A 130,185-nucleotide genomic window follows, 5' to 3' on the forward strand; every position below is an offset into this window, starting at 1 on the left:
TCTTCACCTGCTTCCTGTGGAATGCCAGGTTGGGGGCCAGGTTTTAAGCCTGCTCTGCCAAGCTCTCTTGGTTTTGCCCAAGTCACTCAACAAACTGCTTCCCTCCCTGCGATCACAGCCTCCCACAAGTCTCAACCTGCCAGCACGGAGAGAGGCAGGCTTGTGCAGGCAAAGAGGCTGATTATGCCCAAATGAACTCGAAGTAACGATTGACAAAAACCAGACAACTACAACCCCGGCCTAGATATTCTTTTATTACCGACACATTCCAAAACTTTTACACGCTGTACAGGAGTTAAGGGAGTTCCCATTTGCAAGTTACTAAAGGAAATTTGCTCTGAGCCTGACCCTAGACATTTTCCTCTCATCACAGCATTTCCAGAGCTGGGCGTAAATATGGACTGAGTCTCCATGTGGAAAAGGAGGTAGGTGGACAGATACAAAGTCCCATAGATCCATTCAGTCAGTCCCGGGGGAATTCTGCGACTGTTGTATTTGGAACCATAGTAAAATTGCAGAATTCTCCCAGGACTGTTTCCATGCAGGAAGATCCTGTAATTTTTCCTATAAGCTTGTTTGCACACTTTGCTCTGCAATTAGGGAGGGGGAAAAAACCCAGATTGTTGCAGATCCTTCCTTACTTTAGGTCATGAATTGACTGACGTGCACTTCAGACTTTAAGCAGCAATCCCTCCATGAAAGGTGGAAACTGCTTCTGAACCCTGTTTGCTGGACCCTATCTACTTCAATTGTATTAGGGATTTGCTATTTTCCAGTATCATATTTGCCTCTGATACGCTGGCTTAGTATGAATTGCAGTAAAAGCCAGATAAAGAATCGATCGATGCCTAATCAATTTTTCCATTCAAGCACGTCTGACCGGAACAAGGAAGAGGAAGAACAAAAAGCCTTTATCGAGTTATGGCCAAGTCTTGCAGTCGATGCCAAATGACTCGTCAGCTCCTGGGCTGGAGACATGGCCCAGTTTCTCTTAGAAATGTCCTCCCTCTTTCTATAGCAAAAAGTAGCAGCCTTTGCTCAGTATGCCCTGCTCCCTCAACAATGAATGCTCCAGCAAAACAACGGGCAATCCCTCTGAAAATGGAAGCTCAAACCAATTCCTTGCCTTCATGCCCAGCAGCTGTTGGCAACGAAGATTGGAATGGCATTCACTTTCTTCTCCTTGCATCCAAGGGTCCAGCGGAGGGCAACCAAAATGATTAGGGGACTGGAGCATATGACCTATGAGGAGAGACTGAGGGAGTTGGGTCTGTTTAGTCTGCAGAAGCGAAGAGTGAGGGGGGATTTGATAGCAGCCTTCAACTTCCTGAAGGGAGGTTCCAAAGAGGATGGAGAGAGGCTGTTCTCAGTAGTGACAGATGGCAGAACGAGGAGCAATGGTCTCAAGTTGTGGTGGGAGAGGTCCAGGTTGGATATTAGGAAAAACTATTTCACTAGGAGGGTGGTGAAGCACTGGGATGGGTTACCTAGGGAAGTAGTGGAGTCTCCGTCCCTAGAGGTGTTTAAGTCTCGGCTTGACAAAGCCCCGGCTGGGTTGATTTGGTCCTGCCTAGAGCAAGGGGCTGTACTTGATGACCTTCTGAAGTCTCTTCCAGCTCTATAGTTCTATGATTCTGTAACGCTCTTACATCTAGTTCATGCGCCAGTGATTCACCACAGACGTTTGAGAAGAGGAGGATAGATTCAGTGCCCTGGAAAATATAGCCAGTGACACCTTCAGCTGAAATGTCCAGAGCACCCTCATGAGGCCATTGTGCACATAACCCGCGCTGCACAGCTCTGACTGGCATTGCATCGTGCTTAGATATGCACTCAGCTGATGTGACTGCTGCTGCAAAGGTGGGTTTTTTAATGGTTTAAAAAAAAAGCAGGACAGAATTGGAGAGCAGGATGGTGGTGTCCCATGGAAAAACATTTAAAGGCAGGGAAGCTGAAAGATTTGTGAAAAAGATCCACTGTGGTAGTGGTGCCAAGGGGGGAGGAGCAAATCCATGAAGACGGAGAACAAAAGCGCGCTGTTCTGAACCTGCCAAGACAAAGAGATGCTCTAGCTCAGTAGTTCCTTCACTGTGGGTTCAAAACCCAAATGGGGTCCTGCCATCAGCAGATGGGGTCCCAGAGACCCTTGCAGCATGGCGGATACCATTTGCTCCACACAGCATGTCCACGTTCAAGGTCACGATGCATGGAGGATGCAATTTTGTTCTACAGAATGACCTGGCATGCACCCGAACATGTGCGGTTATATTGTGCAGACGCCGCCATTTTGTAGAGCGTAACTGCATCCGCCGTTCTGGGTGATCTCACATGTATGGTGCATGCAAAGCCATGTTGCCACTTGACAATATGGGGTCCTCCGTGCTGGCTGAGATCCTGGCAGGATATTTTCACTAAAATGGGGTCATGTCAGCAAAAAGTCTGGAAACTCTGCTCTAGCTACTTTGTACATCAGTTTCCTCAAGTGCCCCATTGATTCACCAGCTCATACCCAGCTCCAGGCACCTAATATACTACCCCACCCTGTAGAACAGCATTCCAGACATGCAACCCCCCCCCAGTGGTGTATGATTTAATCTGATCATCCACATGACCAACCTATTTGTTTGTCTAGCTATTGCATATGATTATGCAGTTGAATTTTGCTTTGAATAACTTGTTGGTGTGGACACACACACACACACTAGCAACAAAGCAAATGTCCTCGCTCTGCCTTTCCTGCACGATAGTTACGATTCTTGGTTTTTCATTGTTGCTCAGTGCATCCTCTATGCCAAAATATTCAAGGCAGGTTGGCCTACAGACAGTGAGCAAGCAGCTCTCATTCTATATTCAAGGCCTCCACGCGTCACCTTGACAAGGCAACTGAGTGAACTCCGATGAAGCAAGATCAGCAGCACCAACAAGGTCCCAGGGCAGGGAGTCTGAAGTGCCCTTCTCTTCCCTTATTGTGTGTGGGGGGAGGGGGGGGGAGAAGAAGAATTGAGAAGCACCTATTTTAAGAAAATGGAGAAGTCCTGTGGCATCTTAAAGACTAACCTATTTATTTGGGCATAAGCTTTCGTGGGTAAAACCCATTTAATTAGCATCTAGTAGTCATCCTTCCATAAAAGAATTTCAAAATCTGGTTACAAAGGGAGACAGCTGAACTGAATTCATTTGCCAATTCAACACTATCAATTTAGGATTGAATAAAGAGCTCAACCGGTTAGCCCACTATAAAGGCCATTTCCCCCCTTTCCACACCTCCACCCCAAATGTTGTGAATGCCCCACTTCCACCCTGACTTGATTAGCTTCATTAGTACAAGCAACTTCTCCCTTATATATACCCCTGATTCTGTTACTTCCGCTCCAATCCATCTGTTAGTCTCCAAGTTGAAGTTACAGCACTCGTTTCTGCAGACACAGACTAACATGGCTGCCCTTCTAAGACCTATTTTAGGGTAAAAGGAGGACTGTTTAAATATGAGAAATAGCTAATAAAGCTCGGTTTCTTAATCTATCAGGGTGCATCTACCCAGAACCCTAAATTCGAAATATGATACGCAATTTGCGCTATGCAAAATTGTGTATCTTATTTCGACTGAATTTCGAAGTAAGCTATTTCAAAATTTGGCACATCTACAGTGCGCCAAATTTTGAAACACCACACTATTCCGAGACATTCCTTAATCCTCACGGAATGAGGGTTACCAAGATGCCAAAATAGCACACCTGTTATTTCAAAAAGTATTTCAAAATAATGGGTGGCTTGTGAAGATGTGGGGTAGCTATTTCGGGATACTGTGCAGTTTAGACGTATCCACACAGAGTATCAATGCTGCACTCAGAAGCCCCATGTTTCAACTGCATGTAAAGTTTAGATCCTAATTCTCTGTACAACACAAACACAAAAGCTGTGTCTACACTCTGGAATTACTGGGGGGAAAGGCACTTCAGCTGCTACCAGCTGTTCATTGGGACTCCTCACTCACCTTAATTAAGCCGTTAACCGTTTAAACAATGTTCAACTGGTTAACTGATTACATGGGATTTTACATCCCCAATTGAAATAAATCTAATTCAATGAAGATCCTTTTCCTAGAACTTTGCTGAGATGTGGAAAGATGCTACACTATTATTTAGCTCAAAATTGTACTTCTACAATAGCCAGCCTCAGTTTGTGGAGCCTTGAAAAGAGTTTAAGGGAATTGAACTGAAGTAAGTGGCTCATGAGACTCCCCAATGCTAAATATTCTTTGTTTGCAGTTACAAATGACATCTACAGCTTGAGTTCACCAATCCACCAGCCTAGATGCTGAGAGTACTATAGTTTCACCTGAAAGTTACAACATTCTTTCATCACAATTCGATTACAATTCACATATATTAAGCCCCTCTCCTCTCCACATTCTGTCCGAGACACTGCCTCTCAATGCAGACAATTTCACAGTGTCTGTCTGCTGACCTGCAGATAAATTCGTGCCCAGCACAGTTGAGATGGAAGAGAGAATGTCGGCCAGAGAGATCAGGGCAACTCCCCTTAGACTTCGGGGATCAGAAGATCTTTCGTATACACACAGCAGATAGAACCTTGTTCTCAAGATTTAAAACCAACCATCATTCCATAACACACACAGAACAAGCTGCACTTTACCCTTTGTTTTGCCCTGTTGAACGATGTTTGTTACACTGGATTAACCAGGAGAACCGAAAAAACCTTCCAGCAAAATGAACAAATACATCCAAGAGTGATCTCCTTATGAAAACAGATCAACATTTGAAACTTGTTTTTTCCAGAGGTTATCAAGTGGCATCGAGGGATGTGAAGAGTCAAAGTTAACTGCCGAGGGCTAGAATATTGCTCTACCCACCACAGGGCCTGCCAATCCACTACCATTTAAGTTGTTAATCAGTTAAGCATAACATTTAACTGATTAGATGAGATTTTATATCCTTCCTGGCAACTATACATAGTGCCCAGTAACACTGAAGTCTTACAAAGGAACAAGTGGGAAAGAAAGGGGAAGAATTGAGTTCACGGCTGCTATGAATTGTTTGGTTTCTTTAATTCACAAGGCTAGCTCACACCTTGAAATTGGGTTATATTTCAATCTCCTTTCCACTTACCTCCAGATGTTCCTCATTTTTGGCTGCATGATGCCTTGTGCTCTGATCCCAATGTTTTCCTCCACTCTTGCTGCATCATGTATAGCACAGCATCACGCTCTCAGTTATGGTACAAAAAAGGAGTCAAGAAGAAACCAGAGAGCATACAAAGGTGTAAAAACGCCAAGCAAAGATGACGTCTCCACTAAGTTAGTACAAAATTCCACTGGGAACAAGGCAGAAGTCTCAGATGTTACTTTCTAGCACACAGAGAGCTGACTGCCAAGAAAAGCCAGAGGCCACCCTAGTAAAAACCAGATATACATCCTTTTGAAGAAGTTTAGTATGAGTGCATCTAGACCTGCAACATCCTAAATTTTAGGTTTTTTTTTTTTTAAACTAATCTCAGACTGATTTAGAAAAATTAGTGTTTTGTAACTTTTTACTTAGCATCTGTAATCTAGAATGAGCTGAAAACATATTGAAGATTATATACATGGGGATCGCTTCCCTCTCATTAAAACGCATTCATATTCAGAGTGGAAGTCAAGAGCTATTTTGAACAATATCCAATAGTCACCAGGATGGGAGAGACAGAATCATGTTAGCCAACTGAAGCTACAGGGGGAAATTTAGGGAGATGGCATGTAATTAGAGAAACTGGGATCTAGCCAGGACATTAGTCTTAGGGGGAGCTTATGACATCTTTAATAAACACTAAGAATAAGGATTCTCCTTTTCAGTCTAACCCAAAAAGTGCCACCACTCGCAGAGGAGTGATCCCGGTACAGAGTGCAAGTATAGGTAAGAAGTTTGTACAGACAGTTCTGTCAGTGATGAATTAACTAACACCCACGTTGACCAGCCCACACAGGTTAAATTTCCAGCTTTCCACAACTTTGTATAGAATTTCTTCCAGGTTTCTCAAATCTCCCACACCTTCTCACTCATAACTGCATCATTAATTGACAAGATTCACAGCTGAACAGGGCTTCTACATTATATTTGGCAACTGTGCCACCACAACTTGCCATTGTGAACAGGCAGCAAACTCTTATATTTCTATGGATGTGACTGTGTTAGTGGAATGTGCTAGATAATCAGGAGCGGCCTGAGGCAGGCTGCAGCAGCAGGCGCCCCAGGAGGAATGCACGATCGGCACCCCTGCCTGCACGGCCATCAATGGAGTGACGTCACCATCGGGCGCCCCATTAAAGGCGGCACCCTAGGCGACGGCCAAGCCCACCTATAGTCACAGGCCGCCCCTGTAGATAGTCTAGTCCCAACTATCACCACAGATCCAACGAGGACTCAGAGTAAGCCATCAGAACTCAGCTGATAATTCTGTCAATGCATGAGGCAGAGTAGAATCTTAGTAAAGCAGGCATATTGAATCACTTTCTCTGATCCTGAGCACACTTTCCGCACTGCTTGTGAAACAGTTTGGACGTGGAACAAACGTGTTTACTAGCTACAGATCAAAAGTCTCAAGAACCAAAAGGAATGATGGCAAACATTTTAGAAATGCTCTAACACATTCCAAGCCATGCAGTTGTGCCGCCACATGACTGCTTCAAATTCCTAAAGTATTTGGCTTTCGGTTTCATGCGTCACACAACTCCCAAGCCAGCATAGAATTATTACACATCATTGTCTTACTGGTTAGAAGCACGGATCTGCTAGAAGAGCTTTTATAACACAATACAATAAAGTATAGGAACATTTTATTACGAGCATTAGCTTTGAATTAGCATTTCAACTGTGCATTAAGTTTGGATTAACTAGTGCAGGATACTGGCACTGGGTTAGATGATGTTACTTAGCAATTTATTGGACAAATGAAGTTCAATTTTTTTATTAAGCACATTCCACGGTACAAAGCTTTAGATCATGAACAATATCTGTACAATTTACCAGTTTCAATCAGCTGTTCATACACAGACTTTCCAAACAGGTCATTGGCAAACATAATTACAAGTTAGAATTAGACTATCCCAGTGCTTTGAAACATTAATATAGCAGTAATGTACAATTGCTCATTTAGGGTTAGCAAAACAAAGTCCAGAGTGTAGCCAGGTAGGAGTCAAATTCCTTGGGTGCCACTCACAAAGTCCACTGCTATGGTACAAAAAGCACAATCAAAGGTGAGACCGCATGTTCAAATACCATTATCTCCCAAGGAAAAACATGAATTTATTCTTACACATGCATAAAAAAGGACTCCATTCTTCATCAACAAAAAAGCTTTTTCTTCAGGGCTGCAACCGATGTTTTTTGTTTTTGTTTTTTTAAAAAGTTTAATATTAAAGCTATTAGATGAAATGGGTAAAGTAAGCCACTTTCACAAACTACTGTCAAAGCTTACCAAAAGGTGATCTTACAGACGCTTATCAAAACAAGTCATCTTCTGTACTTCGTGAGGTCTGATCATCATCTTGAAGAAATAAATATCTTTGTAGTAGCAAGTTAGAGGGAATTTCCTAATTTAAACATTGATCCCAACCCCCTTTCTCAATGCAAAGGGTGGTTTGGAGGACTAACCATATGTTGCACTTTTCTAACATTTCCGTAACATTTGATGTGCACTTTATTCTGAATTTGCCTTACAGGTCGATGATATCTAACCATAGCTGTTGCACTGTATGTTGAGTATCAACTCACCCGTCATCTAAAGTGTTACCAATGTTCTTTAACTCCTCTCAAACAAAAAAGGGGAAATCTGAAACCAAAAAGTGCTGCCAACAGAAGACGGAATACACAACAAATGATGTCTGGCTACATTTCTGTGACAACATACTTCCCCCACAGAACAGTAGGTAGATTTTACACGCTCGTGGATTTAGCACATTTTCCAACGAAGCGTTAAAGAAAATGACTGAAAACCGCAGTCAGACATGGCAACGAAAGGGGACACCACTATAAAGATGGCATTTATCGGGATACTTACTTTCACAAAGAAAAATAGGATTAAATAAAAATGACTGTATAAATTAGAGACAGGAGAACCATGACAATGTAAGAAGGAACTACTAAACATTCTGTAATACGGATATGCTAACGAAGAGCAATGTTGACAATGGAACCCAAAGGCCATCGTGTAACTGCTATGGGAATGTGATCTTAAATTGAATTTTAAGTCTGGTCATCATAGTTGTGCTCTGAAGGAGCCTCTACCCCATCTCGATTGTTACAAATGACATATTTAAATACATGTAACTTTTGCTGATGGCATTTTTTTCCCCACTGAGCAGCCAAAATAATGCTGTGAAAGGAGACCTGTAGGTATGTGTGGCAACCTACCAGTTTAAAAAAATAAGTGTTGTAAATACTGCGGCACAAAATATAAGATACAGAACATAAATTAAACTTGTTTAATTTTTTTAAAAGTTTAGAAATTACATTTTAAAATATGTAGCTCCCATTAAAAAAAATCCTAATGAATACTGAAAACCTCCTTTTGCAGAGAAATATATCTAGGTAATTCTTAGTCGTCCCTTCAGTGCCAAGAGTTAGAATGTCCTGCTTCCAAGTGCTAACACATTTTGTATTAGTGTGTAGTGTCAGGAGACCCTGACTTCTAGCACCTGGAGGTTAAACGGTTATGTACATTATATCTACATGCTTATACAGTATTTGAAATTATGAGGCAAGCACACATGAAAAGATTTTACTATACCAAACATTAGGAAGAGTAGACCGGCTGTATAACAGGACACAGTTGAAAGAAAAAAAAAAAAAAAAAGACGGTGCTATACAACTAGTTTAGATAATCTAGCCTGATTTACAGGTAATCTTTAAATTAAAAGAAATTATTTGTGCAGAAACCAGAAAACTGTAATCCAAAAATATTACTGATCCGTTCAGAAATGTTTCTAATAGTCCAATGTACGCCCCTATCAAACAAAACAGGCTCTGAATTTGTCATGAAGTCTAAAGGAGCATGGTGACTTTGAAAGCAAAGCTCTGTACATTCTGGGTATGTGTTTGGCACCCAACTTACACTGGAGACTATTTTTCTTTAAAGTCAGACAAAAGTGCAAAGCAATATAAATTAGGCCAAGTCCTTTCTTGACTTCCGATTTATTTCTGGGAAACAAGCCATCATAGTTCAGTTTGTATGGACAATTTACACGTGAAGCTTTGGATTTTTCACTGCAGTGACGGACAGGCTTCTGATTTTCATCTACTTGAAGTCAGTGAATTTGTAGTAAGTTCCGTAGAGGAGACCATTGGGGACTGAAGGGGAGCAGGAAAGATTAAGAGACACAGAATTGTGCTGCTTTGCATCTACACAGCACCTCTAACCAATTCTGACTTGAGCTGTGAATCAACATCTTCAGGCATATAGTAGCCAAATATCCAGTAGTTCAAGATTGTGGAATCCTGAAAAAGATAAAGACAAACTGAAACACTGGACACTACAATCAGGCCACGTAGAATTATTTGTTGACATATGGCAGAAGTTGGTTGATATCCACCACAGAACACTCCTATTGCACTCTCAGTGCATGTTAAGATGTCTAAATAAACCAGTCAGCACATTACAGTTAGACACCCACCACTGAGCTATCGAGTAGGGTCCCAGGTGCTAAAACTGCCAAGTGCCTTAGCCTGAGCTAGCCAGCAAGGGCCAGCCATGGGTGTTTCATTGCAAGGTAACTGTACCCTTAGAGGTTCACAAGGTGACAATGTCCACCACTGTAGGGCATCATTTTAATTCCAATGATTTTGCAACCTAGACAATCCATTACACCAAACTGGTATGCAGATTGGGGTTTGCAAGCTTTTGAAAATTCAGCCCTATAAACATAGCCACTTCAAAAACTGATACAAAACAAAAGCCTTTGCTGGGTCTTTGAGGAAGTGGATTAGTCAGCACAACAGGCCTTGTTCAAAGTCAGAATTTCAGCCTTCTCAAACAGACCTCAGGAAACAACCCTCTTTCTCCACAGCAAACAACACTACTATACAGAAGTGACCTAAATGTTATCCACTTTCAGAAAAAATATGCTGGATGGATTGATTTTTTAATCATAGAACTAAACAGTTGCGCATTGGGAAAATTGGCTTTGTGAAATCATCCACTTTTTAAAAATCAAACAATTCAACCATGTAAACTAACCTTTATTCTGTTTTAAATAGGACCATTAAGTTCAGTTACTTGTTATAGCAACACACGAAAATGAGACTTAATGATCTTGAGAAATGATCCCACAAATCAGATTAGAATATTTCCACAAGAGCTACCTTTTCACACAGTTATATGATTACACTTTTTCATTAAATAACTTTTCCAAACTGAAAATTCTTACTGTAATTAAGCTTAAAATAATTAAATTTAAGGTCAAATTTCACTTTCCATTCCCAAAAAACATGCTGCAGACTTTGATGAACTGTTCTATTCATGAAACTTTCACAGCTGAAAGGTTAAAACATCTTTTTTCCCCCAGTGCTTAAATACAAGAATATTAGACTATCATATGGTAACAATTTTTATCATGTTACAACAAACAAAAGGAATTCAACAGAAGGCAATAAAACTTTCTTATAACCCCCTGCCAGGGCTGTCAAAAATGATCCACTTTGAAGCGGCATGTACATTAGGAGCCTTGTAAAAATGGGTACAAAGCTTGTTTTTGAGAATGCAAAGACTTACAATGTATGGGAGCACATACAATTGTTCTATTTAATATCACTATAAAATATTGGATCTTTTAAGTGATATTTTATGCAGATTTATGTTTCTGGATTCTAATTACAAAAAAAAAAAAAATCAGGAACGTGCCATTGTGGGATCCCTGCTAGCCAAGAAATAATTACATAAGCGACTGTCACTCTGAGACCATGCAGCTACAGGACATGCAGCTTTGCATGTTTTCAGTTCTCTCTGTAACAGGACAAAACAGACATGTAAACTGCTCCAAACTGTGTCAAATGTATAGATTCTGCAGGGAAGTTGCTAACAGTGTCAAAACATTTCATTTGGCACCAACAAATCTTAATATAACCAAAGTGAATTTGAGCGCGAGGGAACAAGAGAAAAGGCGAAAATAATACTGGTAGACAGTTGCCCAAATGGGAGTAAAATACAAAGGAGTTGATCGGAATAAACTGTACTGGACTTTTAGAAGTACCTGTACTTCTGACAGGCAGGAGAAATAAGATTGTGCTTTCATGATTGGCAGGTAATACAATATAACTATCTCAATCATACTTCTGCACAACCTTGAAGCCATTATAACGATCTGTCTTTTGTTGATAAAAAAAAGATGTGATTGATATGTGTCAACTGGTGGAGCGTTATTTTATCAACAAGGAAATGGGGGTTTCCACCAAGCAGCTTGTTCTAAAGGCTTCGGCCAATAAAAGAAAAGGAAATGGTTTGGGCAGGGTATAAACCACATGGTTAGTGATTGCTGGCTCCCAAATACCAACTCGTGAAACCTGTTACATGAGAGTTGTGCTGTCTGGGGCAGAGTGAAATGCCTTAGGCCTGATCCAACACCCATGAAAGACAATGTGAATCTTCGCCCATTTTAATAGGAGTAAGATCGCCTCCTTAGAGGTACCACCACTTTCAACTTTGAGTAGGCAATTCCATCCCTGAAGGCACTGTGTTAATACTGCCACAACTCAACAAAAAGGACATTTTAAAAAGTGTAAGAAGCAGAGAAGCCATTGGTAGGCAGCACTGAGGGAACAAGCTAATGGAGCTCCGAGACTGCTCTTTCTCCTTGCCAGATCGACATTCTTTTTAAGTATACGCCTACCTGGCACAAATAATGAATTTTAGCAGAGAAAACAAAATCATTTTCAGACCTCTGGTGGTTTCCTTCAAGGACAGTGTAAACAGCCAAGAACAGAGTTGTACACATACCAACCATTGACTGTCTTGCAGCACAATTCTTAATTTCTCAAAGGCTGGTCATGAATTTTTATAATTTCCTTTAGCCAACTGTTACGTTTTTCTATTACAGTGTTTCAACTATGAAAACGGATATAGAGTAGAAGTGAACAGAAGAGAGATGTATTCAAATTAATGACTGGTGTAGGAAAGATAAATTAGGCACTTCCATTCAGAGAGACTGCATAATTAAAGACTGTGTAGATAACCATAAAACTAGCATTTCTTAACTCAAGTGACTAATTTACTAACAGGGTTTGGGGTTTTAAAAAAAAAATTCTTTGGGATTTTTGTTTGTTTAGTTTTCTTAAGGATAAGGGTGAAAAATTAACAGTCTGGCATCATCAGAATTTGAACTCTGAGCCTTCAGCATTGTGCACTGTTTCCACTTGAACTTCATGTCTAGAACAGAGAGTAGGAGAAGGTTGTTATCCTGTAGGCTAATAGGCTACTGGGGTCCTGGTTGTTAAGGAAAATCAGCCTGGCATGGCCTTCTATATGTCCTTCCAGGCACAGAGTGTTGAGGGAGTTCTAGACCAATGTAGTACTCTCAAAGGAGAGAAAGAGAGTCACTAGGGTTCAGGTGGCTGGAAGAAACCAGCCCGTTTCTCTTTGGAATGGTCATATGGTATGTTATTAGTTTAGTAGGCCCCCATGGGGCATGCATATCAGAAGAACTACAATTTAGCATGGCTTACATCTCAACAAAAGCAAAATGGAATTTCATGAGGTAAAGAAAAGACATTCCACTAGCAGAAGGCTATCCCCACCTTGAAAATACCAAAAAGCTATTACAATGAAATAATTCATGGAACTCACTACTACAAAATACCAAGGCCATAAGCTTAACAAGACTTAAAGCAGGAACAGACATTTTTTTTATATATATATATATATATATATATAGATAGATAGATAGTTAGATAGATAGATAGATAGATAGATAGATAGATAGATAGATAGATAGATAGATAGATAGATAGATAGATAGATAGATAGTTAGATTGATAGATAGATAGATAGATAGATAGATAGATAGATAGATAGATAGATAGATAGATAGATAGATAGATAGATAGATAGATAGATAGATAGATAGATAGATAGATAGATAGATAGAGAGAGAGAGAGAGAGAGAGAGAGAGAGAGAGAGAGAGAGAGAGAGAGAGAGAGAGAGAGCGCGCGCAATTAAAGGGTGAGGAAATTTTTTTATTGGACTCATTTTAGCTCAAACAATATTACCACATCCACCTTGTCCTTCTCATTTATATGGATCAGACTATCCAGATACATTTGATAAGAAAACACTTTTCTAGAGAGAGAAAAATCTCGTGCCTTATGGGCAAGCATATTTCATAACTGGATCAAGGGGTGTCAGTTTCCTTTAAAGCATCTGGTACTGACCACTGGCAGAGAAAGGATACTGGACTGTAGGGACTTCTGCTCTGATCTGGTATGGCAACCGCTGTTTCCAGCTCTCAATATTCACTGCTATTTATAATATGAAGCGCAACTGTTGCCAAGATGAATGACTTCAGAAAAAGACTTTACTGATCTAGCAAATGGAGCTACTGAAGAGTTTGTATCCAATATATTTAGGCAACTAAATATATATTAACTATTGTAGAGAAACGGAAACAAACTTTATGTGAGTCTCTTCTGATAGCTGTGACGGTGTACTTTTATTCTTTAGAGAACTTTTTTATTACTTGTGGTTACTGTAGGGAATTCTTATTTATGATGAACATTACATCTTAGTTTACTGGAGACTGATGGGCAGTGCTGGTTGGTCCCAGGAACCAAGATAAAAACATCGATGAGGAGCACAATCTAACTAAACTCTAAAAGACACTTACTTTGTTTCAAAGGAAGTGGTAGCCGGTTACGTGCGAGAATGCTTTTTTCAATGCAACTGTAATTAACAAGCATGCCTCCATTACATGAGTTTCCACATGAAAAATTGTAACATGCTATAGACCATTAAGGCTCACTGCACCCAATGAAAGTAGAAATATGAAGACAATCTTGACTTACAGTTCATTGTATATTCTCTGACAAAGGGCAGATCTGCTCTGCAGTAGATGTGCCCTCTCAAAGGAAAAACTCGCATCTCCACACTACTACCGCAGGGAATGGTGCTGAGTGACATGCCCAACCTCTCTGAGCCAGCCTGGGACAGAATCTGAGACTGGGATATTGAAAAGTACTTCATATTGGCCTTACGCTGCTCCCATTTGAAGACGCAATCAGCAGGACAGCTCTGAGAACTTCAGAAGGTCCCACCTCCTAGTGCCCTCGGCCTAGCAACTGGATGCCAGGTTCCTCACACACGGTGTTAAGCTTTAGGCTCTGAAAGAGCCCTCCCAGTCTCACCAGAAAATGCCTAGGTAGGAAGCACGCCATACATGCCAAAATACTGAATACAAATTCTGATGGAAAGTAGTTAAAATTAAAGGCCAAAGCATTGGTTATTTTTAAATGGAACAAAACTTTTATATTGGTGCCATTTAAGAACTGTTGGTTTAATAAACATCATTTGCAGTGTGAGATATGACAAATGAAGATATTCTTAAATGACCTGGTTATACATTAGCTATAAACTCTTTCATGTCTCACTGTAAGGGTGTTGCAAAAAATAGTGGTCACTACTACAACCACCTGCTTAACGGCAGGAGGATCTGCAGTGAAGATGTAGAAGATGAATGAGATACTCTGATGTTTTACACTTTAAGAACCAAAGCCCAATAAGCATACAATGGCTTTCTGATCAAACAGGAGCAGCATTAACAGATGCATTAGGAGCACAAAATGACAGCTGATATATAAAATACAAGGACCAGCACCAGGCAAATGACTGAACACATAAGTACAGAAACCATTTATTGTAACAAAGTTACCTTCAGAGGCTAGTAAAGTGCAGACTGTTATCTGGAGATGTAAGTGTACGTTCTGGAGGGAGAGCGTGTCTCATTCTGGGCATTGGGTTGCACATTTAAGAAATCCCAAATCAGAATTGTGTCATCGTGGGAACTACTAATGATCTGAAACTCATCAAACTGGAGTCTAAATACACGTCCTGAATGCTCCTAAAAACAGTAAGAGTTTAGTTAGTAGGCCAGGAGATGGATCATCTTTCACTAATTTAATACTCATTTGGACACAAAATTACAGATGAAAATTCAACTTGGTCAAGGATCATACACAGGTCTATGAAGAATTACTGCTATTTAAAAATTGCAGCAAATACAGTGGCTTCAAACTAAAGTTTGTGTAGGCCATGAATTTTACTATGAAGTTGAGAAGCAAGAGAGATGAAGGCTGAGAATTACAAGCTGCCTGGACAGATTGCCAACTAAGGATGTATCTAAACCACACCCTCGAAATAAGCTATGCAATTTGCACTAGGCAAAATGTGTAGCATATTTCCAGGTAACTTTGAAATACCTTATTTCGAAATTTGGCACTGTGTAAATAAAGCGCTATTCCAAAACATCTCTTAACCCTCGTGGAATGAGATTTACAGGGATGTCGGAATAGCGAGCCTGTTATATTTCAAAATAAAGGGCACGCTCAAAAGATGCAGAATAGCCAAGTCGGGATATTTCCAGTATCCCAAAATAGTACCGCAATGTAGATGTAGCCTAAGAGAATGAAACTTTTTTTTTTTTTTAAAAGTCTGGCAGGGTTTATCTGCTGTGCGCACACACACAAAAATCAGTATGTTAAACAGTGCTCCTAACTTGCCACTTCACAAGCCCATCCGAGATTTACTCTAAGCCCAAGTAGGCAGTGTTTCAATACACACTCTTGAGGAAAAAAATGTGTATGTGGTCCCTTGTAGGAACATTTCACAGAAACAGCAATACCAATGTGGCATCAGGCTTTGCACTCACACAGTACCTTGCAAACCTCTGTCGATCCATCATCCTAAGTGATGGCACTGAACCCTTTTATAACCGGTTAGAGGACAGGCCAAAAGGTACCATACCGATAAGTTAGCGCCTGAAGTGAGCACGTTCTGTAATTGTATCGTACACAAATAATGTGTCAGTGGAGTCTCTGTGTCCATTTAACACTCCTTCTAAGCTAAGACTGCAGAGAGTTATTTTTGTGCTGCAGGCTCTTCTGGAAAATGTGGACAAACGAAGACCATTTTGCCGAAGCCATCCAATAGATACCATATCAGCAAAGATCTCTGGTCACTAGACTCAAACAAGGTTCAAGCTTTGACTCTGGAGAGAAACACTCTGTACATTCAATGACCCATAACACGAGCTATCCAATTCCCTGCTGGACTTTTAAAAAAAAAATCAAGACTACTGCCATGAATTAAAGCCTCTATTACAAAAATAGATGATCTACAGTAGCCACTTAAAATATGGTGGCCTTCTTTAAAACGACTAGCATTCCTGTGGTAATCCTGTCACCTCAAGATCCCCTACCGTCTGCATCTATTCTTTCCATTTCTACACTTAGGAGACAGGATAAAGGAAGGCTGCTAGTATTGCAAACTCTTTCCATTTCATAGAAGTCCATTTATTTGAAGTTAGTGGTACAAAGTTTATAATATATTAAAATACCACACCAGGACCCAGAATGATTTGGATGCAATGTCGTATTGATTACATTTTTAGACCATTGGAGGATACCAAGCCAGAAGAGCTTATCAGCTCAATTTTTCTTCTATGCTCTGAGTCAACAAGAAATCAGCGCGCACAGCAGCATGCCCAATCTTCTTAGTCTGTTCCCAGCTCTGGGGTTATAGCAGCATTTGCAGAACGTGCTGAATTTTTATCTACCCACAACACACTCAATGCATTTGCAATAAAATTTAACATTAAAACCTTCTTTTGCCAAATATAAAGTAGTATTACTGCCTAAAGCCCCAGATGTATCCCTGTTTACATACCACCAATGTCCGCAAGCACAATGTGCTTGCTGGGGCACGAGGGTCAAGAGCAGCTTGCAAGTCCCACACTTTAATTTTGCTATAAAACAAAACAAGAATATTGGTTATTTTATTATAACAGAAATGTTGCTTCAATTATCTGCATTACAAAAACATCTGCATCAACAGAAAGCAAATGTTAGAATCTCCCCAATGCCAACCTATTAGCAACAAGACAGTATTAGTGTAGGTCTAAAATTTTATGACTGTGTTTGTTGGGAGCACGGATTGTCTTGTGTGAGCAGAGCATCTAGGACAAAGGGACCTTTACTGCTGCCTGCCCAGCACAGGAATGACACAGAATATTCACTTCCACAGCTGGGGAATATTTTGCATATGAACCTCAAACTGAAAAGACCCCAAAGGTCTTAAAACTGAGAAGACCACAAGGCCAATGAAATGCAGGGAGAACAGTTCCTGGGAATCAATTTAGGATTACAGATTGACGGCGAGAATGAAAATAACCAAGTTGAAAGGAGTTCCTGACTTGTCTTCCACAGACATAAGATGTTCACTTGAACTACAATTCAGCCCAATACCAGTGGTGAACAAGCTACCAAGGAGGTCAAAGCAATAGGATAATGCACATCCCTGTACAATTTCACTGAGTTCACTCAATCGTTACGCCATTTTTGTTTCCAGGTGGCTCCTGGTGCCCTCCTGGCAGCCCCACACCACTAACTTTAAGGCTCCTATCCTATCGCGCTGAGCTATCGCTGCCTTTCTGCTGGACTGTGCTGCTGCAATTTCAAAATGCTGTGAGCTCGGCGATATATCGCCTCAAAATACGAACAGTTGCAGTGATGATGTCTAGTAAAAAGGCAGGCAGGCCTGTTGGGAAGCAGGACCTTTCCTAAGGAGTGACCTCTGCAGGGAGGAAACAAAGTGAGGTGTCTACTCGCAACAGACACTCCTTAAAGATATTTGTCCATTCTAACCTGCGTGAACTGTACAGCAGATCCATATAAACTTGATTAGGAGAACAAATAATTCTCCAGGGAGCTAGATCTACCTACCCGCCCCCAAGAACAGAGTTCAAGAGTTCTAAGAACAAGTCACTGGAAGAAGCTACAGAATAAAACTAAATGTATAATATTCAGAAGAATACATTCAGGATATAGGTAGTCTGCACTGCTGAAATCTACACCAAGTGGGCAACACCCAGTTTAAATGTAGATCCGCTGTAACCAGATCACTTAGACAGCAAGATATAAACCAAAAGAGAATCCTTATTCTGTGCATTTGCGATGAGAACTTTCAAAGATGTGCTTCTGCAGGAGATCCAGGAATACCCTTCTCAAAGGGAGTTTGAAGCACCTACCCGTCATAGGCTCCGCTAACAATTCTCTTGTTATCAAATCGGATGCATCGAACCAGTTCTTCATGGCCTTCTAATACTCTTAAACAGGCACCACATTCAATATCCCACAACCTTAGGAAAGCAGAAGAAACGGATCTTTGAGAAAGTCACCTGTGACACTAGCACACCAATCCGCTTACTCACGCTGAAATTTCCATTTTAGCATAAACTTTACTGGTGCTGCAAAAAATCAGCCCAAGCTGCACTGCAAAAAGGTGACTGCAAGAGTACGCCTGAGGCCCCTGTATGCAGTCTTCAGCAGGGAGTACACAGACACACTGCTGGTCTGTCTACCTCACTGAACTGGATCGATCATTGTCTCAGTTCAATGCATGCTAAAAGTAAAGGTTGGAAGCTTGTGATGATGACATGCAGGGAGAATAGCCCCTGGGAACCAATTGAGGACGACTGTGCTACTCAACTGGGGGGAATTAATGTAGAACAGTTTCAAGAGGCCTAGGAAAAATCCCTGTTTACACTGGTAAGTGCACACTCTCTCCAATATGCTTTTAGCAACTATCTTCCACCCACCGAATGGTGTTGTCTGATGATCCACTCACAACTAGTCGATCCCTGTATTGTAGGCATGCAATGCCACGCTTGTGCCCATTTAGAGTACGAACAAACTCACATGTGCTTGTACTCCAGACCTGTGTAAAAAAATTAAAACAATCAAACTTTGGGGAAGGTTTTAAATGTTAAACAGAAATTACATTAAAATTTCCCTTAAAAAAAAAAAATCAGGATTCTCAAGTAGAACTTTGGGGGGAAGATGAATAAAAACTTAGACTAAATTCCTCAGAGGCTAAGACCAAGGTGTATTTTGTATTTGTACAATATGTGTCAGAATGGGACTCCAAACTCAGCTGGCTCCTCCCACACATGTATGACACAAAAGTCTGATTATCATAAATTTAATATATTAAATATGTTTGAACTTTTTTTAAAAACCAAGTATTGCTTATGAAATTTTAAAATTCTGACAATTTAAATTTTGGCTGGCTAGTAATCAGATCCAAGTAACAAGGTTCTAGATACAAAAGGCAAGTTGAATATTATTAACCTATTTTTTAATCATTGCTAGCTATGTCAATCTACTGCTTACTGGAAACAAGACCACGGACACTTGACTCCAAGCTGAGAGAACAGTTCGGGGATTAGAAGATGGGCTTAACATTATAAGAATTGTTTAGAATCTTTGTGAATTGTCATCTTCTGGGACACTGGTGCTAGAATTAGGGATGCTGTCGCACCCCCTAGCTTGAAGGAGTTTCCATTCTATTGAGGATTTACCGTTTGGTTCAATGGCTCCCAGCACCCCCACTATAAAAACTGTGTCAGCACTCCTACTGTGGGACATAACTGCCAAAAACACCCTCTTTTGACCAGCTGTGGTTTAAGGGAGGGAGGTATGGAAGTGTGTGTCTCATATTAGTGAGTGGGTAACAGATATTCTGACATGTAATTCAGTCTTCAAACATCCTTTTAAACCCTCAAACATAGCAACAGTTTGTTTAGTTGCTGAAGTGGTATGGTGGGGAAAGGCGGCTGCCCATAAATACCATGACTAGGACAAGTTTGCCAATTTATATAAAACACAAATCATTTAGAAAAATGCACAGAAAAGTACCATGTTTAATTTCTAGCCAATTTCCATGACCTAACAACATATTGTGAGAGTTTTAAGCTTTTTATAACTTTATGACAGAAGCCACAGAAGCGTTACAAGCCGAGTTATTTTCAAAAAGGCATTAACATCTAACAGGAAATGACTAGATAAATGGTAAAGGAATAGCCACAGAATTGCTCATATGCACATTTGGAAATCGGATTTTAAGCTCACATTTAACAATCAGACGTTTTCCTGAAGTGGACTTTTTTAAACTCGTGGACACACGTTAATCACTGATTTGTAACTTCCCGAGTAAACACAGCAGGCCTCATTCTGCCAACTTACTTTAATGGTCCTGTCACCTGATGCAGAGACAATATACTTGTCATCAAAGTCTACCACATTAACAGCAGCACGATGTCCAACCAACACACGACGCAAGGTGATATCAGTAGGTGATGCCATATCCCAAACAGCAATGGACCTGTCCTTTGAACACGTCACCATTAAGCCGTTACAGAAACGTAGATGAAGCACTGCCTCATTATGATGAATCAGTGTGTTCAGAACTTCGCCGGTGTTTACATCCCAAACTCTGAGGGGAAAAAAATGAAATTTATCCCGAATTATATCCTGACTATACAATTACGAACAGGAAATGCACACACTGAAGAGTGGTCTGCCAGTCTGAGGGACAGCCTTCCTCAACCATTGTATTTTTCTGGCAGGCCAAATTTGCTAACTCATATACTTTCTTTCCAGAAGTAACGTTATGTCTAAAAGTGACAAATCAAACAGAAGTTGAGGATTAAGTTCACACAAACATTTCAATCCAATAATACAGGAACTGCCAGTGAATCTGTGTCCATATCCCATCACCAATAGTGGTCAGATATTTCCGAGGAAGCTGTAAGAAACCTCAAGTGAGCAATTATGGATTAACACACCTGCCTGAGAAGCTTCTTCCTATCCCAGTCAGGTGTTGGCTTATAGAATCCTAGAACCAAAAGTGCCCTCGAGACGTCTCCAAGTCCAGTCCCCTGCCCTCACAGCAGGACCAGGCACCATCTAGATCATCCCTGATAGATGTCTATCCCAAACTGTTCTGAAATATCTCCAGTGATGGAGATTCCACAACCTCCAGGTAATTTATTCCAGTGCTTAACCACCCTGACCGCGAGGACGTTTTTCCTAATGGAAAAACTTGGAAGTTATGCTTTGAATCTGAGAGTTTACATTCTTTCAAAATTTTTGAAGGTCAAGATGGTACAAGTATGTGCCTCTAAAACGTTGGAATCCTACAAAATACTGCATACAATCTTCTCACGTGCCTTTAGTATAGCTTTTAATGGCACAGTACTAGATATATATTGTGGAGTGGTCCTTACACTTCAGTAGCTGCGGTGGATTATTTATTCCAAACGCCCCTACCCAGACTTGAGTTTGTTGTGCTGACACTTTTGAAGCTCACCTCACTGTAGAGTCTGAAGATCCAGTTACAATGACTCTCTCGTCATACTGCAGGCAGAGTACGGAGCCAGTGTGCCCTGTTAATATTTTCAAACATTCCAAGCTTGTTTTATCCCAAATCTGTCAAAAACAAAGAGATGGGTCCAAACGTTGGCTTCCACTATTGTGATGAGAACCAATGATGGCAAAGAGAATCTATGAGCAAACCACCATGCCCATTCTCCTGCAATTTTCAGATACGGACCATGAACCGTCTCTTCTGTTTTTACGTTTCCCTGCCTTGCCAAGGAGACAAGCACATGCTGGACAGACCAATGAACCTGCCAACCAGGATATCAGACAGGAGTTTGTCCTCCATAAGAAAACATTTTGTTTCATATGGAAACAGCAAGCATTAGCAATAATTCAAACTATTAACACCACCATAGGACGCAGCCAAACCAGGGGGCACAAAACATTTTGTTTATAGTAAACCTGATTTCACAGAAAGTGCTGATTTTCCATCTGGTCAAAACTGCCATAACTGGCAGTCCACAGCATTCAGGAAGTAAAACATAAGCAGGGATGTATTACCAGCTTCCCCTGCAGATCATGCAAAATATGCCATCCTTGAAAAGTGCTGTACAACCAACACTGCCCCACCAAAAGCCAGTGGAGAGGTGCCCCAAGGATATAAGCAGCATTTGACAGCCTCACTTCCAAGTCTGACGCCAAGATGGAGGGAGTGACACATCTCCTGAAAGACCAAGGCAGTGCATTTACCTTAATGGAGTTATCCCTTAGGCCACTGATGATCTTTTCATCATCATACTGTAAACAGTAGACACCTTTGCTATTTTCAGAGCGGCACTGAATTCGCTGCAAGTTGTGTCGGCCACATCGCCAGTTAGATTCTATCGTCTAGAGAGAGAGGAGAACGATTTATACCAAGTGATGAATAAAGCCACGTACCTTTGTTAAAACCAGGATTTCTGTGACAAATGTAACTTGGTTTTTTTACCAGGAGCACAGTTCCTCCATGCACACTGACAATGTGAGTTTCTTTTGAGGCATTTAACTTTCTATGTACTTTTAAATTATGAGCATCTCTAATTCTAATAGCAAATATTTAAAATATGACTACTTAGAATTACGACTTTTGCATTTTTTTAAGACTAAGTTACAACTTTTACTTGTTAAAACCCCCAAACTTACACCAGGTTCCCTAATGCTTGACGCAGACTTTGTCCAATGTGAAAAATTCAGTTTGCTCCTTTAGTTAATCCATCATCTGACATAAGTAACAAAACCTCCATTTTTATAATTCAGCAACATCACAAAACACTCAGTCTCATTTGATAGAGTGAACAACAATACACATTTGTTTAAAGTCCAAAATGGAGGTTCAAAACGGTTTTTAAAAAACAGACTATTTAAAAAAATGAAAATTAGCTATTGGAAAATTGCCTTCAATTTTTCTGTCAGACGTTATCCAGTAAATGTTCTTCCTAAAATTATTTTTTAAATATGAAATACTTCAGCCTTTCACTTTGATTTTGTGGGGTAGACTTTGGTAGGGAAATATAAAATTTAAATCTGGTATATTTTAGCAAATAGGTTGCAATCAATTAAACAATGAAAACAGATTTACGTTCTATTTTTAAATCAACTTTACATTGGCGAAAGGAAACATGCTGAGCCATTTCAAAGAAATCAGGGATCCTAGTTGGAAGATTTATAAGAGTAATCAAAGATTCAGTGCAGTGGAACAAACAAATAAACATATGGAACCCTTAGATACACTGGGATATTTCTCATTCTCTGTTTACACACAGAAAAACAGGTAAGTCGAACGACAGATTGCAGTGTTTGGAAGAGAGAAACAGGTGAGTAGCAATCTAGCAGCTGCTAAACTGGAGATTTGTTCTGGAGATCTTACTTGTTGATATCTTGATGCCATGCTCAATTTATTATCTCCATTCTACTCAAGTTCCACAACTCTGAATCCCAATTATGAACTGTTGTGTGTCCCTCCTTTGGGTTTCCCCTCAAAAGATTTCAAAATCACCCAAGAGAAAAACTGACTTTAAGAACAAATCAAGACAAATTTTATTTCCCAATTTTTCAAAAATGTTGCTGTTCAAAGGTATCTTATATTAGGGATGTAATAGTATAGATGATTTACCAATTAACCGATAGCAAAAGCGTATAGGTTAATGCTATAGACTACACGCATACCCTCCCTCCCCTCCCCCCATCAGTACATTTTTAAGTAGGCTAGCCTACAGCCCAGCTCAGTTTTGGCTTGCACTGGGTCCAAGACCTACCCCCGCTGCGGCTCTGCATTTAAAGAGTATTAGGATCCAGGCAGCACGGCTCAGTTCCAGCTTGCACGGGATCCGGGAGCTCATTCCTCTCTCCCCCGCCCCGGACAAGGGCTGCTGCCACCTCTGGATTTTAAACTGGCTCCCCTTGCAGACCAACGCCCGCCTGGCACCCCGCGCTGCTGCCTCTGATACAGAGGCAGCAGCGCAGAGAGGCAGGGGGCTCCTTGGAAGTGGAGCCAGAGTGCACTTATCAATTAACTGATATTTAACAATCCTAATCTTTTAACACACTTTGGGTGGAATACGTACATAATTACCCCACAACACACTTCCTGAAGTGCCAGAAGGGTACAATTGGCTGACACGACATTAGAGATGGTGGTAAACAAAACAGCAAGCCATGCTTACAAAATCATCCCCACCACGCCCCACCCTTAAGTGACATTTACAAGAAAATCCAGGCAGAAATCCAGTTTTCATGAACAGATCAGCAATACTGGTCAGTTAATGCTTCCAAGGTTTTCAAACGGACAGCCAGCAACTTGTACACTGAGTATTAAATAATTATATTCCGCTTGTATGGACTGAGCTTTTTCAGCACCATGCCAGATTCGGCCTTGGGTATATATTGTAGTGTGCCTGGCAGAGCTCAGATTGCTCATTACAATATCTGTTTATGTTTGGTTTGCAGTTTTTTGCAGGGGGAAAGGGAGCCATTTACTTTTTATTTACATTATTCAGCTATGTTTATTTAAAAAGGTGATATTAAGCACCTGCCCTCTGTGCAGGGCAATATCATTTAATGTTCTGGGAAACAGAAGAAAAAAACCATTCATTTTAACTCATTCACTGTTTCTATTTAAGTTCAATGCTCAAAATTCCACCACTGGAAGCTATTGAATAAGGTTGCCATATGTAACTGTTGGCTACAAATGAAGAACAAACATTTATACCTTGGTCTGCGCACTATAAAGCAGTAAGTCACGTACAGGTGTGTATTTTACTTCTATCGATCGATGCCATTTCATTTAGACATTATATGGCGTGGCTACTGTGGGAAAATATTTCATGTTTTTGAGAACCTGTAAAACCTCCTTAACATGGCGTAAATTTTCAATATACTGGGAAACTAGCCACAATACACAAAGAATATACACACAGCAGTACTACAATTGGCAATAGAGTGGAACCAGATGTGAGTATAGAGACATAATATTTAAGATGACTAAATGCAGCTGAGTGGGTGGGCAATTAGGAAGACCCTCTACCAAAGGAGCATGTTAAATACAGGACTTGCAACCACATTAAAGCTTCTGACAACATGAAATTTCTGTTACTCCAAGGTGAAGCTGACAGATTTTACCAACAATCTCCCCAAGCAGATATTTTAAAATGAGTTCTGAATATGCAGAGAGGGTAAGCGTGTGTGTGGAAGGAGCTACTACATTTTATGCACCACGGCAAATGTTACAGAATCAGTGCTGCAGAAATCCAAGGTTTCTTCACACACTTAAATTACAAAACCTTTGCAACATGTTACCTGTATTTTTAAATACGTCCCCTCAATAAGCATCAAGCCATTAATAAAACTTCCTCTAAACTTAGTTCCCAGAACTATATACCAAACCAACTGAAATGCTGGGAAATATTAGCTTTTCTACAGCATATATACACAGCCTCTGTTTATAGACGTGTGTGAAACTAAGTCAAAAACATGAGATCAGTAGCCAAAAGCAGCTCTCAAAAATACTGTACCCTCACACAATAAAAAATGAGAGGAGACTATCATGAAACCAGAGTGGAAATATCAAAGACTAGCAGGTGAGATCTGTTGCTGACCGGGCACAGTCATTTTGCATAGATTACACTTATAGGAAAGTTCAAGACATGAAATATATGTAATAGAATTTTTTTATTAATGGGGTAGAAAACGGGAAGTAAAAGAACAATTTTAAATTTGTGGGAAACCTTTTTTGGGTTGGGGACAAATGACCCTCAGTCGGGGGCCGCACACAAGTGCGAAGTATAAAAAAAAGTTACAATAAGGAAGATCTAGACATTAGGAAAATCTTCCTAATTGTAATGGTGGCTAAGCTCCAGGACAAATTATGTAGGGAGGCTTTGTCACTGGAGGTTTCAGATAAACACCTGTCAAAAATGTCTCAATAGTACTTAGTATTGCCACACTGCAGGGAGCTGGACTATTCACATAATGACGTCTGTTCCAGTCCTACATTTCTAGGAAGCTCTCATTTATTGGTCTGTTTACATCACTGAACAGTTAGCAAAGGCAAAGCCAACCAAAGTGAAATCTGCTATCAGGGTAAAAACTTTTAAATAATTTAAATTACTCCCAAATAAAGACAGCAGACAGCTGCTCAAGTGATACGGCACTATATCCGATAAGGGCTGGAAACCGAAAAGACACAAACTACCTTTCGAAAGACAGATACGAAGGTAAATATTTCCCAGCAAGGATTCTGGAAACCTTATATTTCAAAACTGAAATACATGGAGATTAAATCAACATGACACCTTCCAGACAGAAGTAGTCATGCCTTCTTGAGAGCAGGGAGAGAACATAAGAATGGCCGTACTGGGTCAGACCAAAGGTCCATCTAGCCCAACAGCCTGTCCACTGACAGTGGCAAGTGCCAGGTGCCCTGGAGGGGATGGACCGAAGACAATGATCAAGCAGTTTGTCTCGTGCCATCCATCTCCAGCCTCTGACAAACAGAGGCCAGGGACACCATTTCTATCCCCTGGCTAATAGCCTTTTATGGACCTAACCTCCACGAAATTATCTAGCTTCTCTTTAAACTCTGTTATAGTCCTAGCCTTCACAGCCTCCTCTGGCAAGGAGTTCCACAGGTTGACTACGCGCTGTGTGAAGAACTTTCATTTATTAGTTTTAAACTTGCTACCCATTAATTTCATTTGGTGTCCTCTAGTTCTTCTATTATGGGAACTAATAAATAACTTTTCCTTACTCCCCCCTCTCCACACCACTCATGATTTTATATACCTCTATCATATCCTCCCTCAGTCTCCTCTTTTCTAAACTGAAAAGTCCCAGTTGCTTTAGCCTCTTTTCATATGGGACCTGTTCCAAACCCCTAATCACTTTAGTTTCCCTTTTCTGAACCCTTTCCAAGACCAAAATATCAAAAGAGAAGATGTATAGCTGAATTTTTGGTAAGATAATACCTGAACAATGTAATTACATCATATCCAACTCTCAAAGAGAGATTTTTTTAAAAAGCCTACAAAACAAGATAAGGAAAGCAGGAAGGACAAACATATGAGTTATTGCAATGACATATGCATCAATAGTTGCAGAATAACTGGCAGGACAGAATTATTAGAGAGAGACTATTTTATACATTTTGCTTTGCATTTGAGATTAGTGTCACTGAACAGCTGTGTGATACCACTAGAAATATAAAGTTAGAAATATATATTTAAGTAGGTAATAATTTGGCCACCATCACTGATGCTTGAGCACATCTTCACTTCTTAGAAACACTCACAAACAACCCCTTATTTGGCAACAGTTTTAAAGAAACTTAGGTACCTGTATGCTTTTAAAAACCTCCCACTGATTACTTCAATGATAAGCTCTCAAAAGGAAGAGAGCTTGGATGCATGCTAGCCAACCAGATTTCCCAACTATTTTTGAGTCATCTCACTCAGATATGCTAATTATTGCCACCCACAAATTTTTACACCTTTGAAATTACACACGAACTGTGGCAAAAAAAGAGTGAAGATCTTTCCGCACCTGACCCTACGACTCCACTGAAGAGCCTCTTCTCTGATGCCTAAGATTTTAAAAAGCTAGCTAATATCTTTAAAAATATGAACTCCCTTAACTCTTGGAAGAACACACGGAGTCTATTTGATGGTTGACCGGATTCTTTCCTAAATTCTTTGAGGAAATCTCATTTGGTAGCCTCATCTTAATTAAGCAGACTGCTGTCTCCATAGAAACAAGGACGAAGGAACATCTCCTGTATTTCCAGATAGGAAGAATACGTAAAAAATAATCGTCTTGTCAGATCATGATTGCATTTGTGCTCATTCTAAAGAGATAAACTGGCCCAGCTTCATAAATCATATGGAAGAGGTCAAGAGATTTGGCATTGTGGAGTCAAAACTATAAAGCTTACCCTACTATTTGACAATCTGCCTATTAATGCAGTCCATTTAAAACAGTTTGTCTGCACCACAATATTTGTGGACTGTTTCCAAGTGTAGGTCTAACTGGGCCAACGCAGATGATCTCCACAAAAACAAATTTTGCAAACCCACATCTGGCTTTCTTAGGAGTTCCTAAAGTACTCAGTGTGAAAAGTTCAGCAACAATTGATTGGGAAACACCTGATATTACTGGTCTGCGTGTTATGAAATACAACCTAATTAAATATTTGGCCTCATTTATTCTTCACTATAGAGGTGGAGAGTTGCATGCCTCTTTCCAAAACTTTGGTTTCCATTCTCTAAAGAGTCCCTTCTCATTCAATGACTATAGAAGCAACAATATATTCTGAAAATGTGTATGGCAGGGAGCACATAGATATTGGCTCTAATACATTTTCAGAGAGGCAAAGGAGCCTCAACTTGCCAGATCATATGCTGTATTACCTTGCCAGCTAATATCACTTTGTGGCTGCATAGACTTTCAACCCCAAATGCTAACAGAACTCAAGGGAAAGAATTAAACAAGCTTTTGATCCATCCTCAATTTGGCTTCTGGATTATTTTTTGAATTCTGTTAGTCAATCCAATCAAGACAGACCATTTTTCTACTGCACTTATCCTCATTTACAACCCAATTTAGTACCAGCTACATAAATTAATGAAATCCCCTTAGAAATAGTTTAACAATGGGTCTGGTTTATCCCTGAACCTTAAATGTCAAATACTGACTAATGAGGACTTCTTAAATCACCACATGTACATTTTGTAATACTTAAATGTAGTCTTTATGCAAATGACTTATAAAAAATATGCCTTCTGAGAGCTAACATGACAGTGTGGAAGAAAACATTGTCCTCACTCTGAGTTAGTAAGCAACAAGTAGCCAGAGGCAGTTTTATTACGGGTTGCAGCAAGGGAAAAACTGGTTCGGACGGGGGGGAGCCCCCCCGAGGCAGATCTTCAAATACAAGCAATTATGAAGCAGTTTATAAACTGTCTATTAGATATAATAACAATAACAATTAGTCTCCTTCCCATTACAAACACCAATGGCTAACAGTTATTTAGTTCCACCCAGATGCTCCTTATCTCAAGGTCCCTGCTAGAGTCAGCATTCTATCCTTATCTCCGTATGGAGGCGAGAGGCAAAGGCAGCGTCTAATTACAGATCTCGCGTTGTCAGGCCACAGACTTAGCCTGACTCTTGCTCTCTTGTTAACAAGACCAAGATGGCTGCATACAAATTCCCTTATTCTCTTTTCCTGCCTCCACACAGTCAACAGGAAAACAAGTAGCGATCCAAAAATATGAATACTGAATTCTGAAGGCCTGTGGAAAGGTAAGCATCACAAATCTCACAAAGAATATTGTAGGCAGATATTACAGAACAAAGTTTGAAGTAAGAGTAACAAATGCTTTTAATAATCAGCAAAGACAGAAAATTCTTCAGACCCTGAATAGCCCCCTAAAACCAAGTGTGTGTGTGTGTGTGTGTGTGTGTGTGTGTGTGTGTGTGTGTGTGTGTGTGTGAGTGAGTGAGTGAGTGAGTGAGTGAGTGAGTGAGTGAGTGAGTGAGTGAGTGAGTGAGTGAGTGAGAGAGAGAGAGAGAGTGTGTGTGTGTGTGTGGGGGGGGGGGGTTTGAGAGAAAGGTGTTCAGGTAGCAGTCTTCTGCATAATCTCTTGAAGATGCTCACTAATATACCCCCAAGCTGAGACTTCGCACCCCCAGCCCCCTCACGCACCACCCCCCGCCGAGCACTCGCACCCCCACCCCCTCAGTCACCTCCCACCCTCATCCCCCTGCCGAGACCTCGCACCCTCAACTCCCTCAGATTTTAAAGCCAGAGAGGACAACTACCTTCATCTAGACTGAGCACCTGAATAAACATTATGCCTTAGTATTCCACCCAGCGATTTCTACAGCAAGCCCATACCCTCTGACTGAGGTGGAGCATCTCTTTTAGAGACCTCTAATCTTGATTTAGAGAGTCCAGGAGATAAAGTCAAAATCCCTACGAAAGCGGTTTCAATGGTTAATTGCCTTGACTCTCAGTATTCCTTATTTTGAAGTCTGACACTATGCAGCTTCGACTACCAGTCCCTGGACCTTGGTGTATCTTTCTGTGCTAACCTAACCACCTCTTCAAAACCTTAGGGAGCCCCAGAGAAAAGTCAATGTTAAATGACAATTTTAATCAAAAATGTCAGTGTAGGGTTTGGGCACTTTTATGGCCTTTCGTTTCCCATCAGTTAGGGTAATCAGCTTAAAAACTTTCATCTCTCTAACTCCGACCAATGAACAAAGATTTACAAAGGTTGCAAGTAATAAAAACAAGGCTGAGGAAGCAACCAGAAATCATCTCAAATCACTCTGTATTTTCACATTGCTTTTGTTGATTTATCAACTAAAATCGAATGAATCTAGAGAAAAATTACATATAAATAAAAAACCATTCCATAGATTTCAATGGATGTTAGTAAAGACCAACCAACAGCATTTCTTTAAGTGATTATATCAGTGGAGTCATCTCAAGATTTGGGCCCATGTATAGATCTTAGTTGGAAGAAGTGAGGGTGGATCTTGTGTCAGTGCTCTAAACACCAGAACCCCTTGAATTGATTTGGGGGAGGGGGGAGAAGATGGGGACAAACCTGAAATCACATTTGAAAGTGGCCTGTTTGTTGAGTGATGGATAAGCAGACAGGCAGTGGAGTGTTTCTCCTCCTTACCTGGTTGCTCCAATAGGGTCACCAGAGACCTACTCCAAAAGTTTCTTCCTTTACAGACCCCAATCTTTTTTTGGGAGGGGAGGGGCGGGAGTGGAGAGAAGGAAACTCTTCCTTTGCCTGTTAGCAGGAGCTCAACAAAGAGTACACTTCCAAATGTGTTCTCAGTGTTTATCTCTATCACCCCTAGGTGTTCGACTAGAGTACACTCTACCTCAAATATGAATCGGTACATGAGCTCAAATCTTAAGATGACTCCACTTGAATAATCACTTACACGATTTAAGGCCCAAATCCTCCTATTTTTGCTACTTCAATTAGGAACAGGATCTGGCTCTTACTGGAGGAGACAGCCTCCAGCAAAAAACAAAACTGAAACAACCGAGGAAAGCCTACAACCTAAGCCAGGTGACAATCACACTAAAGCAAAAGTTAACCAGTACTAGAAGGAAGCCCCTCTGCTTGATCAAGTAGGTCAAGGTGTGTGGTGCACAACTAATAAGTGCTAATATCACAGCTAATTTTATGTTCAGATCTATACTTGAAACATACCATTTAACTTGCTAACAGTAGCTTATACAAATATATTTAAAAATGAGGGTCAGAGTTGATTTGTGAGGCAGCTACATTTTACAGACAGGTTGTAGCTTTGAATAATTTTGTTCATGAAATGCCAGCTTCACAAACTCACATTTGCCATAACAGAATGATTCCATTAGTTCACATCTGCCTTAACCAAACACGTGTTTCTTCACTAATTACATTTTGGACGAATAACTTTTATGTCCATCACCTGGCTGAAATAAATGCACTGCAGTTTTTGGTCTAAGTAACACATTTTTATGGTGGATACATAGCTAATGGAATAAGACTAAGCTTTGCTTCTATTAAGTGAACACCAATGACCCTGATCTATCAAATATATGCTGAAAAGTAAACGAGCCTTAACTTTCACAAGGTAAGCAAAATCACATTGTCAAACCAAAGTCGTTTCTGCCTCTTCTTTACCCCTAAAACACACTTTTTATTGTTGTAACCATGCTATAAACTCTTAACAGTCATTCGGCACCCCTTGTAAGGAAAGCTGTATTTGTTATCATGAGTTGATGAAAATTGGGGAAGGAGGAATGAAAATATTCAACAGATCTTGGTATTTGAATGTTTAATATTAAAAGTTTAAATCTAGGCTTTTTAAAATTTAGGATAATGAAATTATATAGAAAATCTGGTTCTTCAGAACACGTGTCATTATCTGGGGCCGCAAGGGACCATTAAATATTATAATACTGTTAAGTTAGACTTCACAGTTCATTTTTGAAATGTCCTGAAACCTTTCAAAAAGAAGCATGCTTCCAATGTTGTCATTAACAAGTTACCTTCATTTTGTAGCCAATAAATTACTATACATGTTTGCCTCATTTTCCTGACAGACCAGAATTAGTGCTAGAAACTGTGTAATCAATTACATAATGCATTATATTTAAAAACATGTTCAGAAAAAGATCAGAGTAATAAACAAGCTATCAAGAAAATGTACTAACTTTAAAAAGTTATTTGCATAGCAAAAGTTGTGTTAGAAAACATACCTCTATGTCCTGTATTATCTTTGGGTATAATGACCTGTAAAATGAATTTGGGGGGCCATCTGTGGGTCTGTTTTTAAACAGGTACTGATCCCTAACAAAGAAGAAAAAAAGGTTATATTTCCCATTGTGATATGTTAAACCAAAACTCCCTGCTAGATGGATAACTCTGCACTAAACTAAAATGATGCAGATCCATTTTCAAACATTACTATTGATACTATAAAGTCATTTAATCCATATACAAAATAATATCTAACAGGCTATACACCTCAACAACAACTGTACTTTAAAAATGTTCAAAGAAGAAAATAGTTCTCTTTCATTGTGTTCTATAAATAGGAATTTGCTATTCTGACAAGCTTTTTTTAGATTGCTGGATTTCCCACCTTGGCCAGTTCTTGAGTCAGTCTGCAATTTCATAAGCATGCTATTACAGCATGCAGTAAATCAAGATGCGAGAGAGGAAAACACATTAAGGAAACTCTCCCTATACTGTCAGACACTTGCAAAAGATGGGGAAAAACAGTTTTCCCAAATCTGGAACCAAGTATTACTAAGAAAGAAATGAAATTTTGATTTCTTATTAGCCATTACACAAAAGTTTAAGTGGCAAGATGTCATTTGAGAAAGTACTTAAGCATACAGAGTAGTAGCTTTATATTCTCAGTATGACACATTACAGTTCAGAGGAAATATGGATAAATATTAAAAAACCTGCTACACTGAGACTTTGCAGAGTAAAATTTACCATAAAAACTCAATAAGTTGCGTGGTGAGGGAAACCAAGCAAGAGATCTGAAGAAAAAAAGGGAGCTCATTAAACAGATTTTTAATACAATTTATGTGCCCTTCTATCGTAATGCCCTCCCTTGCTCCACCCCTCACACTTTTCCATGGAAGATTTAAGAGGACCAGCAATACCATATACATTTGCCTTTTGGCAGAACCCTGAATGAAGGATACTTGTTAGCGATAACCTACAAAGTTGGGTGAAATCATTTACATATGGCAGTGGTACTTACCAACCCCTTCTTTCAGAGAGCCCTTTCCACAGTGGATCGGTGCGCACCATTCTCTCAATCAATTTCTTCCATAGCATTCCCTCAGAGATGACTCTCTGCCATTCCTTACACACCAGCTCTGCTGCACAGAGTGATCTGGCATCAAGATAGGAAAGGATATTTTCTGCTATGTGATCTAAGCCTTGCTCTACAAAAAACAAGGACAATCAAAACGTCAGACTTGACAGTAAAGCACTAAATGATCTCCGCTTGTGTGGTACACTCAGGAAAAAGATAACATGGCTCTACTTAAGGCACTAGAGAAGGACTAACACAAATATTTATTTTATAGAAAGGTTTAGTGCTGCATCGTTATGGACAAATTACCTTACACTGCACAAAAAAAGAGAGACATTATGATCTAATAAATCAAACTTGAAGTACTAATAACCTGAGGGAAAACATTCCAACTGCACTGAAAATCAAAGCTTAGGAATTAGATAAGAAAATGCAAAGACTAGTAAAGAAGCACTAAATTCAAACTGACACAAGAACCAACATTTTGAGCAAGTTTCTAATTTTTTTATTCCAGCATCTTTTGCATACTCTCTGAAAGCAGGGCTATGAGAGTAAACCAGAATTAAACACAGTGCATGACTCGTCCAATTTTTGTGTGGCTTCTAGACTTCAAACCATAGTCTGAACTCCTTCAGAACATTACAGTTTGCTACATGGCAAAACAAATGAAACATTTCGTATTTCTCTTCTCTTACCATTCTTTCTTTTCATGATTAACTCCTACCCTGGCAATGTAGAGCAAGTGAACACAGTATATGATCAGATCCCTCTTGAACAAATGCAGACATTTTTGGGAGGTGGTAAGATGATGTACTGGAAAGGATGCTGCAAAGAAATCTTTTAATGTCAAGGTTAAACAAGTCTCTTCCATTAAGCTGTTACCATAAGCTGAGAACATACTGAACTTACTTCAGAAGCTAAAGGTTCTTAACCGTATACTAAAGAGACCACACGAGACCTTGGCTTCACTACCGCACTGCAGCAGTGCCAATGTGAAGTGAGCACTCTCCTGTTGACTAATTACTCCACCTCAACAAAAGGCAGAACCCTAGGTGTATAGGAGAGCGTCTCCCTCTGACACTGCGCAGCGGAGACACTGCTTAAGACAATTCAACTGGCATCATTCAGGCAGGTGTTTTTTCACATCTTGGAGTAACATAAGTTACATCCACTTAAGCTGCAGCGTAGATAAGTCCTTGTAAATTAAGAAAAGGTAAAAAGAGAATCAGTTATCCTACTCCATTCATCTGAATGACATTTAAAATACAGGACAATAACAGCTGCACATGATACAATAAGTTTGCACCAGTGCTCCTGATGGCAAAAATGGCACTCCATCAGTAACGTTACTACTGCATCATGATTATTGTTAGTGCAAGTCATGGACAGGTTACAGGCAGTAAACAAAAGTTCACAGAAACTGGCGACCTCTCCATGGCTTTTACTAAAAATGACCAGAGCTAACTACCAGGGGGACTCGGAGCCCAAGCTAGACGGGGAACAATTGACAGTTTCTGCTGCTACAGGGGAGAGAACAATTCCAACTCCAGCCCTCGTTACTGGGGGCGGGGGGGGGGGGGGGGGAGAAGAGTTCCAGTCATTTTAGTGTACGTGGGGGGGTGGGAAGGGGGAGAGACATGACAGCTCTGGGCCCAGGCCCCAGCCACGTCGAGGGCAGACACATACACCACAGATCTGACACAAACTCACAGCTGTGCATGTGTAGAAAGGAGTTTCAGCCCTGGCTGCAGCCATTCTGGAAGGGGATGAAACCAAAGAAGATACCTAACAGGATCCATGACTAAATCACACACTTTACCATCAGATTCCGACAAACCTAAACTTCCGGGTCGAAACGACTTTAACGATGCCATCTGTGTGACAACCGAATCACAAGAGACTCACAAGCAAAGTAAAATTATACCAAACGAGTAAAATTATACCAGACCTCCCTTGTTGGTTGCAAGAGATGCCAGAAGCTATGCCCCCTTCCCCCAAAAAAGCATAAAGCCATTTAGCTCTGTATTTCTCAGTCTGTTCCCAGGAGTTCCAAGTTTCCATCTCAGTTTCTTAAACACTGGCTTACCCAAAGAAGTTAATGCATTTGTTCAGCAACGGAGAGAAGACATTCTTCCAGGAGGTTGTTCTTTTCTAACTACCCTTGCAGGTGTAAATTTACACTGCAGCAGATGTAAATATATTCAAAGAATGTTAGTTTCTAGCTTGAAAGGTCTGATTACTGGGAGAGGCATATTGCAATAGCTGCTTTTTAGAATCGTTTACCTAAATCCAAACACACAAAAGTCCAGAATTTAGCCCATCTACTCAGGCAGATACAGATTACTGTTCTGTACCTGTCTCAGAAACCATTAGATAATGTACTTTTTATTGAACAGGTGGACTACAATGTTAAACTTTCAGGTGTTTTTGCTAATTAGCGGTACACAGATAAAACTCCTCTCAAGTCAGTGAAGATGCACCCAATCCGTCCATGTATTTGATTATTTAGATGAGGTGCTACAAGCATCCCTTTATACATCTTATCTCTAGTCTAAATATTAACTTCTATTGAGAGTAGAGCTGTAAGCAACTAGTCGATTTACCGATAAGCCTGGGCTTATCACGTAGTCGAATCACTACTCCACTAGTCACTTCCCGCCCCCTCTGCAGCCTCTCAACAGGGAGGTAGGGGAGGCAAAGGTGCAGTAGGGGAAATGGCCCGCAAGGCTCTGAGTACATTTAAAAGGCAGAGGCGCAGCAAGCACCCCCTCCATCGACTAATCAAGTAGCTGAAATTCCATCAGCTACTTGATTAGCTGAGGATTCGAAAATTAACATCCCTAATTGAGAGTACTATATAATAAGCAGATTGTGCTCATTTAAAGGTGAAAAAAGGAAGAAAGCGACGAGGAGTCCTGTGGCACCTTATAGACTAACTGAAGTGTTGGAGCATAAGCTTTCGTGGGCAAAGATCCACTTCGTCAGATGCATGTAAGAAAGAATTTAAACAGAAGGTCAAAGATGTATATTTCGAGTTGCATTTCAAATTAGGATGCAAATTCTCCTGAAGAGTTTTTTGCCAAGTATAAAAGAAAAACTTCTGGGTCAAAGCTACGACAACTCTTTTCTCTTGCTACTGTACCTAATGGTCTGGTTTAGATCTAGCAGTGCAGAAGAGCAAAGAAAACAGTATTAATTTGGAAGACAGATCTATTTAAGAATGTTTTTTAGAGTCCTTAACTGAATTGCATATTAATTAGGCAAGCTTTGTGGAAATCAGTGAACGGTGATGGGAAGAGAGGAAATTGCAGAGTAAATGACTATTAAGCAGTTTTAATTGATATTCATGCAACAAACAGCACTTCCTACAGATAATAATATGCATTTTTCAACAACCATGTCAAATTAGGCCTTCTATATAAATTACAGTCTCACAGAACTGTAGGGCTGGAAGGAACAAACGGAAGTTGAGCCCAGCCAGTTAGCTGAGGCAAGACTAACACCTTTGGGCCATGCTTGGCACAGTGTGTCCAACCTGCTCTTAAACTTCCAGTGAGGGGATTCCACAGCCTCACATGGAATCCTCAGAAGAAAATTTAATAATTGCTACAAGTTTTTCTTAATATCTAACATTTATTACTTTTTGACCCACCTTCCCTGGACATGCAGAATGATTCATCACCATCTTCTTTAAAACAGAGGTTTACAAATCTGCAGACGTTAAGACCCCCCCCCCCCCCAATATCACCTATCCAGATTAAAAACACCTCATTTTCCAACTCTTCCGCATAGGTCAAGTTTTCCAAACCTTTTACCATTTTTGTTACCCACCTTTGGGCTTCCTCCAATTTATCCACATATTTCCTAAAGCATCATCCCCAGACCCGGACACAGTACTCCAGCCAAGGACTCCCTAGTGCTAAGTAGAGCAGGATAATCACCTCTTGTGTCACACACATGACACTCCTGTTAATACCACAGAATGCTATTGGCCTTTTTCACAACTACGCCACCCTGGTGGCTCACATTCAAGTTGCGATTCACTATACCCCCCAGATCCTTTCTAGCAATACTACCACCTAGCCAATAATGCCCTATTTTCTATTTTATTCTCTAGGTGCACTTTATTTTTCTGTAAGTACAGTACTTTGTACTTGTCTTCATTAAATTTTCGCTGGTTGATTTCAGATAAATTCTTCAATTAGCATAGGTCTTTTTGAATTCTGACTTTGTCCTGAAAAGTGCTTGCAACCCTCCCAGCCTAGTGCATCCACAAATTTTATAAGCATATGCTCCACTCCATTCCCCAAAAAGTCATTAACAGAAATACAGAATGGTACTGGACGCAGGAGTGATGCCATAGTAATACCCCACTAGATATGAACCAGTGATAACTACTCTCTGATTATAGTCTTTCAAGCGATTGTACACCTACCTATTGGTATTGTAATTTAGAGTACATTTTCCTAGCTTGCTTATGACACTCATGTGGGAATGTGTCAAAAGAATGTGTCAAGATAGCATGCCTGATTCTCCTCCATCGTCTAGGTCAGTAACTCTGTCAAAGAAAGCAGTAAGGCTGGTTTGACATGATTTGTTCTCAACAAATCCATGTGACAATTCCACTAATTCTAGCATATATTGCACTTCTAATGTTCTACATTCTGCTTTTCTTCGGGACAATTTTGCCAAAAGATCCTTCTCTCACTTGATTGTGCTCTTATTTCATTAGTTTTTTGAGAACATTAAGTCATGAAGTGGTCATTTTCAGTTACTTTAAAAGAACTGATTATTTGATTAGTGCTGTCAAATGTATCAATTTGTGGCAAACAGAACACCTTCAAAGGCTAAAAATAAAAGAAGGCAATAAAGCTGTACCGATGGGGCAGTTTTCAGATTTTGAGGTTGTGAGGGTGGAGGAGAAAAGGGAAAATACACTTGTGTCTTGGGGAACATTTAAAATACTTGTAAATTTTTTTAAAAAAGATTTCAGTAGAAAAATGCTCAACACCACTGCTTAAGTCAACTTTTTAACTTAAGCTCAGATCAACAGTCTTAACAGTACTTATACAGAACAACAACTACATCTAGTGTCCAAAAAATTAATGCAATGCCACATTCTCAATGCAGGATACTAATCACCCCCAATACATAGGACAAACCGATCACACATTTGACAAAGGACAAATAAAATCCCTGTTACATTAGCATTCAAGCTCCAAAAGTGAATGAAGCACTGGATATGGCAATTAATCCTTTTACCCCAATAATGTAACATTGTAGTGGAATGTAGAGGTAACGGTATAAACAGAAGTTCCCAAACTCCCATTCTGCTGTATCATTCTCATCTCAAGAGCCAATACATAGCCCCAACTCCAACTCGCCCACCCACCTGCCTCTTCAAATGACTTGCTTAGTTTACTCTATTCCTGTAATTCAACAAAAATACAAGCTAAAAATGTGAATGTACCTAACAATGAGAGTATTTAGATAAATGATTAGACAAGTAACAAATCCATATACAATGTAAGTGTTCTAGCACAGTTTAGCTGATAATTTAGTTGTATTACACCCTGCCACATCACTAAATACAAACTTTGGGATTAACTGTAAAAACTCAAGTCTAAAGAACATTCTTTGTAATCGATCACAAAGAGCATAACCTAGTGTACTGAAGGAACTAAATATAATTTACAACATAAGCGTACATTTAACTGCTGGACTGGACTAGGAGGTACTCTCACTTCTAGAACTCATTTGTAAAATGAGCTACAATATTCTGGTGCCCACATAATTAGCTTTTTTTTTTAGATCTGCAAAGTCTGTATTTGTCAGCCCGCAACTCCAAAACTCCAGTTAACTACAGAAATTTTATCTTTCCCTTCTGCCACAAGGGTGCTTGCTACACAGCTGCAAGAACTAGAACTTCTTTTTAAATGAAGGCTTAGGAGACTGAAGAAATAGATGAGAATGTTTCCAACTTGTCACTGACAAGTGGGTTTTTTCAAAGCCTGGTTAATAAAGTTTACCACAATAGCTACATGCTCTTTTAAACATGACAGCCCTTCAATCACCAGGCAACCATATTGCATTCACCCATGAGAACAAATACTAACAGGTAGGTGAATAGAAAATCATGCAAGGCAGCTAAACATGCACAGTGCAAGTGACCAATGACTATCACATAAGAACAAGAGATTGAAACAAGTTAATGGGGACACTTCTAGGTTAGAGATAAAGCAGGTACATTTTTAAAATGTTTTCCCCTGCAGAACAACACTTACATTGACTTCAAATGTTATGGTGGGGGGTGGGGACCAAACTTACATGCAAGCAGGACCAGATATGGGTCAGAATTTCTCTCCTGAATGAATGTTTAAGAAAAAAGGCAGTATTTTATAAGTTAGCCCAATAAAAAGATAAAGGTTTAATCTGAACATTGCATTTTTCTGTTTGAGATATAGGGGTGTTAGTAACTTTACAACTAACCTTAAACTAACATGTATAATTCAAGTTAATCCAGTAATTATCCAATCATATACTTGAAGAAAGTTAAGAGCAGGCATTGATTTTCTTAACACTTCTGAGCAATGTAATCAAGTGCCGGTCTTTCAAACAGGGTGTGAAATGTATCTTCCTTCAGAATGTCAAACGTAGAGAAATAATTCCAAATGGACAGAAGTGACAGGACTTGTATACTACAAAAGTTCACACCAAGTTAGCCCAAAAACTAAATTGTGTAAATTTATCTCTTACTGCCATCTCCTGGCAATAAATAAAATAATTATCCTGCCTGAAATAAACTAGAACACTTGCCTTGGTTATTTTATGTTCTGGAGAACAACAGTTCGATGTTTTTGCTACCTAAATAAATTACATTTTAATAGCATGAGCTCAATAAATGTGCAAATGCTTAATTTCTAGTCCAAATTCCTTGCGTTGTCTTGTACATAAAAGCACTGAAATTAAGTATGAATTAATTTTGAAGCCCCTTCCATGGGTAAGGAGTCAGTGCCACTTTTGTTACTCTCAATGGCACTAACACATTAACACATTTTAAAACTGAGCTCGAAAAAAAGCTTCCTCCTTCCCTCTCCGGGCCAGACAGCTCCCCTGCAGAACCAGGTAAGCGGCGTGCGGGGAGGAGGGCAGGGGGAAAGAACTGGGCCCAATTGCTGAGTGCGTGTAGGGTTGCCAGGTGTCCGGTATTGACCCAGACAGTCTGGTATTTCTGACCCCTGGCCGGGGGGGGGGGGGGGGGGGGGGGGTTCAGAAAATACTGGACATTTCAGATGTCCGGTATTTTCTGAATTTTTTTTTACCAGACAGGAGCCAAAAATACCGGACTGTGCGGGTCAATTCCGGACACCTGGCAACCCTAAGAGTGATGAAGAGATCATTCGATGATTAAAATCAGAGTGAAATGAGTGGATGAAACTAACATCGCCATCTTCCATGCATCAGCTTGAATGACGGAAACTCATGCCTAGTTTACAAATAATGATGATTTCAAAAATATGAACCTATGAAAATTGGGACAAGTCAGTGTCCGAAGTTATCTATGTTTTCAAATTTGGTAGAGTAATGAGATTTCAATGGGTAGAAAAAGAAAAAGTCATCATAAGCGTCATTTAAAAAGGCTCTTTCCTGAAGTTTTCATGTCTTATTCTCAAAAACACTTGTATTATTCAAAAGCTACAATGCACTCCACTTGTCAAAGAAATAAAACCCTAAAAATCTGACAGCCTGATATTTTAAGTTTTGAATTCCAAAGAAAAAAACAGCAGCCAGTCTTTTTATGGCACCCCACCTTGCAACCTCAGACGGGTACACCACCAAGCTAGTGTCTTCATCTTCTGCAAGATCTACAGCTCATTTTAAACAAATAAATTTCTAGCCATTATAGCGGAGAGAGCGCTTTCCAGACATGAATTGATTATCTGATAAATCCCTGCAGTAATGTCTCTTCAAGGCCATGTTATCTATACTGAAAAATGCAGCTCAGGGAAGATGCTCTTGCATCCAGCATGCAATCCTGCTACCACTAAAGTCAGAGGCAAAAAACTGCTATTTATCTCAATACAAGTAGGATCCAAACTATCTATAAGTTTTAAATATTTTAACTCAATCATAACCCTGGGCAGCATGAGTCTTCCTGAAGGTTGGACTACATAAAAAGTTTGAGGAGGAAGAAAAGTTATTTTGGCGCTAACACACAAATGTTAGTAACATTTTTTTTTAAAGTTACTAACTTGCACTTGAAACCACATAGTAGATTAATTCTGTTCAGGCTTAATGAGAATTCTTCACTGCTTGAAAGGTAGTTGTGGTATTTATTAGGTCAAAACTATTTTTCAAGCAAAAGAGGTTAAAATAAAGTGCTAGAATGGAAGCTAGGTCCGACCACCATTTCTCCAATAGCACTATTAGACATTGATATTGTTTATGGTCCATTAGTACACATCTTGGGTGACAAAGCACACAGCTGCAACACACCGGAGGTGTATATTAATGGGCCAATAACAATAAAACATGCTGTTGTGTCCTATGGATCTACTGTGAAATAAAACTAGACAAATTAGAGTTTGTTGATTGTCACGGATGTTACACACAATGAAACTCAATTAACTTTCATTAAGAAAAAAATGTTCCTTTTTAAGGAGGAAGGAATTGCAGCATCTCTTTGGTGTGACTGAAATGCACCAAGCTTTCACTCTTGAAAGCCACCTGTAGAGTACAAGTACTTGGAAATATTTTGCCCAGAATACCTTTTTCATTCAACTTTGCTACACGTAGTAGTTAACATGATAAATGTGATGTCCACATTTAGTTTTATCATATCCACCTAAAATATGGACATGTGCTTTATCCCAATAAATCCAACTGTAACATGCCTACATACTACTACAGACTCTCAATTACCGCCAAGAGCAAGCAGGAATTTCTCATTCAGCTCATATTTTAAAACATATTTCAGTTCAGATCCAAAATACAATCAAAAGGCTACAAATACACATTTTGTGTTTCACAGCTGTATTTTAGAAAAGGCACATTTGGAACTGAAAGAGGCCATAAATTAAACATTTTCCTTAATAAAGGTGTCGAGCCTTTATTAGTATACTTTTCAGAGAAACAAAACAACAACATTACTCCCCTCAGAGAGTGTTCTGGTTGTTTTATATAAACCAGTGAAAAAGTGCAGCTGCTGTTGATTATAGGTACCATATGAAGGTTTGGTTTAATTTCAGTAATAAATTAAAACAATTAAAATCCAGAGAGATTTCAAAGCTCAATGTGTAAATATCACTTTGTAGGAAAATGAAACCCAAATGCGGGATGTCAATTCCATGCAACTGATTCAAGCTGGATACGAAACAGTAGCTTGTACTGCACAGATTTTTGTTATTTTAGAAACAAATTTCAAAAGAACTTTGGCAGGATTGTACTTGCTCAATATAGTGTACAGCTTTGCATAGCTTCAGTACATGCAAAACAGCTGAAGGAGGGACCTTATTTTTCTAGGCAAAGGACATCTCCGATATTATTACAAAGACTGAAGTAAGTGGACTACAAACCTATGATTTGCATAAGAACATGCTAAGTATTGTAAAATCCATTTAACTTTCATTTAATTTTAAATGAATACAGCACAAAGGTGAAATCAGTTACTCTGACAATTACACCATTTTTTATTAAGAATTAGTGTTTTTTTAGTCCAAATAATATTTGACATATTAAAAGAAACATGGTCAGCATATTTAAAAGAATCAGTGAGAACTGTAGGGCAAACAACATGGTATTTGCAACAAAACTGATTTGACAGTCTCTGGCAATACCCTATCACCTTTGTGAAGCAGTAAAGATTTGCCTCTATGGCTGGAATGCTATACCATTTTTCCTTTAACAACAGTACTTACTAACCACAACCTAACCCTGTAAGAACAAACCCTGTAGACTAAACATTCGACCAGTGCTCTTAGAAAAGCATACCATAATTATCACTTTTTCCACTGAAGAGAAAAAGGAAGCCAGAGACCACAAACATTTTCCATTTTCCTTGAGTTCACACAGGTGTAAAAATTCAGAATGGACACTATTCCTAGCAAGGACTATTAAAACTTTTCCCTTTGAAGTCTGAAAAAGGAAGCTTAATTATTTCAGACAAAATTACCTGGTTGAAAAAACAATAACTTGACAGTTAGCTTTTAACACAGTTTTAGCCAAATATGGGATTAATTTATTACAGCTTAGAGTAAGATGCCTGGAACTTGTACACACAAGTTATTCATGCACTATATACTTAGCTAGACGTTTTCCTGATATTTCTAAATGTTCATCACTGCGGCAGCACCACACTCACTACCCTCTTTACTCAGAGAAATTAGTCAAGCCTTAGCACAGCTTAGTTAAGATCTAAAAAGCAAGCCTACGGTTTCTACTTTAATTGCATGATCCTGTAGGACACAATGCACTTCTTTCAAGAAAGATTTGTACTCTGAAGATCTACCTCATGTAGATCACTGTGTGCACCTGCATACAAATGAAATTTAAGAACTTCAAAGTACTAAAAAGCCACTCTGCATCCAGCAGGGGGTGTGAAGTACCAGCCTCTTCACAACAACGAAACGACAATTCTTCAGTTCTACAGAAAGGTGGGTGGGAGAGGATAGTCTTTTAGACTGTGTGTGTTAAGCAGAAAAATTACAACTGTCTTCTCTAAAGTTACTCAACAAATGACAAAGCTCTAATGATGTGTCTGGGAAACCACGCGCACAAAATCAATGAGAAAATACAAGCAGTATGAAGTGTACACAAAATGTATATACCATGGCTAGCAAAAATAAAGATTTGTGCAGGAGGGAATTGTATTAAATGAATTTACACCAGAATGGGGTGAATTTCACTCCCTGAATGAAAATAGATTAGATTGTTGCTGAAGCTAGAACAGGACTGCAAGCATAAGAAAATATCAGCAGGGACTAATGTCACTTGAATTGATGATCACTGCTTAGCATAAAGATGGAGAATATTTGCCACTATCACCTGGAAAATGGTCTTCCATGTCCAAAAACTGAGTTCACAAGCACCATCGCCAAAATGTTGCCTTTATAAATGTAGTAAAGATCTCATCACTGACAGGTTGTTTAGATATTTTTAATTCAACTCTCTTGATATATTCATGAAAGGGTAAGAGGACACTCACTGAAGAATGCAACTGAAAGTTATAGCAGTGTCAGTCCCAGGACAGGAGACACACAAAGCGGGGGAGATAATATCTTTTATTGGAGAAAAATCTATTGATGGCAGAGGCCTGAAGAAGAGCTCCATGTGCCTCGACAGTTTCTGTGTGTCTCACCAACAAAGGCTGGTACAATAAAAAGATAGAACCTCTCTCAGGATAAGGGGTGAGGAACATAGTCAAGCAGTTTATTGGGGCACAAACTTATCTTTGGCTTTTCCACTTGAATTTATACATCTCCTTATCAGCTCCTTGGCTGCAAGAACTCAAGCCATCTGCTCAGAAACAAGCCAGCTTTCACTCTCAGAGGCCATGCCAAAAGGAGAGCAATACCAGGCTGGCATGGAGAAAAGTCCCCCAGTTCTATGTGATCAGATCTGGCTAAACATGCATTTTGGTCAGCAGGAGACTAATGAGACTGCAGAATTCTTTTCTTCTGTTCAGCTTAGGGGTTTTCTCGACTATGCCAGGGATTGATAGCTGCAGCAATCGATTCACCGGCTGCCGATTTATCATGTCTGTTAGACGTGATAAATGTGTGTCTTCTTGATGCTGGTACTCCACCAGGAGGAGAAGAGTAGCTGACGCTGACATGAGAGCAGCACATGCCGACCTTACCACACACAAGATGCCACGGTAAATATGTTGACTTCAGCTATGCTATTTTCATAGCTGAAGTCATGGCCATTAGATCTCTGGTGGAGGTTAGTATAGACAAGGCCTTAGTCAGGACTCCGAAAGCTAGAAGTAATGAAGCAAATACATATGAGCTTCCCCAGAGAACAAAGGTATTTCTTGCCACTGCAGAACACCCATGTGCCAACATGGCTCATTTGTTTTTCATAAAATGTGTATAAAGTACTTTTATGGGCAGGGCTTGACAAACCCTGAGAGCGCCACTCGCCAGCTCCGCACCGCGCATGTGCGAAGTGCTGGTGAATGGGGCGCACGGAGCGACCGGATGAAATCTACTAACCCCAGGCGAGTAGATTCAGCGGTTTGTCGAGCCCTGTTTATGGGAATATATCAAATATCTCCTTTCTCTATGGATACCGCCTAGTACAATGAGAAAAGAGAAAAGGTTAAATACTCTCTCAACCAATCAGCATGCTATTTTTGCTTGCATTCCACCTTCACTCTTTCAAATAGAGTTCTGTGAATTATTGGAGCCCCACTAATCTTTCAGTAGCAGTTTATCAACCAGCAGTCAATTTGCAGATAAAGAAAGTGAGTTACATTTGGAATACAGCTCCCAAGTAAAGAGACTGAAATAGCCACAATGCAGCTTAGCTCCTGAGGGTGAGGGGGCAATTTAAAACTGCTGCTTTCAACCTCTCATTCCTCCAAAGCCAGCCACTCATTCTCCCCCGCCCCCTCCCACATCCATTCAGGGTGGATTATCTTAAATCACAACAGAGTTTGAAGAATTACAATATTTCAGCTAAATTGTGCAGGCCAAGGCTTACAATCTCTTCCACACTTTTCCCCGTTGAAATATTAAAGGAGGATTTGTAGACAGTAATCCACATTAGGACACAATTTATTTGCTGAAAACCTGAAATTGCTTTAGATTCTTCAGCATTGTTTCTAAGAGCAGAAGCAACTCAGGGATTACTAAACCCAAGCAACTCTCTGGGTTTGAAAAGGTGACTGCAATCAGGGATATTTTTAAATTATATTTTAAAGGGAATCACTTTTTCAATCAAAAGAGTAGTTTGAACTCTCCCACCATTTCTGCTTTTCACAATTGACACCTTCTTCCCATTTAGTAGCATTTAATTTCAGATTAATAAAATTTAGCTTTTATGATAAGCATTTGGTTAACCCCACCAACACCCACACAAAAAGCTATACTGAAGTGTAAGGCTCTATACAGCATTTCAGTGAAACACCATCTGAACAGAAAAGGCAGGAAAAGCAGTGGTAGATGAAAAAATTGGGGGGGGGGGGGGGGAGAGACTGATCACAGGTTTAGGTAGCATCTGCAGTTAGAATCTGTAGGATTTTTAGTAATTTCTTAAAAGCTAGGAAATTTAGATTTTTGCACTTGCTCATTAAATATAATGGATACATAATACAAGAGCAAAATGGTCCCAACTGTAGATCACAATGACTTACAGCAGGCTCAGATTTCAAACAGGCACAAATAGCCAATTGAAATGTAAGTATCCCTAGTGATTTTCTAATATCAAGTTGGAGCACGGTGAGTTTCTACCTTCCAGTGCTGGGCTGCTTTAAGACCTCTCCTTGAGCCTACAGCTTTAGAATCTTGAACCTGGAGAATTTCTATCTTGCTCACATCCACGATAGGTTATGACGGGTACAGTAATTCCTCATTTAGCACATGCCCACTTAACACGTTTTCGCGATAGCACGATTTTTTTTTTTTTTAGGGAATGTTTTCTGAATTACACGACCGTCCCCGGAATAACACAATTTCCCCAGCCGGCCCGTCGCTGGCGGCTGCACGGGGCTTCCCCTGCAAAGCGGCGGAGGGTTCGCTGCTCGCCGCGCAGTTCCCCACTGACTCCCCCCCGCCGGATACCTTGCCCCCTCTCCTCCGCCCCTGCTTGCAGGCCAATAGCTGGGTTTCCCCAGCTGGCCTGTTGCCGGCGGCTGTGCAGGGCTTCCCCCGCCTCCCTGCTAAGTGGCAGAGTGTTCGCCGCTCGCCGCACCGTTCCCCGCCAAACCTTCCCCCTCGCCAGACGCAGTGAGGATCCCGGCAGACCCGTCACAGGGGCATACTCCCAACCCAATCCCCTTCCCTTCCCCAGAGTCAAACACCTCCACTCCCTACTGTAACCCAGTCCCCTTTCTCCCCCAACCTTATGTCCTGGTCCCTTAAAAAAAAAAAAAGCACCTATAAAGCAAACTATTCCACTCCACATGAATGTTCAATGACATCCTAAAACCCTAATTTTGTTAAATATATTAATTTTAGTCCAAACCCTAGTGCAAGACAACCTTCCCTTTTGATATGCTTTTGATATGCTTGTCCTTTTGATATGCTTAACTTTCAGTGAGCCTTTTGCTACAGCTCTTCTCAGAAATCTAAGGTTTACAAAAGATGCCGTGCACTGCCAACTATGTTTTGAAGATCTGAACAGGCACATCATAGATCCAGAATAATACTTATTTCAAGTCACTCACTCATATACTGGCAGCTAGGTACAAGAGAAACTCATAATAAATTTCAATTCCTCTAAATCTCCTACTCAATTCCTCCATTTTTAATCCATTTCCTATAAACAATTGAAACCAAAATGGCAATATTTGCAATTGATCTGATCAACTTCTACTACAAAATTCTCTGATATGTGATTACAAAAACCGAACGTTTCAAAGAGGCTTAAACTTGACTTGTTTGGGTAAATTCAACTAGATAAAAATGGATATTTTGTTTTTTTTGTTATTTCTGATTTTTATTCTATTACACTGCAAAAAGCTGAAGACTTTGTGTGTTAATGACAGGTACTCTACACTAACTTTCTCTCAAAATAATTACAGAAATAAAGGAATTAACGCCTTTCTTAAATTCTTATGGAATTAATCCATCTCCAACAATGAGGCTAAAATGAAATGTGTCAAAGTTGGAAAAAATATATATGCCCTAGCACTGAACAATGCCATACAGTTTATATCTTGAAGAAAGTGTTAAAATGGTTTGAATCAATAGCTTTCACATGCTACAAGTTCAGGCACAGTAAGATCTCATAATTGCAGCTCTCTTAACAACCTCACCTCTAACAATAATGCATAAGCAACATAAAATGTTGCAACTGAAAAACAGCACGAATAATGTCACCCCTTTTTATCAATTCATGAATAATGAATTCTGCAAGTTGAAATGCATAAAACAAACTCTTGTGATCAATGTGTTCCACAGCTTTCAGTGGGGATCTCTGTGGATGAAGGGATCTGTTTAGTCACTGAAGTCAACAAGTTTGGGGCTCCAATAAGCAAAATGTACCACTTTTAAAATGGCAAGCTATTCTGAATGAGTGGATAAGAACCTTCACACAGCAATATGACAGTAAGAAAGTATGCTTGCACAGACCCAAGACAAATACCATACACACTTAATACACAATTTTTAAAATCTCCAGAAGAGCAGGGTAAAATAAGCATCATAATGTGAGGCATTTTCACAATACATAGAAGTAAATCTAAGTTTAAATCATGATTAAAGAACAAAATTATGTATTTAATTTGCTAGAAATACATTTTTACATAAAGAGAATACTTTTCTACAAGATAAAGTTAAAACACTCCAAAAGAAATTAAGACCAGTTTTTTAAAGGTATACAGGCAGTCCCCGGGTTACATGGATCCGACTTACATCGGATCCCTACTTACAAACGGGGTGAGGCAACCCCGCACTAGCTGCTTCCCCCCAGCAGACCAGGGAGACGCAAAGCTAGCGCTCCCCCCCCCCCCCCCCCCCAGCAGACCAGGGAGACACGGAGCGGCTTTTCTCAGCAGACACCTCAGCTTGAGAATAAAGGACTGAGGGAAGTGAGGTGTGGGAGAATAAAACTGAGCTAGAAATGTTTGGCTAGAGTTTCCCCTACAATATGTACCAGTTCCGACTTATACAAATTCAACTTAAGAAAAAACCTACAGTCCCTATCTTGTACGTAACCCGGGGACTGCCTGTATAGGTACAGTGCTTAAATACCTTTAGTACAGTGTTTCTTAAACTTTTTAAGACCAAGGAACACCAAACAATTTTTTTATGAGAACACCAAGGATTATATTGTGCCAGCAATCTTGTTGACATGTATCTTTTTCATTTAAAAAAAAAAAAAGGTTGGGGGGGGGAGTTATTGAGAAAAAAGGTCGCCTGCCCCTTTAAGAGGAACCATTTTGAATTCTGTTGTTCTCTACAGCACATCGGTGTGCCACAGAACACAGTTTAAGAAACACTGATTAAGTATAACCAGACCTTTACCAATTCATGGTCTGGATTACGTCAAACTTGCCTTTTACAAAGCAAGAGAATCATCAGAGTCCTCTAAGTGGAGATTAGCCCAGTGACCCCCTCATGTTTAATATAAATACTATTTCTTCTAGTATGCCCCCAATATTTGTTCCAAATCCTTCCAAAAAAGGAATATTTGCTAAATTAAAAAGATAGTGTTTTCCTGTGCACGACAAAACACACTTTGTATAAGACGCTCATAAAGAAGGCAATACACAAAAAATGGTTTGACAGGACGAAAGGAAGGACAAATCCAAGGTCAAGAAGGAAAGCAACCCTATTTTTCCTTCATTAAACTCTCAGTATTTATGCTTTATCTAAAAATAAATAAATAGAACATGAGATTTTCTCCAATCATACTAAAAAAAGCTAAAGGCTAGGATAAGCCCAATTAATACTATAAGGTTGCTTCAGTCAATGTCACATCTGCACTACAGCTGTCAGAATCATCATCAATCTTTCTTTAACAAAAGAGCAACCATGCAAAACTGATCAGTGTGAGTACGAAGACACTGAACTCCTTAGAGGAATGTTACCTTCAAACATACAGGGACTTGAACTTAGCATTTTATAAACATTTTTTAATGTAAGGGCCCCCTTTATTTTCAGAAGTCTAAATTCAAAATGTACATTAATTTTAATACAAGGTAAATATTTGTTCAGAATATTTCTTTAAAGTTTTATTGACAGTAAGGCTATGCCTACACTCACGGCTTCTTGTGCAAGAAGTCTTGCGGAAGAAAACGTCCACACTGCCATGTGCGAGCTGTGCTTCTGCGCAAGAGCGCCCATGGCAGTGTGGATGCTCTTTTACGCAAGAAAGCTCTGATGGCCATTTTAGCCATAGGGCTTTCTAGAAATCCCTGCCGAGAGTCCACACTGCCCTCTTGCACAAGAGCTCCTGAGCAAGAGGGCTTACACCTGTTAAAAAAGAGTGTAGCTCTTGCGCAAGGAGCCCTCTCTTACCACGCCGTACTGTAAATTTTCTTGTGCAAGAGCAGGCGGGCAGTGTGGACGCTCTGCAGATTCTTGCGCAAGAACAGCCGTACTTGTGCAAGAAGCCGCGAGTGTAGACATAGCCTCAAAGTTCCTTGCAGCTAACATTTTAAATCTTCTTACTACAATCCAGCAAACAAACTTACAGAATAACTTTGGCTGCAATTGACCAGAAAACATAAGCATTTGCCTTGGAATGCCCTCTTTGCAAAGATGGGGCGGGGCAGAGGGAGAGAATGAGAAACAGAAAGGCAAACTTTGGAGGATACAGTTTAATGTATCTATTTACATATACACATAATATGTGTGTGTATTTATATATGAAGACTTAAATGGCTCCCTTTTATATGAATAAGTGATCCGGATCATTTTAAATCTTGGAATCTAGATTCCACACTGAAATTAAAAGTACAGCAGCTGCAAACTCAAGGATGCGTTCAAAAAACAACTTTCTGAATTGAATACCACATGGTATAGATGCCTTGACCGGGCATTAATATTTATTATTATTAGTCCTCTTCGCTCCTGATGGAGCATAAGGCGCCAACGAATCTTCGCCAGCCTTCACAGTCCTGAGAAAGCCAGCTGACTTCTTCCCAGGTCATGCCCTTCCTTTTCATGTCCTCCTCTACAGTCCTCCTCCAGGTGCCCAATGGCCTCCCTCTTTTATGCTTTCCAGGTGGAGTCCATCTGAGTGCCTGTGACGTAGTGGGGGTACTTGCTGGGCTGTGGTGACCCCTGCTGTCTGGAGCAAGACCAGCAGGGAAAACCTCGCTAGGCAGAGGTAAGGCCAAACTTGTTGAACCAGTGGCCAGACACCCCCCATGGAGAGGAACAAAGGAAGGTGGAATGCTGCCCTGACTGCGGGGGCAGGGCTGCAAGGGAATTTAGTTAGTTACTGTGGGAGAGCATGGAGGAGAGCCTAGGAGAAGGGGCTGGAGTTTAGGGGCCAGTCTCCCCCATCTCAAGGGGGCCTGAGGCATCCTAGCCCAGCTCTGGGACCAGACTACATCTGTGCTGTGCTGTATCCTGGAGAGGCAATAAACTTCCTCTATTCCACCGGCTGGTGAAGTCTGTTTGTGCCATTTCGGGGTGCAGGAGACGGGGAACCCCCAACGCGCCGTCACAGTGCCATATGAGGGAGTCTTGTTTCGCTCATCCAAAGGACATGCCCCAGCCATCTCCGGCGTCTCTGCTTGATCTCGTCCACAACATTGTTGATGCCAGTGCGTTGGCTTATCTCCTTGTTGGTAACATGCTGTTCCCAGCGGACTCTGAGGATACGACAAAGGCACCATCCTTCAAAGCCTCTGAGTCTGCTCTCAATCTTCCTGTTAGTCCTCCAAGTCTCTACGGCATACAGCAGGACTAAGCACACATTCAACCTATAGATCTTCAGTTTAGTCCTGGTCTGCAACAGACACAACTTTCAAATGTTGTTAAGCTTTTGAAGGATTGCGCTGCCAGGGCAATTCTAACGGAAATCTCTTTGTCGATGTTGCTGTCTGCCGAGATGTAACTGCCGAGATACCTCAAGTCATTTACTTCCTCTAACTCTTCACCCATGATGGTGGTTTTATCGGTGTAAGTTGTCCTCAGTTTCATCACTTTGGACTTGCCAGGGTGAATTCTGAGCCCAACGCTTCTGGCTGTCCGGACAACAATGTCGGTCTTTTCTTGGATGTCCTGCTGATCATGCGCGAGAAGCGCCAGGTTATCTGCGAAGTCGCAGTCCTCAAGCTGAGCAGTCGGTCCCCATAGCACTCCCCTTGATCTACCCTCAGTGGCTCTGCGCATCACCCAGTCAATGACCACAAGGAAGATAACAGGTGAGATTACACAGCCCTGTCTGACCCCTGTCTTCACGTGAAGAACAGCAGAGTGACTGGTTTCATGTCACACACAACATTGATTCTCAGCATACAGGCCCTTCAGGGTATTAATGACCTTCTCAGGGAACCCATATGCTTGTAGAATCCTCCAGAGTGAGGGGTGGTGGATGCTATCCAACGACTTCTCAAAATTGATGAAGTTAACGTAGAGCGAAGAGTTCCACTCTATTGCCTGCTCCACTATGGTGCGTAGGACAAAGATCTGGTCCGTGCACAACCTTCCACTTCTGAAGCCAGCCTGTTCTTCCCTGAGGATTTTCTCAATGCCCTTTTGCATTCTCTGTAGCAGGATTCTACAGAAAATCTTTCCCGGCACAGACAGCAGATTAATGCCTCTCCAATTCCCGCAGATGGACAGATCGCCTTTTTGGGTAACTTCACAATCATACCTTTCTTCCAGGCCTCCGGTACCCTCTCTTCTTCCCAGACCCTGTTGAAGAGACCCTTCCTTGACCGGGCATGCCTCATTTTTAAGGAGGCTGGGGCAGGAAATCTATGGTATCTAAAAGCAGTGTGGTGTCATTTCTTCAAAACAACTAGAAAATTCACTTTTTTGCCAGAAAGACGCAACCCAAAATTAAATCAGATTGAAAAATCCTATCTAAAAGGTAACGTCTCATAAAACTGATCTCACCTCTCCCCCTTCCCTCCATATTTCTACCTTTGTTCTTTCTGCATTTTTTCCTGGTCTATTTCTCTTTCCTTCATTCCTGCTCTGTCAGCAATGACCGAAGCCCAGCCCCTCACCTTTGCTCTAGGGGAATGGCACCTCCTTTTGAGCTGGCACGTCTACACTTGCCAGGAGAACTAGAACGTTCTCTCTGCCCAATGAAAAAAGTGCAGGAAACGGCAGAGTGAAACTGGTGAGTTCCCGGTTGGTTTCACTACTTTGTCCTCATTATACAAATGGGGATAATACTTGATTTTTCCATTACTTTGTTCATCTTATCTCCTAAGACTGCAAGTGATTTAGTATAGGAAGTGTTTTTTACTGCTGTGCACGTACAATGAGGCATCCATCTTAAATGGGACTGTTATCCACTATGCAACACAAAACACCCCTTGAGTAGTGAATTCTTCCATGAAGACTTGAACTGAGGTGAATTATGTGTAAGTAACTTTTTAAATAAAATACCAACATGTATGTTTATAATCAAAACTAGACCACATCTCATAATATATCACTAGCTGCGGGCATCTTTGGTTTTCTCCTTTTTTCAGTTCTTATGGTGTCCCTTACTGGGTTTTCAGGTTTCCCAGAGGGGCTGAGGTCTTAACAATACTCTACATGCCTAGAGGGAAGCAGTTACAATTTTAATTAAGAAAAAAAGATAGACAGGTAGAAAACAATAGCACCGCTTGCATTCTTATAGTTATCCAGCTGACAGATTCACCCCCTCAGCATGGCATCAGTTCCTTCTGCTGCGTCTCACTATCTGAGTTTCTCAGTAGCTCAGGCCTGTTTGACTCAAACATCAGAAATAATGGTGTGTTGTGCTGGTTTCATCTAACAAATAAGTACAATGATGTGCACAGCCATTTGGTATTCTAGATTTGTTTTTAGAACTGCTCCGTGCAGAAGACAGGGCAAGAGATGGTCAAAGAAAACAAGGGAGAGAAAATATACATATATTAGCAGATAAGGCCCATCATTGATTGGGTAAAGTCATTTTGCGTACATTACATTTATAGGAAAGTTCAAGCTATTAAATATATGTAATAGAATTTTTTATTACTGTGCTTGCAAAAGGGAAGTAAAAAACAGTTTAAATTTGTAGGATTACAACCGCAAACATTCATTTTATTGAATAATTATCATGCATAGCAAATACGAATCAGAAACTCGTAACGCTTCCATTAGTCTTTCCGTGACTAATGTGAATTATTTTGTGATTTGTAACAGTACAAGTTTTCTTTGCACTAAAATGACAGTTGAATAGGCAACTCGATTTTAGTTTTGTTAGCAAATATTTTTATGATCTCTAATCGGAATAGTCATGAAGTTTTTCCAATGAAAACCAAAACATGATTATTTAAACCTTTCACCCCGCATATTCCAATGTAAGAAGTAGTGCATTCAACTAATTTAAGTAGCAGGATGGTTTATGCAAAATTTGGTATCTGTAGGTAATTGCAAAGTATGACTTAATTTTGCACAAATTGTTCAAAATATAAAATACATGGGAAAAAGAACGTAAAAGAAAACCGACAACTATTAAGCAGAGCAACTTCTTACCTTACACTACCAGAGCATTTGAAGCAATTTTCCTTAACTGACTCATTCCACTTTCACCATAACCACATGGATTTAAATTAGCAGGTTTTTCCAATGACTAGTTAAACCAAGTTCAAAACAGTGTCTCAATTTTTCATTAGCTACTGTTAAACTACATCAATGATTAGGGACCCTTCCATCAGGTGGTTTCTTGAATTCCTAACAAACAGGTGGTTTTTCTCATCTCTCACATTTCCTGCAGTGGTTCTATTGTATCTACTTGAATTAAGGCACCGCATGCTGAATTCATACTTTTAAAAAATAATAGCTGCCTCTCACTATCAGAAATCAGAACAAAACCCAGGGAACCAACTCCTTCCTCGTCCTGCTCAGGCTACTATGAAATACTAATTGCCTGCCAAGCAGAAACAAATCTAAAGCTAGAGAGATTATGTGCACCTGGAACAGCAGTACTCCATTCTCTTTGTGGACTTGTATAGAACATGCAGAGGTCTGAACAGTCTGCTAACATACAAGATATTAAGGCTACATCTCTGCTGCCCAGACACAGTTCAGAGATTGAGCATATGAAGAAAGGAACTAAACTTGAACTGTACAAAAATTTTACAATTAACTTTTCTGATTAAGAGTCAGTAGCAAGAAAGCCCAGATGTCTAGACTAATTCATCAAAGCAGACAGCTTTAAGATTTGAGTCCAGTTTTAAAAAAGGATTTGAGAAACCTAGCACAAAACAAAAAATGCAGTATAATCTTCACAAACCAAAGCCATGCAATCTAATGGTATTTTCTACATTATAGGGTTTGGCATGGAAAAGAAAGCTAGGATAAAGTTTGCAGTTGAGAAGCAACTTTTACAACAATTCAGATCCAAGTTAAACACAGACTGTTCTTTAAAACATACTAGTTAAAATGTATTTGTGTGGAACAATACTGGCATCCAGTGGCCAGTTCAATTAATCACAGAAATGTCTGACAAGTTATTTCACTATATATTTACCCAATTGCGAAACTTATTTATAGAAGAAAATAATATGGTGGCTGTCCAGAAAAATGTGTACCATTTGTAATGTACATTTATCTATAGCAAAATATGCACTTCTCTCCAAGTTCTTATAAATACAAGATGTGTTACCTGGTAAAGCAGTGATGAAGTCCCGTTGTAACATGGGCTTCAAATAAGAGTTAATATGTCCATGCTGATAGTGACACATTCGTGAAATAAGGTGTTCCACAAATTCAACCTGATCTGATTCAGACCACTGGTCAAAATATTTAATACACAAGTCTTTTTCCTTTTCGTAGTTTCCTTCTGATGGTCGTTTCCTTGAGACTATCACGGATGAAGTTCCATTACTTATCTATTTTAGAAAAGAGATAAAAGGTAATGCTTCAATATCAGTATGCATAGCCACGTAAGAGTAACTGGAACTGTAAAAAAGGAGCAAGAATGCAAGGTAGTGCATCTTAACTGAATGACATTTTCAAGTCTATAATTAAAGCAATCTTCTATGCAAAAAGATTAACTTGGACATTCTGCTTTCATAGATGGGATTAATGAAAATTTTCTCTTATGAAGTATCAATTACACCGAAAAACTAAAAATCTCTTCCCATTTATGATTCTTTAAAGACACAATGAAATGCTCATTCAACATAGGGGAAAAGTTCTCCTATTCACACCATTACTGTCTACTGGTGTATTCCTTCCACAACATCCACTGGTTTCAAAGGATGTAATTATACAACACTAAATCATAAAAAAATATGAATTGCTGATAACAAACAGAAGGATAAAATTAAAAGTTGTGCCTCCCATTTCATATTCCATCAGTGAAAACTGACAAATTTGTAAATTATAGCTCCTTGCCTAAGGATACTACTGTCACCTAAGGGTGTGGAAATGCCTAAGACCATTAAACGGGACCTAGGATTTTAAGTTTCCAGTGGGGTGCCACAATAGATTTTGTCATGGATGATACACTACAGAATAAAGATGTTACATTTTTGACTCGAGTAAAAGAAAAAGTTCAAGGCAACACTGTCTACTTGATACTTGGTTCTAAACAGTCCCAATATTTGGTAAGAATTTCTAACCATCATGATGCATACACTGCCACCTAGTGTTTGAATCACACAACAAGCATTATTATAGGATGACATCCTGGCATTAAGGCAGGAAGAATGATCACAAGAAATAGGACAGCTCCATTAGGAACTATAGTGTATCGACAACAGGCTAATCTTCATTTGTGCCCTAAAAATGTGAAACTAGAGCATCTAGATGTAAACGAGTTATGCATTAATCCACTGTGATATCTGCAGGCACTTAGATGTGAAAAGTGATCCTCCGAACATTTTAGGTATGCATGTAGAGTCTGTAAGAAAAGCAGTGAGACTTGCTAATTTCAGTTTGCTTTAAGATTCCTTACATTTCCAAAGCGTCTCCAAACTAAAGAATAAACACCCTTTAAACAAGCAGAGTGGCTGTTTTGTGCCTTTCTTTGCTGGGTGTTGCTATTGTGTAAAGCAAAATTCAACAATAAGCAAGGAAATGCTTGTTGCCCTCACTACTTTCTGGGAAGAAACAAACATGGCTAGAAACACCATAAAGAAAAGGAAAACAAAAAGAACAGAATTGAAGGTGAGCACGTAACCAAGAACCCACACATCCGAGATTTTCCTCCTCTTCCCTTTACTTTTCACAGAAAAAAGCGTAGCCATTTCTGCACATGATTTGTTACCAGGTCTGCAAGGGTAAGGTTTGAACAAATATATCTCAAGAAGCATTTATTACTGACATTCTGTATTTTATTCATCTACCTCTTTATATCTGACAATAGTTACGCACTATACCATCTTTCGGATTATTCCTCTTATACAGGGAGTAAACTTCACAGCTTTTAAATTCATTTAAATATAAAAATGTCAGCATACAAGGAGAAGTTATCCTACAATCTGCTTTTTAAAAAGGACAAGATTTTATGGACAGGCAATTTTGACAGGTTATTTTACAGAAACAAACTATAGATTTAGTGATGGCTGGAGTTTCAGGCCGAGACCATTTGATTGCCTTTACACAAGACTTCCTCCTTGTTTTAGAGTCAACTCTAGTCTATGCTGCATTCCATACAGCAGGATGAATGTCTCAGGAGAGATGAGTGATTACTATCTGGCAATAATTGATCCAATTAAATCCAAAGTAAGGAAGCAACTATGATACCATCAAGAACTGAAACCAACTTGGAATAAACACTCACCTTCCCCAAGAGACCAATATCTAGTGTGCATATTTCACCATAGTCGGTTTTCCTGCACTGGTAGGAGAGTGCTACACCTTGTTCTTTCCATTTATGGCCATTGCACTTTGCCTCTATTTTATGAATTTGTACTGTAATATATGCTTTGATGCTGCAATTGTCTCATTTCAAGGTAGAGAGAAGAAAGTTCTTAAAATCTCAAAAGAACAAGTCATGAATATATTGTCCATCAGTGTCATCTTCTACCTGAAGACCCCACTCTGAGCTAATTATACAAGGGCATTAAGTAACAAGGACATTCAATTTGCAGGAGACGGTCATTCAGAAGCTCTCTCAAAGAAACATTAAAAATAACGGCAACTATCTACCATTTACTGCCTTCCCTTGGGAGCCTCAGTCGTACCTGCCATAGGGTATTTTTCTTTGGAGATTCATCTTCATTCTGATCCTCCATTACTGATGTGTTCTGGGGAGGGGGGAGAAAAACAAATATTATATACATATTCCGTCACATGTATTTCAATTTTGTGGCAATTCCATGCCTGTGCAAACATTTTGAGACGCATATCCAGAAAAAAATAAAAACCATATTTTCCTAAAGAATATTAAATTAGGAGAGATTTCTAGTCACATAAAACCTAGATAGTATAAATATTTAGGTTTTCCATGAACTAGCATGTATTCTCGGATACAATTTACAGGGAAGATAATTCAATTTCTGATCCTTCTTCAACGTCCATCAATAGGGTCTCATCTAGCCATTTAAATGATCAGCTCAATGGGAAATAAATCTATTTATGAATGACAATTAAGCTCCCTCAGGAAATAAGCAAAATCTCTGGAGTGGTTAAACACACAGTTTCTGATGTGAAATTAAAATACATACATTAAGGCAGAAAAAAATCCAGTGCGTAGACTCTTACACATGTAATAGGATCATGTATTAGAATGAACAGCCATCAGAGATCAGCCAGCCCAATGAAACAGAGAGGACTGCTCTCTACAGAATATTTTATCATAGATCACCATTTATAGTTTTTAATATCCAAAAATATTTGGCAGCTATCATTTCCCTTTACTTCTATTTTTCTTTAAAGAAATGCTGCAACTTTTCCCCTTCCATTTTTACCAGTATACATCTCTCTCCAAACTTCTCTTCTCCCTCCACTTTCTCCTTTTTTCTTCCCTTTTATTTTTTATGGAAAACTTGCCATCTGCCTCCTCCGATGCCCATACTCTGTTCTGCCCTCTAACTCTGCTTTTCCCTCAGTTCACTCCTCTTCTCCACTACCTGTTCACATTCACTCTGTTCTGTCACTGAAACCACCAGTCATGCACTCACTCCACCAATCGCACTCTTTAATCCAGACTTAGTCATGACTCTCCCCGCCCCCCCAGCCTATGCAATCACTCATCACTGGACTCACCTTTCACACCCATTCCCTCTCTTCCCCTCCATCACTTGTACCTACAAGAAAATGGCCAACTGATAATGGATTGGTAAAGGGGCTATCAGGAAAAATGTTGTATTTTTAAATTAAAATAAGAGATGTATACAGATACGTATATTTTGATGTTATAAAACCCTTCTCCTCACTTGTTCCAGGGGAAAAGGTGGAATTAAGAGGGGTCCTATATGCACTTCCACTTGTGTATTTTATCCTGCTTCCCTGCCTTGGTTTTTGGAAGGCAGGGATGCAGGAAGTCCTCTCTCTTCAATAGAAACTGTGCACACAATTGCTTAAGGAGCCACTCCTCCTTCCAGAGTACTAGCTGTGTTCTGAACACATTTACCACCTCCTCCACGCAGTTTTTGTCATGTGATAAGTGATTCACAGAGAGCACCTTTATTTCAACACCAAAGGAGGAAGCTTACTGGAAAAATAAGGCACCAATACCCATAAAGCTACACTCACTGACCCTATCCACTCCACACTCCCCTTCTTAATTGTAGAGCTTCCTTTTTACCTATTTAAGTCCCTCCTGCCTGGTTTCCTGTTACCGAGAAATGGCATAATTAAAGAATTACATTGGGAACCAGCAAGAAGAATTTGCCTGGAAGAAAAAAAGAAAATTCATCTGCTTATGATGTAAGCAGCAGAGACATGTACTGTACAGCAAAAAGTGGAGGAGAGTCCAAACACGGGCAAAGGCAATCCTATTTATATCCATTAAACATATGAATATACTTCATGGAAGTGACATTTTTAACACAATTACACTTGACAAAGCTACACACTTGTGTCTCTTGTTTTGAAATGTATTGTTTGTTAGACCTGTATCTGGTTTTTAAATGCAGCAGCACTGTCACCAACGTTAAGACCTCTTCTTATGCATGATTCTGTTTGCTACTGCACAGCCACCCAGAAGGAGCACAAACAAATTGATAATTACTGGTATACTGTTCATCCATACCAATCAAGTGGTACTGGAAGACTAAAACAAGCTCAATGAGTTGTCAAGGATAATGACACAAAGCCAAAAACATCTCAGGAAGTGATAAATTTTCAGGAAGTACAGGTGCAATACCCAAGAACTACTAACAATGGAATAAATCAGCTGTACCTGTTTAAAGAATATTGATCATCTCCTTTTTAAATGTGAAGTATAAATTTAAAAAATACCCTTAGTTTTACATACTAACATAGAAACTCACAGGTAAAAGACCACTGGAATGAAAAGTCTGTCAAAGGCTCTTTTAATCTGCTGTCTTGGGGTTGGCATATTCTGCATGCCAGTCCCCTCAAAAAGTCCAGCTTATTTAAATAATTCTCATTTCCCCCAAATAATTCAATTCTGAGCTGCCATTCTACCTGGACTCCATGCCCGCTACTTTCCTACTTCTTGCTCCTTCCCCTCCTCAACACAAAGGGCTCAGAGGTCTTTTGTCTTCATTTCCCTCAACACTAAGAAAAATGAGCAGTGACTAAAAGGATGCTCTGCTCACTCACTCCTTGTCTTCCATAAAGAGAACCAGTCGCTCCTCAGCCCAGTCTAAGAAGCAACAAAACTATTAGACCTACAATAAATCTTCTAGATTGGATACACCCCAGTAGGGACGTGAATAGTTAGCCGGTTAACTGGTAAGCCTCCCCCTCAGCAGGTATGGCTTACTAGTTACGATTAACCAGTGGGGAGGGGGAAGACTAGAACGCCCCTTTTTCCCTCCCCCCATTTGATCAGTTAAATGGTTAAGCAAAGTTTAACTGGTTAACTAAACAGGATTTTACATCCCTACTGTCCAGAGCACAGATTGTCTTGACACCTGCATCTTGCATAGTGAGGAGCATGCTTGCAGTGCTATACTAAATTTGCAGATCATTTTCAAAGACACTGCTGCCTTCAACACACTTAGTCTGTAATATTGTCTTTAAAAAAGTCAAGTTTTGAGCCTCTCCCTGACTTGTGTTTTTACTTGGCAAACATTTAGCCTTTCCCCTCTTCGTGAGATACCACCAGTTTGTTTACTTTTCAGCCTATATACCATCAGAGAGTTTATCTAAGACAAACGAGAGTGTGTTATAGGAACGCTAACATGTTATAAAGTTTAGTGGAAGACCGGGAGAGTACAGCTGTAATTTGTGCTAGCTGATTACACTGAAATTTCTAGGATTCAACTCAATCAGCTAGCACACGTTAAAAAAAATGCCTGATCTATTAGAGGAGAGGTTTAGAATGAGCTGGGTAATATGTTCTACCATATATCCATAGATGTTGGCTACTGAAATGTGTTAACTAACTGAACCAGTAGGTAGTGATAATGATAAAACTGAGCTCCTTTGGGATATAAAGGATATTCCAGTATTACTATATGCATATTATCATCCAAGAATCTTCTAGGAAAATTATTAGAATGTGTGTGGAAAATGCAATAGGGAGTTAACGCATATACTTGCATCCTGCCTTGATCTTCCTTGACCTGCTTTGACTTCCAATTTTTCAATCTATCCCTGTAATCCCAATGGTCTTTAACCTTCGCAGAAAAACTTTGTGGAGCCTTGAGACCTCAGATGGACCCTTTAGCTCCTAATGCAAATAGCATGCATATATCTTAAGAGCATGCTTTCATTGTTTGGGTTCTGAGCTCCACATAGCTAAGCAGTAAGGATCAAACTGTATGAACGAACAAGAGAGGCAGGTGAAATGGAAGAGTTATTGAGTTGAAAAGCAGAACTGATGTATGACGGGTGTGGGAACAAGGCAGGGGAATGCTAGAAAAGAAAGGATCATTTTCTAATTAAAGCAGTTAAAATGTAACCTGAGACTGAATTCTAATCCTTTCTCTGCCACAGCACTTCGGTAAGATGCTGGAAAGCTACCAACAAATATTTCAAAGGTACTAATTTAACCTTTGTCTCTGTGCCTTGGGTCTCCATCTGTAAACAAGGATAGTAACAACTTACTTCCAAGGCAATCTTACTTCTGACATTTCCTCTTTTGAGCACTTGACTTTGCAACTTTAATATTCGCTTTTTCTAGGAAAGAACACAACAGCAAGATATATATTTTTAAAGCCAGAGATGCAGAGCCCATCACTTCAGTTATGCATACGCATAGCTTCGGTCGTTGATGCTTTAAAGATGGGAGAAACTATTCAAACGATCTCGTGTTATTTGTGTGACCCACGAACAATATGCTGGTTCATGTATTCATATAGAAGACACTAAATATCTATGCCAGATAAAAGGTTTATTTCTGCAAGATACTTTGCATTTATAAATTCCGTCACTGATTTAGTATGGTCATTTAGCTGTCAATAAAAAAAATAAAATTAAGCTTTTAGGAGGGTTTGGTGAGTAATCCTAACTATTCTAAGATCACAGACATGAGCTCCCTCAGGCAAAGGAAAATAGGCCCACAAGGCCCCAGACATTTACTTTTTGGATGACGAAGGCAACCCTACATTCTTCACAAGTCTTAATTCAAAAGTGTGTGAACAAGGGAAGGGGAAATGGCCTATTTTTATTTATTTGGTGGGTGGCTGGCTGGCTTTAATTTTGTTTTTGTGTTTTGCGTTATATAAGCCACTGCCATTGCCTGAGGGAGCTAGATTTGCATGGCACTCCCTGCTTTAATGAGTCCCATTTAGCAAAAATACTGACCAAGAGAAGAGACATTAAAAATTTTAAAAGGGAGATTTAATTATCTGTGCACAGGAGTAGAATGTGTATAATTAAACTGTGTAAGTTTAACCATTGTCAAGTCATATGGTATAACTGACAAATGCTGCTTTTTATGTCTGGACAATAAAAGCTTCTTGGCCCATAGGCAACAGATATCCCGTAACTCTATTCATGTTTAATAGCTTAATTCCTTCCTGAGGAAAAAAAATTATACCCGACTACAAGAGCTGATAACTCTGGACATGAAAAGTTTTACTTCACCACCTAATCTGAGGATTAAGATTAATCACTATCTCCATATCACCTGCAATTTAAAAAAAGTTACATTTAAATTCAAAGGGTAATTGACAATATATTTTATTATTTTGACTTGTTGTCATGTTGGTCCCAAGACATAAGAGACACAATATGGGTGAGGATATATCTTTTATTGGACCAACTCCTGTTTGTGAAAGGAACAAGGTTTTAAGTATTTAGTATATTCTTCATGTACAATTTAGTACAGGTTGAACCTCTCTAATCTGGCACCCTTGGGACCTGACCGGTGCCAAACCAAAGAATTTGCCAGACCATGGGAGGTCAATATTGTCTAGCAGTATTACCAATACCTCTACTGCTTACAGGGCTCGTAGGAGACATTAACTGGTCAGCTAGAGCTGAATAACAGTACAGCACACAGAGCCAGAACTGGTGCCTGTAAACTGACTCTATGGGACCACAAGAAACTTGGGCACACCCATGATAAAGTAGACATCCAGCTAACTAAAATCATGCCGGACCACAGAAGTTGCCAGACCAGAGTGTGCCAGACTAGAGAGGTTCAACCTGAACATCTCTTGCTTTTGTAACTTATTTCCCTTCTGGCTTCTTTTCATTCTCTCCCTTTCTATATCAGATTAAGGTTCCTTGGGCCTACCATACAAATAATATGTAAAAAAGATACTGCTCTATTACTTCCCCTATATTGTGCATCAAAATCACAATTCTAACAAGGAAGAAGCCAACCTTTCCTATAGAAACATAACTGAGCTACTGGACAAAAGGCGGCTCATGGAACTCCTTCCTATTGGTTCCTGGACCTTACTTAGTAAGGACTCCACCCTTTTTATAAAACTGCATTTAGGTGTCTGAAATTAAAAGCTCCCCTCCAGCCTATTCCCCTCCGACTGCTGGAAGGGAGAACATTCTGTTCCCAACCCAATTGCAGCCCAGAGAATCCGACCAAAGCGAAAGGAAGCTGCTTCAGTACTTTCCCCCCCAACCTCCATTTTTGGGTATTCCTCCCCAGCAGAAATTCCCATTGTTACCATCTGTGGCACTTATTTTTCCTAAGCAGCAGCAGAGTGAAATTGACTAGAATCTCATCTGTTTCACTGTTTCTCAGCTTCTGAACAGCAGCAGAGTGAGCAGTTTTTATTTGCTACCAGGCAACTAATGAAAGAGCTACACTAACTCAACCTGAATCAGAATCCAGCCATAACAACAAACCAGTAAGTGGGAAACTCTTGACTTCCCTGAGTAGTATATCATTCTAATTACCAGGGCTTGACAAATAATGCAATCCACTCGCCCGTGGCGAGTAGACTGCAACCAGGAAGAGCCGGGTTTGGGCGATCTGCGCACGCGCAGAACGATCTGTGCATGTGTGATCGCTGGACAGCGTGGCTGGCGAGCAGGGCTTGCCACGGTTCGGCGAGCCCTGCTAATTACAATTAGATTTAAAGAGACGACTTTGTAACAGCTCTCTCCAGACCAAATCAGAAAAGCGATCCTACAGAAAACTAGTTAACTCCCCAGCACATAGCCTCTATGCAATGAAAATTATACTGAAAAAATATGTCAACGCCCTTCCATGGCTTTTGGTTGTAATGTATTAGGGAAAAAAAGAACGGTGGGTGGATTCAAGCAACCATGAAAATTAACAAAGTGTTTCAAAAGCAGCAGTCAGAATTTTCCAACTTGATAATTTGCTAAGCAGAGTTCAGGAATGACATCCTGATAAGAACAGACATTTTGTGAGTGTGAATGGGAGACAGTCTTACAACTATGAAGGTGTCTATAAAGGTTTGACAAAAGCCCTGGATGGGTTGATTTAGTTGGGATTGGTCCTGCCTTGGGCAGCGGGCTGGACTTGATGACCTCCTGAGGTCTCTTCCAGCTCTGAGAGTCTATGATTCTATAAGACATTAGTAAGAAACGGTCTGCATTATAAAAAAAACTTGAAGAACCACAAGTTTTAGACTATATAAGGAGATGCTAACTCCTCACTTTTCTTACAACAAATACTGTTTAGAGTAAATGCCTGCAGGAAAGTCCACAGATGCCACCCTGCAGAGAAATGCTACTATTGCAGTAACTCCAGGTACCTACAGGCATCAATGGAGATCTGCCAGTATTTGGTTGTATCAATCAATGAAGAGATTCACTCGCTCTCGTCAGAAAGAATTTTGTTCGTGCATTTGCTAGCAAGCTACAGCGGAAGGAAGTGGGCAGAGATTCCACCCTGGTTATAGGTAGAGATTGGATCATTCCTTTTCTGTTCCCATTAGCAATAATCAATAATGAAATCAGAAGACTATCTTCACTACCAAAAAAGGCATTTAACCACCAATACACATTAGCTAACTTGCTGTAAAATCTAGAGGCGACAAGGTGCAAGCAGTTTTTATAGCAACGTAGCCAAGTCAAATTTGAGGGGGGCGGGGGGTTGACCTCTCCTAGGCCATGCTGACCCAATAAGGCAGCTCTTATGTGCAGCCTCACTGTGGGTCTCTCTCTCCCAAGGCAGCTGGCGTTGAGGGGAAAGGATAAAAATGACTGCAGGGTGACTTCCAACATCCACGCAGCCAGTTGCCTTTGCTCCCCACTGCCACACTGGAGCTTCCACATTTATTTATTGACAGACAACATTTGCAAAATTATAGAACAGTGTGTTCACATTTTGATTTTTGGTGCAGAAATTTTAATGTTTTGAAACAGTATTTCCTCAGGAGCGAACGTGTAACATCCTATAGCATTGGTTGGCAGACGTCTGTTTCGGTATAGTTGTCAGATCCTTAACTTACAGCAACAATACAATCTGTCCCAAAGGAGGGCCAAGCAAAAATGTTAAGACTTCAGACTGGCACTTTGCAAAGCAGAAGGCATGTGAAACTATAGGGCTCTTCCATGTAGCACACAAGGGCATAGCAAGAGCCAAGGGCTGGAAGTGAAAGCTAGACAAACAAAATGAAAACAAGGCATCGTTTTTTATCTTATGTTTTTAACAGCCAGTGAGAAAGTCCACCAAGGGATTCACTGCCACATGACATTTTATATTAGGAGCTGGGGGCCTATCCAAAGGCAATAGTCTAATTCAGTGGTTGGTTTTCAAACCTCAGCCATTTGCAGCCTCCTAATTTTTTTCAAATGAAGGTGCAGATCCCTTTGGAAACCTAAGTCATAGCCCACAGCAACCTTAGGGCCCACACACCACCGGTTGAAAACCAGTGCTCTAATTCAGCCAGAATTGTGGGCTCAGTGCGCGTGAGTTGTTAGGTAATGATTTTACATTCTGTGTGATACAGGTCAGACTTAAGGAATGTAATAGTCCCTTCTGGGCTTAACTATCAATGCTAATGAACTTATTTTAAAAAACACACTCGTTGACATTTTCAGAAATGACTAGTGATTTGGGGTGACAAATCTGAGATATCTAAACAGGGCCTCATTTCCAGAAAGTTCTGCTGAAAATTCAGCCATCAGAAACTAGACCTTTTTAGGGAACATCAAGGCGGGCACATGGTCTCAAAATCAGCATGCACTTCAAAATAGTGGCCATTGTGTTTCTCCACTAAAAAAGTTTGTCTGAACTGAGCTCATCTGAGTCTGATACCTTCAAGCATCTCTCTTCATGCTACCATACCCAGAGAGTCAAAGGGATGCAGACAGATATCTTACATTTTTAAACAAGTTATCGGTTTCATTTCACTGTGATGTAATATTTGGTAATTAGCACTGTATGTGTTTTAACTTTGTTTCTAGAATACCAGCACTTGCCATATGTCACTAAATTTAATACGCATATTTTCTGTCAATATATTAATTTGACTGCAGATTAGATTCAATATGTAATAAGTTTGATGCTTCACTGTCTATTTGAGAAGTCCTATACACAGGACACTGCATTTTTCCCCTTGTTAGAAGAATTGCTGCTGCCAGCAATAGACTCAAACATGCCAAATATAATGTATTAAAAACCATTTACAATATACTTTATCTTTTCTTGCCACATGTAAGCTTCAGTTACTGTACTAAAGAACAGAAAAATCCAGTGTTTTAAAAATCTGAGTTGAAAGTTTTCAAATTTTGCCCCCAGTTTCAGATATACTGAGCAACTAATTACTGCAGAAATGTTTGGTGGTAAAAGACACAATTGTATTTATTTTATTTTTAAAGATGCATCCATCGGCTGAACCTCTACTGCTACATTCACTTTATCTAAGAAATTCTCGGTAAAAGTATTCATTATATTTCCAGATCGAAAACTCTCTCACAAAAGATCACAGTTACCACACTCTGTATTACATTTACTGTGGGTTTAAATGGAACCCCTAGATTTTGGAGTATGATGAATTCTAAAAGCTAAAGAGCATACTAACACACAGTAACATTTTTAATGATAAAATGAACTTTACTAATTATGGAACTTCAGAAATGGGGAGCATGTCAAAATACAGACCCTTAGTCTAGACTAGGAACAGAATGGGTAAATGGCTTTAAATAGGGGCACAGTCAACTTGAAATAAATTTATTTATGTCTACTATTGCTACAAATATTAAGATGGATAGAGCCCTGTGCGGATACAAAAATCTGCAAAAATGAGCCATGGATACCTGCAGATATAAATCAGATATCTGTGGATTACAATTTTATGATTACTTTTAATAGATGCGATTTTTTAACACCACTTTTTACAGCACTTTATACTGTCAGTTGCATTCTTTCCCCTATAAATTCAGTTAGTTTTTAGCTTGCCTGTATTTTTCACTCAGTAACAACAACGAGAGAGGATTTCAGAAGATGGAGAAACAGATGTATTAAAATCACAGGAAGCCAGAGGTGGTTCCAAAAGCAGGGATAGTTACTGAAAGTACTTTACTTTTTTAAAAAATCTGAATTCAAGTTGATAGTGTCCCTTTAAATATATTAAAAATGGTCTCCTGATTACTTCCCACGAGGGATCCATCTGAATATAATCTGTGGCACCAAGCCTGAAACATTCAATGCATCACAGTATTTGAGATATACAAGAATTGTGGCTTAGCACACATGATATTCAAGGTGACGGGAGTAGAAAGATCAGGGCTCAAACTGCTGGTTCCTATCACATGAATATGGTGTTATCTTGCACAAGGACAGTCAGTACTGTACTATATAACCGTAGCAGCTGGTGAGTCATCCCTGCACCATTCTGATTACTGAACCATTGAGGCCTGCACACTACATACTCTCTGGTATACTGCCTACATCTGACCACAAATTTACCTTTTAAAATGTATTTTTCCATCCTGGCCTCTCAAAACAAAAGCATTAGTCTCATGGAGAATCACCTTATTCCCAAAGGGGAAATTATTTTAAAATCTACCAGATAGCTACAGTCCATTTTTTAAGCTTAGTGCAAACATTTTTCATAGTGCCTGATCTCCAGCTCTAACTGAAGGTTAAAAAGAGCTGAATCCACACAGAAAACTCTTAAAATACTAACAGTGTCAAGCTGTAAATGGCCAGTCTCTGAAACTCTCCGACAATACTGTATCAGAATCTCAGTAGGTCACATTTGCTCTGCATCAGCAGCTACCACTGCAGTTTCTCTCCAGTACAACTCTAAGCAATGATTTACTGTTATCACATTCAGAGACTCTCCCTTTGTTTTTGTGAATAAAGCCTGTCACATACAGAAGATGCACACTTCCAAAGAACGATAAACATTATTTCCTAATCAGCTACCCAAACAAGACATTTAACCAGAACCTCACCCTGTGAACATTTTAGTACTATTGTCTAATGACAGATAATCAAGCTCCCTCTGGAATCCAATTCCTTATGTCTAGATATATGGACACCACAAAACCACGTAGAAAGGGCTCTGTAAAATGATGTGCAATATACTAATAATTCCCCACTGCTGTCTGGAATGGAAAATGTATCATATTTCACTTAAAATAAAATGTTTTAAAACAGAGCATTAGCTTCAGAATTGAGAATAAATATCCAGGATACTGAGTTTAATGGACTATTTAGTCATCGATTTTTCTGCCTTCGCACACCACATAGGTACAACTTCAGGATAGAACTTCACAATTTACAAAAAAACAAAGTTATTTCAAGATTTAGTTCTCTGAATTATTTTTATTGGATTCAAAATGCTATTCCCAGTCCCCCCATGTGAAAAGAATCCGATAACCTGGCTTCCTGTGGTTCACTTAATTAATTTTTCCATCCAATTTCCAATAAGCTTTGGAAACAGAAAATACAGGCCTTCTAAGTATTAAGCAAAGTATTACAGTAGATTGCCATTTATGTCTCCTTCCTATAAGCACACTTTTCTTCCTCCTAGTTTCAGACCCATTTATATACATCTATTTAAAATACTAATTTGAAATTAAAGGCATTCTGTGTGATGAGAGTAAAATGATTCTTTCAAAAAAGATGTAAAAATTAAATGGACTTTTTTAAAAATAGCATTTTATAATAAATGCTTTCTGACTAGCAAAAGAAAGTCTGCTAAGGTTTTTCAGAACCCTTTTAATTTCCCTATGAACAAATCAAGAGCAGAGTAGACATATTATTGCGCTTTTCAAAATATCTCTTTATTAGATATAAAATGGAGGAATATTTTCTATATTCTATCAGAACTACCATATTAAGACATATCTAAATTCAAGGAGACAGAAAAAGACAGGCAGCCCTGCCTATGAAATATGTAAACGTGTTGAAGCAAAGTGCAGTTAAAACACTCCTAATACGCTCTTGAAGGCACAGAGGCACATAACTCCTTTAATTTAGAAAATACATTACTCTGGATGGAGGTAAATATATTTGAAATCTACGAGGCCTTAGCTGAAGATGTAAGCATTGTTTCAAAGCTCCTTGTGAGAGACGGGCAGAATCCAGAGTTCAGTGTGAAAAGAAGTTTAGCTGACCTCATTTTAAACCCCATTTGTCCACAAAACCACCAGTCTGACAACTGGCCGACAATAATCAAGAATGGCCCACAACAGAGCGCAGGAATGCTCAGAAATGCTGTGCAACGAAGACTGAACAGTGGTTGCCTGTATTAAGTTAGAGCTATGCATGTCCCAATTATATATGCACCAAATTCACCTAACTTCAAAAAAATTGTACCAGATCACTAAACAGCTCCTTCTTCCCAATTTATGAGTCTCCTAATCTCTGTATACTATTAAAATATTTGACCAATGCTTTTTTAATCATATTCCTCCATTTTATGCAATTTACTACAAGCTAAAATCTCTGAAGCCGTTTTAGTATTATGTCCATCACCAAAATGGTGCTGTAGGGAAGGAAAATACAAATCAAAGAGGAGTACTAAGCAAATGAACTGACAAATACACACACTGCATTCTGAAAAAAAAGAGCTGAACAAAAGATAATTTAAGTGATTCACAGTCACATCAAAACTACCGCTTGTCTGCAGTGCCAAAATTTCATGCAGTATTTAATGCGCATGGACTGAAACATCAAAGAAGCTAGAGTTTTAACCATATATTCAAGACGGTTTTCTTTACAGACACCACACATTGTTCTTCCCAGCTTTCCGACTCAGATATTTGCACTCCTTTCCTCCACAATCCCTTTCACTCTCCCTATGAAGCAAACCCTCCCCCTTTTTTTAAAATATATTTTCCTTGTTTTTTCCCCTCCTCCCAGTGATTGGCAGTTTTAATTGTTAATGTAAAGAAGACTAAATCTATAATTACTTCAACTATTAGGGTGCACTGTGGAAACTGGGGAAATCAATACAATTAACCAAATTCCAGAATGCAAATCTTCTTTGGTAGCTCTCATTTTAATTTGTTCATTTTAAAATTTTCTTTTGTAAGCACAAACAAGGGTGGGCATGGAAGTCTATATAAAGATGCAACAGTTTCAATAGTGAAATATGAATAACAATAAAAAAAGACTAAAAACAGTTGGCTGTTCCAAAAACAGGGCTCTCTCTCCTATACAGCCCATTTTTTTCTAAAGACCCAACTTCGCTTCCAGTAAGGTTCTTCCAATTCTTGCAGTCAGGTTACTGAAAATATTCTTTTACTGATTTACACTACAGGCAGTCCCCGGGTTACGTACAAGATAGGGACTGTAGGTTTGTTCTTAAGTTGAATCTGTATGTAAGTCGGAACTGGCGTCCAGATTCAGCTGCTGCTGAAACTGATCAGTTTCAACAGCGGCTGAATCTGGACGCCAGTTCTGACTTACATACAGATTCAACTTAAGAACCCCAGGCATCCCCAAGTCAGCTGCTGCTGAAACTGATCAGCGGCTGATTCCAGGAAGCCCGGGGCAGGGGCTTGCAGACCAGGGGAACGGGGGGGGGGGGGGGGGGGCAAAGCAGAGCCAAGCAGAGCCAAGCCGCGGAGCGCGCGATCAGCTGACAGCCCAGGCGCTCTGGGCTGTCAGCTGGCCGGGCGCTCCGCGGCTTGGCTCTGCTTTGCCCCCCCCCCCCCCCCTCGGGTCTGCAGACCAGGGGGACGGGGGGAGCAAAGCAGAGCCAAGCCTCGGAGCGCGTGGGCAGCGGACAGCCCTGTCCGCTGCCCACGTGTTCCGCCGCTTTGCTTCCTCTCCCTGGTCTGCTGGAGACCAGGGAGAGGAACCCCGTTCGTAACTGCGGATCCAACGTAAGTCGGATCCGCGTAACTCGGGGACTGCCTGTATTATAGATTTGACAGTTCACTCACAGAGTTATATCAGTCCATGAGATTCCTCCTAATCACAGCCTCCTGGTCAGTCACCAAAGTAAATGTACTTCTGTACTCATGGTAGTTGGACATTCAAAAACAATGAGAATTCCTAAAGAACTTTAAAAGCCACAATTAAGGAGTGGCAGGTGCTAACGGGTCCTGATTCTTCATACTGCTTTTTTCAATCTTGCTTGGGTTCAGCTTTCACTGGCTTTTCTTCCTGCAAGGTTTTGCGTGGCATTAATGCTGAATGATGGGACTCTCTAGATTTAATAGGAACTAGATGAAGGGGTCTAGTCAGTCCACCAATTTTCCACATCAGCTTCAAAAAAAATGTTGAATAATACGGGAAAGAGTAAGAACTGTGGGACTCTGGAGATGAAGGCTCTGGAGATACAGGAACAGTTAGACAATCTCTGCATTCAGTCTGAGTCATGTTAAGGGGCTTGTATTCATCACAGAGTTTTTTGGAGATCAATGCAATCAAATGCCACAGAGGTCCAAAAAGATGAAAAGGGAAGAAGTTACCTTATCTATGAACAGAACATGATTTAGATGAGTAACTGCTGTCTGTGCCAGGCCCTGAGCTGGAGCCTGACAGAGATCCAAAATAGCAGCTGCACTAGTAGTTTGAAATCCAGCATTTTTGCCAGCTTCTTTATCAGCAAACTTAGAAAAGGAAGGAAAGTGACTGCAGGGTGGTCTGCAAAAGTCTCTTGTGTTGAATGACTGAACTGCACATTTAAGAGTGAAAGGCAGTTCCTAGGATGTATTGACTACCTGTTAGGAGTTCCAGGTGCAGTGAAACATTTGTCATCTGGCACTCCGTTAACCAGAAAACTTTGTTAACCAGCATTGCCCCCAGCCACAATACTGTCACATCTTCAGGCCCACAGGCCTGGCTTGGTTTACCATGATTGGCTTAACAATTTTTTATTTAAGAAGTACTAATCATCTGTGACTCAAAACAGACATGTGAGACCAACTGTCTGACACTACAAAACTACCAATATTAAAAATTTGAGTTTTACTATTATTGTCCATTGGTTTTTCCTAGGTTGATGGGACCCTCAGATAACTGAAATTTTTAGACAAAGCCCTAAGCGTGCCGGATAACACAGGTTTTACTATATTTATTGTCTATACTCATACCATCCAGGGCTAACAAAGCCAGAAGTCACAGGTGGTTGTCCCAATTGTGTCACTGAAGTTTTCAACGGTTATATGGTTACCATTTTAAACTACTTTTAACATCCCTAATCTATGCATTAACCTCCAACTACCATGTCACAAACCTACAATTAAAAATTCCATTGCAATGTCAAAAGCAAGGAAGATCAGATCCATTTCTTTAAACTTTATGTATTATTTGTCATTAATAAAACTGTGTTCAATATCCCAGCCCAAGAGCAACACAATCTTTCCCTCAACATAGACATATTTCCAACTGACACGTCACAAATTATCTCCGTTTTTCCAAACAAAAATATATTGATTTTAAAGAGTAGAATTTTTTCCCTATTAACTAAATTTTTACTCAGTTTCCTCTCTACAAGTAGCTGACTAGATAAGGAATTCTTTAAAAAGCACTCCTGGGCAGACAAGTTCTTCTATTATTTTTATTAGTAGGTCTCTCTCTATTAACATACATTTCCAAACGTGTAAAATTACAGCTAGAAAAACATTTCATTACAAATCACAAGGAAAAAACCATGAATTTCTACAAAGTGTTTCTGTGATGACTATTACGACAGCCTACCACAACGGAATTCCTTGTTTTTGAAGTTACTCAAGAAACGATATACATGTGAAACAATTATTTTCTCTCCTCCCCAATATCTACTGAAAATTAAAACTGTCTTTCTTCAACACAAGCAAGCACACAAGTCCTAAAAAGGGATTTTATTAACAGTGTACATCAATACCCAGCATTTTCTCTTTCAGGGAGGCATGTCTCCTGTCCTGCTCCATAAAAATATCAAGCTCCCCAGTCCTATAAGCTGCTATCAGAGTGACTGGACAAGTCATGACCACTAGCACTGGGATACAGCTACTCTTTCAAAAATTGTAACCCTGTCTATGGGCTAAGCTAGCACACTCTTGGATAATAATGGAAGGAATGTCTATAAAGGCTACTAACAGAAGTTGGCCCAATAGAAAGTCACTAAAAACAGGAGGAGATGCAGCTCTCAGCCTTCGTTTGCACATGTGCTTACATTATGATGGAATGATCACGTCTGTCCAGACTTCCAGATGGATGACTGAAAGGGCATGAATTGACTTTTATTAGAAAGCAATTACTTTCCGAAGTGTGGATCATGTTCGCATTTACACACTTCGCTTTTCCTCAACCAGTGGAGGTTTAACAACCAATCCTCTCATGAAATGCCACTACAGCAATGAAGACACTTATGATACAAGTTTTGGCATAAAGAATTAGTCCAAAAGGTAACGCCCCAGCCCTAAAATGCATTTTACTGAAGGCATATGGCGGAAATCCATAGAAGCTAAGATACTATAGACCAGATGTGGCCAACCTGAGCCTGAGAAGGAGCCAGTTTACCAATGTACATTGCCAAAGAGCTACAGTAATTTGTCAGCAGTCTCCATTGGGTGCCTCCTCTCCTTTCTCCAGTATCTTTTGCCCACCAGCAGCTCCACCAATCAGTGCCTCCTCTTCCTTCCCCACTGCAATCAGCTGTTTCATGGAACTCAGGAGGCTCAGAGGGGCAAGGGCGCAATACACTTGGAGGTGGTGGTGGAGCCAGGAGTTGAGCACTGGAAAGTTGGCACCTGTAACTGCAGCCCTGGAGTCAGTGCCTGAGCAAGGAGCCGCATATTAACTTCAGAAGAGCCACGGGTGTCAGGATAGCCTGAAGCATTTCTCTCTTGCTTTTCACCAGTTTGGGTCATGCTTATTTAAGGTACTGAACTACTCTACTGATCACTAGGGTACTAAAACAGGATGCGAGGGAGATCACAGCCTAGCCCATGCCGAGAAAACTCATCTACGTTTGCGAAGGAAACTGATGCACATCTAATCACCTCTGTGGGTTTTTATTTTTTTAGGGTGGAGACAGGAACCAATTTGTGCTAAGGATCTTGACCACTTTTATTCAAACTTTCTCGATTGCTTTAACTCACTTGCCTCATGTGGCAAGAAGCCACCATTTTACCATGCAGAACAAGCTATCAGACACTTTTAGTAAAGATTCTGGGAGTCAAACTATTTAGTCAGGAAAGTGCTTTGTCCAGAAAATTTACATCTAGAGCCATGTGCTTTGGCTCCAGTATCATCGGCCTCTGCGATGCTTTCCCATACTTGGCTGATGGGTTTCCACAAAAATCTGGAACATTCTATGAGGCTGAGAGAGATCTCTGAATTTACTGAAGAATTCCACCATCAGTTTGTCAAGCAGTACCCCCAAAGACTTTTTCACTTTACTACACTTGACAGAGCTAAGAGTTAAGCCTCCTGAGCTGGTTATTTTTATCGTCTATTTGGCTAGGCACATTGAAAATGGCTGGTGCAGAAGGGAGAAGTTGAGTGAAGTTTCTCAGTACGCAAAGAAACAGTCTTGCCCTTGGTACACAACACACAAAGCAGCCCCACGTGCAAATAGATGACAAAACAGCTAATAAATGAATTTAGTAAAGTTTTTAAACAACTCAAAGGTAGCAAAGAGGTCTCTCTCTGCACGCATACCTGCAAAGGCAGAGCAAACTGGAAAGCAGTTTAGAGGGAGACACTGCAGTCCTTGACAGGACTCTTCTACTTTGCAAACCACAAGCAGGTTGAAGAGCCACTGAAAAATCCTTAGATCTGCCTGTGCAAGTATTACTCTGTGTCAAGTTACAACCACTTACATCAGGTGCAATAGGGAGACTAGGATCAGAAATTTACAAATTAGCAGAGTCTGCCAGGAAGCCAAAAGCCCCACCTCCTAAAAAAGGCCATTGCAATTATCCCCACTTGAAAGATAAAGACTTCACTACAAGTGAAGGTTACAGGTCATCTGGAAATGCTCATATTTATATATGAATAACCTAATGAATAATCTCAGTGTGCAGTCTCTACCAACTGCACCTGTGTGCCACAGACTGTAATGAATATAAACTGTTCCACTTAATACAAGTTAGGAAGAATTTTCAGCTGCCTAAGTTACAGGTAAAGTCCCCCACAAACAGTCAAAATTTGACCACTGTCTTAGTAAAAATTTTTGTAAACGTAAAATGCATCGGGAAAAACACTCAGATAAGATTTATACAAATGTTAACGCAAAAGGCTTCCTAGTTATAAGATAAGAATCACAGATTGACACCTGTGCTCTTTTGGTCAGGAAGATGAAGAGGATGCTTTAGTTGATACAAGGATGGTAGGGCAGGAGAACACACTCGCTACATGTTGAAACAAGGAGAGCAAATAAACAGTCTCCTCTACTTAACAATAAAACATTTATTTCAAATCTTAAGCAAATAGAATCACACATTTCAAGGAACAATTAAGGAAGTGCTTTCACAAAGTTTATTATGATCTACTGTCTGAAACGAAGGGCAAAGGAAGAGTATAAGCCTTAGTCTTACATTATACATTTGTTTATTAAATAAGTATCAACACACAGTAAGAGTAAGCTCAATACAATTCCAGTACACATCAGGAAGCACTTCCTCTACCTCCCTCCCAAGAGGTTGCAAAAGTAACAGAAAATTGCGAAGACTACAATTAGACTATTGCAACATTTTAATAAATAAAAAGCTGCTGTCAGAAGATGCAAAATTGCAACATGTTTTATTACAGAAACCCTAATTCCAGAATAATTGGATGTTTAGTCACTTGTATCTTCTCCAAATCCATATATACAAAATCACTAAAAGTGAATTATCCAACTCCAAGAAAACTAAGTCAGCATAAAGCCTGTGGTAGCTCATTAAATCTTATGCGCAAAGTTAGTTTGAACTGACATTTGCAAACATACTCATGAATTGGAAACTGGCTGACGGTCCGTAAACATACAGCAGTAGTGGTAACACCCCAAATCTGGCAGAGCGGTCTAGTATTTTATCAGAGATCATTGAGATCTTCAGTAACAATTTAAAAAATGGAATGCGTGCGAATGAAATCTGTATTGCAAACTTGGTGAGGACAGTACAAGAGAGGCTTACTGAGATCAGAAATACAGGTATAAAAAAGCTCATGATACCATCTACATGTTTTGTTAGCCTTTAAGGTGCTGCTAGACTATTCGTTGTTTAAGTTTTTCCAGTTATGGACTTACTCGGCTACCCCATCTGAAGCTTTTGCTCAGAATAAGGTAAGCAAATACAGATGCAGAGGTGGGGGGGAACAAATGAAACAGCTACAGCAGAAAGTAAGAGAACTGGGAAGTAATAATGCTGAAGACCTGGCAAACAACAGTAGTCCAATTAGACATGAGCTTGAAACCTAATCTAGCCAAAAACAGACCAAAGCAATTTGGGACCATATAAATAAAGACATGTCAAATAGTCTATACACAACTCTGCTGATACTGCATTGCATTTAGTTCTACATCCCTCTGTGCTAGAAAGATGCAAATTACATGAGTTCAAAGAACTATAAGGAACTGAGGCAGAAGGATTCAGAGAGCACAGATTCTGACTAAACAATTATTATGGGATAGAAATATAGTCATTTATTTGAAGGGTATTTACGCCAAGAAGGAAGAATTATTGAAGTCAGTCCCTGGAGAAAGTAGGAGAAATTCTGAAATCCAACTAAATAAAAACAGAAAATATCCTTAGTGAGATACTGTTGACCAGTTTCTCAAAAGAAATTATAGAACCCCATCATTATGGCAATTGGGCAACACACGGATAATCTAGTCCCACGTGCTATTCCTTCAGCATAACAGTTGCAGTCAAAATGGTTCTCATAGGAAGACCTGAGATTAAGTAAATTATAATTTTGAGAAAACTGTACACTATGCTCACTAACTTGCTCCTTATTTCACCTAATGAACTGACAGCTACTGTAACAGTAGCCCCTGCTTCCTTGTGGAAGGCCTTCAAAAGCATCCTTTCAAAGACTGGCTGGAAGAACAAGATGCCTGAAACCCAAGCACACTAATTACCAGGGCTCAACAATCTATGTAGTCTACTCACTAGTGGCGAGTAGATTACATCCCAGAAGAGTCGGGTCCGGGCAGTCCGCGCACACGCAGAACGCCGGACAGCGCAGCTGGTGAGTAGGGATCGTCGCGGCTCGGCGAGCCCTGATAATTACCATAATCACCAAGGCTAACTTTTTTTCCACACTATTCTGGACAGGAGAGCAAATGGAAGAGAAGCATATAGCAGTGCGGTTGGGCCAGCATTAAGAAAGGATACAGTGCTACCACCTCCTTTGCCCTTGTGAATGGAGTAGAACCTGTGAGTTATGGTGGACTGCTTGGATATGAGCAGGTGCATAACTGGGAGCTCAGAATTCCTACGTTAGCAATTTCAAATATCACTAGGAAAGGCTCAGATAGTTCCACCTCCTGCCTATTTAGCAATCATCTGTAGAGCTGAGCTTTTCTTTCCCAGGGAGGAAAAATCTTTTAGCTCATTTGAGCAGAAAAGCTGCTGTCTTGTGCAGACAAGAGTATCTAATGCCCTCATTCATTCAAAGGCCATAAGGAAGGATTAGCCATTATCACCAAAAGATGGTGATGTTTCAAATGATCTTTCAAAGAATGCCAGACAGATGGTTCCAAAATCCAGCGACTATATTCCATATGCCTCTTGCTAAATCCAGCAGTATAAATTAAGAAAAATGAGCTTCCCAATCAAGAGTGCTGGCCAGATGTGAACAGACTCCAATTAGAAGTCCTGACTTGAAAAGTTCCTTGGAAGATATCAGGAGATAATTGCAAGTCAAGTCAAATCTTGCACTGAAAATGTGAAGAGGGGTCTGCAAAGATTTTTCCTGCCCACAATAGTGAAGATCATCAGGGGACTCTGATCTATGTTAATACACCTACGCAGGAGACATAAATACCCAGCAGGCTTGCACTTGGAGGGAGGAAAGGGATTGGAGACAAACTTGGTTTGTCATTTTGGCTGTAAAAACTTACAAATCTTACCACCTGTAGTCTGTGAAAATGTGTTTCTCCTATACTGACAGAAGTTATACATGTGTCTTGAGAAACAACAGCCAGTCCAGAATTTCAGAGACTTGATTCTAAATTTTAGTTTCCTGCAATATTGTTCATTGACTTCAGGATCACAAGTGCTCAATTCTGGCAGACTGCTTGGGTACCAAAAGAAAGCTGAAATGTTCCCTTGGTAGCATTCCCTCTTCAAGATAGATCAATTTAAACCTTTGGAAATACTGATCTGGGAAGATGGGGAAAATCACTACTTTGTCAAAGAGTTTTCCTGGTAATCTTATCCTCAGCCTATTTTTAAAAAAGCAGACATTTTGCCTGGATGCATACCTATCAGGACCTCCTCTCAGAAAGGTCTCTGGCTACTTCATTGGCTGCTCTTGGTCTGGAAATGAAACAGAATTTAGGAATAAGTTGGATACAAAAGCAGCAGCCTGTAATTCTGATTCTTACTGATAGGTAGGTGTTTAAATACTGTCCATCCAGGCTCAGATAGAAAGCAGGTGTATGCATGAGAGCCACTACAGTCACAAAATCTAATAATCTGCCTTTTGAAGGAATAACTGCCTTTAACAAGGCAACAATTACATCAACTGTAGGAGGATCCTGCAGGTTTGGCCTTCTAATTAAGATTGATATTTGAGCATGCGTGTCAGATTTGATTTCCTCTTCCTGAGATCAATATTAATCTATCAGCATTTCAGTACTAATTCGCACAAAACCCTCAATGTGAAAAATGAATGATAATTCTTACCTCTCAGAATGAGAAAAATATTTTTAGGGTCTACCCAAGGCCATCGAGGAAATCGTTAACAGAGCCAAAATTACTACTCACAGGTTAAGCTGCAGGTGGAGGGGGTTAGATTTGGTTTGTGGCTGCTACAAGACTGGTTCTTGATCAACTGGCCTCAGGATACGTTGCCAGGATACGTAATGCTGAGTGATGACATGAATTGAACTGAATGTCCTAACTCAGTATCTAAACATGAAACTGCCTCTGGCAGTTTCTAGGAACTTTTCCTTCAGTTGCTGTAAATCACCTGTTTCTTAAAACTGCACCCCCACAAAAACAGCACAGGAAAAAGCCTGCTCACTGGGCTTGGAGAGACCACCAGTTATCACATTCCAACTTGTGATGTTAAGATGTTAAAGAGGGTTTGTAGGCAAGCAGCCTAATGATACATCAAGGGACTGAGTCAAGAGAGCTGGTTTCTGTTCCCCGCCTATCATTAGCTCACTGTATCTTTAGGCAAGCCACCTAGCCTCTCTGTACCTCAGCTGGTCCATCTAAAATCTGTCAGATAACATCTCTCTTGCTCAAAAGGTACGTAGTGAGATTTAATGATCATAAAACTCTGAAAGCCACAAACGAAAGCCTATCGGTATTTAGTCTTTAACTGAAAGAATGTGTGTTATGATTCATGTGTGAAAAGCCTCCATTTGCATACAGGTTAGACTGATATAAACAGACTTTCCTCATCCAACAAAATCCGTAGTCAAGCATCCGGGGGCGCGCCATGGCGGGAGGCCCACATGGAGCAACTCCCCCCCCCCCCCTACCCTCACAGACCTTCAGGAGAGCAGCAAATAGCTTATTTGCAGTGTCCAAATGCAGGGAGGGAGGGAGAGGAGCAGGGATGAGGAGTCGCATTTGGGAAGAGGTAAGGCAGCTGTGGAACCCTGCAGCTAGATGCTGGGAGCACAGCCGGTGCCTCTTTGCCCAAGCAACTTTCTCCCACCCTCGCTCCATCAGTGTCAGCCCCTCTGCTGCCACCACAGCAGAGCCCCACAGCTGCAGAAGCAGAGGCGTCAGTATTGACCTCCCCTGGTCTGGTAAATTTCCTGGTTCAGGACTGGGCAAAAGTCCCAAGGGTGCTAGACCTGAGAGGTTAAAACTATACTGGTATTTGATGGTTGAATGATAGCCTGAAATACCATATTAAGATTGTGGAAAGCTATTTTTGTTATGAAAGAATACCAAAATGGAGTTTAGGCAATCAAATATTTAAATGCACTTCGGTCATTCACAAAAAAGCAGACTCCACTTTGTTTTAAGACTGAAGTTTCACACTAAGCTTTTGTTTCCTTTACAAAATACACTAGTGTTAGTATTAAATACAAAAAAAAAAAAATCTTGTGTTACGCAGGGTAAGTAGGAAGTTTTACCTGGCAAGTAACAACTTCTACAGAATTCAAGAGCCCATTTGTTTCTAGACTGTACTACTGTGAAGAAAACATCCAAATGTGAACTGAGGTGTAAAACAATGTAGCATCATCATCTTAACACTACACCTAAATTTTTCCATTACCCTGCCGCTGCTCTTAACTTGCCAACAGGCCTTGTCAGTGTTCATGGATATTCAGAACTAGAATAGTCGACTGATAAAAATTCATGAGGTTAATCGACTATTCAGTTAACTGATATTTAACATCCCTATTCAGAACCCCTTTGGGCAGCAATGAAACTAAGCAGAACTGAGTCAGTTTTATTCTGCTGCAGGACTACGATAAATTCCCAAAATTATGGATGTTCCTACATCAACTACTATGTTTCACAACCAGAAATAGAACCAGTGGCTCAACACAAGTAGGTCAAGTTTACTGCTCTCTCATTTAGGTCCTGGATATTGCAATCTGATCCATGCCAGAAGAACAATAGAAGTCAATTTATTTGTCTTTTGCACACAGGTGCAAGGATTCACCAATGTGGTAAACCTTTGGGGCAGTCTAATTTAAGCTTGTAGAGTGACTAAGAAAATGGGACTCCCATATTTATAAAGGCATGAAGAGCAAATACTTACATAAAGCATTTCAACTGCAACCATCTAACAATAAACCCCAATTACACTATTTCAATCAGTAAATATAACTGAGCATCTCCAAATGATTTTAAATGTACTGAGCAACAGAGTAGCATGGTACAAAATTGAGCTTGCAGAAATATGAAGTAATGCATGTAGACAAAAAAAATGAATTTTTTCATATACTGAATTGATTCAACGTGGAAAATCCATGACAGACTGAAGATGCCTGATTAGCATGCAGCAGCAATTAAAAACAAGTAATTTCCCTGCATTAAAAAAGAACAGCAAATAAATGAACAGTGGCCAGCTCTCATTTGGAGTACAATATTCAATTTACTTGCTTCTGAGGACATTTTGTCAAATCCGGTTGCTAGATTTTACAAGGGTCTCTTAATTGCATGCATGCTAATGACATTTTTCATTATGCACACTAAGGTAAGAGTAAAGCTCATCTCAGGATTCATCTTTTAAGCTGCTCATACTTTACTCTTGAAGAATTACACAAGCTGGAAAAGGTCATGATTCAACCAAGGCTCACTGCAGTCTTCACGTCTTCCTCATTCTAGGTATTTGTGCCCATAAATCAAATAGGAATTACCTATGTAAATCCTATGTGCATCAGCGAATGAAGGGGCCCCTTTTAATTCCCTTCTGAAACTGCAGTTAGTCATACCCTGTTTTATTTGTCGCACTGAGCATGAAGCACTGCCACTGTTTATATTCTAATTATTTTTACCTAAACATGATTTTTAGGCATCTAGCCTAGAAAATGTGAAGGACAAGTAATGTGTCTGCTATTACCTAAGAATGAACAAAAAGTCAGGTTCACTTGCAGTATCCCAGTGTGCAGATTCCCAGTGTGGAAGACAGCAGAGGGAAATTATATCTTTTAATTGTGAATTCATGATTTTGTAACAGACATTTATGTTTCGAGTCAAATATGAATTGTCAGTGAATCTTAAAGAGGATCGTGGCAAATCTTATGCCATTTACAGCTCCCACTAAATTTCAGCCTACACTTTCCATGCAAATTGTCAGCAGAGCTCACCCAGAACAGGAGTTGAAACATACAAGATTAATACCAGGGAGGAATTTCTACAAAGTACATCTCAGAGTTCAAATGGGAGTCAGAGACTGTTAAAACATTTTTATCCTTGCAAACAAAGCTGAATCCATTCTGATCAATTTCACAATAATCCCATCACATGCACCCATTATTGGCATCTGTTAAGACTGATACTGAACATATCCTGCGCGTGCTACACTCTGACATGAATATTTCACGTCAGTTACATATAATGACTTCAGTTACTATTTGACAAGGCAGCCAAAACTAAAGCAGGGTCTCAAACTCCCAGCCAGTAGACCATCCCCAGCCAGAACAATTGCCCAATCTGGCCTAGGATTTCTGGTGGGCCAGGAAGGCCTATCCATTACTGGTCCCCAAAGCCCCACCCTCTCCACCTCCATGGCATCCTGTCCCCGAGGATGTGGCTTCAAAGGTCACTGGGAGGCCTGGCATTGGGTCACAGCAGCAGTTATGGCGGCAGGAGCCCTGGGGAAACGGAGCACACTGGACATCCTCAAGGGAAGGGGTGACGGGGGGGAGAGGACTGGGAAATGGCAAAGAGGGGCAGGAGTTGGGGGCCAGTAACTGACAGGCCTCTGGGAGTCCTGGGCTGGATTGTGCAACTGCTCTGGGATGACTCACGGGCCAGGAACTTATGACCCCTGAATTAAAGCAAACTCGGATGAGAGCTCACAAACATTAAATATCACAAATTGAGATTTTTTTTTTTTAGTGCTTCATGATGTATGGCCAGGCATCAAAGAATCACTAGCTAGGTTACTGCAGAATTATACTTGTACATCACATCAACGATATAGCACATTTCCAGATTCCACTGTGACAAAACACAGTGTATTTCTTAACTTGCTCCTTTAGTTGTGAACTATAGCAAAAAAAGAAATATGGCCAAAGTCAGCGTCCAATATAATAAATGTACCGCACACAAGGGAATATATATCTTTTCCTCTAGTCTTATCTTCTATCTTTACAATGTATAGAGACCAATAGCATCTCAATGTCAGATGACACTACGAAAGGTTGCTTGGTAATAGCTCTGATTTTCCATCTTTTCCCTATTTACTAGTAAAGATATCCATTGCACATCCCATCTGTACCCGTGTTGATACTGTGAATCGCTTTGATAAAAATTCATGGGAGGGGGAGGGGAATACCAGAGGGCTAATGATTTTTTGAACATACCGATGACTGAAATTTCTGAGTTGATTTCAAAAGAGGTTGTGATAGTTTTGAAGCTATTTGAGATTCAATGGTAAAAGAGGTCTAGCAATATCTGAATATTATGGATGCTACAAATGATGAGCGTAAATGAGGGGTGTGAATTAACTGGTTATGTACATTTAACTTGATGGGTGAGGCTTACCAGTTAAGATTAATCCGTGGGGGATGCTCTAGCCCAGCGGCATGAGGAGAGGCCGCTGCAGCTACCTCTGGAGCACTCCCCTGCTTTAATTGGGGTTAACTGGTTAAACAATATGTTAAACCAGTTAACCATTTCAATGGGAGTTTACATCCCTAGTGTAACTTGTGTGTGGAATAACATGCAGTGAGAACTTATGAGCTAGGTCGGCTGTGTTTCTGAGAGTTGACTTCTGCAACTATGTGGGGATCCTGCAACAGTTTATCCTTGAGATCAGACATGCTGAAGGGTTCAGAAATAAGTGTAGCTTTAGAGGAGGGGCCCCCAGCTTTTTTCTTTGAGCTCTCCCCTAACATTTGATGATAATTCCACAGCCTTCCTGTTCTAAAACTCTTTTCCTGCATCTCCACTACATTAAAAGGCAGGTCTGTCATTAGGGTAGCTGCCTGGGACGCACACCACAGGGACCCCACAAAGCTAAGCTGAAGGTGGGAGGCTCGTGCTCCAGTGTCTTACACAGGCTTAGTTTAGTTTGGCAGAACCCCTGAAACCTGCTTGCAAATCACTGCTCTAGAAAATCATCCCATTCTGAAACCCAAACGTCTCAAGCAGGGTCACAAGAGTGGAGGACGGCTGTGATAACATCAAAGGCCTCTCAGACACACAGGAACTAAGGGAAGAGAAGCTCTACCCACCGTCTCCTCTCCCACACGGTGTTGTGCTCCGAGGAATACCACGTAAATGTGGTACATAAGCAGCTCCTCCACCCACACAGCTCCCAGCGGTCAAGAACTTCCTAAACCCCACTCAGTACCACCTTCTAACAGGCCTTCAAACAACACGCTAGGCCACAGGACACATCACACAGCAGATGTCATCTCTTTTAGCATTTCCCAGCAGACCCTTCACAAACCAAGCATGATTTCTTGCTGTGAATCAAATTCCACGCTGCTTCACAAAGGATTGTGGCGGTAACTAACGGACTATAGTCATGACAAAAGCCTGGAACTGATTTTGGAGTCCCACATGGAAAACTGAGAACCCCTGCTGTTAATCTCTCATTTTAAGTACAAAATGTATTTCTGCCTACTTCTGGGTGTGTCACGAGCATGAGATAAGGTGGAGATTGGCTTGTAGTAAAGCCAAATCATTAATCAAACAACCCAAGAACTATCTCTCTGCAGATTGGAATTTCCACTTCCCTCAAGCTTTGGTTAGGTTTTACAACGTTGATTCATCTTGGATTACGCTATCCATCCCTAGACACATTACAGGGAAGAAAATTCTCTTATTTTTGGTTTCTTAGCAATGTTTTCAAACATAAGTCTTCTGAAACAAAGTAATATTACAGTTTTCCTGGTATTGTTTACATTTGTATTGAGATAGAAGCACTATGAAACTTTAAAATGAGAACCTTCCAAATCCGCCCTAACTAAAAAAAAGTAGTTTCTTGAACTCAGAGGTCATGTTTAGTTAGATACTCTTATTTCACTGAAGGGTGTTTATAGTTGGTTGATTCACTTACATTCAAACAGAATCTGAACTGCTAAGACTTCCATTCACAAAAGCAATTCCTTCCATGCTTAAATTCCTGTGCACACGAAACAATGCTGCACCACTGAACGCTGCTATAAATTTCCACAAATACAGAAAGAGGAGAGATATACCGAGTATATGTGTGCTCTGTTAAATATTGTATGCATTAGTATAGAGTATTTAAGAAAATATTATACAAATAATTACTACACATGCTCTGTATAACTTTCCAAACTATGTTTCTTAGGGATTCAAAACATTTCACTCAGACCAAAAATAGACTATTTAAATTTCCTATTTTGTAAACTAGCTCTAACCAGTCAGAAACAAACTCTTTCCCCTCAATCCCTTCCCCCAGCCCCATCACTGCCTATAAATTAGGCAGCTTTGATTTATGCAATTTACTACAAATTAAGAGCAATGGAATTTGTATTTAAGGAAACTCACATCTTTACCAGATTACTTTTTATTAACAAAACTAACTGTATTCAACAAAACTGTTCTGTATTCAAACATGCACAATGATAGTAACTTAATGATGTAACTAAGACCACACTAGTAAAAAAATCTCTTCCTCTCAATGAAAAATCAAAACTTGTACTCTAAACCATGTAGGACATTGCAATTAGTTTTTAAAGAACTGGCAAAACTAATTAAAACAAGTTTTAAAACCAAAAATGAAAAAGCAAAATGCAACAGGCAACATGCACAACTATGCTATTTGTATCACAACTTCAAGCAATGAACATAAAAGCTCATCACCCCCCATGAAAAAATGATCAAGTTCATACAGGGCTCTCTTAATGACTTCTACAAAATAGTTAAGTAGAAGATTTCAGAGAAGGATGCACACAAAAGAAACATTTAGCAGACTTAACAATTTGATTAAACAGAGCCCTGAGTTTAACAATGTTCACAGTTTACGCATAACACATTTACAACAAGAAAGAAGAAAGGCACCTGGAGACATCTGACACTGGGCATGCTCTGCAGGCATCTCAGTGCGCACATGCTCTCTACCAGGTTGGAGCAGCCTAGCCACAAAGACCTTGGCACAGAACACTGCAGGGTGACAAAAAGGAAGGAAGAGAAGAAGCAGTTAGATGCCACAACAAATCACTTAATGCAGGCAACTCATTAGTATGTTAAAGTGGATATGTACGTGCTTACTTCTGTGTTAATTATTAGGGGCCAACAGTAAAACAACTACTTAAGATTTTAAAATATGCAAACTCTGTCACATGAAGGATAAGGTGATTTTCCCAACTGCTTACCCCTAGCGCCTACTTGAATATTATAGCTGAGGGGACACAGTATTCAATTTTTTGTAATTCACGTTCAATATATTCTGCTCTTGAATAAGTGTTGTTATAGTCAGAAAAGTGACTACAGAAAAGTGGCACCTGTTTAATTTGCTTTGTGTGTGTATTCCGTCATAATTGCCAGTTTTAGTGTCAATTTGTTCTATTTATTTTATTTTTGCATTCTCCTAGGATATGCTAGAAAAGGATATTTTAATAAAATATAAACTTGAGGAGCTGGATTAAACTAACATAGTATTACACAAAACTTAAGTCAGACTTCAGGTTCAGCCATGAATCATGTACCTAGGTCAAACATAGCTTGCCCCTGTCTATACTGGACTGCATCATGCACGTTATCATCATGTGCATTAATGCAGCCACTCATGGTCATTGTAATTTGACCACATTTTCTAATAAAAAGAAGCATAAGAAAAGATTTTAATCTTCTTCTTCAACTACAATTTTTAACAAAAGTACAAATTCTACAGTGCAAAATTCAACCCTCAGTTATACATGTGTTGCTATTATCATTCAATGAGTTATTGACAAAAAATAGTGTTCCACCATAGGCATAAGCAAGGGAAGATGACTAGTAATGACAAATCAGAAAGAAAAGAGTTCAACTACCAGACTGCAAGCTGTTGGCACTGGTGATTAGAAAAAGAATTGTGTACTTGCAAACTGGGGCATGTGTGATCTGGAAGTCACACAAAAGTTTGGCATTTCATGATGCAGTATTCCACAGAGTCAATTTTCAGGATTTAGCAGTACACTTTAGATTCAGATAAAGTAATCAAAATGGATTCAGTTATTCATCACTAAGCAGCTGGTAAACCCAACTCCAAGCTTGGCAGCGTCCTAGTTTTCAATGACTTTTCACATTCACAAGTGCCCTATTTATCTTTTATTACAAACACCAAGTCAAATTGAATTTATAACTTCCCAAATTAGTACATCAAAATTAAAGGGGTCCGGGGCCACAGACGAAAACATCTGAAAAGCAGTTACTGTGCCAAAATTTGCGGGGAGGAGAGTGGGAATCCAAAGCAAGAGAAGTTAAGGCCATATTTTCTAAGTTCTCTTATTTTTTCCATTCAAATTAAAATTCTTAACACTGCTAAAAAACAAAAACTATTAAGCCAAAAATACCATGATTGTGGCCAATTTCAGAAATTACCAAAATTCTCTCTTCTATTCTATGACCCTGGATGTATTTGGGCTGTAAAGATACAACTGAGTAGATGTATACATCTCATTTAATAGAAGTAAGACTACAAACATTACTAATCTAAAGAAGTGAATTCACTGGCTATAGCAGAGGGAGTTTAGATGCCTAATCTCAGGAAATACTAGCAAGTGAGTGAAAATTTTCAAAAATAATTTAGACTAGAAATGTGTAACCTTTAAATCTAAACATTAATTCTAATAAAAAGATAAGATATTAAATTGAATACACAATGTTTGCAGTTCTCCTGAAACTCTAGCCTCTTGCCTAGTGATTTCACCAAGCTACCGGAGATTTTTCTGAGAACTTTGCACACAACCACAACTGGCCCATGTCAGCTGGCTCTAACTGCGAGGCTGTGTAAGACTAGGATAGATGTTCAGGTTCAGTTGGGAAACCAGGCTCTCAGACCCTTCGATTCTCCACCGAATTTTATAGCTCCCCAAGGGAAAGCCCTGTGACCCTGAGCTAGCTGACCCACAGCCCTGAGACTTGGTGCCAGGTTGTTTTTTTTAAATCACTGTGTGAACATGCTTAGTGGTTTGCTTATCTGATCATATATGATGTGGGGAGGGAACCAATTCAAATGTTGATTTTTTCCTTTATGTCAGTGATTGACGAAAGTTTGTAAACATCTTAGGTATATTACAAAGTTTTTAAATATTTTGGTCATTTTAGGCTCAACTTGAGCAAAGTCCTGTGTCTTGCCCATTTGCTACATTTTATGTATGTAAAAACAAAACGACTGAAAGACTATAAAGCTTTGGAGACCCACGTGCAATTTATAAATGTTCAATTTAGCTAAACAATTGGGCAGAAACATTGCTTATTTTCATGCCACGTTTAAACCAGATGGGAACCTTTTCTTCCAGTGTTACAAACTCCAGAATTAAGGGATTTATGAAAGAAAAACTAAGACTCTTAGCTATGGCAGTATTATGAGTTACTAAACATAAAACAGTTTCCAATAACGCACAACAGGAAAATGCAAACGAAATATCGATGCACTTCTTTGGTAAAGAACAAAAAAGGATTGATTTTGATCAGGTGCAGTGACCTGCTAGCTACAAATAGGCCTATCAGTTAATGTAACGAACATGAAGCTGTTTGACTTCTTGCTTTTTAATAATTTGGATTTAATCTGGCAGGTTCCACATTTCAGTTCAACAGGACTTTAGACATTTGTGATGGCCCACAACCTGACGTTTCAAATCAAGATGGAGAAAGGGAGGAGTGAAGAGGAAGGCACACAAATGAAAGTAAAAGTGAATTTACTTTCTCTCAGACTGTCATATTTGTCCACTACAGGAAAAAAAAAAGGAGAATTAATCATTCCTTTCTGGTATCAGGAGCAGAGTTCATCTTAGACATTTGATACCCAGATAGTACCTATTAAAAACTCCTCTAATAGTTAAACGCACCCCAAAGTCTGCAGCAATGAGCCATCTATAAACGAAACTAGGTATGTAACCAGTTAACTGGTAAGCATCACCTTTACTGGGTGATGCATACCAGTAACTGGTTAACCGACAAACTGGGTAGGCTGGAGCAGGATCCCGGTTAAGCAGTTAACCGGACAAATGTTATGCTTAATTGTTAACTGATTAAAAGGAATTTTACATCCCTACATGAAACACACTAAACATTAGAGCAGGGCTGCAGTATATCAAAACAAGATCATTGGCCCGAGTGCGTGGGGAAAATTTCCACAACCGAGGCAACCTATGTTTCTTCCTGCATAAAATATAGTTTCATACTCCTAGCTACTAGCACAGCCATTCCAAAGCTCTAGAGAACAACAAAAAGGGTGAAAAGTTTGGCAAGACTTACAAAAGAAGAGACTGGAAAAGCTAAGGATACGAGACTGCAAAGAGACCAGTTTGACAGGTTTTAACAGAGAAATTTATTATGAAGCAACATCACAACTTGGTCAGACACTTTTATGCTTAGAAGTCACTCAAAGTTGGTGGCTGAAAAATGTAAAGCTCAAGGTAATACTTGACAGTGTACAGGCCCTTTGGATAATTCACTGACAGATGGTCACAATCAAATTGTAAATGCTCTTGTAAGTGAAAATGATGTGATAACCAACATCTGGAGGTAAGAAGACTAATGGAAGGCTAATCAAATTGCATGCTTCAAGGCATAAAAAAATAACCTTGTTATGGAATGGTTGGTCAGGAAGTCACACACTCCTAAGCTATGTTCCCTCTTATTTTTTTCATTCCTGTGTGGAATAAATTTTGTTATGGATACCAAAGCACATGCAGATGTGTTTCACCAGTAGAAACATATGCCGCCGGCTGTGTGGGCTCTGCTAATCAGCTCGGCAGCATATCAATCTCCCCTGGGTAGCCGCCCATGTGCTCAGCTTACAGGGAACACTGCATAGTTCCACACAATTTTCCAGGTGAATTATTTTATTTGGGGTAATAGGGCTTAAGCATTGGTCCCTTTTCAATACTATCCTTCAAACATGAAGGTATAAATCAATAACCAAGACAGAAAAATGCATTGTTCAACCAACTGGGGCTCTCGTCTTTAAGAAGTCCCAAGTTCCTATGATTAGCTACATTAATTTCACTGTGATAAAAATCAGTTAACCTCCTCCAAACAAATTAATTTGCCTGTCACCAGAAGGGGCACTTCAAGATTCTAATATTTATTTTTTTAAATACAAAATGAGGCCACCTGTAGAAGTGTTTGCTGCCCTATGGCCCATCACAGCAAACAGTAGTGGAACATCTTGTGAAAGACGGGCAGTTAGGCCTTCTTGTGGGAATTTTCTTTCTTTCCATATATACCAGAATTGATCTGGGTCACCCTTAAAGGAGAGGATAAAACACAGCTTCCCACATAACCTTTGTATGCAGAACATCAACAGTTCTAGAGCAGCTGGTTATATGCAAACACTGTTGCTTTAATTCTGAGTTGGAGAATTCTTTAACAAAAATAGCCTAAGTCAAGAAACCTATTTCAAAAGTTAAAAAATCTATATTCTAAAAGTGGGAGATCAGAATGTTTCTAAACTTCTGTCATTCAATTCTGACTAAGATCAGATTGTTTTAGAACATCCCCTACAATATTCAAGGAAAGCTCTACATAAAAGTGCCCCCCAAAGCGGAACCAATGCTTATTCTGTATCCAGCCATGGTAACATGCTGCTATAATTAAGGGTACCAACATTTTTATTATCATTCCTTTTAATTTAAGACGTATTATAAACTTGGCATTGACGGTCCCAACCTTGGAATGATTTTTTTCAACTACACATATTGTAAATCAATTAAGCTCTCAAGATCCGAGAGAGCAGAAAATATTTGGACATTTGTTTCTATGGCAAAAAGAACAGCTTTGTCTTTCAAAATGAGATTGTACTGACTCAAGCCAATATGGACATGGTCTACTCATCTTTTAATGATGATGATGTATTCTTTCATTCTGTGCACTTAAATACACACACAAAACTCAAGATGTCTTGTGCAACCTATTTCTATTAAAATCTTCTAAAATGCAAGTCAACTTATGTCAGACCAACAGAACTTTGGTACCAAAAGTTGATCTTTCCCTTTTAATATCAAAACCAAATTCTCCTGTGCTTGTGCAACGTATGCATAGTTCCCAGAAAGTATTTTTTGAATACTGGCATCACATAACCACCAATTCCTAAGCAAAATGCAACTCGTATATTGAGTTCTAAGTCCGAAATCAAATATAGCTTGACTAGTATGTTCACAATATTTCCAAACAACATGAAGTACCAAATGCATGCTATAAAATCAAAGATCTAGTTCAACTCAGGAAGGGCATTTAGTTACTTTCTCCTTTTATTCCACAAGTAAAGAAAGCTTTCTTTGTACCAAGTCAATTCACTTTTCCATTTTAGTACTTGAGATTAAGTAAAATACTTAAAATTGATTCTCTCAGAAGTCAGTCCATATCCACTCTGTTAAAATTAAATTCATCTTAAAGATTTTTGTAAAAAAGTTTTGGTCATTTCTTTTTTGTTTAAAGTGCTAAAAAAAAAAACAATGAAGAAACTGATGTGAGTCTCTTCATTAGTTAATTGCCCAGCTAAACCAAATGACTGGCATTCAAAAATCAGTCCAGTAATACAGCTTCCCAACTGTCACTCAAATTGAGTAGAATTTCCTTGCACGTACAAAGACATTACGTTAGTTTAAAGTAAGCCATAAATGGAAAGTAGATTATTTACAAGTTTTAATAGTTCTAAATCTGTTTGGTATCTCCCTACTCCAAAGGGATCTTCTGCACAGGACTCAATAATGCAGTCCCTCTTTGCTCCTGAAGATCAAAGTATGTATTTGTTACAAAAACAGTATGGGTGCAGTGGAAGAGAGTGCTTTTCCTTGAGCATAAAAATTTTTTTACTCCATTTTAATTTGTTCATCGGTATAAGACTCCTGAGATGCAATATCTTGTTTTGATGAAGATCCAAGAGGACTTCCAGAGAAAATACTACTAATACAATAACATCCATGTCCCGAAGTGGTATTAACTGATTTTTCAGACAAAGTTGTATTTTCTAGCATATGTCTACATTTAACTTACTTACCTCTCTCACACACACACTCCAATGGTGTTCTAAAATTTTTAAAAAGGCACGTTCCATTCCAGACTGGCAAATCAGCTGTGTTATATCACATAGGTTGTGTTACATTAAAATAGCCTTACCTTCTACTCTCATATACACTAGAAAGAGTGGTATCATCTATTTGTCTAGAAACACTAGCAGATCATGCTAACAGTGTATTAGGCCTGAGAAATAAGATGACAGATGGAAAAATCAAAGTAGGGAATCGCAAAGGCTTACTGCACAGCAGTTAGACAACTAGAAAATTATGGTTGGAAACCATCTTAGAAGTTATGGTACAAGTTAAAGAGCAGGCTCGGGTCTCATATCAGTGGACTTGTCTGTTAGCATTTAAAGTGTGCTAGTTGTACTAGCTAACATTCGATAACTAACATGTTCTAATAGTCTTGCAGACAAGGAACTGTGTAATTTAACATACGCAAAATTGATCAAACTAAAGCCTCTGCATAACGTAATATGAAGTAGGGTTTTCACTTTCAGGTTTCAAATATTGCAGGAAAAAATGTAAACACATTTTAATTTTAAAAAGTTGTGAAAGCACTTTCACTGGTGTTGTGTTTTATAAAAGCTTATTTTTGCAAGTTTTAAATATCAAGCAAAATGTAGACCTTGAAGCTTTGAATACTTGCATACGAGGCTAACTTTACAAACACATAGATACACTCACTTCAATATGAATAGACCTTTATTAGCTTTCAAAAAGTGAATACAATTTCATACAAACCAACATGTATTGAAATTGAATAAATTAAAGTGATTAACGTATTCGAGTTCCAAGTGTAGCTTTGTTTTCTGATTCAATTTTTAATTTGTATTTTAAATGGCTTGCATAAGGCTTTCAGAAATGTAGTTTCCCCCCTTCTGATTTCTTCATTTTTCAAAAACCACATTCGGCTCACTTCTGAATTATGCTTTAAAAAAAAAAAAAACATAATGGCTACCGCATACACCATGACTAGCCTATTCCCAACTGTAATTCCAGAACTAGAGACTCAGCCACGCAAGGGAATGGGACCCAAAAAATGTGATGATCTCCAATTTCAAAGAATGGCAAATATTTCTTCAATTAATAATGGTAGCCTGAAAGTTAAACTTATCCTCCTCAGTTCGGAAACTAAAGATACAATAGAAAGAAGCATTTCCAGAACTAAGACCTTAGACAGCCAAAAAAATAAGAAAAAAAAACCCAAGAGCTGCAGACACCATTTTGAGGAAAATCATGAATTTATGTTTTGATCTGTTAAACCTAACTAGAATTTTATATGATTACAGGTCAAGGAAATGAGTGTATAATTCATCAAAACAAAGATCACATAAGAGCACATGACCTAAACACAAAAGTTATTTCTGTATTAAAAATTGATTCTCTTAAGGATCTTTGTTTTAAATACAAGAAATGATTCTCTTTAGAAGAGAACACAGAGATGTCCCAGAAGTATCAAAACTGGATGGCAGCTCATGTTAAATCAGACAAACCTAAAAATACAGGAAATGGGAGACTCCTGAAAAGCTAACAAGAGATATATACAGAGTTCAATGTTACCACCGTCACGAAATATGCACGAGGGGACAAAGGATGCATTGATAACATATGGAGTATCTTATTAAGAGAAGTCCATTACAGTAATGTAAAGCTAGATGCCAGACCAGGTAGAAAGCCGAGATGGCTCTCTGCTAACATAAGTACCCTTTTTTCTGTCCAGCAATCTCCAGTGTCATTAAAACAGATCCCCCCCCCCCCCGCTCTACTACACACAAATACTTTTCAGAGCGGTTTTTTAAAAAGCATATGTAAGTTCTAGGGATGTAAAACTCCATTTCACTGATTAACCAGTAAAACATGACGTTTAACCAGTTAACCGATTGGAGGGGGGTAAGGGATCATTCCAGCCCAGTTTGGCTCGACCACCATCCCCACCTGGAGCAGCCCCTGCCTATGATGCCCTGAAGCAGCACTCAGGATGCCCAGAGCAGCTCCTTGCCCACAGTTGGTGGAGAGCTGCTCCAGCCCCCACCGATTAACTGGAAATGGTAAGCATCACCCGTTAAGAGCAATGCTAGTTAATCGGTTCACCTTTCACGTCCCTATTACTAACACTGTAGTCTTTCAGAGATATGTCAGTCTCTCAGAGAAATCTGTTCTTGGTCACTTGAAAACTACAACCGAGCAAAAGCATTGTATATATACCAATCTAACTGTAAGATCAACCTGCTACAGCTCATCAAAAACTGTTCATAGAAGCCAATCACTAAAACTGGCTCATTTGTGTTTTTAACCACCCTACACTCTAACACAGACTTTCATCACAGGTTTAAAAATGTTACACACCAAAGGCACGTCTAAACTACATTCCTCTTTCGAAAGAGGAATGTAAATGAAGCCAATCACAAATTCAAATAAAGCGCAGATTTACAAATCTCGCGCTTCATTTGAATAATCACGAGAGCGCTTTTTCGAAAAAGGGTTTTTCAAAAAAAAAAAAAGAGACCGCAGTCTAGACGGGGTTCTTTTGAAAAACATTTTTTTCAAAAGAACCCATACTCCTGAAAAAAATGAGGTATACTGATTCTTTCGAAAAAGGGTTCCCCCCCAAAAGAACCCCGTCTAGACTGCAGTTTCTTTTTCCAAAAACCCTTTTTCGAAAAAGCACTCTCGTGATTATGCAAATGAAGCATGACATTTGTAAATCCGTGCATCATTTGAATTTTTGATCAGCTTCATTTATATTCCTCTTTCGAAAGCAGAATGTAGTTTAGACATAGCCCAAGTGCTGTCTCTACTAGGATTTCTAGTACAATTGCCAACTATAAAGAAAAACATTTGTTCCTTTATAAATTAATTTGTAGAGAACACAAGATTATAGTATAGATAAACCTTAAGTGTTACAATGCTGAGCCAAACCAAAATGGTCCTTAAAGTCTGAATGTCTTTAGCCCCTCCAGAAAGACCACTAAGTTATTTTTGCCTTCCACTGTTGTCTTATAAACTACATTTTTTCAACATCCATGCGTGCCTACATATTGCTTTCTAATTCACTGGGCGCTACACATTTTATGATCTGTAGTCTGTTCTAAAAACGTATTCATGAGCAAAAGTAAAAAAAAAGTTATATGTGTATACAGTGAACATTTTTAAACTAAATATACATGGAAAATTGCTGATTTTTTCCATACTCTAATTTTTTCAGGGAGATAATGCAGAAAAAGCAAGGGGTTGAATTTTCAGACAAATGCAACTAAGCAGAAGCAGTAAAATATAGTACAGGGTAATTTCTTACCTGAAACTTTGTTTCTGAGCTCCAGATCCACCAATCCAGAATGAATGGGGATTCGAATGGGGTTTCCTTCTCAGACTTGTCTGTCAAAAGAGAGCAGCCAATCATCTTCAGCTTGGTGTACCTACTTCTTTCTTGAACGAAATCCCAATTACGTACTCCTAATGCTGTTAGAAAGACAAGGCAACCTATACAGCTTACCATGACTCCAATAACAACTAAATTTAGTGGGGGTCACCGGATTGGTGGATCTAAGACAAAGAAACTCATTTACAGAGAAGAAATTGCTCTTTCCCATGGCCTGAATAAACCAACCCTGAATCAACCAATGCAGAACAAGTGCTTTTAACTCAACCAATTGCTTTACCAAGATTAAGAGGAATGAGGACAAACTACAACTCACAAGAATGAAGCACTATCATCTCAACCACTGATTACACCCAGGGAATATATTTCATTAGTTACTAGAATGTTAATTTACAGGTTTCCAAAGCAGAGACATTCCTTCTTAACCCACAATGCTGAGATTCTCTATTAAGATATTGCTCTACTAAACAGCCTCTGCACACATCCTTTGAACCATTTTACTACAAAGATGTTTTGCCTTTTTCCTCTGAGTACCAAAACAAACTCAATTTTTCCTTTACAGCTCTTCTAATCTGAATTATGCCAGAATTCAGTGTATTCGTAGTACCTCTGTCTTTCTGAAAAACATGGAAGAGTGCAAGATAAACCATCCTCTTTGCCAAGATAATTAAAAAAAGGACCTTTCCATTGTTAAAAAAAACAAAGACAAAGGCTAAAATCAAAGGCAGTTCATATACTACCTTCAGGTGTGATATTCAGGTTATAAAGTGGGTTTATGGGGCAAACCTATTAAAGGAAGCCTTCAAGAACATGACCACTTGAAGACAGATCCTACAGATCTCTTATTATGCTTCTTGCACCATTAATTATGGATGTGAATCCTAAAGAGACTGAATTCCCTATGCCTACATACTGCTAAAAAAAAATCTAAAGTTTCTAACAGATATGCTATGAAGTGATACATCCTCACATTAGGAAAAGAAAACTTTTTCTAGCACTTGAAGAGAGACTTTCATGACCACAGAAAGTCCCCATGTTCCAAAACCTCTGCTTTCCTCATCAACTCATCCCACAAGAAAGTGCACTTATTGTTCTAGGATCCTCAGGAAGTGCCACATTCAAAGAAAGGGATTTTGAAGAAGGATGGGAGAGAAAACAACTGCCATTCACATACACATATGTATCACTAATTTCTCAAATCTGATACAGCCTGGAACTAATTGGGGAAAGGATCTTCAGCACCTGTGTGTTCCTTCATTACTTGATTGCAGGCATACTGATAAGTCTGCTGCAAAATAACATTTCAAAATGATAAATGGATTTGAGAGACTGACATTAGGTCCAATTTATGATTTTAAAGGGACCTCAATAGTTACCACATGCATCAACTAAGTAAACCACAAGCTGTCAAGGCACATGACTCAAAGGTAAAGAGGACAACACAGCTTCTCAGGTAGCAAGCAAGCCACCCAAAATAATTAAATAGCCTGTTTCTCTAAGCAACAAGTCACCATGAAGACATCTCCTAAAAGTTCCCCAGAAATATGCTACAGCATAGGCCTCAGTTTCTTTGGACGTTGAAAATCTGTGTTGTGGAGACCCAACTTGAATGTCAAATTTTCCTTAAGTTATAGTCATCTGGGCAGAGAAATCTTCCTTTTTAAGGACTCTAATCAACTATATATAAACTGTCAATGAACCAAACTTAAGCTATTCGTCATACACAAGGAGTGAGGATTTAAACTAAAATGTAGTGTAAACTTCTGCCACAGCCTACAAATTCCATTTTCAATTGGCATTGCTACGTATTTTAAAAAGCTCAGTAAGTTGTTAATGAAATGAAGTCATTATAGCCATTACCACAGAAAAGTGTACATTTCACAAATTCACAAGTGACACACAAGTTGTAAAGCTCCACAAAGACCAGAATTCAATATTCAAGGATAAAATGTATCAAAACTAGAATTGCTGATGCAACTGTATGGCTCACAGAATTGACACTATATAGAGCCTTTCAACTGGTTCAAAAAAAAAAATCAGGTCAATGGTGATTTAAAATTGGCCCCAACAGCAAATTAGTATTTTATGTAAAAAGACCCTTCGTCTCAATGTCCATTTATCAAAAACGTCATCACAGTCTGTAACTTCACTTGTGGAAAATGAGCCTTTGTAGTTGAAATACCTTTTAATTCCTAATGATGAAGGTCGAAGCACATGACTGCAAATGTGTGGAGAAGCTTGTTTTACTATTCTGAGGGCTATAGCTGTTTGCAACCAGGGAATAGGTTTCATTCATTATTACAGGTTGAACCTCCTAAAAACTAGGAATCTCTGATCCAGCAAGGCCACAGATGTTCCTTGATCAGAGCGCCCTAGTAGCTTAGTGGCCAACCAGGAACGGGGCTGGGTTGAAGCCCGCAGCAGGCCCAGGCAGCCCGCAGCAATGGCTGACAGTAGTCCCCAGCAGTGCAAGACCAGGAAGCAACAGCCCTTGGCAGTGCAGGGCTGGAGCAATGGGCAGCCCGCAGAAGTGGGGCCAGTCTGTGGGCTGCCATGGGGCGGGGCCCGGGGCCAGCCCCCAGCAGCAGGGATTGGGGCCAGAGCCGCAGCAGCCCAGCCAGGGCAGAGGCACCAGGACCAACAACCCAAATGGCAGCCCAGCCAGGAGATGGGGGGCAGTGGGCCATTGCCCGCCCCCCCCCCCCCGCCAGAGCTGATAGCGCTGAGGATAGTCAGGGTGATGGGGCTGTGGCAGGGGACCTCCCCTAGTCCGGCAACTTCCCTGGGTCGGGACCAATTAGGTCCCGGGGGTGCCAGACCAGGGAGGTCCAACCTGTAAATTAACATTATGCAGGTTTCCCATACAGAAATATCTTTTTAACCCATGATGTTGAGAGGTCTTCAATTTCCCCCACTGTTAATCCAACTCTTTCTACTGGAAGCAAATTTAGTTCATAAAAGTAAAATTATTGCTCTCAAACTATTTTTTTTTTACAACTATGACATGAATTCAAGCATTTTAGCACCAGAAAGCATTGGTCATCTTCTACTCAAACGCTGGTAGATAACTTGTTGAAAACAGTACATGGAATAATACAGGAAAGGCGAGTCACACGAGGGAGATCACAAATTGGGAGGAAGGATTTTGCTGTTCCCAGGCTTGCAAATGTTTACACCTGCCATAGTTCAATAAAATGTCCCTAATGCTAACATGAGTGCATCTGAGAGGTGTATCACCCAAAAAGAGAAAGAATGAAGTGAAAAGGTACACCCATGCTCACTGAGAAAATATTTTCTCCATTTAAATTTGAAAAGTTCAGAAAAATTGATATTTTCTACAAATAATGAACCACTAACAATACTAGTATTGGTAAATGTCAGACTGAGAACCTAGAGAATAATAAAACAGATAGCATCAGTATAAAAGAACATGTCATTATAGGAAAAAGGCAGGAACGTAATGAAGTGTGTTAATAAACATTCATTTTAAATTACTCTGTATACATTCCTATTTTTCCCTTTCCATTGTTTCCTCATCCCTTCTTTGGAAAAAAAAAAACACATTAGAGCAACAAACCCTTACCTTATATGCTTCCTTATTCTCTCTAATTTTTTTTACCCTCTGATTGGCACCCTTATTACACCATCTAGTCCATTTAGAACTTCTGAGCTGCAAAGCAGCAATAAGTTTCACTTTAAGCGCTATGCCACGTGCTTACAAGTAGTGCGAAATGTACCACAGTAGGAAAAAGGGTTAAGATTAAAATCAAGATGCCAGAGCAACTTGTGACTTCTGAAGTCAACAACACTACTGCAGATACACAACAAAGAACAAATGCCAGTGTGAGATAGCAGGTGGCAAGGGTGTTTCAGAAGACGGGGAGGAAAGGAGGAAAGAGAAAAGGATACTGCATCCAGCCTCCACAACATGTCCCCAAGTCTCACCCAGGGCACAACCTACACTCAGCCGTTTTACTGAAGTAGCCATGAAAAATTCCGCCTTAATCCCAGAAGCCCAAATCTGCAGTACAGCCGCTCCCCGACTTATGAACGAGTTACGGACCAAACACTTGGTCGTAACTCGAAGTGTTCATAAGTCGGACCCCATTAATTTACATGCAACCACGCTGTTCGTAAGCATGATCGCGTTCGTAACCCGGGGACCGCCTTTACGAAAGCTTAATGGGAGGTTTGGTCATAAGTACGAATGGTTGTAAATCGACTGTTTGTAACTTGGGGACCGGCTGTAATGCTTATAAGAATCCTTCTAAAAGATTCTGACACAATCAACGTTGTCTGAAAAATGAAAGTACAAGGGATATACATAAGAATGGCCATGCTGGACAAAACCAAAGCTCCATCTAGCCCAGTATTCTGTCTTCTGACAGTGCCAAGAGCTCCAGAGGGAGTGAACAGAACAACCAACCAACCAACCGAGCCATTCCCTGGCACTCACTCCCAGCATCTGACAAGCAGACACTAGGGACACCACCCCTGCCCACCCTTGCCAGTAGCATGCACTTCCAAGCAGTTTTAGCAAGGAGAGGCCCAAGTGAAAGTTTCAGATCATGCCAGTGCATGATGACCACAGGAATGCACTGGCACGTAACTCCCTAGTTCTAGCAATACCGCTGTCTACCAGGTCTACAACCAATATTCTTAAAGTTTCAAAGTATTCTGGATCGAAATTCAAATCTATTGTCAGGCAACTACCTCAGTCTTGCCTGATACACTCAAAGCTCTTCATTGTAAGCTGCCACCAACTGGAATTGGGCCTCTGTTACTACTTCTTCTCTACAACTTGTATGGCTGTTGCAATACAAATACAGGTCAGTGTCTAAAGATTCACTCTTCCCTGTCCCTAATACTTTCTTTTCCCCTCTTGAAGTCCCCTCGCCAGCTCCAAATGTCTAATCCCAGCACACCTTCTATCCTCCTTATGCTTGCAAACCCTTTTCCTCACTTGAGCCGGACATTTTCCCCAAGATCTCACCTTACTCCCTTCTGTGTCCATTTCCTTCACTCCATCATCACCTCTCACACTGCTAACTCCAATCAAGTAGTCTCATTTCTATTCATTTTCTTCCCAGCTCAGTCCTTCCCCTTCCTGACACTGAAAGTGACAATGATCTATTTACTCTCTACTCACCTTCACCTCCCAGCAGTCTTTGAAAGGTGACTCTTTCTGGCAGCCTCTGTAGCTGCAGTCTTCTCACATCTCCTGCCCCAGAGACAACTCCTCTCCCTGGCAACTTTAAGTCATTCCTCTCCAATCACTTCGTCTAGTAAAGCACACACCATCTCACCTTTTTCTTTCCGCTGCATCGGATTGTCCACTTTCCTAGCAAGTTTCTTATTTGCCTTTTCCTTCCCCAGCATCTGGTTGTTCTCCTTCCTTTCATCCCAGTCCACAACAGAACCACAAGTAATTTTAATCTCCACGTAGCTGACCCACCAATTCAGCTAAAGTAATGACTGTAGGTCGTGAGAGCAATGGACAAGACTGAGATCAATCGCAGTGAGAGAGCACGCTCATTAGTTATTACTCAGGTCCACACTCTAGAAATCTAGGCAGTTCCACATTTGCTTCAGGACTCCAAAGAGCTGCTGCCAAGATTATTTTATCAGCTACACTTGGCCAGAACAGATATAGACATGCCCATTATCCATATCTTTGACCCCAAGACGGACTATTTATAATAAAGTATACATTGGACTGTGCCTTATTACCATTAAGCTGGTGAAGAATGGACTATGTGCTTAGCAGTGTATCACAGCAGTGCTCTGAGAGCTGCTGCCTGAGTTGCAGATAAGTTTCCCAGGGGAATCTTGAAGGGGGGTTATTTTTTAAACCCTAAATTGTTTGGGTGATTGCTACCTCCTCTAACTGATCAGACAGGGAGTTTAAGAAAGCACCCACCTGATTTACTAGGGAGGGAGATGCTGATGAAAACACTAGATTTTGGAATTCAGTTGCCTTCTGTATTGAAGACCTTCAGCACACATTGCATGGCTTTGCCAAGAGTAGTGGGAGAGATTTTTTGGCAGATGCTTCAATTATAGTTCTTTGTTTATTATTTAAACCGAAAAACTTAAATGCTGGGCTGTTTGTATTAGATGGGCAGAAGCTCTGGGCAATAAAAGGCTGTGTTTCACTGCTGCATTTTTAAAATGAATGCTTAGGAAGGGCATAAACAGGTGCTTTTCAAACCTTAAATTAATTTCATTTCACCTTTGTTCCCCTATAAACTTCCCATTTCACTGTGGTATGTTTAATTTGGACTATAAGGTCTTGGGCAGGGCAGGGATCTATGTTTTTAAAGAGACATGCACACCAAGAGTGTTGTAAGAAATCCTGAAGACAGCAAACTTAAAAAAAAAAAAAATCTTTGACAGAGCTTGGCTTCCTACCTTGATAAACAGGACTGATGGATCCATCAGTACACCTAAGGTTTGAGAACAGAGGTTTGTGTTTCCACCCTTAACCAGATCTTACGGTTCACCATTAATCTTACAAACACATTTTATATTACATATACAACACTTTCCTCTCTAGTGCTTTCCTTCATAACCACACATTATGCAAATCACGAGTTGCCAATAAATTGTCTGCTATCAATTAAGAAACATGGTGATAAAATAAACAGTGCAGTAGACTGAAGATGACGCTTTTAAACAGAAAATAAAATACACAAGTTATCAATAGCTATTGATAAACATTTCTAATAGTGACAAATACCACAGAATGGGTTTTATTAAAAGGATAATGAAACTGAATGTTACATTATAGACTGTTTTTAAATGCCACTCAGAATTTGGAGCCAAAAATATAATTCATCAAAACAGACAGGCGAAAACTGTGCTCATTTTCATATCTTCTTAGGATGGAAGCACAGGAAGGTAAGGTAATCTAACTTTACAAAGTGTAATCCAAAAGAGTTATTTTTATGTGCTCAGTGAAAATCAGGGTTTGAAAAAAAAAAGCTTTTGGGCCACTCTCGTCAATTATCTCTTCTGCTTACTACCTTACTGAGCATTTTCTAGTGTTGTGTCCAGTCTACATAATGCATTTCACCAAAACTGGGTAACTACTACTTTACTGTCTTTCATATTAAAGTTATGGCACTTGTGTCAGCTTCATTTTCACAGTCCAGATGGCACATCTGCTGAAGTCTAGAAACAAGTTAGACTTCCAGGTTTCATATTTCCAGAATATATTCTCCAAGCAAAGTACTCCAGGCCTTTAAAAAGGCTATTCAACATTAACTACCACCATTGCCACATGAAAACCCCAAAGTGACATTGCTAGATAATCTCTGGTGAAGACAATTAAGTACTAGTAAAGTTAATAAGTCAAAGTGGAAAGATTTAAAAAAGTAAAATAAGATTATCTTAAACCCATGCTGTTCTATAGAATGTTGAAATAAAGCTTATTTGAAATAAATATTGCAACTTAGAAACCATAAGCCATTTCACAGTTAGCTTTACAAATAAAGTCAATGTTATCACGCCAGTGTTAGATTTTTTTTAAATAAATGCAATCAAGCTAACAACTGAAAGCTAGAACATCATGTACTGAAATTGTTATGCAATTAGCATATTGATACATTATCTTTTTACTTTATCCCTGAATTCAGTTACTCAGAATTACATTCCGGTTGCTACTGAGAACACAACACACATTTGCTCAACAACAACAAAAGTCACACATATAATCAAATTCATATTCATTCCCAGCCTTGGTACAAAAGATGCAGTAACCAAAACCAAAACACTAATTTCTATACCAAATGGAGGCACAAAAAAGCTTGCCCTTGTAATCTTAATGACTGTATCTTATTTCACTTACAAGAAGCATTCTGAAACAAAAGCACTGAAATAAAGGTTGTGTTTTAAAATGGTCTCCATTTTAGAGATGCCGGCTAACATTAAGAACAGTTGACAGAATAGCTTGCATATTCTATTCAAATGGCCTTCACTATTTTTTATTTATTTATTTATTTATTACAGGCTGCTTTTCATTTGTTTCCAGTTTCACAGAATCTTAAATATCCCTTTTGAGGAAGGAGGCAAAACACGATCAAGTTGTTAAATAATATTTGTTTATGAAGACTGTATAGATTCAGTATAACATTTAGCGCAGGTCAAAAGTATGTTTTAATACTGCCTTAACTGGCATTAAAAATAAGTGTAAAATTGTAGACATATTTACAAACTACTGTTTTCTATGTAATAATCTGTAAAATATACTTTTTTCTTGATCTTATTATTTGTATTAATTTAATAGAAAGCAGCAGCCTTGGTTTTCAGCCCCACACATTCACTCTTTACGAGCACTGCCAGTTCATATATACATTAGCTGAAGTAACTGTACATTTTATTGGATTCCTATTGCATAATGCAAAGAAGCCTTGATTTTTATTTTTTAAAGAGATCCAAAATCTTTTAAAGTTGTTTTATTAAAATCCCTTGGTTGCTTTTTTACCATTTCCCAGAAGTGATCACAGTTGCAATTAAATTATTCCAAACAATTATTTGCTTCTGTTAGTTAGCAACACAGCCAAAAAACAGAAAATACTAAAATGGAAGTCAGTCTGTCAAAAGACTGCCAAGAAAGTTAGATAGCATTGTTTCACCTGTCTGGCTTAAACACCCATTAAATTTTAGTACACAGCCACCATGAGTACCTACTCATTATGTGACACAAAACCACCACTAAAATTCATCTTGTGCATTGTATATGCAATTATATTTGTTCTTGTAGTTACATAGAACTCATTCCTGGACAACTAGAATTTTTTTCTCCAACTGATGATGTCTGACTGGTTGGTTTCACCAGCTATTGTTTGCAACATTACAAGCTGTTAACATGAAAGCAATTCTGAGGTCATCAACATTAAAATATGGGGTTACTAAATCAATAAGGATCAAGAAAGGACTCTCGTTAAGAATAGCTACAGCTACAGACCTCAGTGATCAGCAACGAGATAAGAAAATGCAGAAAGCATAACATGAATTTCTGCTTAGTAAAAGAACAAGATTAACAGTGCTCAGCCAATGATATGAAAATTGTATAAAAGAAGTTTACAGAACATCAAACCTGGTCATTTGCTCAGACTATATTACTAAAAGAATGTGGAAATACCTAAAAATGCCAATTTGTGTCATCTTATGCCTAACCAGCAGCTAGAATACTTCCAATGGTCAGTTAAAGCATGCATGAGATCTTGTTATCTACATTATTTTTATCACTGAAAGAAAATTAGCCATACTGCCTCAGGCCAATGGTACATCTACTCCAGCATCCTGTCTTTCAACAGTAGACAGTGCCAGATGCTTCACACAGAATGAAGCAAACAAGATAATTATTGAGAGTAGCACATAGAAGTCCCATTCATGGACAAGATCCCATTGTGCTAGGCACTGTACAAACACAAAACAAGGATAGCTGTGCATCATTACATTTCTATCTAATAGGTAACAATGGTTAGTGCAGGCAAAGTAGTACACAAAATATTAAACTTGATCACCAATTCTAATCTATCCCAGATATTAATTTAAAAATCATTTTCCCCCTAAAGTTATCTTAACATAATTCTACTAATATTTTGTGACTGCTCTTACTATTTCTATAAAGAACCCCTCTCACTGTCCCACAGCTAACTTTCCGGCAACCTAAGTTTAGTGCAATAAACATTTAGTAAATAAACTATAGAACCCAGGTTTCAAGTTACACAGAGTTTGCAAAATTATTTACTGCACTGAACAATTCACAAAAGGCCTATTGCTTCTGCTGAGAGATATAAATCAATTCAGTAAATGCTTACTCACTGAAATAAAACAAACATTCTCAAATATAAGGAGTAAAAATAATTCCCAAATATTTTTTATATATATATATATATATATATATATATATATATACACACACACACACACTAGCCACTTTAAAAACACAGTATTAATTACAAAATATATTTGATTAAAATAGACCTACATGCTAAGCTAAAATTCTTTGCCTTCTAAGACAAACCCCTTTACATATTTGGTAATCAATTTAACCAAGTGATTCAAAAATACTGGGTTGCAGAGGATGTTTATCATCATCTGTACTCAAAGTTAAAAAAACAAGATGCTGCATCTCAGGAAGAGCTCCATGAACAAAAAGGGGACAATGACTACATGCTGAATGTCATCTTGTTTAAAAAAAAAAGTGTGTGTTTAATTGCCCACATAATCCACACTGATCAGTGATTATTTGTAAAAATAATTAATAACCTGCTTGTCCAATCTTCCCCACCGCACAAAAAAAATCTCAGGCCCTTTTCAATGGCTTTCCAAACGAGATCCTGGAGGGGGGGGGGGGGTCCATATTTTCGGGAGGGGCGTGGCTTGTTTGTTGAATGACAGGTCGAGGTTATTCTGAGGAACAATGAAGAGGAGGGGGCGGATTTGGGGGCCAGCGGGCAGGAGCTGGACTGGGGGAGGGAGCCCCGCGCGTGGGCCCGAAGGTCTCGCGGCAGGAAAGGGGGGGGGGCTCCCTGGGCCCAGCCCCGCTCACCCAGCAGCCGGCGGGGGGGGGGGGGGGGATGATCCCGATCTCGCACCTTCCACGCAGCCCGGGCGGATTCAAATGTCACCTTCGCTCAGGGTGGGGGGCGGGGGGAGCCCCCCCGCAAGGCCCGAGCCCGCTCCCCCTCCCCCGGCCGCGGCGGGGCCTACTCCTGGCTCAGCGTGGGACCGGAGGCCCGCCCCGCCGCTCTCCTGCCCGGCCGGGGGGGGCACTCTGGGGTGGGGGAGGGGAGGTTCCGGCGGGGGGGGGCCACTCACCATCAGCTCGATGGTCTTGTCCTCGATCACTGAGTCGGGCTCCATCGCGGCGGGCGGCTCCGCGCCCCTCCCCCCCGCGCCTGCCTCCCGCCCGGCCGCAGCGCGGAACCGAACCCCGCCTGGCTCCGACCTCGGGCCGCCGCCGCCAGCTGCTCCCGCCCCCCGCCCGCCGGACGCACGCAGGCTCGCGGTGCCCGCCGCGCGCCCGGAACAGGAAGCGCCGCGCCAACGCCCCCCCGCTTCCCACCTCGCCTCCGCAGGGCCTACGACTCCCGGCAGGCTCCGCGGCGCCTTCGCCACACGGCGCGGAGAGGACTGCAAAGCCCAGCAGGCCAGGCGCCAGGAACGGCCCTCGGAGTGCATGCTGGGAGATGGAGTCCTGTGAAGGGAGAGCCCCAGGCTGAGTGGGGCTGGCGGGCCACTGAGGCCCAGGCCAATGGCACCTTCCCATCCCACCTGCCAGCAAGGCCCCCAGCCCAGGGCAGGCCTGGCGCACCCACACGCCCTCCCGCCCTGGCCTGGGGCGAGTGACCGGCAGGGTGCTGGGCCCCACGGCGCGTCCCACCGAGACGGGCCAGACTCTGAGCCCCACGGCGTGTCCCACCGAGACCAGCAGGACGCTGAGCCCCACGGCGTGTCCCACCGAGACCGGCAGGACGCCGGGCCCCACGGCGCGTCCCACCGAGACCGGCAGGACGCCGGGCCCCACGGCGCGTCCCACCGAGACCGGCAGGACGCCGGGCCCCACGGCGCGTCCCACCGAGACCGGCAGGACGCCGGGCCCCACGGCGTGTCCCACCGAGACCGGCAGGACGCCGGGCCCCACGGCGTGTCCCACCGAGACCGGCAGGACGCCGGGCCCCACGGCGCGTCCCACCGAGACCGGCAGGACGCCGGGCCCCACGGCGTGTCCCACCGAGACCCGCAGGACAGAAAAGATCATCAGCGCTCTCAGAGATATAAGGCCCTTATGATTGCACACAGTTTAATATTCTAGTATTTCATTCAGAACTGTGGTATATTTGTCTGAATCCCAGTTTCCCTGTTTTTGTATTTGGGGCAGCGATGAAGAATGAAGAGTTTACTGTGGTCTGAGAGCAGCTTTAGGCCAGCTAGGAAAGTCCCTAAAACAAAGGAGTGATTTTAGATGCCATTTCTTCCTACTTAAAGCCCCTTTGCATTGCCAGAGGGATGAAAAGCAGCCTTTGGACCCATTATCCCTAATTGTTGAATTTACTTACCATTTCCGTATCTTTTGACCACATAGAGTTTATTAATTGTAACATTCCTGGCATTGCTTTTTTGTGATTCTAGCACTATCTTCCTAGCAATCCTTTTAGGCAAGGATTTTGACTAATATTCATCTTAATGGCACAACTGAATGTTCTCTGTTCTATCCAAAATGACAGTTGAAACAATACAACAGAGCTTTACATCCAGATTCTTTAAAGACGTAAGCACAATCCAGTGCAGCTAGACAATATTAAGATATGAGATTAAAAAAATTGAGGTTTCTGCTAGCTCCATCTGTACATATGGTAAAGGGATGTTACCTGTCTTTTATATCCCTTTAAAAATCAATTTCACTTTTTGTTTATAGTGAGTTTCACTTTCAGTTTCTCAAGTGTACTATTTGCTTATTTAAAGTCAATTGTTTTTTTACCATGGAAAATAACTAAAGCCTATGGTGAGAGAGAAAGCAGTGACAGAATATATAAGGAAACAATACTACTACACAATAGTTGCTAGTAGTAGCCAAGCTTTGAAACCTTTATAAGTGACAATCAATGAAAACTATACAGAAATATTTACGAGTCAGGAATGAAGGTCTAAAAGCTATGAATAGTTAATGTGGTCTACCTTATAGATCCACATTGTGATGGGAACTGTCCTTTAAATCTATTATAGGTATGGAAAGCATGTCCTATTTTGTTTGTTTGTATATTCATCCCGAGTATGTATTCAAGTATTGCATATTTTTACAGAGCGAGTAGTGATTGAGGATGGAGACAGTCTGCATAAAATGTGTTATTCTTGCAAGTAGTAGGTTTCCAGATGTCACATATGTGCTCACATTAGAAATCCACTCTCAAACTAAGGAAAAGTTTTTTCACCAGGGCTACGTCTACACTGGCACGTTCTCACGCAAAAACTCTTTTGTGGAAGAGTTCTTCAGCAAAAACTCTTCCAGAAGAGAGCGTCTACACTGGCATGCGCTTTTGCGGAAGAGATGTGCTTTTGCGCAAGAGCATCCATGCCAGTGTAGAAGCTCTCTTGCGCAAGAAAGCTCTGATGGCCATTTTAACCATAGGGCTTTCTTGCGCAAGAAATTCATGTTGCCTGTCTACACTGGCCTCTTCTGGAAGAGCTCTTGCGCAAAAGGGCTTCTTCCTGAGCGGGAGCGTCAGAGTTCTGGTGCAAGAAGCCCTGATTTTACACATTAGAACGTCAGTTTACTTGCACAAGAACACGTGGCCAGTGTAGACAGGCAGCAAGTTTTTGCGCAAGAGCATCCGCTTTTGCGCGAGATCGCGCCAGTGTAGACACAGACCAGGAGCGCAAACTTGTTCCTATCATCATTTTCATACCTGTTGCAGTATTATCAATACTGGCATCCTACCAACAGCGTGTGAAATTCATCTGTGTGCAGAGGGCTAGCACAGGGCCTATGGATCACCTAAACACCACTTAAGCCCTCAAAATCAGGTTTAATTTAGACTAAGATATATTGCTGGCCTCTGCCTAGAGATGAATTTCCTCCACAGCGCTGTATTGGTAATGAATGAGATCTCTCATTTCTATGCTAAATTTCGATCCTGGCCCTAGAAATCTATTGGCATAAGATTTTATAAAAGATTATTTTTACAAAATGTAATGGGGGTGTGTGTCACATTTAAGTTCTCAACATTCTTTTAACCTTTTTAACCTTTATTGCTTCGTTAGTAATAGTGCTTTTCCTTCAGTTCATGCCATAATTCAGAAGTCGAAACAAAAACAAAAAATTTCCTAAAACCTCTCTCATTTAAAAAAACAAAACAATTCTACTTTTGGTTGGCTAGTGGCAAGTAGGGGTGTGAAAGACTAGTCGATTAGTCGCTTCCTTCCCCCTTGCTGCCTCTATCAGAAAGAGGTAGCAAGGGGGGGAGGGAGAGGGTACTTCAAAGCAGCAGTGCCGCTCAGACCCTGGACTCCACGCGGTGCTGCCGCTTTGAAATGCCGCATGCAGCCTGGGGCCAGCTGGGGTGTCCCCAGGCTGAATGCGGCATTTCAAAGCAGCAGTGTAGCATGGAGCCCAGGATCAGCTGGGGACTTCCCACTGACCCAGGGCTCTGTACAGTACTGCCACTTTGAAACGCCGTGGGGAGCCCAGCATTAGTCTGCATGCAGTGTTTCAAAAAGGCAGCACTGCGTGAAGCCCAGGATCAGCTGGAGATCCCGGGCTCCATGCAGCGCTGCCACTTTGAAATGCTACGAGGAGCCTGATGCTGGGCTCCCCATGGTGTTTCAAAGCAGCAGCGCCGCACAGAGCTTCGGGTCAGTGGGGGAGCCCCCAGCTGACCCCAGGCTCTTCTGTTGCTATACTTCAAAGACGGAGGCGCCCTATCGACTAATCGAATAGTCGATGCAAAATGCATCGACTATTTGATTAGTCAATTAGTCAATATTTAACAACCCTAGTGGCAACATGTGACAGATGATTCCCCATAAACTGAACGACATACAGTGATAAAGCCCAAGTTTTACTATAGTAATATACAGGCTGGTATGTATGTATAGTACTGCCTTCTCCTGGATGGAGTTAGAAATGCTTGCTTCTGTCAAACTTTAGATTGCTGAAAGCTAATAGATTGCTTCTTCAAATTGTAGCAACCTATGCATTTGGAGGAGGAAATTCTGAATTATATCCTTTGTCATGAAATTCCCAGTCCCCATAGCTTTCAAAGTCCGAAATACATTAATTGATTACACTTTTGTCAGAATTGAGATGAACCATGAAATGCCTGGAAAAACTTAAAAAACAACAAACAGTCTTGCACCACCTTAAAGACTAACAAAACCTGTAGACGGTATCATGAGTTGCAAGACTATTTGCTGCTTTTTAAATTTTCCCAGTTACAGACTAACTCAGCTACCCCTCTGAAGCTTATGAAAGGCCTGTTCTTTAAGACCAAAGGTCTGATTAAGGTAGCAGGAGTGAATTGTCTGCGTGTATGCCAGTGCCCTCTGCTGGATGAAATGAGGCATGCTTAAATGTGTGTCTTATTTTGCTAACATCCAGTGGAGAGTCTCCTTCAGCTCAAGTGACAGTAGTCTGGTCTTTTGGAGCAGCTATATCTAAATTCTGTTCCCATTCTGCTCTGGTTCTGAGTGGCCCTATGCAGCATAGCGACAACTATAAAGATCTAAGTGGCCCCAGATTTATTAGCCAGTAATAATAGTGTGAGTACTGAGAGTGTGCTTCTAAAGGCAATGTATGGTCTTTGCCCTGAGAAACTTTCAGTCTAGATTAGATGCAGACAGAAGGGATCAAACCGCTCCAAACAGAGGCAGGGCAGTTCCATGGCACATACAAAGAACTATTACATTGCTTGACCACAGGATGATGTCCCAGACAGCTCCATCAAAATAATTGCAAACTGCATTCTTAGCAGGGAGCTGCTTCTTTAGACATTTGCCAGACGTTTTAGTGTCTGCATCCCATTTCCAGCCAGCCAGCCAGCCTGCTAGCAAAGAGCCAGGATCATGCTCTACCAGCTCCTTCACAGTGATGCAGAGTGACAGACTCCGCTCAAGCATCTGCAGCCTGTGGCTGAGGAAAGGCTATTGGAGCCAACAGTATGTTAATGAGTCTGGAGACAAAGCGGTGTTGATTAAATCTCAGGTGCTTTGGGTTACCAAGGTCACACAGGCTGAAATCTGATGACGCAGCAGGGACTCAGGGCCACTGTAGACACTGGAAATCAGGGGCAAAAATGTCACAACCAACCATCTGCTATAACAGTGTAGCTGTAATGACTCCACAGCCACAGTGAAAATTGACTTTGAATGAAAGTTACTAACGTACATGCCTAACAATTATGTGGGGGACTGAAATTTTGTATATTTATTTTTCATTCTGAATGTAACTTTTGGTGGGATGGGTGAAGAAAGGCTGAACAAAAACTGTTCAATGTTCTTTGAGTAGTTGGCAGGAGGGAGGCGGGACGGGTGTCAAGGGTTCTTTCCAGATGCTTTTATCCTCTCCTAGCTTTGTTTGACTAACTCTCCAAAGAGATTGGAGCTAACACTTGGCTGGTGCAGTGCAGAACCCTCAGTGAAGAATGTATGCTTTATCAGGGCAACATTTTTTCTAAATGACTAAGAAAAAGAGTATGAACAAATGAAAATAGCATGTACTGTCTCTTTTCCTTAATGATGTAAGTGCTTGCTTCAGGCCCACTGATCAAGAGGAATTTATTTATTTAGATGCATAAAACGCTATTAAGGGTGCCTCGCCATGTACGCCAGCCACAACAAAAATACATCCTGAATTCAGCAAAAAAATCCCCTTCAAAAACTTCCCATCTTTACAATTGTAATCTCACACACACATTCACACACTCACTCCTATTTTCAACTGCCTGGGAACAGAACTGAGCCTAGCAATGTTCCCTGAAGGTCATCAGATTTGAGCTTTTTCAAACCAAATTGGAAGCGAATTCCAAAATGGCGGGGCACACACAAAGGACACCCAGCCAGCAGTCCCTCTCGTTTATACCAACAAAACTCCAGCTCCAATGCCTCTGCTGATGTCAGCGGTGGCAGTATAAGGGCACACGGACGACAATCCAGGCGTGCTCAGTTTACAAATCAAACTATGTGGGAGTTTTGTTCTAGCTGCAGATTTGGAAACTCAGCTTGGAATCTGACAGCCAAGCCAGATTTTTTCCTTCTTGCACATTACAATCAGTAACTAAGGACTTGCACACCAAATTATACTGTCAGTGTCATAAGACCCCTGACTTCAGCAAGTCTGCAAAGATGTAATTGACTGAGATGCTGCTTATGGTGCACAAGATGGAATGAATTTCCTCTCTCTCTGTACAGTGTTCACTCTACGCAGCTAACAGAAGGAAGAGTCAGTAGATACTTAATTTTTTGCAGCTAAAATCAGCAGATCTAATCCTTCATACATGCTGAGAGCAGAACTGCTGACTAAGCAGATGCCATTTTACAGTTATTTTTCAGCATACAACTGCACAGTCAGAGAAAATCTTCTAGATATGCACAAATGCAATATTGTCTAAATAATCTAATAGACAGAAACAACTATTATGAAATTTGAATCACTCCATTCATCTTAATGGGATGTATAACACTGGAGTCCAAGAATGACGATTTGAACGTCGACATTGTTAGCTCATTTTCCTGCTGATCATTGCAGCAGAAACATCCAGCCACTTTGAGATTGTGATGTGGATAAGAAGTGGTGACTTCAGATTGGGCGGGACTCCATTACTCTTTTTATCAGTCTAAACTCAGGAAGCTCGTCTCATTTTGAAATTTCCCTTTCATCCCAATTTAGAACAAGAAAGTCAAAACTGAAATTTTGAAAAAAAATAGTTTCAGCAACATCAAAATGTTACGTTTTGAGAGCGCCAAACCAGTGACTTTATCACAGTAAAGCTGAAATGCCGTCGTCACAAAGTGCTAATGCAAAACACAGCACTTTGACCTCGTCGCAACAAAATGCTTGGGTAACTGTCAAAAATGTGGACAAAATCCATATGTTCCCTCAAAAGGTGGATTTTGTCAAATCAGCAATTTTGAGGCAAATTGGGGTACTGACAGTTTTTCTACCAGCTCAGTTATCAACTGTCATTATTTGTGTCTGCTCTCTGCATAAGCATAAGGACCTGTGTTTCTCTCATTCACAAAGACATTCAGAGAGGATAAACAAAAACAGAAACTGGGCAAGCAGTGTGGGAGGGAGACCAGCAAAAGTAGTGAAAGCAAGGGACCCACAGGCATTCGTGGTTTCAAGTTAAACCAGCAGATCCCCAGCTAACCACACAGAATGAGTCACTATATTCATCTCCAACCCCTCTCCCCACACTCCATGCTGTCGTTGACTGAAACTGCAAACTGTTTAAGGGAGGAAATGCTGTTTCAAAGCCCTCTCAACTTCCCGAAACTTTTACTGGACTTGGGGACAGCATACTGGCTAGGAGTTTCCTCCTTAATCTGGGAGCATCCCATAGAAACTCAGTGAGTATGGTACATATCTTCTTTTGGCTCCAGGCCAAATTATTTTATCCTCTAAAATATAGACCCTCTGATTTACAGAGGCTTGAAAGGATTAGATCATTATCAATAAATGGCAACAAACATTGATGACTATACACACAAACAAGAAAAAAATATTTCCATCAATAAAAATAAAAATGTATAGATAGGCAGAGAGGCTATGTCTAGACTGCAAGCCTCTTTCGAAAGAGAGTGTCTAGACTGCACGCGGAACTTTCGAAAAAGCAAGCCGCTTTTTCGAAAGAAAGCAGCAAGTGAGTCTGGATGCTCTCTTTCTAAAAAGCGCTGTTTGCTTTCAAGAACGCCTTTTTTCGAAAGAGCACTTCCTCGTGAAAGGCGTTCTTCCTCGTGAAATGAGGTTTACCGCCGTCAAAAGAAAAGCCACGTTCTTTCGATTTAATTTCGAAAGAACGCGGCTGCAGTCTAGACGCAGGTGAAGTTTTTTCGAAAAAAGGCTACTTTTTTCGAAAAAACCCCTGAGTCTGGACACAGCCAGAGAAAAAAAGGTGGTTGAAAAATTAGTTTAAATATATTCACTTTGAATATTTTCAAATGTGATGGTGAAAATTGGTATGTTCATAGGTATACTTTTTGAATCTCAATGTTAACTCTCATTAAATAATTTTCTCACCCAGAACTTTCCCCACTGTGAAAATCGAATGTGATAAAAATAAAAAAAGCTTAAAAATATAAAAACAGCAAAGAGTCCACTGACACCTTAAATGTATCACAGCATGAGCTTTTGTGGGATACAGCTCACTTCCTCAGATTCACTTCCTCTACTTCTTTGAAACTTGAAAATATAGCTATCCATCAAAATTATACAAAAATCAACATTGAAATTCTGCCCACCATATTTGTACTGGACGTATCGCTGATCAGATGTGGACCAGAGGTCATTAAATGAGCAGTAACAGGTTGCCACACTAGAATACAAAGGCAGCTACATAGCAAATACAGATCCTTTAAAAATTGTTGTTTATAAAGCTGGTGAGGACACTATCATAAATGTTACTGTAACAGCAGAAACAAGTGTATTCTGAGGATCAAAATGTGTATTCCCACCTTTGGGGTAAAAATCTTTTATCTGAAAAGTGATGATGCTTGGGCTGAAAAAAGAACAGATTTTAAATAACTCTTCTTCCTAGTGACTAATAATAGACACAGTAACTCCAGCCACACACCAAGGGATAAACAACCACTCCTCATACAGATCTCATATGACATAAGATAACTAGATTAGGAGACAGATTACTTTCCTAGGATAAATCTGTAAAGCTCAGGCCTGGCAGAAACTGAATCGTGACCAGTTGTTTGATATTTTCCTTATCTCTACGAGGCAGAATTGAAAGTGTCTAAAATATAGGAGAGTGCATGCAATAGCCAAGGCAACAGTGCCAGCAAGTTCCAAAGTTGTCACATTATCGGCTGCCTAATGGAGCTCCTGCAGGTTAACTGGTCCCTCTCTGACAAGACATCTCCACACGGAAGAATTTACGGCACAGAGACAGGATTTCTATAATGGAGAAGAGACTGCCGGTGAAAGGTGCAAAACAAAAGCTCATGTGTGATAAGGGGCTTGCTGCTTCTTACCCCACCAAGTGGGGGAGGTGGGGAGTGGGGACAAAGGAGGCAGTTCCACCAGGGCCCAATGATTCAAGAGGGCCCGGGGCTCCTGGCCACACTGTGATAGCAGCGTCCGGGAGCCCTGGGCACTTTAAATCACCACCAGAGTGCTGCTCAGCATGCTCTGGGCAGCTCTCAGGCCTGCCTGAGGTGTAGGGGGGCCAGGGTGGTACTCTCTGGGCAGCACGGAGGACTAGCTGTCCACAGTATCATCCTTCTGCCTGAGGCCCCGGCCTTTCCCAGAGTGCAAAGCTGGGGCCCCTCCCACCTGCAAGTCTGATGGCATCCCTGAGGGTCACAGAAGGCCTGGATAAGTAGATCCAGTGCCTTGTGCTGTGTAAGTAGCTCCAGCATCAAGAGATCACACAGGTGTGTGTTGTCCTCTTTGCAGACCGCAGCGAACTGCTCAGTAGCAGCTCCAGATAAAAGCACGGCGGAGAATTTGGAAAGCAGGGAAGAGGCAAGCATATAGCTAATCAGCTTGTGATGCGTGGAACCCACGGGTCACATTCTGTGTGCCACATTTACAGCCGTTAAAAACATATCATGGATTGTGGAATCTGATCTCCCCTGTGAAATCCACAGAGAGGCCAGTTTTCAGCTGGCATACATCAGCATGATTCCACTGCAGCCAACGAACCCCCAGAAAGTTGAAGGGTAATAAATCCTTCCTACTGCCCCCCTGGGAATTCCTCCCTCTACTCCACACACTGCCGTTTGACACCTGTGCATGGTGGACACGACCTCCTGCCAGCTGGGATATTTAGGGAACCCACCTCTTGAGAGATTGGGAAAATATGTGCCAATCTCCCCGACATGAGGCATATTCACCTTACAGAGCAAGCCAGTCACAGTTCATGGGAGTAGCTCAGATGCCCAGAGAAAAATGACACAAGAAAACCAAATGCAATTTAGCACGTGACGTCTTTAGTTAGAGCACGAGGAGAATGAGAGATGAAACCACCAGCCTCCTTTTCAAACTTAATGGATGATTGCTCTGGATTTGCTCTCAGACCCCAGCAATGTTCAACCAAACCCATCAAACATCGCTTCTGTCCCAACCAGTGTAAACTGGATTGCATTTTTTCCCCCAATGCCCACAGAGTCAAGTGAATCCAAAACAGTTTGAGAAACCAGATCTCCGCTGCCTCTTTTGGCATGCAACCACAAGGCTTGCCTTCCAACAGATGGCAACTTTGGAAAGGAACGCCAGTTCTGTTAGCAGACTTGGGTGTACTTGTACATATATATAGCAGCGCTTTAATTTCCGTAATAACCTGCATTATGAAGAAACAAAAAACAGGACTATGTAGCACTTTAAAGACTAACAAGATGGTTTATTAGGTGATGAGCTTTCGTGGGCCAGACCCACTTCCTCAGATCAAATAGTGGAAGAAAATTGTCACAACCATATATACCAAAGGATACAATTAAAAAAATGAACACACATGAAAAGGACAAATCAAATTTCAGAACAGAAGGGGGATGGGGGGGGGGAGATAAATGTCTGTGAGCTAATGATATTAGAGGTGATAATTGGGGAAGCTATCTTTGTAATGGGTAAGATAATTAGAGTCTTTATTCAAACTTAAGCGTAAAGTGTCGAATTTAAGCATGAATGACAGTTCAGAGGATTCTCTTTCAAGTGTAGTCTTAAAAGGCCTTTGAAGCAGGATGCAGGCAATCAAGTCATTGAGACAATGTCCTTTCTCATTGAAATGGCAAGAAACTGTTTTTTCTTTGTGATCCTGTCTAATATCTGTTTGGTGGGCATTGGTCCTTTGGCAAAATGTCTGAGACGTTATGAAGGAGATTTAAGACTGCACTGGCTGGCAGAGGGAGGAGGGGTTGGGATTCCCAGAGCACGGGAATGGGTTCAATGGTCAGAAAGTCTTTGGATTATACAATCTGCACTTGAACTGGGCCCCATACTCTGCCCTGCTCTGTCTGCCCCTTTCTGTAACACAGAGTCCACTGTTCTGCTCTCTCCCAAGAAGGATTCCCCCAGGATGAGGCAGGAAGGAGATCCCAGCAGATATAGAGCTGGTCATCAGCTCTTCTGCTACCCCCTCCTTTTGCTTCCAACATAGCGGTGGAGCTCTGGCTACAACTGTGCTTCCCAGCTGGAGGCGGGTTGTGGTGCAGGCTGAATGCATTTAGAGCAGCCCCTACACTGTTCCACATTTTGCGGAGGCTAGTGCAGAAGCAGCCAGAATGTCAAACAGCTGTAAGTGGCTCACGCTCCCCCCAGACCCAATAGAGAATCTGGGCCTTTAGTACATGTGATGCAGCTGCCCTTCCTGCGGGGAGCATCATTCCCTGCATGACTCTGCACTCCCAAACCCTGCCTCCCCATTAGCAGCAGAGCATCTGGCTGCCTCCCCATTGCCACAGCCTTGCCTCGTGACAGCCAAAGGAACTGCCAAGCCCCTCCCCAGTGCTGGAACCTTGCCCGACTGGGGGGTCACTGCTGCTTATTCATTTTATTTGCTGACCGGTAGGTTCTGGGATTAGGAGAAGGACTAAATCATTTTCCTTATTTACTTTCCCCATCCCAATCACCTCTGTCAAATCCCCACTCCTTAGTCATCTCTTTTCCAAGCTGAAACGTCCCAATCTTGTTGATCGCTCCTCATATGGCAGATGTTCCATACCCCTACTTCAGGGTGGCCAACCCATTCTGGGCAAACAGGCAAGATAGCAATGGATCCAGTGCGAAGAGCCAGGACAAAGGTGTCGAGCAAGGGAAAAAAAAAAAAAGCAGCTCTGCCCCTTTAAGAAAACAAGTTTAAACGCGTTTTAAGGCTCTTTAGCCACATCAGGCTCTTGCCGGACGACACCATCTTTAATTCTACATCTTTCATGGCTGCAAGAGACGGCTCCCCTGCCCAGGTCAGCACAGGGAGCCGGGAGGAGAGGGCCGTTTTTGGGGGCGTGGGGATGGCTTACGAGCCATGGGGGGGAAGGGGGCTTCGGAAGCCGCATCTGGGGGGCGGGGAGCGTGGAAGAGCCGCATGCAGCTCACGAGTCTCGGGTTGTCCACAGCTGCCTTGCTCGTTTTTGTTGCCCTTTCCTGAACCTTTTCCCTTTTTTTTTTTAAGATGAGGTGACCACATCTGCACTCAGTTTTCAAGATGCAGGTATATCATGGATTTATCGAGAGGCAATATGATATTTACTGTCTTATGTTTCCCTTTCTTAATGATTCCCAACATTCAGTTTGCTTTTTTGACTACCACTACATAGTGAGTGGATGTTTTCAGAAACCTGTACATAATGACTCGGAGATCTCTCTCTTGAACAGTACGAGTTTTGAACTGTGAGGGGTATTAACTGTAAGAACAATTTTCCAAAGATGACTAGAGATTCTCCATCATGGGCAAGTTTTAGAAAAGAGGAGATTTTTTTTTTTAATCTGCACTTGTTCACATAGAATAGTGATAGAAATGTAGCCGTGTTAGTCTGGGGTAGCTGAAGCAAAATGCAGGACAATGTAGCACTTTAAAGACTAACAAGATGGTTTATTAGGTGATGAGCTTTCGTGGGCCAGACCCACTTCCTCAGATCAAATAGTGGAAGAAAATAGTCACAACCATATATACCAAAGGATACAATTAAAAAAAAAATGAACACATTTGAAAAGGACAAATCACATTTCAGAACAGGAGGGGGTTGTGGGGGGGGGGGGGGGAGAGGAAGGAAGGTAGGAATTTTTCACACAGGAATTCATGAACTTCAGTGATTCTATAGGTCATCCTAGATCACAGTGGTTGCTTCTGGCCTTATAATGGGTGAAGTTGGACGCAATCTCCTGCAAGTGACTGCTTATTTCAGAGAGGGCCTTTACGAACACATGGCAGGGTGTCAAAGAGTGCTCTTGATCTCAGCTTCCTGAAGGGCAGCTCAGCTTTTGGGAATTTGGGCCATATCATTCTAGACAGAGGCCCCTTTCGTACCTGCCGGCCACGCGTGGGACCACATGAAAGCACTCACACCTGGTTATGGGATGAACGCAGGACGGGATTAACGTGTTAATTTTGTAACATGTTAATTGCAGGCGTTAATGCTGCGCTGCCCCTTTGAAATGCTGCTCTGGCGCTTCCAAGGGGCAGCAGAAGCAGAGCCACGGATTAGCTAGAGTCCCCGGCTGATCCCCGGCAATGCCCCTTGCCAGCTCCAGAGCACCTAATGGGCTACCCCTTGGAAATGCCACCACGGCGCTTCCAAGAGGCAGCCCTGCATGGAGCCTGGGGTCAGCTGGGGACTCCAGCTGATCCCAGGCTCCTTGCAGCACTGTCCCATTGAAATGCCGCGGTGGCGTTTCAAAGGCGAGGCGCACGCAACTACATTTTTTAATCATTTGACAGCCCTAGCTTGGAGACAACAGATCCAATTCTTTGTCTTTCAAAGAAAGACAATTCTGTTCTTTCAATACAAGAACTAGGGGTCACCAGATGAAATGAATAGGCAGCAGGTTTAAAACAAACAGAAGAAAGTTTTTCTTCACTCAGCCCACAGTCAACCTGTGGAACTCCTTGCCAGAGGATATTGTGAAGACTAGGACTTTAACAGGGTTCAAAAAAGAGCTAGATGGATTCATGGAGGTTAGGTCCATCAATGGCTATTAGCCAGGCTAGATAGCAATGGTGTCCCTAACCTCTGTCTGGAAATGGACGACAGGAGAGGAATCACATGAAGATTACCTGTTGTGTTTCCTCCCTCCGGGGCATCTGGTATTGGCCACTGTCGGCAGACAGGCTACTGGGCTAGATGGACCTTTGTTCTGACCCAGTCTGGCCGTTCTTATGTTCTTTTGCCTGTTTGCAGGGAGCTGCTCCTGCCCTGTTTGGCTTGTGGCTTGCAACATTAGCAGATTTTGAACACTGCAGAACAACAGAGCTTTGTGGGACACGCCTGCTTCCTAGAAAGAAGACATGTCTCTTGTGGGTGTCCACGCGCCACATGTCCAATCCCCTTTGTTTTTGGCCCTCCACCCCCCTCTAGCTCCCTTTGTTTAAACAGGTCCTTGATGCTGCTTTTCATGGAGCCTTTCCAAAGCGGCTTAATCCATCAAAATCTTTCAGTGGCATCCACTGTTACATCTCAGTGAGGAGACCAGGACCAGTTTAGCAGCCCCTTGGGAATGCAGGAAAGCACGTTAAGTGCTCAAAAATTGCCGACGCGTGCAAAAAGAGAGAGGTACTTCCTGCATGAAAGCAGCTAATTGGAACCATTCAGTCTGGAGCCAAATCGGTCGGTGTGTCACGGTTGCTATTTACATAGGAATCTTGGACTTACCAGCCCAGGTCAGGTTGTCTAGCGGGTGCTCCTGCCTCTGGCAGCTTCCAGTATCGGTTTCAGAGGATTGCAAAACCAGCACCAACCCGCACTGCAGCCACAGCATGTGGAAACAGCTTCCTGAGCCTCAGCTCCCGCCCTCCTAGCCAAATCCAAACGATAGCCAGTGGCCAAGGGGCTCTGCTGAGCCCTTGCTGGTGTAGCTTGCAGGGAATGCCTGGTCAGGGGTGCTTGCCCATCTCCTTGGCCCCATGGTTTGGTCCTAATGTTCCTGGCTCTGCTGTTTCCAAACAGAGCTTCAACCACAACTCTAACTACCAAATCGCAAGCCACAGATGCCAAGGAACGGCACGATAAAACAACAAGGCTATGTCTAGACTGCAAGCCTCTTTCGAAAGAGAGCGTCTAGCCTGCACGTTGAACTTTCGAAAAAGCGGCTTGCTTTTTCGAAAGAAAGCATCCAGTGAGTCTGGATGCTCTCTTTCGAAGAAGCCCTATTTACATTGAAGAACGCCGTCTTTCGAAAGACGAACTTTCGAAAGAAGGCGTTCTTCCTCGTGAAATGAGGTTTACCGCCATCGAAAGAAAAGCCGCGTTCTTTCGATTTAATTTCGAAAGAACGCGGCTTGAGTCTGGACGCAGGTGAAGTTTTTTCGAAAAAACCCCTGAGTCTGGACACAGCCCAAATTACATCCAAGCCCTCGGACAATAATGGTATTGTCCATTAAAAGCCAAACGAGCTACACGGTAACAGAAGGCAAAAACTTTCACTCCACCCACGGGCACCTCACACGTCAGTTATTTACACTTGTCAAAGGACTAACTTCCTGTCAATCCGCTGCCACTTTAACGTATCAATAAGGAATCTAAGTGCCTCCTGAATTATGGACGGAGTTGCCCAAATGCAGTGTCTCCAGCTTCCCTTGCAGGGTCCCAGGAGAACAACTGGTCAGGTATCTGAGTAAACGGGGGCTAGCCAGTCAAAGGCAAAGTGCTTGAGTCTCAGCTACACTGGGGCCTTCAAGCCTGCCACTGTGACGCAAAGGGGCCTGGGTGTCAACGCAGAGCTTTAAATAGTCTCATGACAAAGCCAGTCTTCGCTCTGAGGTTTAATTGCATAGCAACTCGGCTGACACGCCAGAGTCTTGCCTACAAGGAACAGCTCATCAAAGTTCTACTGCAAATACAGACGCTCCCGCCAGCACTTCCTAGTCGTACCCGAGCCCCCATGAGGTGCTCCTGTGTGTCGAGAGGCCGTGCTGGTCCCTCGGCGGGCAGGAGAACAGAATGGATTGAGGATGCCAAGGCCGCTTGTAGGGAAGAGATGGGCTTTAGACCCAGAGGAGGCTTTAGCAACAGAAAGGATACAACTCGCCTTTCCCTTTTCCCCACGTTCCCAGGAGGCATTAGAGAGCTGGCCAGCCAGGTTATTGCTACTGCCCGTTGCTTTGCTTAGCATGAACAAGGTCAGGTGCCGGTTCACTCAGATGCTCCAAGATCACTTCAAAACCAAAAAGGGCCAGACTGGGTCGGACCAAAGGTCCATCCAGCCCAGAGTCCTGTCTGCCGACAGCGGCCAATGCCAGGTGCCCCAGAGGGAATGAACAGAACCCGGAATCAAGTGATCTCTTCCCTGTCTCCCTTTTCCAGCTTCTGACAAACAGGCTAGGAACACCCTCCCTGCCCCTCCTGGCTAATAGCCACTGATGGATTTGTCCTCAATGCATCTACCTAGCTCTTTTATGAACCCTCTTAAAGACCTGGTCTTCACCACATCCTCCGGCAAGAAGTTCCACAGGTTGATTGAGCGTTGCGTGACGAAAAACTTCCTTTTGTTATTTTTAAACCTGAGACCTATTAATTCCATTTGGTGACCCCTAGTTAGTGTATTATGGGAGCAAGAAAACATTTCACCGGCTCATTTTGCCACCTCACTGTTTACCTCTTTCTTCAGATAATTTATGAATATACTGAATAGGACTGGTCCCAGTACAGACCCCTTGGGATACCACTATTTATCTCTGCCCCTTCGGAAAACTGACCACTTATTCCTACCCTTTGTTTCCTATATTTTAACCCATTACTAACCCATGAAAGGACCTTCCCTCTCCACCCACGACAGCTTACATTGCTTCTGAGGAGGGACCTTATCAAAAGCTTTCTGGAAATCTAAGTATGCTATAGCCACTGGATCCCCCTTGTCCACATGCTTGACTACTCCCTCAAAGAATCTTCATAGAGCGAGGAGGCATGCTTTCCCTTTACAGAAACCATCTTGATTTTTCCCCCAGCAAATTATGTTCATATCCGGGTCTGACAATGCTGTTCTTAACTACAGTTTCAACCAATTTGCCCGGTACTGAAGACAGACTTATGGGCCTGTAATTGTCAGGATCTCCCCTAGAGCCCTTTTTAAAAATAGGCATCACATTAGCTATCCTCCAGTCATTAGGTACAGAAGCTGATTTGACAGGTTACAAACTACAGAACTCTCAGGTGACTGTCAGCTGGCCCTTGGTAACTTGTTACGGTTAGTTTATCAATTTGTTTCCAAAACCTCCTCTAATCTCACCTCAGTCTGGGACAATTCCTCAGATTTGCTATCTAAACTGCTTCAGAGCAAACCTAATAAATTGCCAAGGGAGGTGGTGGAATCTCCCTCTCTGGAGATATTTAAGAACAGGTTAGATAGACATCTGTCAGGGATGGTGTAGACGGAGCGTGGTTCTGCCTTGAGGGCGGGGGGCTGGACTCGATGACCTCTTGAGGTCCCTTCCAGTCCTAGTATTCTATGATTCTAATCCCAAGCTCGTCTGTGAGCTGGGGGCATGGAAAAGGGAGGCTGCCTGCAGGAGGAATCAGTTTAACAGGAACACTGGCAAGGAGAAAAGCACGTAGACCAGTGGGCTGCGTCTAGACTGGCATGATTTTCCGGAAATGCTTTTAACGGAAACGTTTTTTGTTAAAAGCATTTTCGGAACCGAGCGTCTAGACTGGCACAGACGCTTTTCCGCAAAAGCACTTTTTGCAGAAAAGCAACCATGCCAATCTAGACGTGCTTTTCCGCAAAAAAGCCCCGATCGCCATTTTTGCAATCGGGGCTTTTTTTCAGAAAACAAATCTGAGCTGTCTACGCTGGCCCTTCTTTTGCTTGACCGGGAGCAGCATAGTATTTCTGCAAGAAGCACTGATTTCAGACAGTAGGAAGTCAGTGCTTTTGCAGAAATTCAAGCGGCCAGTGTAGACAGCCGGCAAGTTTTTCCGGAAAAGTGGCTGATTTTCCGGAAAAACTGGCCAGTCTAGACACAGCCGTGGTGCCCAGCGTGGTAGCCACTAGCCATGTGTGGCTATTTGGCTGGGTGAGGGTGTTGTACTGCTTCGGAACTCATTGGACACCACAGCTAGACATAAGTATCAGGCGTTGTCACGTCTTCTTCCAATGAATTGCGGGGAACATTTTACCTCTGCCTCATACAAGTGCTCTGGTGCCCTGCAGGATATTCCTAGCCATCTCCCGTGACCAAAGCATGCTGGCAGTTGTGCAGAATGCTTGCGTTCCAGGGATCGCCTAGTAACTTACAACAGAAATGCACAGGCAACCATGAGAGCTAACATGGCAATCCAGGAACAGACTAATAAAGAGCAGATTGATTTGATCAAGGGCAACCGTGAAGACCACATTTCTGTCTGGGTTTGTATTGCAAAACAGGGACCCCGGATTAGTGCTGCAGCTCAAGTAATTCCTGCTGCTCAGGTACTGAATTGTGATCCAGAGCCGCTGCTTTCTTGGGTGCACACAAGTCCCCATCCCACTGAGCAGAGCACTACAGCCGCTGGGAGGACCCCACCATGCTTTCAAGGGGCAGCACAAATTCATTCTCATTCAAGGGGACTGAATCAAGCGAGGGGAAGGGATTCCTCCAAAAGGCAGAGAGATGCCACATTAAGCCGTGTTGGGGGCAAGTGAAGCCGGAAACTCGTGTCCCCCACATGCTGCTGGCTCCCAGGGTATCCAGCGCAAAGACCTTTGTTTCAGGATTAGGCTGGGGGAAAGGAGAGCACGCTCCATACCCAGCGGTCCACATCAGGCCCAGCAGGGGGGCAACACCCCTTCTCGACAACATTTGGCTTTGCTGTCAATGCCCCTCACAGTAGCCCAGGATCGTGCAGACTCAGACCTAGGTCTCCCCCACCCCGGCTGGCTGCACCTCGGAGACTATACGGAGGGAGAGCAACTCAGGCCAGATCCTCCCCGCTTGGCTTTGTTGACTGGGCATGGGAAGGGGGGAATCAGTCCAGACATGACGCGGTTTGATACCCAGCTAGCTGGGCCTTAGAAAAACAGCCTCTCCCCTCTCTCCCTGCAGTTGGGGGCCCCTAATCACTCCATGGCCCCTGCTGGGACACGGTGGCATTTCTGTGGTATTCACCCACAGGAACCTGAGGCCACGGGCTTTTCTGTGCAAGTGGCACTTGGGAACTGGGGGTTTACGGAGCGGTCATCCGTGTCCAACAGGATTGGTGCAGGGAAGGCTGGAGACTTTCGGTGCCGTCTCCATCCTCACTCCACCGGGCAAACCAGCAGCAGGGTGTCCCCAAGGGCTGGGATGAGCCAGGGGCTGGAGGACGGCTTCTGCATGCAGCCTGGAAGCCATTAGCAGAGGAGTGGACCGCAGCTGGCATCCGTCTATACAGCATCCTGAGGGGCTAACACTGAGGCTGGCGCTTTCCAGCTGCCAGTAAGCTGGGTGGGTGCCCACAGACACCACCTGGCTGACTCCCGGGAATCCCCCTCCGCTCAGCTCGCAGGTCTCAGCTAACCGGGTAGCTTTGCCCTACCTGCCTACTCAGTGTTTTGAGAACACACTGAAGCTGGCTGCATCCAGGCTGGCCCCTGGCTGGCATGCAGCACTGGAGACTTGCCCTTGGACTGGGATGAGGAATGTCTACGGGAGTTTGCTGTACAGCAGCTCCGCATACCCCAGCAGGGGACAACGCAAGGAGGGCTGGGACTGGAGAGGGAAGAACAGGGCCTTGAAGGAGGCCTGCCAGCTGGGTCTGCTGCAACGGCATTTCCCTGCTTCCCGTCTCACCTATGCTCCCAGCTGCCTCTCCTCAGGGCTGATCACCCCGCCTCTGTTGCTTTCCCCCTAAGACCCCAAAGAAATGGGCTGTGCCCACGAAAGCTCATGATACCAGCTACCTTTTCGGTTCATCTCTACGGAGCAGCAGGACTGTCCTTGGGCTTAAGTCTTTACGCCCCAATTGGTCTGCTAGGCTAAGTGGCCGCAGGACTCCTATCCTCCCCTGGGACAAAGAGGAGTTTCAGAGGTGGATTCATCTGCTGGTCCGACTCAAAGCTTTGACCCTGCTGTCTCCCTCTGAGTGTTCCCAGTTTCTTTTCCAGCAGCTGTTCTCAGAGGGCAAGAGACCACCAGGAAAGCCCTTGGGAATGAAATAAAGCCCGTGAAGAGCAGCATCGCACCAGGAGGGTTACTTGCGGCCCCCAGGCCTGCTCCGGCACAGGGCTGCGTATGAAAACCCTCCTATGTGGGGTTCCAAAGCAGCCTGCAACTGGCTGCATTCAGAATCTGCGCACAGCTACAGAATCAGAGGCTGGGTCTTCACCCATCCTTGGCTGCCCACTAGCACCGCAGAGCAAGCGCGCCGCAGTCCGGACGCGCAGACCCACTCCAGTTGCCATCTAGGCAGCCACGGTCGCCCAGCCCATACCCACCTCTTGGGCAGGAACCATCCTGGGCCGTCAGGAGCCACGGACGTGCTCTGCCCTCAGGCGGCCCTGCACCCTGGCCCCGCTGCGGCTGGGCACTGTAGCAAGTGAAACATAGGAAGGTGCATGTTCTACCAACACGCTACGCGACCCGAGCGGGGACAAAGTGAGCCCACAGCAGCTGTGCAACTCGGCTGTAGGACTCCATGGATCTTGCGTGGCTGTGGGGAAGCCAGCACGGAAGCAGCCTAGCTCTTGATAAGCGCCCTCCGGGGAAAGCCTTACAGGTACATACCAGCCAATAGGAGAAGCTATTTCTTGTGCAGCCTTTATACCCACAGGAAGGGCAAACTCTGCTTTACCCCGAGGGGGAAGAGAAACGCTGTGTCAGGGGAACGAATGGCAGCCAGACTTCTGGAACCCTGCAGGGTGGGGGTCGGCCGGGGGCTCCAGGCAGCCTACACTTCTCAGGACCCACTTCTGCAAAGCTGAAATGCCTGCCTGAGACCATGGGGGCTGTTAGCCCCGAACAGCATCTGAATACAATGAAATATTGGCAGCCCAAACCTCCAACACGGCATCTCAGAAATGCAACTCCCCCCACATACACATACCCCTCCCCCCACCCGACACCCTAAAATCCCTCATTTTTATCTCTTCTGCTCCAAACGTTACCCCCCTACCTCAAGGGACCCTCTGCTTCCCTCCACGCCAGCCCTTAACGGAGGCTTCTCTAGCGATTCCCTCAGCAGTCCAACCCCTCTTTCTTCTCCCCTTTGGGGTGCAGTTCAATGCCCTTCTCGCACCCCCCCAGCCAATTCCAATACAAAGGTGAAAAGTGTTCGTGCTACAGAGGACGTGGATTCAGCAGAAGAGCCGTTTAGTAAGGTAGCTACTCGCGCTGGTGCAGTTGGACAAGAAGTTGACATGCGGGGCATTTTCAAGTGAAGGGTTTCCAGTAGGACGGTGACGCAGCCGATTTATGAACCTCTTTCCTGGCAAGTTCACGTTTGAATAGGCTCAAGCAAAAAGCCTGACCGTTTCTCATCTAATGCCCAGTTAAACATTCACAGAAGGGAGCCAGTGTACAAGTGTTGCAGATCGCTAGTTTACCTTAACACTACTATGGACAGGGAACTCACCCTTACTAACCAATTCGGTAAAGGCACCAGTACCCAATGGCTGATGACAAGGTACATGCTCAGAGGTACTGAACAATTGAAGCCGCTTTCAAATTTTAGCTACTGAATTATCAGGATGTCTTCCCAGCTATGCACAAAATTAGTTCTTGCATACTAAGGGATCCCAAGCAGAAGCAACATATGCTCAAGAAGACTCTCTGGGCTATTTGAAGGTCAGATGGAAGATCTGAGCCAACGATTGAGTTACTTCTCCAAATCTCTGCATCTCAACGGGGTAATCCATGCCATATCAAGCTGAAAGGAACAGGATTCTGGATCCCAGCCTGGTGCCACTGCCTTCACAGCTGATTAAAATGCTCTCAGGAACTTCTCCTTGCAGAGCATCCTAACACATCAAGAAGTAAATTGCTCTGTAAGTTATCTGGGACAGAGTGGTGGGTTCTCCACTTCCTTTTTGGAAGATGTGCTCCAGCCAAATACAAAACTTATGCATTTGTCAGAAATGTGGGCGAATTTTAGTGTTGAGATACACAAGCACGTCTAATGATCCCTTATGCCTGAAGGCTTAAGGAATCGAACTCCCTAAACAGCTTTATCCAGAAGCGTGCAGACTCTGCTGCGTTCCCTCAGGCTCTCATCTGGACCTCTCTCCAAGATGTCACCAGCTTTGCAGGTTAAATAAAGCAGCGATCACAATTCTGAGGACAGTCGACTCTCCAGCCGAGTAGACTCGCAGCCAGATATTAATAAATAGAGATATACCTCTTTCAAAGAACTGGAAGGAACCTTGAGAGGTCATTGAGTCCAGTCTCTTACCCTCATGGCAGGACCAAATACCATCCCTGACAGATTTGCCCTAAATCCCTAAATGGCTCCCTCAAGGATTGAACTTGCAACCCTGGTTTGAACACTGACCTGCTAAACCTACTTAGCTATCCCTCCCTCACAAATTGAGAGGGATTGAGGATAGCTCAGTGGTTTGAGCATTGGCCTGCAGCTTGGGAGGGATTGGAGCAGTAGGGTGGCATGGGAGCTATAGCACGTCTGCGCTAAGCTCTCCTTTTTCGGGCCAGACCAATTGCTGCACCAATTTTCTGTCCCAACCTATGGAAGACCAGCAAGTCCGCCTTTGGTTGGGACCATCACTAAGTCATGACCTCGTATCAGCACAGTGGTGCGCTCACACGAATCAAGCAGCTTTGAGGTGGGATGGAAGCTTGTTTTCTTCTGGTTCGTTAATTCCAGAGCGTTTGTATCAAGGGGCCCGGGCCTTCCAACTGTTACTCGGCTGGAGAGCTGGGAGGGGTGTGTCCAGAAGGGATCTTTACCCAGCGCCCGACAGCTGCATTTTTGCTTTTTCTCTGAAGTGCTAAGGTCGAGTATCTCGCCCCTGCCAACTGAATTAGTGCTGGGGAGAAGCAACTGAAACAGCAGCTGAAGTTAGATCCCTCCGAAGAAACCTGGCATTCTTCGTTTGTAACCCTCCGCCAACCTAGGTAAAATACCTGGCAATTCTATTTTTCTCTGTATCCAGGCCGTCTCACACTGCATTGCCCAGCTCAGTCAGTAAAAAGCGACAGACAACAAATTTGGCCATGTTCCAAACATGCCACTGTCAGGAGCCATGACAGAGGAGATGAAATATACTGGCATCTAGACTATGACTGCAGTGGAGTACAAACACCACAGCCGCCCTCTGGAGAGCAATAGGCCGGCCACTGCATTTTCTAGGATTTGATGGAATTAGTGATCTCGTCTTGATTCTTCCACACTACTGTGAAGTCAAATGTTACTCAGGGTTTGTGGCAGAGACCAGCATAGCCAGGTGTCCTTGTGAAACAGCCTCTCGTGTGTTTCTCAGACA

The 130,185-nt window shown here is 41.2% G+C and overlaps 1 protein-coding gene across 4 annotated transcripts; it reads right to left on the reverse strand.

The window, feature by feature from the left end:
• Positions 1-6,947: 6,947 nt before the first annotated feature.
• On the reverse strand, positions 6,948-107,406 carry FBXW11 (F-box and WD repeat domain containing 11). Of its 4 annotated transcripts, XM_075900140.2 has the most exons (15): positions 107,238-107,406; positions 96,324-96,403; positions 86,862-86,963; positions 58,304-58,366; positions 55,777-56,002; positions 33,244-33,430; positions 32,222-32,312; positions 22,165-22,302; positions 21,404-21,522; positions 20,278-20,527; positions 18,852-18,970; positions 18,282-18,392; positions 16,922-17,000; positions 14,910-15,098; positions 6,948-9,491 (listed from the first exon to the last, which is right to left on the reverse strand). In XM_075900140.2, the coding sequence occupies exons 3-14, from the start codon at positions 86,910-86,912 to the stop codon at positions 14,937-14,939; spliced, it is 1,596 nt and encodes a 531-aa protein (XP_075756255.1). In that variant the 5' UTR covers positions 86,913-86,963; positions 96,324-96,403; positions 107,238-107,406; the 3' UTR covers positions 6,948-9,491; positions 14,910-14,936. The 4 variants fall into 4 exon arrangements, with proteins under 4 accessions (XP_075756255.1, XP_075756257.1, XP_075756256.1 ...); XM_075900142.2 differs by lacking the exon at positions 96,324-96,403 and having other exon boundaries at positions 107,238-107,368; XM_075900141.2 differs by lacking the exon at positions 86,862-86,963 and having other exon boundaries at positions 107,238-107,292.
• Positions 107,407-130,185: the final 22,779 nt, after the last annotated feature.

The sequence above is a fragment of the Pelodiscus sinensis genome, chromosome 16, assembly GCF_052426305.1.
Source record: "Pelodiscus sinensis isolate ZL-2025 chromosome 16, ASM5242630v1, whole genome shotgun sequence".
Classification (NCBI taxonomy): Eukaryota; Metazoa; Chordata; order Testudines; family Trionychidae; genus Pelodiscus; species Pelodiscus sinensis.

Excerpts from the sequence above, each read along its gene's own strand:
- FBXW11 (XM_075900142.2), bottom strand. The coding sequence starts at position 107,282 with ATGGAGCCCGACTCAGTGATCGAGGACAAGACCATCGAGCTGATG. Across the intron at positions 86,964-107,237 it reads ACAAGACCATCGAGCTGATG|TGTTCTGTGCCAAGGTCTTT; the intron begins GTGAGTGGCCCC and ends GTCACCCTGCAG. Across the intron at positions 32,313-33,243 it reads CTCTCTGAAAGAAGGGGTTG|GGATCAGTACCTGTTTAAAA; the intron begins GTAAGTACCACT and ends CTTCTTTGTTAG.